Genomic DNA, 113,360 nt, shown 5'->3' with positions numbered 1-113,360 from the left:
TTGTAATAGTTTGTGGTGGTTGTTCTTCTCGTCTTTTCCTCAAGACACCAGTATTGATATCAGCACCTCGAATGAGAGGGAAATCATTTTCCAATAGGCTGTTAAAACAGTGTAAAAGTTATTTGACATTGATTGAAATAAAACACAAAATGAGTCACGTGTTTTCAACGGAAAAGCTGGATGTTTTGTATGAAAATATATATATATATATATATATATATATATATATATATATATATATATATATATTCATTTCTTAACTAACACAATGCGAACGTTTGTACATTCAAGTTTTCACTTCAGAGCGGATCCTTTCCACTCTCAGACCATGAAGTGTATGAATCGTGTACATGTGACGCCGTGACCGTGTCCCATTGTGCTGCGCTCCCCAGCTTTGATGCCGATAACACAAGTAATAGGGAACAAGCCTCATAGAATTAAAGACAGCATGCTTTCTGTTAGTCAATTACTTCTGAATGTTAAATTAAAATGTCATACTTTGTATTTCTTTATGTGCTTATCTATTTAAACTTACAGCTAACAGCAATCACTCTAAAGAAATCATCACAGGAATGCCTGCTTAAAGAATGGTTCTCATTGACATAGGCACCATCAAGAAGTCCGATGCATAGGGTTTCCTGACTGTTACTGAGCCATGCATCTGGTAGGGTTTCCTGACTGTTACTGAGCAGTGCATCTCTGTAGGGTTTCCTGACTCTTACTGAGCAATGAATCTGGTCTGAGAGCTCTATAACTGACTGATTCATGAAATTGACTTTTCAAATGTGTAGCTGGGTTTGATTATTAAAAAATTAATTGCGAGAGACTTGAGGCGTATTTTACGACCCCATAAAAAAACAGTTGATATCCAATAAAAGAACGCTTAATCATTAAAACTCAATGCACAAAGTAGAGTAAAGCATTGTGATTGTGTTATACAAACCAGAGGAGACCACTGGATACACAACTGCGCTCTCTCTGTCTCTGAGCCTGGAGGAGTGCCACAGGACTGGCATCAACACCTCAGTGGGAAATCTGCCCACCTTGTCCCGAGACTCTTTATCTTTTTAGACATTGCAGGCTCCAGAAATATTATTACACAATCACATAAAATATCGAAATCCTTTTGTTGATGTCAGCTCGGAGCCACAGACCAGCATGCAGACAGAGTTCTGTCTATTAAAGGTGGTTGTAGCTGCGTTGCTTTTCAGTGACTGTATCTGAAATTGCCTGCTACTTTTTAGAACTTGGTGGTTGATGAAGTCTGTAGAGATTGTGCAGTGCAATACAGCACTGGAATAAAATCCTGCTGGGCTATAAATTGATTACATCAACCCCTGAGTCAAGCAGACAAACGTTTCAGCTAGTGCCTTCATCAGTGTTCTTATCGAGGTGAAACTAGAAGAGACAGAGTCAAGCAGACAAGCGTTTCAGCAAGTGCCTTCATCAGTGTTCTTATCGAGGTGAAACTAGAAGAGACCGAGTCAAGCAGACAAGCATTTCAGCTAGTGCCTTCATCAGCGTTCTTATCGAGGTGAAACTAGAAGAGACCGAGTCAAGCAGACAAGCATTTCAGCTAGTGCCTTCATCAGTGTTCTTATCGAGGTGAAACTAGAAGAGACAGAGTCAAGCAGACAAGCGTTTCAGCTAGTGCCTTCATCAGTGTTCTTATCGAGGTGAAACTAGAAGAGACAGAGTCAAGCAGACAAGCGTTTCAGCTACTTCCTTCATCAGTGTTCTTATCGAGGTGAAACTAGAAGAGACAGAGTCAAGCAGACAAGCGTTTCAGCAAGTGCCTTCATCAGTGTTCTTATCGAGGTGAAACTAGAAGAGACCGAGTCAAGCACAAGCTTTGTTTTATTCATGACACCGCATCACGGTAACACCCTGTTGTTTCAGCAAAGGAGGATTGTTTGTTTTCTCGACTGCCCAACTCCCAGGAGACTTGATGCTCAGACTGGGCAGCTCCTTCAAAGTTGGAGACTGATGGAAGTGCTTCTTGGGAAATAAACAGCCTTGGAAAATGTAGATTATTAACTTATAATCACTTCACGGTTATGTCAGCATGCCTAGAGCGCTCCACTGCAGTCCATTAGCTTCAATAAAATAAGGTGTCAGACAAAAGTGTCAGCTTCACATTTGCTATTTTCTGAAAACAGAGCTTTGCTTGTATATATTTTTTTGCAGGACAGTTAATCCAATAACAGATGCACGACATATACAAGTGCACAATTGTATCAGGAAAGGATTAGGGTTCATTCATGTAAAAAGACTTACACATTAAGTACATTGTAACTGTGCATAACAACATTGCAATTGTGTGTAAGTACACATGTATTTACTAAGTAACCCCTATGCAAAGACCCAGTAATTAGAGGCACAGTGTAAAGTGTTAGCAGAATGGGGGAGCACTAATGGATTTTGAAAGTGGAGTTAGCACACAGAGAGCTAGCCGTCTGTATGGTTGTTGGTGCTGCTGTATTGTATCAAAGCATTGAATAGGAAACACTTGAGCTGTTTCGTATAACGTTGCAGAATCAGACAGATGTCAAAGTAATTGTTTTCATTTCAATTAAAAGGAAGAGATGCTGTTTTTAGAATCCCAATTCAGAGCCACTCACTGCTCAGCATTATCAAAGAGGAAGAGTGATAGTTCACTGCTCTGTTCCTTCAAGTATATTGAACCACACTCGCTTGAGAGCCCTTGAACACACACAAGAGCCTTGCCACTTCAAAACAAATCTGCTATTTGAGAGTCGCTGGTATTGAAGACTTATTGAATAGGCAGAGCTGTGTTACCCGCTTCATCAATTTGATTGAATAAACAAGGCAATAGCACTTCTCTTACAGGGGCGCTGCATTGCTGTTTTGATTGACCCCCCCCCCCCCCCCCTCTCATTTTGACTTTGTCTTCTTCGATGAAAGGAGTTCAGAGTAGAGTTCATTTTCCTCCCTTTAACGTTGTATGAAGTTTGCAATGATCCTAAGTGGTTCTTATTGCAATGTCTTTATAGAGGTGAGAGAGCTAGTTTCCTTTTGCTTTGCTGGCAATACAGAGACATGCTCTAGATGATCTCCTCACGTAAAAGGTGGACCCCCCAGCACTTCACTGGGAATGAAATCCGTTAATAATTTTCTGTGATAAGGTACTTTGATTCTCTGCCCATCTTGACATAGAACTACAGAGATAATATTTTCATCTCAGCATCTTGATCTCACGCTCTCACATGTAAGCGGGTAAGAGAATATGAAGGCAATGAAACACTTATCTGTGATTCTTCAATTGAAGTCACAATCCCAGATTACAATCTAAGAAGCACTGGCCACGCTGACCCTGCTGCTGCTGTGATCCGAGCAGATCACAATCCTAGAAGTCCTGCCCAGGCCTGGGTGCATGGTGCGATCGTCCCGCTGTATCGATTTTGAACATGCGTTGACAGCAACACTCACCTTTCTGGATGGCCCTTGAAAGACAGGCAGCAAATGAAATAATCAAATTGAAATTAATTAGGTTTAATACACGCCAGAAAGAATGGTCTGTTTTTGGAAACCTCATTAGGGGACATTCCCTATATTCTTTTTTACTGTAGCAGGAAACACAAGGAATTCGGCTATCATTGTGGTCATGGGAGAGGGTCAGTCTTGATTTCCCGCTGGTCAGCCTGCCTCGTCCACTCAAGCTCTAAATTGAGACTGCGTGATCGGGCTGTCAGCATCCGGCACTGGAACTCTTACAGAGCCCTGTTATTGAAGAGGACCACTCAATAACAGGAGGGCTTGAGGGCCTTTCTTATTTCTCCTCTCTTGCTGGCCGTGCCAGGATCCAGATGTGATGTAAACTAACTAACTCTGAGCCAAGAGAATGTGAACCAAGGCTTTCAAATCTATTGTATTGAGCACTAGCAGCCTTGTCACCCATTGTCCTTTAAAGACGTGCTAACCAAGCTTTCAGATCTGTTCTCTAACCGCCTGTCAGCACTGGCAACATTATCCTGCGTTTAAAATGACTAAGATTCTTCAGCCTTGGTTAATTCTGCTTTGAATGTTCCCACTGCCCGGCTTTATACCGTTGGTGTTCTCTGTTTTGTCAGCGTTTTGCTCACTTGGCGTTTGTGTTTAAAGAGACTGGGTGAGTTGCTCAAACCTCACAGCCCCGTGTATTCACTGTGTAGTCTGGGTTGGAGGATGCTGTCATGCACAGCTGGGAAGGAGCCTTGCTCGCAATACTGGAACAGAGGGAGAATGCAAATCTTTCTCAAGACCTTTTTCCACTGATCCCAAAAGATTTGCTACAATTTGCAGATGTGCTCCAACTTCTTGTTCTGTTTTTGGCTCTCAGGCCAGTGGAGACAAATTAAATGTGAGAGTTTCATCAAAATAAACAATGGCAAACTTATTTTGCATAATTGTAGCATGTGTTTTAGTTTTATGTTTGGTATTAAAAATCCTCCTGACTGTTATAAGACTGGCAAGATAAAAGTCAGTGCAATACAATGAAACTGTACTTACCCTCAATGTGGCAGCCAGTCACACAAACCCACTGCTTTGGGGAGAAATTAATCGTGTTTCTAATATTCATACCTGCATGCTATTGACATTGTAGTGGGGACCTTTTCCTCTGAGCACGCTTCAGAACTGTCCTATTCATTACAATGACAAGCAGGTGTGGAGAAGAAAACTTCTCGATTGACATGGAAGTTTACTGGAATCAAGTATTTACTTTCAGAGAAATGCCATGCTGTCGATTCAGCATCCACAACATGGCTGAGTAACCTGTCCTGTACCCTCACCACATGCTGGTCAGGAAGAAATGGCTGTTGCTTCCTGGTTCCTGTGTGTAGAAAATATTCACCGGAGAGCAAACTTCATCCCCTCTCTCTTTCTCTGTTTATCCTTCCCTCTCTCCCTTCACTGCTTTCCCTGCCTGCCCCTACCCTGTCAACACGACTTAGTTTCCTACAGTTTTACCCATTGCTCAGTTAGAAGTAGCTGATTGGATATTCTCTGAAAAAGAGAAACACAGGTCCAGTGGGCTCTGCTCCTAAATTAAACACTTGATCAATATGAAACACACAGTGACATGATCAATATGAAACACACAGTGACATGATCAATATGAAACACAGTGGCACAGCTGCATTGCTGGAGGGAGGGTAGGGTAGGGGAGGGGAGGATGGGCGGGGGGTGCAAACATCAGGATTCATTTAACTGAAGATATTCAAACATGCTATGCCCGCAGCATCCCAATCCCAAGAATATAACCACTGCTTACATGCTTCAAAGTTATTTGTCATTTCTGCATTCAAGCTGAATGAATAAATGATTCTTTTGACATTCAAAATGCAAACCAGGGAAGCACAGTATTGAGTTTCGCTCTACTTTATTTCCACTGATGTATTTCACTGACACTGCAAGGGTTTTACTTTTAAGATTTGACTGAATTTATCAAAAAAATATGCAAAAAATCCAATTACAGTCAAAACTGATTCCAAGATAAGTATTGATTTGGAAATGACAACTGGCTTACAATAAGACTGAGCAGGGAACGCTTTGAGATGGCAACAACTGAACTGGTGTGTGGTGCGGGGTTATTGGTGTGTGGGGTTACTGGTGTGTGGGTTTACTGGTGTGTGGTGTGGGGTTACTGGTGTGAGGTGTGGGGTTACTGGTGTGTGGTGCAGGGTTACTGGTGTGTGGGGTTACTGGTGTATGGTGCAGGGTTACTAGTTTGTGGGGTTACTGGTGTGTGGGGTTACTGGTGTGTGGTTCGGGGTTACTGGTGTGTGGTGCTGGGTTACTGGTGTGTGGAGTTACTGGTGTGTGGTGCTGGGTTACTGGTGTGTGGGGTTAGTGGTGTGTGGTTCGGGGTTACTGGTGTGTGGTGCTGGGTTACTGGTGTGTGGGGTTAGTGGTGTGTGGTTCGGGGTTACTGGTGTGTGGTGCTGGGTTACTGGTGTGTGGGGTTAGTGGTGTGTGGGTTTACTGGTGTGTGGTGTGGGGTTACTGGTGTGGGGTGTGGGGTTACTGGTGTGTGGTGCAGGGTTACTGGTGTGTGGGGTTACTGGTGTATGGTGCAGGGTTACTAGTTTGTGGGGTTACTGGTGTGTGGGGTTAGTGGTGTGTGGTTCGGGGTTACTGGTGTGTGGTGCTGGGTTACTGGTGTGTGGGGTTAGTGGTGTGTGGTTCGGGGTTACTGGTGTGTGGTGCTGGGTTACTGGTGTGTGGGGTTAGTGGTGTGTGGTTCGGGGTTACTGGTGTGTGGTGCTGGGTTACTGGTGTGTGGGGTTAGTGGTGTGTGGTTCGGGGTTACTGGTGTGTGGTGCTGGGTTACTGGTGTGTGGGGTTAGTGGTGTGTGGTGCGGGGTTACTGGTGATTGAAGGGTTGTTAAATGGAATTAGCCCCGGTAAAGGGGGGTTTAGACAGACTGACACAGTGTCTTTCACGCTTCCCTCTCTCTCGTTCTCCTGCTCCCTCTTTTCTCCTATTTCACAGCCGCAGCTTGATGAGTTGTGTGTGTTTTATTGGGAGCATGTTGTTTAAATAGCATTTCATTTTCATGTCAGGAAGTTTCCCAATTCAGAGAGACACAAGAAATCAGCTAAGCCCCCTGTAAGTCCCTTTGACATGTTGTAGACTCTGTGAGCTGACTGCTGGAGGACTGTATGGACAAACAGTGTAAGAATCACTGTGTAAAACAAATCGTCCTTTCAGTAGCACAGTGCATCATTACATACAATTTAGTATATACGAAAAAACAGGCTCAAATATCTGCTCAGTATGGTAAAAAAAATCAATCCCCTTTGTCAGTCACGCCAATCGCAGTTATAGAAAGAAATGCTTGAAATGAGAAGCCCTGATAGACATGTTAAACCATGGCAAAGTGAGATGACTGTGAGATAAAATCAGCTCCACCTGCTCCTAGCATTTCACAATGTTCAGCACAGTGCAGTAATGAGCTAAGAACAGGACGAGCAGTGGAGCTGCTGCCTAGAAAGGCAGACACTTCCTCTCGCCAGGCTGTCATATCTTTAGCCAGAACTTCCCCGTGGGCTTTCTCGCATTTTTGGAGCCTGTTCAGTTATTATTTTTCTGGTGTTTCATTTCTTTCCTGTTGTGTGCTGTTTCTGTTTAGATCGTTGTTTGCCAGGATTGCTGACAATTCCAGTAAAAGCTGTTTCCAAAAGACTCCCAGAGGAATACATTGGGAAAGTAGCGCTGCACAGATAATCCTGTGCAACACTGATATGCTTCCCTTCCTCGCTCTGCTGTAATGATAAAACATGACTTATTTATTAAAGTAAAAAATGGCTATCGTTACATCTGTTTTGTATTTTGCTTTTACTCTTAAATTACTTGGCCTGTAAACTGGAACATGCAACAGAAATGAAAGCTGTCTTCAACATAACTTAATAACTTGGAAAATTCTGCCCATTGTCTCATATTTCTCCTTAAAATTATTCAAGGAGAACTACACAAGGAAAAAAATAAAGCTCCAGATATTTTGAAAGTGTTTTACTCCAAAGTTTAATATGCGCCATTTGTTCCTAAATAAACAACACCTGTGAAACTGCTGTAGATAAAAAGCAAAGTTGAGCTCCATGCCTCCAGCCTGCCCTGGACTGGAGGGAGCACCCTTACTCTTAGCTGGTTCAGTCTGAAATATATATTTCTATTTTTAAATGATCGCGAAGATGTTTTGTGTATATTTTATCACATACTAAAGTTGTATCTGGTATACAGTAGGTAATCAAAGTCTACTAGCATCTACACATAACTCTCGTCCTGATCTTAAATCTCAATTTCAACCCAAACTTGCCACCCGAGTCCCAACCTTGAAGTCACTGTCAGACTGCAGAAAACTGTTTTTCAGTCCTCGAGTGGGACAATTTACTATTTCTCTTCAAAGTGGTCTCCCAGAGCTTTTAGACAGGGACCAAACCACAGTCTGCATATTTCAAACCCCGAATTTCCCACAGTTAACTTCTCTAAGAGCCCGTCAGCGCTGAGTTTGGCCATGTTTGAGCTTGCAGTGAAAGGCAATCAGACTTCTTCAGGAAGCAGCTCTTAGTGCCACAGCAATGAGCCTGCCACCGCTCTGCTTGTCAGCATTATTAACATTGCCCTGTCAGTGACACTGCTGAGAGGACTCTTCCTTTCTCTCCCCCAGGACTCCCCAGCACTCCCCCAGCACTCTCCTGGATGACAGGCACGGGCTCCGGCCTGCAAGCTGAGACTGAGCAGCTCTCGAGTGAGCTCAAGGTTAATGTGACCCGCAAGGCTGATCGCTGAGTGTCACTCTTACCTCTTACTTAGACACTTCAACTGCTGCTGCAATACCAGCTTGACAAAATGAAATGAAATTTTAAACAGAAGCAGGGGTTTTCAATTTTCTTACTCTTTATATTACTAGCTGGGACCGACAGGGAAGTGATGACGTGGGAAAGAGGGGAGGGGGGGGGGGGGGGGGGGGGGGGGGGGGGCATTTACTCAGTACAGAGTTTTATTGACCTCGATTGGGATTAATGCATGAAGGATTGCAAACCAGAGCTTTCAAAGCCATTGCATTACCACTGTCAACGCTATCCCAGACACATCTTGTTCTTGTGTTCAGGATCTTGAGGTTCTATGCTTCAAAAGAGGGTACCACAGATATGGACCCATACAACCCAACCTTTCTGATAGTAGTCACTGTAGTATAGGGCAGATTTTTACACTGTAGTATTGTGTTCTGTAATGTCAGCAGAGTAATGCGAAGGTGCCCTGGCTGTGCGATTTTGGAATGAGATGAGCCCAGAGGCTGCTTGAGATGTCACTGCACTGCCAGGACATTGCAGCTCAACTGGGGGTCGAAATGGAACGCGCTCCGTTCACAGAACCAGGGAGGGAACACGTTAACTGCACAAGCTAGTCATAAAAAAACACTTAAACTGGCGCTCTCCCTGCTGGCTCGTTTACTCGGAGTGTTCTCTAGCTTTCAGAAGAGCCCAGGGAGGGTCCAGGTCATGCAGTGGTCTGCCAGTGATCAGCTCATATCAAAGGGACCACTTGTGTAATTGTGATGAAACTTGTGTATCATAACCTGGGCTATGTGGAGGCTGTCTGTCTGTCCCACTGTCTGCAGGGCATACATTTGAACAAATGCATAAAATGGATGGGCGTCTTCACGTTACTGATGGCTCTAAGTTTGAATTGACAGCTGCAGCAAGGGATGAACGTCAGTAAAGTTGCTGTTCATCAGGAGCAAACACCCCAGCTCGGTTTTCTTTACCTTCTCTCCACTTCCTGTAGCTGCCTCCTGTGTACCGTGCAGAGGTGGGATTTGTCTGTTTTTCATTAAAAAGCTGAAGGCGGGTAAATTTTTGAATTGTCATTTTCTGAATCTCCGACCTGTCAAGAGAACACTTTCATTTTCATCTATGGAAACGTCAATGCTGCCGCTTGCTTGGTTCAGTTAAAAACAAACAGCTGTGGTCACAGTCACACTGCAGCCTCCTGTCTTTACTCTGCTCCCCAACATGGAAGCTCCCCTTAGTTGAAAACAAGCAGTGGGCTTATACATGACACCCTCCACAGTGCCCCCTAGCAGTCATGCAGGAATAGCCCTGGCTGTCATTTCATAGAGCTATTCCTCTTCAAGTTTAACAGAATGAAATCATTCAGGTTTTCATTTCATAGAGCTATTCCTCTCCAAGTTTAACAGAATGAAATCATTCAGGTTTTCATTTCATAGAGCTATTCCTATCCAAGTTTAACAGAATGAAATCATTCAGGTTTTCATTTCATAGAGCTATTCCTATCCAAGTTTAACAGAATGAAATCATTCAGGTTTTCATTTCATAGAGCTATTCCTCTTCAAGTTTAACAGAATGAAATCATTCAGGTTTTCATTTCATAGAGCTATTCCTCTCCAAGTTTAACAGAATGAAATCATTCAGGTTTTCATTTCATCGGCTATTCCTCTCCAAGTTTAACAGAATGAAATCATTCAGGTTTTCATTTCATAGAGCTATTCCTCTCCAAGTTTAACAGAATGAAATCATTCAGGTTTCAGAACATGCATAGGTATTGTGTTGGGTGAACTAATTCATTTCAAACATCTTTGGAACAAAGATCACCCTTATTTAAAGTAATGAGGCGCAAAGTAATTCCTTGCAATTGAACTGTTTTGTTTTTCTCAGAGAATGTGATTTTTTTTTTCTAGAAAGACGCACAAACTGCTTGACAGAGTGCTGACCAAAGTTTTCAAACCAAAGGGGGAAAATGGTTTCTTCCTGGTATCTAATCACTTCCTGTGTGGTAGAAAACGGATCCCATAGTCTTGATTGCAGCCAGATCACCTTCGATGAGAAAGGGAGCTGAAGCACATGATGTGGCCTGCGTATTCCAATGAAGTATAATGCACAAGCAGAGAGCCACACACTCTTCCACACAACACATGACAGCACTGACATACAGGGGATTCTTTTTTAGCCTGGAGAGTGGAAAAAGGGAGAAAAATGTGGCTATAGTTACAGTTGCTCAAAAGAAAGAAAGAAAGAGAGAGAGAGAGAGAGAGAGAGAGAGAGAGAGAGAGAGAGAGAGAGAGAGAGAGAGAGAGAGCTGGCTCTACCTCGCATGTTTGAGTTAGTTATTATACAGCAAGCTAAAAAAAACACACAACAGCGTCACACAGAGGTAAATGCAACCTTTAACCTGGCAGATGCTATTTAAAACATGGTGTGGAAAGTGACTAATCAATCTGCAGAAGCGCTTATCCAGTTGTCATGAAATTTCGTATTAACTTTAGCACACAATATCGAGAAGATCACTTTCTTGGGACATATGAGGGCATGTGTCTGTCTGTCCATCTGTATGTGTTTGTATAGATCTTATTCAATTGTCACGAAACTTGGTATTTACATAACTTCACATCAGTTATTTCAAATATCCAATTGTCTGTGGATCTGCACATCCGTCCATCTGTGTGTCACAACAGAAGCTTTTAAGATTATTCGAGATCAACAGTTTAGATTAAAACAAAAGCCCACATCTGTTTTTAATTCACTGTAGCCAGCCAGTATCTAAAATCCTCTTTGACTATTGGAGTGAAACAGAAAGTAACAGCAGCCTCTTAAGTTCTGCAGCTGAAGCTGAATATTACAGATACAGGTAACCTGAGTGCAAGACTGTCTAGGAAAGGTCCGGGCAGAGTGAGACTCTTTCACTGTTGTGTTGAATATGGCTGGAGTTTAAAGAGTTAAAACGGCAAGGAAAAAAGCAAACAAAAGATAAATGACAAAAATCACATGAAATCATTTCCACGCCAAAAAAAAAAAAATCATATTTAACTTAGTTTAGCGTTTAAAGCTTCTCTGGACGTCCGCAATTGAATGAGTGAATGAGCTTGAGATTTGTAGGTCATGGTTTTTTCATGCTCTGTGTTTGCTCAGTGTCTCCTGGACGTCACAACAGTGACGAAGTACAAAGGAACTCACAATCTACTGATTAGTGTCGGACAGGCTCTCTCTCATCAGATGCTCCAAGAATCGAAAACTCAATTAGGATTCAACCCTCCGTTTTGACAGAGAGGTGCAGATGGGACCAAGGAACAGCCATCAGCAGCATCTATTGCAGGCCCAAGGAGCACAAACCCAGTCCTCAGGGCTTTCTAGCTAGCATTGCATCATGCAACCGCTGCTTGGTACATCTCTTTTGTAAATATACAGCAGGATGTTATAGAAAGCAATCAGATGTCTGGCAAACAGATGATTAGCCACCAGAATCTGTAGCTTCAATCTCGCCCCTTCGCGTCCCAGGGGAGTATTTGTTTCGGGAGATTGATTCCTGGTTTCGCTGTGTTTCTGTGAAATGGGATTCCAGGGTGAGGTAGACGGGGCTGCCCTGTAAGCACTGCAAAAACATTATCATTGGAAATAAGCTGCAATTACCACTGAAGCACCATTGCATTGCCATTATAGGGACACTTTCTCTATCTGCATTGCAGATCATAGTGAAAGGCAAGCTAGCACACTGTGGTCCTGTTGCCTCTCAGTGCCACTGTCTGTCTGCATTGCCATTGCAGATCATAGGGAAGGGCATGCTCGAATACTGTGGTCCCATTCTACCAATGGCAGCCTCATCCCATTGCAGCTGCCACTCTTCTGCCATTGCTTCTGTCTACACTATACTGTGCTCAGTCTCTTCCAGTGGGTCACAGTGTGAGTGAGGGTTAATCCATCAGTGGTTGAGGGTTGAGTTCTGCTTGCAGTTTCCTGGGCATTCAGCCATGACTACAATAAGAAAGCTGACTGAATAAATATTCTGCTGGCATCACTGAAATCAATATCCCGCTCGCACCCAGGCTTCCTGCCGCTTGCGCACAATGACATCATTTTGAGAAATTGTAAAGCAACTGGTTCCTGCAGTAAATCACTTCAAAAATAATATCAATCACAATCATCTAAGGGAGCTTGTCCTGCGCCAGCCATGCGCTAGGCTGCTGTTCCTGGAAAAGCTCAAGGGCACAGACCCCATTCTGGCTTTAGCAGATACATTCACTTTAAATGAACATCATCACACAGGTTGCTTTACGAGAGCTTGCATCTCGTTGTTAAAGTCGTTTCCAATATCCCAGTTACAGAGCATCTTGGTTTCAAGGGACATCCACACTATTTTGATGACTAAATGAATCTCATTAGTGCTGTTTTATTAGCATAACTATAGATCTCCGTCACCACCTTGCCCAATCACTGCAAACTATGTTTGATGCATTAGTTTAGATTGGAACGTGCACATTTGCTGTAAATCACTGTCAGATTGCAAATCTCTAATCACACTCCCAGCAGGACGACTGCAATAGTGTTCTCTAATCAACAGCTCTGCTATTCAAAGTCTGGACAATCACAAAGTCTGGATAGTCACAGTAGCACAGAAAATACTGATGGCTGTGCAACAGAGGTAACCTTGAGAAGTTAACCCCCCCATACACTCACAAACAGTCAGTGCTGTTGACAGGTGAGTTCAGTCCTCTTGACAGGAGGCACAGTTGACAGGAGTTGTTGGGGGTGGGGGGTGATCTCTTGATGTAAAATGATTTGCCAGCTCGGGACATCCCATCAATAATGAACCGACTCATCAGAGAGAACATTGGGAATGAAAGTTTTGGAGTGCGATGGGGTCTGCAAAGTTCTCGTTCTTTCGCTTCTCATGAACTTCCCGACACTGTGTGAACATGAAGGCACTTCACTCATTTAAACTTCCATCCACAGGTGCTGACACGGGCACCGTGCTCGTAGCAATGCCATCATAAGCAGGAGGCTTACAAGGAAGGCTTGGGTAGTTAGAGCTACTTAGTAAGGAGGGTGAAATACTGTTTCCTCAATAGAGCTCTCAGAAACATGTGTAAGTGCAGCTGGAACACCACTGTGTAACAATGAAACTGTCCCCCCTGTGGATGTAACAGCCAGGGACTTATTAATGGTTCCCCTCTAGTGTACCAGAAGCAGGTTATACGTGAGTCTGAGAGCTCCATTGAGGTCACAGGGGGCTTTAAACTTGTAAAAAGCCACCAGGATGCGGTGACCCTTATAAAAGTTTCTCATGGTATTTTTGTGTTAATTTAGCAGTCCGTCCCCCCTCATGTTTTTCTCCTGGCTGTGCTATGCATTTACCACAGTCTACCCTGGTTTGCCATGTTTTTTAATATGCAATACCATACCTCTTTGGTCTTTACAGTGCTTACCTGTGTTGAATCCTGCTTTCACTGTGCTTTATTACACTTTGCTATGCTTTTATTACGGGAAACCTTTATAAGCGGACAGACACAGAAAATGAAAAACAAAGTGAAGGGCTGAAGGCAGAATCCATTACTGGACAATTATGAAAGGCTGCAGCCCTTCCACTGTTCCACAAGCTGTCATTAGCTGCCATTAGTCTTAATAACACAGGCCAGGCTGAAGCGCTCTGACCTGTGCAGACAGCCTTAATTAATGAGCCATCTCCATCACTGATCAATAAGAACATGGCAGCACGACCATGCCTCATTAGGCATCCTGTTCCAATTAGCACAGCAGAGGAGCGAGATGGAAATGTTCGAATCGAGCACCGAGAGGAGAGAGGGACCTGTTTACCACGGATTCAAGCTTGCGTCATTTTGAGGGAGCTTGTCTTGCAAGTCAGTGGCCTAAATGACAAAACTGCAGGTTTCAACCCCTTCCAATCTAGCTAGAAATATTCATTCAAACTCAATAAGTCTGTTGACAGGAGCCCGGCCAGGAGCCCATTTCTGAAAGCTTTTATTTAGTTGTGCTGTTTTAATGATTGGTTTCAGTGTTTCTGTCCTGTTTGAATGCTGCGTCTCTTTTTATTATTGATTTTATAATGCTGCTATTTCTTGCATCTTCTCTTGCCAGGAGCCCCTTGTGTTCTCAAGGGCAAATAACAACTTTTCAATTTGAATTTCAATTTGACTTTATCAGTTCATGACCATCCCCCACAAGTTTTTTTTTTTGTTTAAATGTTTGTTTTTTATTTTTAAAGAAACCTGTTTTAATAAAAGACAGCCTGCTTTAGCCACAAGTCTTCTAGCCTGTGGCTCTCTTCTTTATTAAAAGTCTAGAACTTTTTTATTAAATCCAGGATGCTATTTAATAAAAAGCAGCCTGGATTTTACTCTTAGAAAACAAACACACTGTAAAGTAAGTGTCCCGCCCTAACCAGCGTGTAGAAGGAAACATTCAGCCGTGCATATTAGGGAACCCAGTTCTGTTCCTCAGAGAGATGATCTCCCCTCTGAGCCGGTCTGTCAGGCTGCTCTGTGCAGCTCTGATGTTCAGGCAGTGAAAAGCCTCCTCGTCTCACGCCAATGCACTGAGTCTCTAACACACAACAGGACGACCTTCTCAGAAACAAACACAAATAAATTGTGCACGCACCCTCCTCACGCTGGCACTGGCACTTCAAAAATGAAAAGGTTTTTATCGACTACAGCAAAGGTCTGCCACATTAATTCAGCTAATGTAGAAAGCATGATCTTCACACATGAATCCTGGTTGGTATTAAGCAACAGGAGGGAGGAGTCAGTGCCCCTAGCCCTGAGTGATGTATTGAGTCATTCTCCGGGGCAGCGGGGAGAGGGGGGGGGGAGGAATGATTACACAATTAAGAGGCTCTTATCCTGATGAGCACTGCATTGGCACTAACATAATGGGCTTGTAAATATTGATTCATTCCCACTGGCGATTATTGCATGTTCGGCGTTCATTAGAGGGCTAGCGTGTGGCATTCTGTGAAAATGTTTCTCGTTTCCTGTATAACTCTTTAAACAGAGTTGATTTGCTGACCGCATTTCCCAGTACCGTCCTCAAGCTATCTTCAGTGGCAATGCAGACAGACAGACAGACAGCGGCAATGCTGTGGTTCTGTACTGAGGGGAAATGGTAGCACAATCTGGTTACTCTTGCTAGATTGGTATTGCAGTCAGAGGTCGTGTTTTCTTATTTTGACACACCACTGGTCTCACAGTTCTATTAACACTCACTGTGGGACCCTGTTATTACCAAACAGAGGGAGAGAAGGAGGACGAGAAAGGCAGAGAGAGGGTGATGAGAGAGATAGAGAGGAGGAGGGAGTGGTACAGATTGAGAGAGGTAGAGAGAGATAGAGATTGAGAGTGGTAGAGATTGAGAGGGAGGGAGAGGTAGAGATTGAGAGATGGAGGGAGAGGGGGGAGTTCCAGGATGTGAATCTATAAAAGGCTCAGAGCTGATATTGTCAGTCTTTGTGCTTCATGAGCCCTGACAGAACACTTATGAAAAGATAATCACTGTGCTGAATTCGATTTTCTGGTTAATAACCCTGCTGGTAAAGCATAAATTGAGATACAGCCCTGGGGCTCCGATGAAAGAGAACTCTCAGAGCAGACAGCAGCTTTCTAAAGTGGTGACGGAGATTTGGAAGGGCTCTATTAAAAGCTCCATTAATATTAATGCCATTAGTGAGCTACCACATGATAATCTGCTAGATAATTGAATTCCCCAGTATATGAAATAAACATCAGTTGGGAGATAATGATAATGCTCCCCCTGCACTGCCGCTGGAACAATGGCTCCTATGATTGCAGCTGTCCGCTTGTGTTTCATTCATTCACAGTAACAGCAGGGGGGGGGCTGCTGTCTGCTGTGCAGTAACTGTGCATTCATTCACACACACACGCACACACACACACGCACACATGCACACACACACACACACACACACACACAACTTTCACCCTCTCCCATGCCTCAACCCCACCCTCGCTCTCCTCTCCAGCGCCCCTGGGTTCTCCTGGGCCCAGACCCAGTCCAACGAGCCTGGAAGCATTAACCTGATAGCAGACACTCTGCGAGTGAAGCACCTGCCACTCCTCCCTTCCCCCCGCCTGCAGGACAGCCTGAACCCCAGGCTGGGGCTGATGTGTACAGCACAGAGAACCCCCCTCGAACAGGAGCTGTACTCCGGTAACACTGCGCGTGAGTGTGAGTGTTTGTGTGTGTGTCATGTCATTTATGATGTCTTCATGTTCAGAAAACTTTCAAAGACTTTATGTCAGTAGCTACAGGAGCAGTACTGGATCTCAGTGTGCGCTTGTGCTGAATGCTTTGTGTTTGTGACGCGTGCCTCTGCTCCGTCTCTCTGAATCTCTGCAGGGATCTCCAGGCAGGTGCACCAACGGGATGAGAGGCGCAGGGACTGAATCATCATGGAAAACACCTTGGAATACAGCAAGAACCACCAGGAGCAATTCCCACATGCCCCGAAGCAGTGGAACAAAGCAGGGGCGCACGGCAGACAACCCCAAAACATACAGATCAGGGGTTAGGGAGGAAAACCGGCTGGGGAGTTCAGACAGCGACCTCTACTGGTCAACAGGAGACTTCCCAGACATACACCTACACAGATTCCAGAACCCTTTTCTAAAAAAACATGATCCATTCTTCATACTACAATAGCTATTGAAAAAAACACACGGGGATCCCAGCTGAAACAAACAGATTAACAGTTAGAGGCGCAGAGATAAGAACTGGAGTAGCCCCTCGCTGCATAAGGAGATGCAGAAATTAAGAGTCAAGGTACCCAAATCTAAAAGAGTTTTATTAAATAAAAATACATTGCAGCTCGTTCTGCAAACATTCACATTCAGCAGAAACCAATTCTTCCTACTACCATATCAAGCCCACTCCCTAGAATACAAAAATAGAGACTTGCAAGAACTTTACGCTAAGACTAGGCATGAAAAAGAAATGCTTTTATAAAGTCTTGTTAATATCCACTTAAATGCAATGTAACACCAGGTAACTGCTGAAGCATCTAGTCGGTGACAAGTGGCTCAGATCAAGGAAGTTTAGATTGTGTTCCTTGAGCTTTGCAAACCGAGGAGAGTGCTGGAAAACCTCCAATACAAATAGTTTCAACAAAGAAAAGTTGCCTGAAAATAGTGTCCCGTTTCCTGAAGCTGAAGCCCATTAAACACCAGGCAACTTACGATGCAATTTAAGCTACTTTGTTACACATGCTTAAGACTGTTTTAAAGTTGTATGAAGTTGTATGAACGATTCAGCTGTGCTTTTTCACGACCCTTCCTGGCGTCAGTAGCGCTGGGGGGCTGGCCTGGACCCCCCTCCACTGCAGAACTTGTTCAGAGAGCTCCTCCATCTCACTAACCATGGAGAGCAGCCGGGCCAGACAATTTTCCTGCAAGAGAGGGGTGGGGGAGAGAGAGCGATGAGAACTCCAGTGCTCTACAATAACAGCACTAACCCACCACTGGAGGGCTAGTGCACCATTCGGAAGTATTGTGACAATTTGGATTGTTTTTGGTCCTTGCTATATATAAATCAGTAAACTACAGTGGAGGACACTCACCAGGGTGGTTACTGACTGTCCCACAGAAGGGGCAAAGCGCTTGGCCCGCACGCTGCTCTCCAGCCTCTCGATGAAGTCGATGGCCAGGCCTAGCATCTCCACGATGTACCTGCAGAGAGGGAGGGGGCGTTACCACTCCTTCCGGGTACACTGCCACGCTTAAACAGAACCGACTTGAGTTAGACCTCACCCTGCAATGCGTTGCTGTCTTAATTAGTTTTTATTGAAATAAATGTGGTGGCTTGCTTGAGGAGAGAGAGAGAGAGAAAGAGAGAGAGAGAGAGGGTATTACAGATGGAGGGGGAAAGAAAGAAAAGAAATCAGAGAGGTGGAGGCAGAAAGAAGGAAGAGGGAGACCAATCATTTATAAAGTCCTGCTCACTAGAACTGACCCCTCTGTTCCAGTGCACCCAGGGTTGAGGAGCGGTGCCGGGGGCGTACCTGTGCAGGCTGGCTTCCACGGGCAGGTTCTGCTGGCACAGCGGCTTCATGAGTCTCTGCCGCAGGCTCCTCTGCTCACGCAGCACCCCCTGCAGGTGGGAGGTGAACTGCTGTAGCGCCTCAAACTTCTGGGCTGGAGTCCAGGGAGACAAAACCTGGGGATTAGAAACCATGGCACCAAGTCCCACCACCCACAGTACAATCTCTACTGAGGCTACAGATCTTACATGTCTCTTCAGAAAAAATAAATACTACTGGAAAACAGGTTTGAGCGTCTATTCCACTCACACACAGGAGTACAACCACGTCCTATTTTATCATAATCCTAACATACAATTCTCACATGAAATCCTCCTTTCAACCAGAGTTCTAAAAATTCCACTCTGTGGTGTCAACCCCTATAATGAGAACGCTGTGTGCTCTTACCCAGGTGGAATGGATGCGTGACATCAGCTCCTTCCCTCTCCAGCCTCAGCAGCTCCACCTCCAGGCTTTTCTAAGAACAACAACTCAGCCATCAGACAGGCAGAACAGCAGCTTTAACACGCTCCATGGTGGAATACGTAGCGACACAAACAGCTATTTTAGCCATGGGTACATTTAAATTTCTCAAAGGGCACAAAGACACAGAGAAAACCACAGGGTACTTGACTGTTAGGACTTCAGTTATTGTACATTCACACTGCGGTATCCCTGATAGCTGCTGTGGACAACACTTGACACAGTTACTGTTTTTTTTTTTTTTAAACCCTTCCCTATTTTGTTTTTATGGACCAAACATCAATTTTCTGTACCTGTTGTACATAACTCATGAATGGAAATAAGAGTCCTATTGCATAGCAGTGCCCCTCATTCCATGTTTTAGCAGCAGTATATAGGCAGCAAGCTCAGCTGTGCCTTATTAAACTCATAGTTAAAACCAAGAATGGATCAAACTGCTCTGCAATGGGAGTCTCATTTCCATCCCTGTACATCTCCCAGTGTCAGGTACCTGGTCGATCTCTCTCCTCAGAGCTGCAATCTGCTCAGCCTGCTGCAGCTGAGGAGAGAAGAGGTCGGGATCCTTTGGGATCGAGTCCAAGGTCTCCTGAAGAGAGAGAGAGATGAGAGGGGCAGGGGGACACACACACACACACACACACACACACACACACACACTAATTTAGTAACTTTTCTATCCAATACAGTGCCGTTTGCAATGCTTGCCACGTCAGCTTGCTCTGTGTTGAAACAGTTCCATTACTGAAGTTGACATTAAAGAATGTCCCTTTGCTGGATAAAGGATATTACAGGAGACAATCACAGAGAGAGGAGTGCTGCATTCAAAGCAACAGTTACTGAGGGTTAGCAATGCCCTTCACTTAAAATAGACAAGGTCAGAAATTTCCCATAGCCCTGCAGCCAGTCCTGGGGTTCAGAACTCCTCTTGTTTTATTGAACATAGTTGCCAGTTTGAGTTTGAACAATCAGGCCCTGGTAAATCTGCTCCAAGCTGACACTGGCCGGTACCTGCACACGATTAGGCACTGTTCATGCAGGCACATGGAAAGAGCAATACGTTCAGCAGGGGTTGCGCAAACTCCTAGCCACTGAATCCTTTAAATATACTGAGTTGATGTTACAGTAGTTTGGAAACCCAGGACTGGGAGTAGTAGCTCCAATCCTGATAGGTCTGGTTCTGAACTCACCTGAGACAGTACACCTGCAGCGACACACCTCGCCATGACCTGCGCGACCCCGGTCTGCGGCGCCTGAGTGTCCCACGGGTTCATCCTTATGCCAGGGAATTGCGAGCAGGTTCGCTGTGCGAGGAGAGGCAGGGCACAGAGAAAGAGAGAGAGAGAGAGAGAGAGAGAGAGAGAGAGAGAGAGAGAGAGAGAGAGAGAGAGAGAGAGACGTTACTGCACAGAGGCTGACTCACACAAAAACTGGAAGTGGCAACTACAAGACATGCCTGGGTTCCATTAATCACTCTCGATCCGGTCCGTGTTTCATACCCAGCCAATAAAACCTAAATGCACTGCTGGTAGCACTTCAAGTTCCAATAGAATATTAATAATTCATTTTTTATATAGCACCTTTCATAGTGGGATAGCATCGCAAAGCGCTTTACAAGATACGAGACTGGGATGCATAGCCTCACCCGAAAGACGGAGCCCCAGAAGGTTCACTCGGGGGCACACCGCGAGTCAGTGGCCGGGCTGGGATTTGAAGCTCCTGGTTGCAAGCCCGTTTCTTTAAACGCTGGACCACACGCGTTGGGCGGCGTATTGAAACAATTCAGCGGTAACGAGTTTTTAAGTATCCCAGTTTTCCGAACTGAAAATACACCTTTGAAAACTGAAAATATAATAGCCTCCTTTTTTTACGCAGACTATACCCGCCGCACGGCGCTCGCTGATGAGGCACAGACCCGCCGACAGGTCCTCTCTGAAAGGGCGCGTCGCAGCCTCGGCACTGTCGTCAGATCCGATCATGCGCAGATCTGTTCCGTCGCGAGCGAGAGCGCGCCTGCGCACAGCACCCCCTCTCCGGAAGAGAAGCGCTCGGCGCTGCAAGTTCGCGACAGAGACCTCATTTAAACACGGGAAGATTTCGGCAGGAAACACATTTACATGGAAACAGCAGGTTAGTCTTGTTTTACGTGCTTTTGAAAGCGCAAAGCGGGCTGTTCTTATGTTTTCTGATAAATTAAAATAAATAAATATGTACACAGGCTGCGGTGTTTGGACTGGGCCTCTGTTTCTACGCTGCCTCGGTGTTTGCTTCTCGAAAACAAACAAAAGCCGCTGACAGTGCATTCCTACCAGTTTACGTTTTGGGGTCGACGCTTGTGTTTAGGCTTTCTGTTGGAAATATGTTAAAATAAAAAAATAATTTTATGTGATGAACTTTCTCGAGTTCGCCAGGTGCCTGGCTGGGTCTCGCGGCGCTGGCTGGGTCTCGCGGCGCTGGCTGGGTCGCACAGCCTCCGTTGGGTCTCGCGGCGCTGGCTGGGTCTCGCGGCGCTGGCTGGGTCGCACAGCCTCCGTTGGGTCTCGCGGCGCTGGCTGGGTCTCGCGGCGCTGGCTGGGTCGCACAGCCTCCGTTGGGTCTCGCGGCGCTGGCTGGGTCTCGCGGCGCTGGCTGGGTCGCACAGCCTCCGTTGGGTCTCGCGGCGCTGGCTGGGTCTCGCGGCGCTGGCTGGGTCGCACAGCCTCCGTTGGGTCTCGCGGCGCTGGCTGGGTCTCGCGGCGCTGGCTGGGTCGCACAGCCTCGTTGGGTCTCGCGGCGCTGGCTGGGTCGCACAGCCTCCGTTGGGTCTCGCGGCGCTGGCTGGGTCTCGCGGCGCTGGCTGGGTCGCGCGGCGCTGGCTGGGTCTCGCGGCGCTGGCTGGGTCTCGCGGCGCTGGCTGGGTCGCACAGCCTCCGTTGGGTCTCGCGGCGCTGGCTGGGTCGCACAGCCTCGGTTGGGTCTCGCGGCGCTGGCTGGGTCGCACAGCCTCAGCTGGCCGTCTTTCAAAGGTGTTGCATGTTGGGGTATTCAGACATTGTCCTAAACCACAAAACAAGAGAGACTGTTAGTTGTTTTACCTTCAGGCTCAAGAGTTTGATTGCTATAAAAATGCCTACTTTTAATCCATAGTGAGTTCAATCTTAACATCAATAATATGATTAAGACCCTTTTTTGTAGAGCTGAGACGGGGACAAACTAAACTGACTGAAGTAACTCACATTCATTTTTATTAAAAAAAAAAAAAAAAAAATCTATTGCTATGCATTTATACAAGCTTGCCGGTCTGCTGTCCAGCAGTTTGTGATCAATTCAATTCCCGTTATCTTTTAATCAACACCTCATCAATTAACATGAGCAGTATCCTGTTAATGAGATTCTCACAGAGGCAACAAATTACTGAAACTGAAGTCACTGTTAATCAGTTAAACTGGATTCAATGAAAGCAGGTGAACGATAACCAATGATGTTTCTGAAATAACAAATCCATCGAGGATTCTGGGAATTGATTTTAAAGGTATTCAAATTGACACGGACCCGGCCTGTAGTTCTTTAACGTTCCCCTGTAGTCTGGTTTGTGCTTCATTTATTTGGTCCTAATCTGGTGGTAGAGCTGAACTGCCCTATTAATACCAGGGGCATTTCACACCGCTGACGTTTGCAGCTGTTTCTGCAGAGTTGAATGATTGGAGTCATTGAGTGAGGAAGGACACGTGGCAAGTGTAATAGATTTAGTCTAAATCAATGTGTGTTTGTTTACTTTTTTATATTAACTGTTTAATTTCATTAATGTTATAAACTTGCCACTGCAGGTTCCATAAAAATAAGGCTTGGTCTCGAATATCTATCTGTTCTACTGGAAAATTTCTGGTTTTGAAAGTTGTCAGGTCCATTGCAAACGTTATTATGGACATATCTCATTGGGAAAGAGTATTTAAAGTTCATTACTCGCAACGTTTTTCCTCCGTTTATTTTGAGTACATGTGTTTTTCACGCCAAGCTGTGAACTCGGTAGGCACTACGTTTGCTTGTTTCAAAACCAGATTGTCTCCTGTTTCAGGGCAGGCACTTGGAGGCGAAATAGCTGCACCGATGACAGCCATACCAGATTCGGATAACTCTGACGATTGTGAGCCCTTGGAGGCGGTAACCATGGTACACCCAGACAACCCAGAGAACTGTGAAATCACAGCCCTTCAAGAAGAGGTGGAAGAGTCTGCTCCTGAGAAATCACCAGACAGTCCTGCAAACATGGCGCTGGAAGGCTCCCCTATAGAAGTTTCAGAGGAAGCAGATGCCAGTCCTGACGCCAGTAGAGATGCCACCGCAGTTATCTCAGAAGCAGAAGACTTTGACGTTCCTTTTCCTGCAGAGTATGAGAAATTTTGGAAAGTGGTGGAAGAGAACCCCCAGGATTTCACCGGATGGACCTACCTACTGCAGTATGTAGAACAAGAGGTGGGTCTTTGCTGTCAATAAAATTAATAAGAACAAGAAACTGCTAAGTTTTTATTATTTTGGGGATCCAGTTTTGAAATCGCTGGAACTTCATGCTTTTTTATTTCTTTTGGATTTTAGTTTTAAGTTCACCTGTCCATGGTGTAGTGGTGCTAAGATGAATCATTTCATTTTGGCTTTAGTTTTTTCAAAGACTTTATATGTTAAGCCACCTGGGACAAGCAGATACTTAAGTGAAAATTTAAATTATTTAAAGTGAACATAGATTGTGTTCTGAGCCTCAGTCCTGCTGATATCTAAAAATATATTGTTTTGCATTACTCAAATAGAAAATATACTCAAACTGCCTTCAAATACGTGTGCCATTAAAATGTTATCGTCATATGTTCATATACAGTATAAATGCAGGTTCTAAAATTTTTTTTTGATGCTGTTTGCAGAATCACCTTGTGGCGTCCAGGAAAGCGTTCGATGCCTTCTTTTCACGATATCCGTACTGCTACGGCTATTGGAAGAAATACGCTGACCTCGAGAAGCGACACGGCAACATAAAAAGAGCTGAGGAGGTAAGAACAGGTTCAAGTGAAAGTAACTTTCAAACACACCTACTGGAAAACGAGACGCAAAGCAAAAGGAGAAATAAGCCTTACATTTGGTGTGAGCCTCCTGTATTAAAAGCAGGCTCAGTAGGTATACCTGTACTTTTAAAAGCTTACTTCAGCACTTGTATAATGAACCAAAGTTCAAGCGTGCTCCTTGCTTTGCTCGTCAGCGTTTCCAGTAGTTGTCTTTTAAAGGCTGCAACTTTCTTTATCCTATTTGTGGCCTTTTTTATTTTTTATATAAGCTAACCTTTTCTCTCCTTTGTTGACAGGTGCATTAACCTGTACAGTTTGTCGAACTTTACTGCGTTACCGTACATGCAGCTTAAACAAGTACGACAGGGCAATTTCTATTTCAAAGTACAATTTTTTTTTTTTTTTTACATAATAAAATGTGGATGCCAGTTGTGTATATTTGCTACGTTTTATTGCATTTTTGGTCAGACGCTGTCAGGGATGTTCTAATGGGTCTGTGCCGTATGGTCTGTACCCCAAAGCCTTACCCTCAACCTGGTCAGAAAGCAGGAACCTCCAATCTGTGAAGATTCAAGACCTCTACTCCCCGTGGAGAACAGAACATTGCCATGTTCTTTTCAACCTCCACCTAATGGTAATGGCAGATTATTTAAACACAATTCCAAAGTTATTTAGCATTTTTTTTCTAAAGGTTGACCGGAAAAAATACATTTCCAGTGTTGGCTCTCCACTGGAGGCTTGGTGCTTGCTTGAAGTTCAGCGCCCTGTGGCGTGTGTTGTTCTCTCTAGGCTTACCGGCAAGGACTCCAGGCGATCCCTCTCAGCGTTGACCTCTGGATTCATTACATCAACTTCTTGAAGGAATCGTTGGACCCCAGTGAACCAGAAACAGAAAGCCAGTTACGATCGTAAGAATGCATTTGGTTTGCTTTTTCTTTTACAAGTAATGTTTCCAGAAGAAGACCTGTTGAGATTAACATCCAATCTGCCCTGGTTTATTCAGTAGCAGGGTCCCAAGAAAATGTGTAAAGCCTCTGTGTCTTCCTCTCTAGAGGCCTATGTGGTATTGACTGTACTTCGGCCCCCAGTTGCACATTGCAATTTGAAAAAAAATAGTCTCAACATTTCCATTTATTGAAATTCATGGAAACCTAGCAGTATTACACTCTTAACAGTGAAGTTCTTTATTCATTTCCAATTTCCAATCTTAGATGTGGCTGTACCTGTATAAATGTAGCCTGTGCTTAGCCTGGCAGCGAGTCCAAGTCATTTCAGGTTACGAATGAAACCGCAGCAGCTGAAACGGTTTGATAAATTTGCATTGTTTGCATTCCCCAGTGCTTACGAACACGCAGTGCTTGCAGCAGGAACGGACTTCCGCTCGGACAGACTCTGGGAGGCATACATCAACTGGGAGACGGAGCTGGGAAACTTGAGGGAGGTTACTGCCATCTACGATCGCCTTCTTGGGATCCCTACACAGCTGTACAGTCACCACTTCCAGAGGTGTGCACAAATTTGACCTGTTCGGGTTGTTTTTTTCACTTTTATTCTTGAGGGCATCTGCAAAGTCAATTCACCAGCTTTTAATTGGATGCTTTTGTAACCATCGCGTGCAGTTTAATATCTGGGTTTCGAACTCAAATTACAGTTTTCTACACAGATGCAATTTGAAAGCACATTATATAACTTTTTTTTTTTTTTTTTTTTTAGATTCAGAGAACATATACAGAACAACTTGCCAAAACAGTTCCTGTCGGTAGATGAATTTATCAAACTGCGCAGAGAGCTGGCCAGTGTGAATGGGCATGGGGGAGAGGATGCTCCACCGGGAGACGACGTCCCCCCTGGTATAGAGGACCTCGCCGATCCTGCAAAGGTAACGGAGATGTGGTTGATAAGCATGCTTTGTAAGCACATCTAATGTTATGTTCTGTTTTAAACCTAATTTTGAGAGACCATTTAAAAAAGATGGATGGTGTCTCGCAACCCTTCAGAGGAACATGTTCAATTAACATTTGTAGACTCTTCAAGCATAATAATTTTGCTGTGTTAGTCAGTTGTGTCTCGCAACCCTTCAGAGGAACATGTTCAATTAACATTTGTAGACTTTCAAAAAAAAAAAAAAAAAAAAAAAAAAAAAAAAGTTCCCAGCCATACAAAGTGCATTTTACCTACTTGCATTACTTGCATGTGGTTTTGAAGTAGAACATGTCTGACCTTGGAATTTCTAATAGCATGTGTCTTTGATAATGTAACAATGGATTATAAGTTTTGCCTCTGTATACCAGATAATTCAATATAATAACCATTTATTTCAAACCCTGACACTTTTTTGTTCCTATCCTTGCAGCTTATCACCGAGATAGAAAACATGCGTCACAGAGTTATTGAGTCCCGGCAGGAGGTTTTCAACCACAATGAGCATGAAGTCAGCAAGCGGTGGACGTTTGAGGAAGGGGTAAGCTATTGCTAATGTTTGGGGTATTCTTTCCTACTATAGGACAGTATTGTGGATGTGAATATTCGTAAACCACAAGCACATTGATAGAAAGATAGTATTTCTTAAACACACCATGTAACTGTTCTCAGGCCGTTCAGATATGAGGCTCTGTGATGGGCTCATTTACCAGTCCTAGTAAAGAGCTGATTGCTGCTTTTCTTACACTGTGGAGAACAGCAATCTACACAAATCCAAGCAGCTGCTTCTTCACTTGTTGCACTCGAATGGTAAATTAGCCCGATCGACACCAGTGACCCTCGCCTGTGGAGAGCTTGGTTTCGAGCAGTTGGTTTCATTGGAATAATCGGTTTGTGCCACTCTACTAGTTAAACATTTGTCTCTTTGTTTTTGGCTCAGATTAAGCGCCCTTACTTCCACGTAAAGCCCCTGGAAAAAGCCCAGCTGAACAACTGGAAGGAGTACCTGGATTTTGAGATTGAGAATGGGACCCCTGAACGTGTGGCTGTTCTGTTTGAGAGGTGCCTAGTTGCCTGTGCCCTGTATGAGGAATTCTGGGTCAAGGTAATTACACGACTGGATCGGGTTTCTAAATATTTTGATCTCCTGAGTAACTTTTTTTATTTATGAGCCATATAATTGTAATGTTGATATGTGACTATCTGTTGCATTAGGGGATGGTCTGCTTGCCACCAGATTTGACTGCTGCATTTGCCAACTACGTTGCATCTCTTCGTCCTCCCTTACAGAAACTAATCTTAATGGGTCGATGAAGGTGCTGATGGGTTTAAAACAATTTAAAATGTTCTGTAAATGTATTTTGCTGGCTGGATTTGAAAACAGAGCTGTACTTAATTTAGTTTCTCTTTTTGTCTCATTTTTTCATTATTTTTAAAGTATGCGAAGTACTTGGAGAACCACAGTATTGACGGAGTAAGACATGTCTACATGAAAGCATGCACTATACATCTGCCTAAGAAACCTATGGTTCATTTACTCTGGTCTGCCTTTGAAGAGCAGCAAGGTAGGCTAAATTGTCTTCCTTTCATTGGATGTAGCCTGGGGTTATTTCTTGATGCTGGACAAACCTGCTCAATCCGGATTGTTGGCCCGTTTCACCTTCCTGTTCGGGACAGTGTTCCTCTTGTTTGGCCTGGTCTGATAAATGAGCTGATCCACAAACCTGTTCCTGTTCCAAGAATGATACTCCCATTGCAGTGTGATCCATTCCTGGTTTTACACCTGAGCCTTTTACCTATGCACTGTGGGTAGTCAAGCTTGTAGTAAAACCTGAAATGGGTGAAACTGTGTAATAGGAGTCTTATTTCCATCCTTGCTCTACTCCTTGAACAAGCTGAACTTTTCTGGGTCTAAGTCTCATGAAATTACACCATTTAGACTTACTAACTCTTGGCCTGTTTTTAGTGTTATTTGTTACAAAAGCAGCACATGGTTTTTTTTTTTTTTTTTTTTTTTTTGGGGGGGTGGAATTTTCAGTGCAAGCTGGTATTCCTGGAGGAAGAGTCGAGTCCTCATAACTGTGGGGCATCTTGAGTCCATGAAGGCACACTTTTGACTGATCTACTCCCATTAAATGTATACGTCTGTGTGCTTCTCAGGAAACATAGAAGAAGCGAGAGGGATCTTGAAGACCTTTGAAGAGACTGTGCCTGGGCTGGCCATGGTCCGTTTACGAAGAGTGAGCCTGGAGCGGCGCCATGGAAACCTGGAGGAGGCAGAGTCCTTGCTGCGGGAAGCCATCAAGAACGGCAAAACGGCCAGCGTGTCTTCCTTCTACTCCATCAAGCTGGCCCGCCTGCTCTTCAAAGTGCAGAAGAGCTTGCAGAGAGCCAGGGAGGTGCTGCTGGAGGCCATCGAGAGAGACGAGGTAAAAAGCATCCTTGCACATCTCGCTGCTGGAAACCAGTCCGTGAGTGGCTTGTATTTTGGGTTAATGGTTTGCACGTACAAAATAAATAAATAAATAAATAATGGAACCACCTCAACTGGTTTTCCAATATGATCACTCATTGTTGCTGTTGTCTCTTACTAATTCAGAGCCCCAAGCTGTACCTTAACCTGCTGGAAATAGAGTTCAGCGGTGACCTGAAACTAAACGAAGAGCACATCCTCTCCTGCTTCGATAAAGCAGTGAACAGTTCCCTGCCAGTGGAGACCAGAATATCCTTTTCTCAGAGGAAGGTGGAATTTCTTGAAGACTTTGGCTTTGATGTCACCAGGTGTGTATCTGCTTTTTTTGTAATTTAGAATTAACAGCTGTAAAGGAATGACTTGCTTTAATAAATCCATCTGTGAGCATCCAGTACATTGTATCTTATCTCAGACTGGAGATTATATATATAATCTGAACATAATCCTGAGGTGTCATTTAAAGTTATTCTCCCTTCAGTAAAACCTTAAGCCAATTTGTTATGAATTGGAAATGCAGCGGTTTGGCACAATTTGAAATGACACTTGCTGTTCTCTGCCTTCCTGTGTTGTGGAGCTGTTGTCTTGATGTGATCATGAAGCCTTTTCTAACTTAATATTGCAATAGAATTAAGCTTTTGTATTATTTTTTAGGCTTATGACTGCATATGATGAACATCAAAGTCTGCTCAAGAAGCAGGATTCTTTGAAAAGAAAAGCTGAAAATGGGTAAGTAACGAGTAAGTCTTGTTAAATACCCAGGGTGGATTGTGCACATAGAGATCAAAATTCGATCACATCCAGGATTGACTAATCCAAGATTGAATCCTAGGGTTATTTCTGTTGCTTCTGTGAATCTTAGATCTAGTCTCCGACTCATAGTCTAGATCTAAGAGTCATTAAACATTGGCACTGAAGGAACTGTCTACCTGGGGACAGATTACAACAGAATTCAATCCCCACAGTGGACTAAAATCAATAAAAATAATTGCATAAACATTTGAAGGCTAATGCCAAAAAAGAAATACCCATTTTATTTGTTTCCACTCATGGTTCCCTTCCCTTATTTTATGCTTTTGTTTTTGTAATCATTATTGTTATAAAGAAGTAAACAGCGTAAGCCTTTCAATTCAACCCTGCGTCTGTCTAATCTCTGTCCCAAAGAACCCAAAACGCTAAAGTATTGTGACTTCTGTATGTCAGCTGTTTCCCCTCAAAATAATGTACTATATACTGGTGAAATGGTAGTCTGTTATTTGACCCTGTTTTAATTAATGAAAAACTGCCATTAAATGTCTTTTAAAGTGTCATTTAAATACTGCCTACAGGGGTAGTCATTGTCACCTAACAGTATACCTTTTAATCTCACTGTTTTCAAACTTGGCGCAGACAGAACTGTTTTAGAGTATTTGAGAATCCTGTGTAGATGGACCATTCGCAGTCTTGAACGTTGCTGATGGTAATGTCCTCCGCAGTGCCCAAGAGCCGGAGGAGAAGAAGCAGCGTGCAGAAGATACCACGGTGGAAACTGGACAGATGATGGGAGGGGACATGCAAGCCAATCAGAGTGCATACAACTACAGCAGCTGGTACCAGGTGGGCGTCTGCGTGTTTGCTGTTATCTCTCTGTCTATCGGAAGAAACTACTGTGTGTGTGAGTGTGTGTGTATATGATCTTTCCATTCAGCCAGTGGATGCTCTGAAGCACAAGTATATACAAGTCATTTCTGTTGTTGTATCGTCTAGCTTGTCAAATTTTCAAGAATTAAAGGTATTGTGATTTGATCAACATATACCAAGAATTTCATTTATAATAGTAACTCCTTTTTGTTTTTTTTCATTTCTCCTGACAGTACAACTACCAGAATCCATGGGGTTACGGACAGTACTACCCACCCCCTCCAACATGATCTAAACTCAAGAGGACAGATGCATTCAGTTTGTCTTCACTTCGAGCTGTAATGAGACACTGATATGACATTAGGGATATAAACTACAGGAAAGGCGTTGAGAGTATACCAAGGTTTCTTAACTTATAAATGTACGAAGTTATTTTTCTATTCTGCACACCAGCTTCTATAGTTCAGAAACTTTGAAATCCCTTGTCTATTTTCTTTCCAAGCTTACCTGTAGATTTCATCATTTTGTTTTCCATGAAGTTTAAGCACGTTTTCTCCAGCAAAATAAATGTTAATGAGGGTTTTTGTTTTTTTACTTTGACTTGATGGTTCTTTAATTTCATAATAAAAATGAAATGATGGTTATCTTCAAGATTTAATCTCATTTTTCATTTAAAAAACAAACTGATCTACAAATTCTATGCCTTTTCTCTTGTGAACATAACATCTGTAGCATTTTTCCAAACCAAGTGTTGTGCATTTTAGTTTATTTTAAACAATTCGACACTAACCAGCATACTGGTGTAGGTGGTGTCCAGGCACCTGGCACATCCATATCCTCAGTGTGGCAGCTGATCTGTTGATGGTGCCGGACCCTCTAAAGCATGGTTTCCACTGGCCAGATCTGTTCTGGAAATGGTTCTTGACAAGCATGCTGTTTCATTAGGGTAGTCCTCCCGTTTCCCCTGCCAGTTCATTCATATTTCATGAAATAAACTGAGGGAACTTGAAGCTACTTCGTGGCTTGGACCTTGGTTTCAGGAGACGAGGTTTCAGGTAACTGCACGGCACACCAAGGGGGACTTTGTTTGATACAGCAAAGTTGCCTCAAACTAGGCCTCCTGGAACCAGGTTTCAAGCAACTGTTCCAGGCTTAGTGTTCCCTTGGCTCGAGAGCAAACGACCAGCCTCCCTACAATACAACCAAAAAAAAAAATCTTGTGTGCCTGTGCTTCGAGAATGAAGTCACTCTTTATACTAAATTATTGCTGCTTGAACACTGAAGTGCCATTGACCCGGTCTCATCTTGGGCTTGGTCTCTTTGTTTCATTAAGTGTGTACAGTGTTTGTGTTTGCTTTCAAAGATCAAGTGCAATACCAATATGATCCAGGCGGGCAGTAAATGTGACAGTGACGATCCTCACAAACAGCAGCACAGGCTTGGCAGCCAATTCTGTGTAATCTAGTGGGGAGGTGGCACAGATGCAGTTTATACAGCCCTACCAGAATTGAGGGGCTTGACAGCATTTCACATGCTGTAGAAAGTGACACTTTGATTCAAATAGGTTCTGTACTGTACATTACCACAGTAACAAGTTTAATTTGGATTGAGATTGGCACTCGAAGGGGGGTTATTTATATTTTATTTTGCACAAAATACCCTTTTGACCTAACACATGAATATTGCGATAGATATATAGCTTAATGCTGCTCAAATGTTTATTAATTTTTCATCGGTTATTAGGGTGCAAGACCGAGAATTCATTTTCCTGGGAGAAGAAATCAACTAGATTATGTTATCAGTAACATAAAAACCTTGATCTGCCACTCGCTAGGAGATCTGGCTAAAGTGCAAGCAGCTTAAATAACTCAGTGCAATCTCAATCAAAAAATAAAATATTTAATAATCATTTCTGACACATTTTTCTAACGCAAAGTCTTTATAAATGTCATTTTTTGCAATAATTTTATATATTAGAAAATGAACTACCTTATCCTAACTCTCAAAATGCAATGTAAACGAACTGGACTACCATCACTGTCTGTTTTTAATGGCAAACCTCTGGCAGAAATGACATCATGAAATATATTTGAATGCAAAATAAATACACCTAAAACTTGGAATGATTATAAGTGTTTTTGTTTCGTTTTACCTAAAATGAAAAATAAAGGGAATTTACCAACTTGCAGTCGAATTACAAAACCCGAAGTCGACACAGCTGGATCGTGTGTGCAGCAATAAGCCAGTTCTGCTCAAAGCGCACAGCCCGGAGCCCTGAAACTGGCACATGCGCACACCAGAGGGGAGTCAAGCCCTTTCTCTGCTGGAGTCGCAGGCTACACACGGTGGGTGAGTTCCTCTGCGCAACCGTGCCCTTCTTTTCAGAAAAATGTGTTTAATCTGAGCGGCTAACCTTGGTAAAAATGTGCGCTCTGTTGTTGTAAACGTGTTATGTTTGTGGGGAAGTAGTTAAATGTTTACGAAACCTTTGGGTTTATTAATTCAGTGCTAAGTGGCACACGGCACCGATACGACAGTACGTACTATTTAAATAGAAGAAAACGCCGCCAGCCTCGAGTACATATTTGTAAAAGTGTTTATCTTCGCATGGTGTGGCTCCGAGTGTTGTTTTATGCATTGATTATTTTAGAAATTGCGAGAGATGCGGCGGTTTGTCCGAGTGGTGTAAGAGGCTCTGCTCCTGGTCGTGCTGCTCCGCCAGGCCGAGCACATGCGTTCATTCTCGGCGGACAGGGATTCCCCACCCTTGCATTTGTTCTGGACAGTCTAGTAAATTAGTTGTTATGGGCACCAAGTTAAAGAAAATAAAACAGTATCTTTATACCTATATAAAACAATTCGGAGCCGTCGATATAATGACCGTTTAAAGCGATGGGTACATCTCGGGTAAAACGATGTGGTTGTGTAAGCAAGCTTGTGAACCGCTGGCAGTGCGGAAGTGCGCTACGGCGGGTTACGCGGAGTGTGTTGAAGTTGCGAAAGGGAGTACATCTTTAGTAAAGTTTTGCCCCGTGGCGATAGCGGCCCCAGTGTTTGTGCATTGCCCTGGTTATGTGTTTTATACATACCGACATGCAGGCAACGCAGTTCATTCACAGCCCGTTGCTGTTCTACTGCCAGTACATTATTGGACAGATTAGCCGTTTGTTTGAGTGCTTCAGACAAGTCTTTCAGTTAAGTTGGGATGTAACTAAATTAACCAATTCATCAGTTAACAGAACTGTTTATGGAATGACGTGCGATTTTATTGAATTATAATTCTTGTGCGCATATTTGTATGCATGCTGGCTGTCTTTGAGAAGAAAATAATGTTCTTTAAGCAATGTCGGATTGTGGGAGGAGGGAGCAAAAGCTACTGCTCATTCACCTGTTCTTAATGTATTTGGTCACGGGTTCAAATCCCATCTCTACCACTGATTAGTGACCCTGAGCAAGTCACTTAACCTCCTTGTGCTCAGTCCTGTGGATGAGATGTTAAATCATTGTGCTATTGTAAGTGACTCTGCATATAATGCACAGTTCACAGCCTGCCTCTGTAAACTGCTTTGTGATGGTGGGCCACCATGAAAGGTGTTATATAAAGATATATATATATTTGAGGTTCACAGCAGAGCTGGGTGCAATTCGTTATTACAGCAACATTGTTTTGTGACATGACAACTGTGCTGCAGTAAATAAAACTACAATTTATAACTATATAATAAATAACTACACTAACATGCTTCGATTTATTATAAGTAATGAAACAATAACCACAGTACAAATACAGAAACATACTAGAGAGCTTGTAGTTTTTCAAACCAGTAGGGTCACTGAAAGTGGTTAAAAATACAAGAATAGTGATCGCTCAGCTGATTTGTGGTGCTCTTTTTCTCCTGCAGACTGACAATGCAGCTGTTTGTGCGAACACAGAGCACCCACACCTTGGAGGTGACCGGGCAGGAGACTGTCCGGGACATCAAGGTAGGCATGTGGAGCCCTCTACGGGCAGGCAACCCCACCAGGAGGAACACGCTGAACTGCTGGTCAAATCTCTCGCTCCGTGCCGGGCGCCGGGAGACGGGCCTCTCGCTCCGTGCCGGGCGCCGGGAGACGGGCCTCTCGCTCCGTGCCGGGCGCCGGGAGACGGGCCTCTCGCTCCGTGCCGGGCGCCGGGAGACGGGCCATTGCAAAACTGCACTACATTCTTTCGCTTTGGGTTAGGCCGATTTTAAATCTTAAGTTCAGTATTCAGATTCTCTCAACTGGCCCGTCACTGAAAAGCCCGGCCTGTGTTTCTACACCTGTGCTGTGACTCTGAAACGCAGTCATGTTATAGAAAGTGCATTCTAGGACTAACATGGAAGTGCTTCAGTACACGACGCAGCACTTTATCAGAGCTCGGATTCATGCATGCGTCCGGTGAGATGAAGCAGGGGCAGGAAGCTGCAGTCCCTGCTGTAGTTTTAATTGCTGTGTGTATGAGCTGCCCCACACCTTTTAGAAACGGTAGTATAAAGTGAGAGCTCCTTGAAATTGAATGGATTTTTGTGAAGGTGACTGTCAATAAGGCCCTTTGGCGGTCTGGCTAACAAAAGTGAAACTTCTGAATATTTGTCGTTTTGATGTTTGACTACAGCTCCTTTTTGGAGCAGAGTGCTTCAAGCCTGACTTTGGAGTGATCTGCTTTTAACAATGGATCTGAGAGGGGTTTATTTTATATACAAAACTGCTTCAACGTTTCACCATTCACTAGTTTACTAATGAGGCTGATTTACTGTTGGGACATGTGAGCAAGCATTGGTGACTCGGTATACAGAAACAGTATTGTATTTCCACAGTGTTGTACTTCCAGCAAGTCTCTGATATGAAGGTTGTCGTTGGTGAAACTCATTTCTTCCCTGCTCTGTGTGTGTGTGTGCTGCAGGCCCACATTGAGTCTCTGGAAGGGTTTGCTGCTGATGACCAGGTCATCCTGCTGTCCGGCACCCCTCTGGATGATGAGGCTGTCCTGGGAAACTGTGGAGTCACTGAGCAGTGCACTCTGGAAGTGACCGCCAGGCTGCTGGGAGGTGGGTGTCTCTCTGTCTCGCTCTCTCCTCGCTGGCAGAAGTAGCAGTGACCCACATAGGGTCATGTATCGCAGCTTACTGTAAAATCTATATAGCTGTGATCCACAAAGGGTCTTGTATTGCTGTTTTAATTCTCGCTTCACTTTCTCTCCCCAGGCAAGGTCCACGGTTCCTTGGCTCGTGCTGGCAAAGTCAGAGGACAGACACCAAAGGTAAGTGAAGATTTAACCAGGTGAACGTCTGGTGTTAATGTGAAAATAAGCATATGAGCTTATCTGTAACTACGGAGACGCTCGCTAACCCTGTGAGGTTTGCTTAAATGAGTCAGGTTAGGGCTGTTCTTTTTTGTTCACATTGTGATCTAAAAATATACAGATGATTTTAAACATAATATTAAAGCGGACAAATGTGCCGATTGTGAAGTCCGTGCTTGCTGTGAAGGAAGTGCAGCCTGTAAAGACGACCTCCTTATTTGTGCTTGTTTTGATTTAATGAACTTGTTTCATTTCCCACAAGGTGGACAAGCAAGAGAAGAAGAAGAAGAAGACGGGGCGTGCCAAGCGTCGTATCCAGTACAACCGTCGCTTCGTGAACGTGGTCCCCACCTTCGGCAAGAAGAAGGGACCCAACTCCAACTCCTAAACATGCCCAGGCCGACGGAACGGCTCTCCTCTGGGGAGATGCAGAACAGACCCAGCCCACTGCAATGGGCCCTTCCTTCCTTTCTGTTTTAGTCTATCTGATCCTCTCTCTGCAGTAATTTACCTGCTCAGTTCAAATTTAACAGGAGTGTAGAGCACTAAATTTAGACACTTTTACATTTTCTCCAGTAGATTCAGTATCTTTGCTGTTGCCGTTTCGTGTTAAATTAACATGGGGAAGGATCTGAAGCAAAGAGCCACATGCCAGGCTTGCCTGCAATTGTACTTTGAGAAGAATTTAATAAAACACACAACTTATCACCTGGAAATGTGTTTCTTTATTTCTTTTAAGGGCAAGGTGATTTGAAACTATAAATTGCAAAGAAGTAGTGTCAGTCCTGCTGCCTGTTGATTTGCTGTTTGTGTGATTGGGGCAGGACTGTAACAGGAAGAAATTACATCAAGAGAAACTTAACCACAAGATTAAATAAGAAAGCGTGCGGGGGTGAATGGAAAGTTCCCTCACGACGACATTGGACTGGGGTTGGCGTGTGTTTTGTTTTAAAATTTAGTTGCCATTTCTGATCATTTTCTCCCTATTTAGAGTAGTTAATTATTTTAGGCACTGCTACCCATCGCCCTGCTGACTCGGGAGCGATGAAAACAAACACAAGCTGTTCTCCGAAGCACATGCTGTCAGCTGACTGCTGCTTTTCACACTGCAGGCCCACCATGCACCCCCCTCTAAGCTACAGCGTCTGAGAACCAGGCAGCTTACAGGCACGCCTGCAGGCGCCCGGCCAGACTACAGGGGTCACTGGGTGTGCTGTGAGCGGAGGACACCCTGGCTGACCTAAGCCCTCCCCAAGCTCGTTGTTCTTCTACAGTACAAATGTTACAGTTTTAATTATGAAAGCCCCCCTGCCCCCTGGTGCTGGCGATGCAACTGGCATTTTCCAGACAGCAGATTTGTGCAGCATGTCATTCCCCTTGAGATTCAAATAAATCCACTCTTCTATGTTCAGACACTGGTAATAATTAAAAACAATACCACTTCTCTAGAATACAGGATGTAGAATCGATCAATGCTGAGGGAATGTATTCTTGATACCCCCCCCCCCCCCCCCCTCTCCCCCACATACAAGGCATTGCATTCCTTCCAGGGCAGTTCCAGCAATTCAATACAAAAGTGACTCCTTTTCATCTGATCACATTATAGCTGGACACCAGTTCTGATGTTCAGTAGATCTTCGTAACAATTGCTTAGTCTTGCTCAGTGATGGTAGTGTTAGCATTTGGATGAAAATGACAGTGGAGGATCCTATACGTCATGGTGTGAGAAGGGGCGTCATGAACTCCATGACCCGCACTTACAAAACCGCAGGTCCCAAGTCTTCACACTGGATTGTTCTTGTTTTAGTAGAGCATTGAAGGGTTTGAATATCACTGAGGACGTTTCAGCTTTTGTTCTGAGGCCAATCACATAAACTTGTAATTTGCACCTTGAGACTTCTTGTGAAGGTGCTATATATGAAATGTACTGTTAATCTCAAGAATGACAACACAAGGAAGATACGCTGATTTCATCAAAGCAGTTTATTTATTGCAGTGCAAATAATCAGTAACAAAAACAAACAGAAATACAGGTTTAATGCCTGCACTTCCAAACTCGACAATGCTGTAACCCAGCGCTTTCATTACAGGCTCCCTTATGAAATGCAGTAACAGGATCTTCACGAAACACAGCTGCGCTCCAGGCTTCGTATAGCCACAAGGATTCCTTTGTTAATCGATGGAAACCAACTCCACTTCAAAAATGAGATTGGCATTCGGCGGGATTCTGTTATTGAAAAGGTTAAGGAAAAACAACATACAAACTAGCAATGCAGGTGAAACTGCCAGCACTGGCACCATGCTGACTGTCACACTCTTACTGCAAGGCAGTTTCACCCACTGCAGGCTTTACTATGAGCTTGGTCAGCCACAGTGTAGAAGTAATACGTCATTAAAATCGGAGTAAAAGCAGGACTGGATCAAACTGCTTTGCAACGGGATTCTCCTTGCCCTTCCTGGAAATCAGTGAAAAGGATACTTGGCATCGGGCAGCCCCTTCCTCCCGTAGGCCCATTCGGACTGGATCTCCAGGCGGGCTTTCTCTCCTTTACTCATGGTCAGCACGGCCTCGTCCCACTGCAGAGGGGCAAACAGAAGCCAGCGGGTGAGTTCAGGAGACTGCACAGAGGTGCACTAGTTCACATCCCGCAGACACACTGGGGCGCATCTCAAGGAAACAGCCAACGGTGCGATTAATGGAGGCAGCACAGTACATGCTGTCAGCACCACAGCGGAACCGTGAAACTGGTCAACCTACAGCTTAGAAAAGAAAAGCACCAAGTTCTGACGACTACAGAGTTTGAGATACACAAAACCATCTTCGTGAATACCCTTACAAAAGTTTCAACACTTTGGGAACCCGACAAATGAAAACAATTTCTCAAGAGCTTTAACAACCGAAGAACAAACATGTCAGCTACAAGCGAACTGAAGGACTGGGATTACTGAAGGACTTTCATCCTTTCTTCACTTACCCCTCTTATAACTCTTCCAAGTCCAACCTTAAAAGAGAAAGGCCTGGACTGCTTTTTCTTCTTGGCTGCTGCAAGGACAAAAATCAAACCATCCTGTAAGAGTCATGAACACAGACTCACTCCACGCAGGATCAGACTGAGCAGCTCTAAATGAGATGCATTCAGTAATATTACACAGAAAATCATCACAAAAATGCTGGACAGGCTCTCAAAGCACCTCCTCCCCCAATCAATACTGACCCATTAAGGGGTCAGTACACTAGGTAAATATTCCTGTACCGCTCTACAGCACGTTCCTGCGTGCGTTGGACAGTACTGTGTTAGGGTTACCACACTTCACTAGGGAAATACTCCTGTGTTGTAGAGCGGTACATTCCCCTGTGTGCGCTGGAGGGTACAGTGTAGGGTTAACACAAGACTCCATGTACACTAGGACAGTTTGAGACATTCTGGTAAGCGTAGGCCTGCTGTGAAAGGTACCAGAGACAGATGAAACATACCAGAATGCATTGCCATGCGAGCTGAAAAGCCTGCACTGTCCTAGTGTACATGGGAGTCATATGAGAACCATATACTGTGTCTACAGAAACAAACACACCTGCATTCTACCTTGAGAAACAGATCTCCGGTCACTTTTTACCCGTGGCCAATCGGGAGAGATTCTCTGAGAAGGTCATGGCTGGGTCAGCTGCTGACGTTGGATAGGGAGTGATTAAGTGGCACCGAGGCGCTGGCACGTCCCTAGTCGTCCCCGGGCACCCGCTCATGTTAAACTGGGATTCTGTAGTACAGGGCAGTAGCCCCAGGGAGGGGTCCGGTCACCCTATGTTCAGCTTACATGTGGTCACATTAGAGTCAAAGACAGTCCCGTCCTCCAGGGTGCCCACGTACCAGCAGCCCACAGCCTCGCCCTTCTTTGGGAAGTTCTTCTTGTCTCCTTTCTTCAGCACATATTTAGTGTATTTAGGAGGACCCTTTTTAAAAAAAAAAAAAAAAAGAATTAGTAATCAATAGGCAAGGATGGTCTCCCATTGCATAGCAGTTTGATCCATTCCTGGTTTTACTAGGAGTTTAAGAAGACACACACAGGCCTGTTACCTCTAAACAGTGGCTAGTCAAACTGGTTGTAAAACCTGGAATGGGTGAAGCTGCTATGCAACAGGAGTCTTATTTACATCCCTGATGGGGGCAGTGCAGACGGACTGTTCATACCTGAGATGCGATACAGCTCAGTTAACGAGGAATCTCACCTCGTTCACAACCTCCTCTGGTTTAGTTTCCTTCTCTTCAATCTTGACAGCCTTGACCTGCTCCGTGACCTTCTCAAGCGGGTCTGTGCCTTTAAATCTCTGGATACAGAACGATACACAGCGGGAAATGAACACACACACCCCCACACACAGAGGGCATGGCCCGTGCCTTTAAATCTCTGGATACAGAACCACACAGCAGGAAATTAACACACACACACAGAGGGCATGGCCCGTGTGGAGCTTTCTGCAAAATCCTCGCTTCTAACAGTTACCAGTGTAGCCCTTTATAGATGCTACTCTCTATATAAAACAACATGTTCAACACTAACAAGTAACTAATTAACACAGCTTGTGTCTAAACAAAGGGACATGCATTCAGGTATGATTGTATTAGAGGAGGGCTTTTCTGTTTTCAGAGTGCTCTTCACTGGAAGGTTACTTGGCAGCAGTCTGCAGTTCTGTGCGATATGCAAACACGTCATCGGTAAACCCGTTCCTTTTCAGAACCCCCTTACCTTGCTCTCGAAGAGGTTGCTGTAGGCTGCAATCAGCTGCTCCTTCTTGGCGGTCTTGGAAACGTTTTTGATGTTTCCCATAAGCTTATGCTCTGCCAGAAACTGAACAAGGAGACAGGACAGACAGATCAAGGAGGGGTATCGTCTAAGCTGTAGTTTACTGAAACTAATAATCAATCACAGTGGTGACTGGAATCGTCACGAATATTAACAGCACGAAATGCAGTAACTAGAGGAAGCCAACACTCCCCCCCACAATAATCACAAGAACCCGCACAGATTCTCCTGGCTGCAGCGTGTTCGGTGTTTCGTATTACCAGAGACACAGTCTACCTCCGGGAAGAAGAGCCACAGAGGCTGCTGCCAGAGAAAAGGGTCAGATTCACTTTGGCCTCAAGTACTAAAAGTGTTTATACGCTATGTATAAAATAGGAAGAATAAAAACGCTTTTATATTAATTCTGTAATAAACTGCGTAGAACCGCGAAACTACTACTTTTATACTCAATGTGTGTGTGTGTGTGTATCGTATGCAAAATTTCAATTACAAAGTGTATCAAATAAACGACTATTAACTTCGTCACATCGTGTGACTTGCACAACGCACGATGCTGGGTGGAACACGCATTTTGCAGGGACAGCAAAGAAGGCGCCCTGCGTGAGACAAAGAACCGCAGACCGCGACAAAATGATTACTAAGACCGTGCAAAATGTTCTGTACACCTACCGAGTCGGCGCCATGGTCCTGCAAGAATTTTATAATGTCTTTCTTGGCGAGATCGTCACTTTTGAGTTGCTCATCGCTCCATTCCCGTGCTAGCTCAGCGGCCATCTTCACACTGTAACTGCGCTCTGAGCTTGAGCCGGGCTGCTGCAGGAAAACAGCGGGGCGGGAGGCGGGGCGAGGGCGCCACTGGAGCCTTCTGGGTCGGTTCGGATTATTGATTAATTAGTTTGATTTTTTAGCACAAACTAAAGTTGTTTCATTTTTGCAAGCAGACAGAAGTCGCTAACATGTTTCTATGTAACCTACAGTAGCTAATGTATTTTTAATTACTTGATAATTATACTTAATTAATTGACTAAACATAATAATTCACCCGGATAATCAGGTCTTGTAATGGAATGATGCATTTTGTTTTCGCGCTTGTTTTAATTGCAAAGCGCACCCTCCAGCTGCTTGGTGTTTCTGCAGCTTTGCGCGGCGGGGCAGCTTATCCGTGAAATAATTCTCACCTCAGCCAATCAGATCGAGCAGAGCGGTCCCGACCTTTAACCCGACAGCGCCGCTTTAAAATTGAAAACACGGCGGTGCGGAACCGGGCAGCACTGCACCAACCAGGCGCGGCTTCATTTGCGTGCTTTACTGTTAAAGAAAAAAAATGTCCATCTCTTTCACAAGCTGACTGATACATTTCCACTCACAGGCGGGCATTTCACTGTGTAAATATGAGCGCTGGGAAGCAGAGGACCTTATTCCAGACTTGGGGTACCCGTGTGCCCCAAAACCAGGGTCATTCCGCGCCGCCAACGACAGGCAACGACGTGCACGCAAAAAGAAAAGCAAGCAGCAGCGACAGTGGTGCTAAAAACAAGAATAACAGCAACAACAACGCCTTGAAAACTAAGCCTGCGCCAGCGCTGCTGTGCCGGAATCCGCTCTGGGGGGAGATCGGTTCTCGCACAGCGGGGGACACTGTCACTGCCGCCGGCACCGACGGTGGGTTTGAAGATGACAGTGACGACGATCTGATGCTGGTTGCGGTTTACGAAGCCGAAAAGAGCTTGGATGCGTCCGGAACCGGCGATCTGCGCACGGGAAAGCCACCGCCAGAAGCGGCAGCCCTGCCACAAAAAACGGGCAATGCGCCGATCGCCATTGAAAACTTGCCTGGGTTTGACATCTCCTCCGCCGATGTCTGGATCTATCCCACCAACTACCCCGTCAGGGATTACCAGTTCAGTATTTCCCAGGCCGCTCTGTTTCAGAACACGCTGGTGTGTCTGCCCACAGGGCTGGGGAAGACGTTCATTGCCGCCGTGGTGATGTATAACTTCTACCGGTGGTACCCGTCTGGCAAGATCGTATTTTTGGCTCCTACTAAACCCCTGGTGGCCCAGCAGATCGAAGCCTGCTACAAGGTGATGGGGATCCCACAGGAGCACATGGCTGAAATGACCGGTAACCTGGCTTGATATTTTGCTAATTTTCACACAGTGCCATTGAGCAGCCCCTGTACTTCAGGGATGGGAGTAACAGTCCTACTGCACAGCAGTTGCGTCCGTTTCAGGTTTTAATGCAAGCTTGATTAGCCGCAGTGTATAGGTATTAAGCTCGGGTGCATCTGATTAAACGTCTAGTAAAACAAGGAATGGATCACACTGCTATTCAGTGGGAGTCTGATTTCCACCCTGAGCTTGATTTGCTGGTTAGACCGAGCCACTGATCCATCTAGAACACCTGACACGTGCGCTGCCACCCTGCTGTCTGACTTTAAACGACACACAGATTATTATCTTTTACTGGAAGTGACTTTAACTCTGTCCAGCTCCACAATGCTGTGCTTCCAGAGATGTTTCAAAGTTAAGGAAACTTGTCAGGGGATGAAGTTAAACCAAGCACCCTCTAACCCTTTGCTACTCTTAGTGACCATGCAGAATGCTGCTTCTCTCCAGCAGGTGTCAGTGGTACTCCAGGCATCCGTAGACCTGACCGTTTACACATCAAACCGAGTACATAGCAGATTACGCTGTTTTAGGTTTTTCTCAAGTTTAATTAGATATGCATAGATAAACTCTGGTTTGTGTAATGTGCATAATAAAAAGCAAAACGTGCTTCTGTAAATCAGAGTGAGGGATACAGGGATGGAAACAAGACTCCCATTGCATACTGTAACAGTTTGAGCTCTCTCTGTTTGTTTGAGTTTAATGAGACACTCCTGAGCTTGTTCGCTGTACACTGGGGCTAATCAAGCTTGTATTAAAACCTGGAATGGGTGATACTGCTGTGCAATAGGACTCCTATTTCCATCCCTGGGTCTGTCCCAGTGTGGTCCAGTGGTTAAAGTCCAGCGCTTGTAATCGGAAGCACACCTGTTCACATCCCACCTCTGCCATTGACTGACTCACCATGTGTGACCCTGAGCAAGTCACTTACCCTCCCTGTGCTCCCTCCTGTGGATGAGATGTTAAATCAGTGTCCTATTGTAAGTGACTCTTCATATAATGCACAGTTCAAGCCTACCTCTGTAAAGCGCTTTGTGATGGTGGGTCACCATGAAAGGCAATGTATTAAAAAAAAAATCATATTATATATTTACACTTATGTACTTTTGAAATGGACAGGGCTCATTTGTACAATGTTACTGTGTCAGGTATTCTAGCTGAACCAGCACCCTATGAATAACTCTTAATGAGCTGTAAAACTTCCACCTGTCTGAAGCTCAGTGTAGATACAATACTGTCCTCACCTCTCCAGTACTGCTTCATGCAAAACTTCAACCTGTCTGAAGCTCAGTGTAGATACAATACTGTCCTCACCTCTCCAGTACTGCTTCATGCAAAACTTCAACCTGTCTGCAGCTCATTGTAGATACAATACTGTCCTCACCTCTCCAGTACTGCTTCATGCAAAACTTCAACCTGTCTGAAGCTCATTGTAGATACAATACTGTCCTCACCTCTCCAGTACTGCTTCATGCAAAACTTCAACCTGTCTGAAGCTCATTGTAGATACAATACTGTCCTCACCTCTCCAGTACTGCTTCATGCAAAACTTCCACCTGTCTGAAGCTCATTGTAGATACAATACTGTCCTCACCTGAGTACTGCTTCATGCAAAACTTCCACCTGTCTGAAGCTCAGTGTAGATACAATACTGTCCTCACCTCTCCAGTACTGCTTCATGCAAAACTTCCACCTGTCTGAAGCTCATTGTAGATACAATACTGTCCTCACCTCTCCAGTACTGCTTCATGCAAAACTTCCACCTGTCTGAAGCTCAGTGTAGATACAATACTGTCCTCACCTGTCCAGTACTGCTTCATGCAAAGCTTCAACCTGTCTGAAGCTCATTGTAGATACAATACTGTCCTCACCTGTCCAGTACTGCTTCATGCAAAACTTCCACCTGTCTGAAGCTCAGTGTAGATACAATACTGTCCTCACCTCTCCAGTACTGCTTCATGCAAAACTTCCACCTGTCTGAAGCTCAGTGTAGATACAATACTGTCCTCACCTGTCCAGTACTGCTTCATGCAAAGCTTCTACCTGTCTCGTTGGCCTTTATCCTGGTAACAGCAGCACCTTCAAGGCCCCTCTTTTGAAGGGCGTGCGTTTGCCTGGGGGTTTGTTCAGGAGGCACGAATGCATGTTCTGTTTATTGGTGTGCTGGAATGGGTTGGAAACCTTCACAGATACCCCATTCATAGGCAACCCAGGCCATTCTCAAGTAGAGACACCAGGGAGTTCTACAAAATGAGTTCTGCCAAGGTTCTGCCAATGTTAACGAACACAGAACACATTGGAAATTCAGAGCCCTTTTAAATGTTTAACTGGTCTAGCGTGGGCTGTGCTTGTTGAGATAGGACAGAGATCACTGCACAAGCAGCACATGAATTGTATAACCAGGTTCACTTTGTCTACCCATTTCTTCATTGTGCCGCTGTGTTCCCTGTCTGACAATCCCGCTATCTCCTCAGGAAGCACGCAGGCGCTGAGCCGCAGGGAGCTCTGGAGCCAGAGGAGAGTCTTCTTCCTGACCCCGCAGGTCATGGTGAATGACCTGTCCCGAGAGGCCTGCCCTGCCGTCCAGATCAAGTGTGTGGTGTTTGACGAGGCTCACAAGGCTCTGGGTAACCACGCGTACTGCCAGGTACTGCCACTGAGAAGAGCAACCGCAATCCATGCTGAAGGAACATTAGAAATGTGAATCATAGGGGTGCAACGATTCGTTGTGAGTCGATGAGTCCTTCTGCTTTCTTTACGTGATACATAGTGTCATAATAGAGCTGTGTGTGTATCGTTATACAAGACCAAAGGCACAGCGAGTGGGTCTGGAGTGGAGAGGTGTGCTTTATAGTTGGGATGAATGCATACTCTCTCATTTGCTTTTGCTCCTTTTTAACAAAGGGATCATTTGCTCTTCTTATGCATCATACAAGCAGCACCAGAACTGTCGCATGTATTGTTATGCTTTTCACATGGTGATCTGCGTATCGCAATACGTGTCGTGACATCAAATAAAAATGAACCAAAGTGTTATTATCAGGAGCTGGACCCAATCATACATTTGACATACTTTTCATCAAACATGGCCATCTGGACCCACGTGTGCTCCATTGGATTCAGAACAGGGCCAGAATATTGAGTGGAAATAATCAAGATTTCTAGGGCAGTGCTATTGAAATAAATGGATGGGGTCAATAGTTACAGCCAGGTTTGATATCAATTCATGTTTCTCAATTCTATTTCTAATTCCTTTTTAAAATTCATTTCCAATTCCCTTTTAATCAATCCTAACACCTCATTATTGATCAAAATTGCAACAAGCAGTATTCTGTTAAAATGAGCTTCTCACTGTGGCAAAAAATGACTGAAGTTGAATTCGCTGTTAGTCCATTAAACTGGCTTACAATGAAAGCAGGAACAATTATGGCTCTAAAACATCAATTCCAATTTGGAATTGGAATCGGACCTCCGCTCAGCCCTGGTTACTTGTCTGTGTTGCTTGCAGGTCGTCAGGGAGCTGGGTAACCACACCAGGCAGTTCAGAGTCCTGGCTTTAAGTGCCACACCGGGCAGCGACGCACGGGTGAGTGAAGGGTACGCACACGCAGCATACTGGAAATGCATTTCATTCTGCCCTTTTCAACACACAGAAAGAGTGTGTGTGTTCTGCAGTGCATTAGCAAGCGTGCTGCCGACGACACTGCTAAGGGGCCCCCATTGAAGTCCTCTCTCAGTGCTGTCTGTTTTCCTCACACTCAAGGAGACACGGGCTGAAACGCTTGCTCTCTGCAGGACCAAGCTTCTTACATTGTTGAACACTGCTGAGCTGTAGCATACCTGTTGCAGTAGCTCTTCGCATGAAGAATGCTGTTCAGTGCACCAGCCCTGCCATTAATTAGAACAGCGAGACCTGGGGTGCAGGCACCGTGGGTACAGGGCTGTGGGTCGACACTGCCTTACGTTGCACAGGCCTGCTGCTCCGGTTCATTCTATAAACATGCAGTACCACACAATCCACTTGAGTTTCTTTCATTAAAATAGAAATCCCTTTGAGGCTCTTTTCTGAATTTCTTTGTAGTTTTATGTTAGCAGTGTAAACTTTCATATTCAGCTATCATATCGTATCTAATAAGTATATATACATGTGTGTGTATCACTCTCTTTCTGTGTGTGTGTGTGTGTGTTTATATATATATATATATATATATATATATATATTATATATATATATATATATATATATGTGTGTGTGTGTGTGTCTTGTCTATTATATTGTGCCTTTGAACACCTTGTATTGGTACAGTACACTTCTTGTGTGTTGTGGCTTGCATGTATGTATGTATTTTGCAAGCCGATGGATTTTGAGTACAGCTCCTAATAGAAATTGTTGTTTTTTCCGGGCAGGCAGTACAGCAGGTGATCTCTAACCTGCTGGTCTCCCACATCGAGCTGCGTTCAGAGGAGTGCCCCGATATCCAGGCCTACTCACACCAGCGCAGCGTGGAGAAGTTTGTGGTGCCTCTAGGGGAGGGGCTGAAGGCACATCAGAACAAGTATCTACAGGTAGGGCTCAGTATGATGGGACTGGTTGGGTCCGCTGCTGTATTTTCAAGCTTGGGTTGTCTGTTTGTTTTCTGTTTTTTTTATCTAGTTCTAGATCGATTTCAATGAAAATGAGCAAATAGAAACAGTAAGTGTGAGATATTGTGCATAACGTTGTTTAGTTTTAAATACTGGCAATGCAATCCCCAGCTGTGGGTTAATGGGTTCTTGTGCAGGTAACAGTTTCCTAGGAGCTTGTGTTTTTTAGTAGCCTTTAGTGAGGCCCGCTGAGCAAAGCGCTGTGTGTAATCTGTCCTGGTGTTTTATCCATGGAGCAAAGCGCCGTGTGCAATCTGTCCTGGTGTTTTATCCATGGAGCAAAGCGCCGTGTGCAATCTGTCCTGGTGTTTTATCCATGGAGCAAAGCGCCGTGTGCAATCTGTCCTGGTGTTTTATCAATGGAGCAAAGCGCCGTGTGCAATCTGTCCTGGTGTTTTATTAATGGAGCAAAGCGCCGTGTGCAGTCTGTCCTGGTGTCTTGGAACATTTGTTTGAATGGTTCTGGGATGTGCAGTTTGCTTGGAGAGTTTGAACACTGTACTGGCAGGGATTCCATTTCTCTGCTTAAAGCTTTTGTTTCTGCAAGTATGGACAGATACAGTAGGACTCTAGCATAATGGACCAGTCAAGATACAGAAAGGGAAGCCTGCCAGGATTTCAAGATCTTTGGGATGGAGGTGTAATAGAGATTAACAGTTTCAGCTCCTTTTCCAACATGGGAATATAGACTAAATTAGAATAAATAAAATCCTTTTTGTTTTCAAGAATGTCCTGTTGGCAGCCTTCCTCCCTTGTACAATTGTAAAGCTCTACAGCTTTGGGCATTTTGGTGAGTTTCCTCCCCAGTTGCACACTGCCTCTGTTGCTCTTGCCCACCCCAGCTTACTGTCTGTATGGAAATGCACAGCGAGAAGCATCCAAGTCAAGCTCCTTGGTGTGTCTTGTGGTCGCTCTTTCAGGACTTGCTTTACATATGTATCTATTTGTTGATTGGTTTTGATTGTACTGGTTTCACTGTTTTCTTGCCTGTTGCATGAACTGTTGGCTTTAGGGTTTTCCCTGCAAGGATGGTACTGTAACACGACTCCCATTGCATAGCACATTGAGGCAGGTTCCTAACGTTGCTACACAGTCTGGCTTAGTTATTGACTCTTTCTGCAGCTTCACAGAAAGGCTACCTTTACCTAATGAACCTATTTCAGTGTGTAATACTGAACAGTCCTGCATTAGTGTAATACATGATTGTATCTGTCTTCTACCACTGAGGTGTAGTTTATGGTCTTCATATCAGCTGAAGAGGCTTGGGGACACTGCTCTCGTTTGTGCTGCTATGAATTCTTTCAGCAGAGTCTTGTTAAAAATCCGCTCGGTCTGACCCTGGCATGGCATCAGTGTTATTAAAGGTACAAGAAGGCTCCACAATTCAAAGCAGTCCAGTTTATTGCCACGTTTTATAACACAAAAGCATTGCGAACACCTTTAACACAAGAGCTTAAAATCATGAGACCTGCGCCGCTTTCTGTTTAATTAAAATGCATTAGAAAAAAAATCGCATAGCAGATAAAAATACTGCAAAATGTTTTAATTGCTCGTCTAACAAGTCTTTTTTTGTTAATTGGTGACGCTTTAAGTCATTGTGGGCTTGTATATAATACTGCACAGTACTGTAGGTTGTGAGGATAAGCAGATCCTGAGAACTAGCTATGTTTGGAACACTGTTTGTTTTAATAATGCGATTTCAGCAGCACAGTAATTAGGCTTATGCACATGTACAAGGTGTCCCTGCTAATATAATTTCAGCATGCTGTCCTGCAACGACACTGCAGCGAGCAGCAGATTCAAACTGCAGGGGCCATTGGGTTGATACTCATTTTAAACCAATCTGCAGCTGTCGCCTCTTTGGATTTGCTGAAAATTGTTTTTCTGTTTGCAAAACAATGTTTGATGGTCCAGTGTTGTGCAGTAGCCTGGAGCAGCCCGCGACACGTCCAAGGGTGTGCGTGGCTCTTTCTCAATGTAAAGATCCATTCTCAAATTTGCAATATTAATACTGTTTGTTATCTGTAATTGTCTCTCATTGAGCTGCCCTCTTAGCTAAAACAAGCACTCACAGAAACAAACAAACATGCAAACAAGAAAAAATATAAAAAAAAATAAAATTGTGAGCTGCAGAACGATGGAAAATGATGAAGAAGAGTGCCTTTACTACTGGACAATCCTCCAATGTGTAAGCACATTCACTCTGTGTAGCAGGTATTTGGGTCCCGCCTGTCGCAGCCTCACCCATTCCCAGCCCCAGCTCCAGTGTCCGAAGTGACAGTACCGCTGCAGTTATCACGGCTCTGTGCGATGGCTGTAACGTTGAGAAAGGTTGTCTAGAATCAGACTTTGAGCTTTGATTTAACTGCTTGATACTGAAACACGCCGGGGACTTGCACCAGGGTTTAGTGGGACTTGGGAGATTTGCTGCCTTCTCTGGTGAATGTGTTTGCAGAGAGAGAGAAAGCAGTGCCGTTGGGACCTTCTCTAAATTTGGATCCTGCGTGTCTGTGCCTCCCTCTCACAGGTGCTGGAGGTGTTTGCAGGACGGCTGGTCCGGTTGAACGTCCTGCCTCGAAGGGACATCCACAACCTCACCAAGTACCAGCTGGTCCTTGCTCGAGAGCAGTTCAGGAACAACCCTCACCCCCACATCGCTGTAAGAGTCTTCCACTCATTGTCATTGTTAACCAGCTGCAGGCTTTACTGTACTCTGTGCAGCAAGCATCTTCTTTCTGGAGCACAGGAATCTGAGAACTGACATGTGATCCCAACCTTTGTCATGCTGTTTTAATTTAAATGGTCTTGGCAAGAATAATGGAAACATTATCGAGTGTGTCTCTCCCCTGACCCTGTGTGTGTGTCTCTCCCCTGACCCTGTGTGTGTGTGTGTCTCTCCCCTGACCCTGTGTGTGTGTGTCTCTCCCCTGACCCTGTGTGTGTGTGTCTCTCCCCTGACCCTGTGTGTGTGTGTCTCTCCCCTGACCCTGTGTGTGTGTGTGTGTCTCTCCCCTGACCCTGTGTGTGTGTCTCTCCCCTGACCCTGTGTGTGTGTCTCTCCCCTGACCCTGTGTGTGTGTGTGTCTCTCCCCTGACCCTGTGTGTGTGTGTCTCTCCCCTGACCCTGTGTGTGTGTGTCTCTCCCCTGACCCTGTGTGTGTGTGTGTGTCTCTCCCCTGACCCTGTGTGTGTGTGTGTCTCCCCTGACCCTGTGTGTGTGTGTCTCCCCTGACCCTGTGTGTGTGTGTGTGTCTCTCCCCTGACCCTGTGTGTGTGTGTCTCCCCTGACCCTGTGTGTGTGTGTGTGTGTGTCTCTCCCCTGACCCTGTGTGTGTGTGTGTGTCTCTCCCCTGACCCTGTGTGTGTGTGTGTGTGTGTCTCCCCTGACCCTGTGTGTGTGTGTGTGTCTCTCCCCTGACCCTGTGTGTGTGTGTGTGTGTCTCTGACCCTGTGTGTGTGTGTGTGTGTGTCTCCCCTGTGTGTGTGTGTGTGTGTGTGTCTCTCCCCTGACCCTGTGTGTGTGTGTGTGTGTCTCTCCCCTGACCCTGTGTGTGTGTGTGTGTGTCCCCTGTGTGTCTGTAGTGAGAGGTGGACTGGGGACACACACCACACACAGAGAGGGACTGGGACACACACCACACACAGAGAGAGGGGACTGGGACACACACACACACACACAGAGAGTGGGACTGGGACTGGGACACACACCACACACCCACAGAGAGTGGGACTGGGACACCACCACACACACACAGACCTCTGGGAGGGGACACACCACACAACAGTGGTGTGTGTGTGTGTGTCTCTCCCCTGACCCTGTGTGTGTGTGTGTGTGTCTCTCCCCTGACCCTGTGTGTGTGTGTGTCTCCTGACCCTGACCCTGTGTGTGTGTGTGTGACCCTGTGTGTGTGTGTCTCTCCCCTGTGTGTGTGTGTGTGTGTGTGTGTCTCTCCCCTGACCCTGTGTGTGTGTGTCTCTCCCCTGACCCTGTGTGTGTGTGTCTCTCCCCTGTGTGTGTGTGTGTGTGTCTCCCCTGACCCTGTGTGTGTGTGTGTGTGTCTCTCCCCTGACCCTGTGTGTGTGTGTGTGTCTCCCCTGACCCTGTGTGTGTGTGTGTGTCTCTCCCCTGACCCTGTGTGTGTGTGTCTCTCCCCTGACCCTGTGTGTGTGTGTGTGTGTCTCTCCCCTGACCCTGTGTGTGTGTGTGTGTCTCTCCCCTGACCCTGTGTGTGTGTGTCTCCCCTGACCCTGTGTGTGTGTGTTTCTCTCCCCTGTGTGTCTCTCCCCTGACCCTGTGTGTGTGTGTCTCTCCCCTGACCCTGTGTGTGTGTTTCTCTCCCCTGACCCTGAGAGTGCGTCTCTCCCCTGACTGTGTTTGTGTGTGTGTGTGTGTGTGTGTCTCTCCCTCTGACCCTGTGTGTGTGTGTTTCTCCCCTGACCCTCTCTGTTTTGGTGTGTGTGTCTCTCCCCTGACCCTCTCTGTTTTGGTGTGTGTGTCTCTGCCCTGACCCTCTCTGTTCTGGTTTGGTACAGGTAGCGCAGAAGGGAACTGTAGAGGGAGACTTTGCCCTCTGCATCAGCCTGTACCACGGCTATGAACTGCTGCTCCAAATGGGGATCCGCTCCCTCTTTCTCTTCATGCAAGGCATTATGGATGGCACTAAGGGTAGGTTCCATGCTTGTTTACAACGATCCCCAGCTGAGTCAGCCAGAATAGGCAGATTGTACATCAGAACACAAAAACATTGAAAGGAAGCTGTTCGGCCTGTCCAGTTCAAAGTAGCTGATTGATCTCAACTTTGTCAAGTTAGGTCTTCCAGGATCTGTGATTCTGTCTCAACTGTAGTTTAACCAGGCCAGTGTAGGACTGACCTTTTACTGGGAGATGTAAGGGTGCCATGGGATCTTTATTGTCCACAGGAGTCATCAGAGTCTTGTTCCACATGAAGGCTGGGGCATTACTTGAGATCTGTCTCAAAGGAAAGAGTGATAGAGTCCCCTAATTTTAAAAACAGTAACTCATTTTATTTATTTATTTATTTTGACAGATTTTACCCAAAGAAATTCAACATTGACACCATACAAACAGTAAAGCACTACAAAACACAATGCAGCAATCAGCAAAATTAAAGAGAAATCAATAGAGGGTATTTTACATTTAGAAAGTGTTTCTATCGAGGTGAACCTCGTCTCTGTGTCCCGCAGGCATGACGAGGGCGAGGAATGAGCTGAGCCGTAACCCTGACTTCATGGGACTCTACCAGCAGATGGAGGCAATGTTTGTGGATTCCAGCGGAGCTTCAGCCACACGTACGTCACAGAGAGAGTTCTTCTCTTTCATTGTGTGTGCAGTGTCTGTGCTTTGGGGATCCTCGTCACAGAGAGAGTTCTTCTCTTTCATTGTGTGTGCAGTGTCTGTGCTTTGGGGATCCTCGTCACAGAGAGAGTTCTTCTCTTTCATTGTGTGTGCAGTGTCTGTGCTTTGGGGATCCTCGTCACAGAGAGAGTTCTTCTCTTTCATTGTGTGTGCGGTGTCTGTGCTTTGGGGATCCTCGTCACAGAGAGAGTTCTTCTCTTTCATTGTGTGTGCAGTGTCTGTGCTTTGGGGATCCTCATCAAAGAGAGAGTTCTTCTCTTTCATTGTGTGTGCAGTGTGTGTGCTTTGGGGATCCTGCCCCCTACCCCTCTTGTCATATTGATGTTGTTTTGCTTCGATCTGTAGGAGCCGACAGACCATTTGTTTACAGCCATCCGAAGCTGAGGAAACTGGAAGAGGTGGTGGTGGAACACTTCCAGTGTTGGTCTCTGCGAGAAGGTAAAGACAATAACATGGATTGTATAGATGCCTCAGAGATGGGGAAGCTGTGTTTGGAGTTTGTTACAGGAAGTTATTTTGTATGTTATCAATGGAGCCGACCTGCTTGCGCAGTTCTGTCAGCCGAAAACAGTAACTTTGAGCTGAGGGTGAAGATGCCATTGATAACACATGGCACCTTGTCCTGCTCCTGCCAACAATAAGTGCATCAAAGATTCATCTGTGTTATTCATGGCAGGCAAGCCTTCTATTACCACTCATCCTTTGATCAAACCAGACGGGTGGGTATTCAGGGATGGAAATAAGACTCCTATTGCATAGCAGTTTCACCCATTCCAGACTGTACTGGGAGACACCGTGTATAGGTAGCAAGCTCTGGTGTGTCTTATTAAACTTATCGCAGAACCAGGAAACGATCAAACTGCTGTGCAGTGGGAGCCGCATTGTTATGAGATGCGATTCATGTGCAAGGTGCTTTCTCGCTGCGTGTCTCGTTTCCCCTGTGTGTTTCTCGCTGCACTGACGCTGCGTGTCTCGTTTCCCCTGTGTGTTTCTCGCTGCACTGACGCTGCGTGTCTCTCGTTTCCCCTGTGTGTTTCTCGCTGCACTGACGCTGCGTGTCTCGTTTCCCCTGTGTGTTTCTCGCTGCACTGACGCTGCGTGTCTCTCGTTTCCCCTGTGTGTTTCTCGCTGCACTGACGCTGCGTGTCTCTCGTTTCCCCTGTGTGTTTCTCGCTGCACTGACGCTGCGTGTCTCGTTTCCCCTGTGTGTTTCTCGCTGCACTGACTGCGCTGCGTGTCTGTTTCCCCTGTGTGTTTCTCGCTGCACTGACGCTGCGTGTCTCGTTTCCCCTGTGTGTTTCTCGCTGCACTGACGCTGCGTGTCTCGTTTCCCCTGTGTGTTTCTCGCTGCACTGACGCTGCGTGTCTCGTTTCCCCTGTGTGTTTCTCACTGCACTGACGCTGCGTGTGTCTCGTTTCCCCCGTGCTGATCCAGGTCAGCCCTGTCCTGGAGGGGTGACGCGGGTGATGATCTTCTCCTCGTTCAGGGAAAGCGTGCAGGAGATCGCTGAGATGCTGAGCCGCCACCAGCCGCTCATCCAAGTCATGACCTTCATGGGACAGTCCTCTGCGGGCAAGGGGGTCAGGGGCTTCACACAGAAGGAGCAGCTGGAGGTAACCCAACACAGACCCCCCCAAGCAGGGCAGCTGCACTGCAGCTGCGTGTCTCTTTTCCCCTGTGTGTTTCTCACTGGTTTGTCACTGACCTGCTGCTGTCTCGTTTCCCCTGTGTGTTTCTCACTGCACTGACGCTGCGTGTCTCTCGTTTCCCCTGTGTGTTTCTCACTGCACTGACGCTGCGTGTCTCTCGTTTCCCCTGTGTGTTTCTCACTGCACTGACGCTGCGTGTCTCTCGTTTCAATGTGTGTTTCTCGCTGCACTGACGCTGCCATGTCTCTCGTTTCCCCTGTGTGTTTCTCAATGCACTGACGCTGCGTGCTTTATCCCCTGTGTGTTTCTCACTGCACTGCTTTGCAATGCTTTTCCCCTGTGCTTTACCTGACATGCCTGTCTCTGCTTTCCACTGTGTGCTTTACAATGCTTACCTGTGCTTTATCATGTTTTCACTGTGCTTTACAATGCTTACCTGTGCTTTATCATGTTTTCACTATGCTTTTATAAGGGTTAAAACCTGAAGGGAAATAAAAACAGGCTTTGCTCTATTCACTTACTGTTTTCAATCTACAGCAACAGGACAGTGAGGTCTGTTTGTAATGGTGTGAGCAACAGCAGCAGATGTTAACACTGACAGCCTTGAACTCTGTATATTCACCCTGCTGGTGCAAACCCCTACAGGGCATGTGTGTCCCCTAACAAGCGCTTTATTTAGACAAAAAGGGTGATACGAAAATAATTCCCAATTTCGTGGACTTCCACTTATTCTTGACGAAACGAGATAAGTGAATGATAACGATTACTAGGATAGATGTGTCGTTGGCCTGTCTACGCCAGACAAACATTCATAATCAACCCACTGCTCGTTGGGTCGTCAGTCTACAATTGTGACTGTAGAACTTGAGCTTATATAAGTGCGTGACGCTACCATCACGTTTGGGGATGTCACTTAAAAACCCGGGGGTTGTTCGCGACGTTACGATGGGTGAGCTCCAGGATCGGATCAAGATTAGGGATCAGTGGAGCCTCGTCCAGATCCGCTTAGTGCAACACCTTCTCATGATCCGGCTTGTGATGTAGCTCCGATACAGTGAGCCCAGATCGGGAGTTCAGTGTGCAAGAAGGAGCAGCAAGGTGCTGTTATATATAATATTTTGAAAAACAAAGGCAGTGCAAACGAGTGTCAGCATTTTAGACAAAAAGGAAGGGAATTAGATGTCCATTTTAAGTTCATAGTTTTAATAATTTAATATTAATAGCATGCAGTTTTTAATAGCATTATAGGGTGATGTGATTAGAAGCCGGCACGGATACAAGGGCTTCTCTTCATGCTGCTGGGTTTCTCTGGGGGTTTCATGCTGTCTCATGTAAACCTCTTTTGAAGAGCTGAGAACCCGGAAAATGTGTTTACCCTACTTCTTCATCTCATAACAGTCTTAGGGGCAGACGAGGAGCATCAGTCCCACTCGTGTTTCACAAATACGCATGTCATGACTTGCTGTGTGCTTGAGAGTACATGTCAATCACCGGAGACACCCAGCCCGGGCAGGACAGATCCTCAGGGAAAGGGCTGCTGTGAAAGCTGTGCATGAGTCTGCTTCCTTTTTTGCACAGAGCTAACCACATTGCTTTGATGATAGGCTGTCAAAATCGTCCGATGCAGTGGAACCGCTTTGAATATTTATCTGCTTATTTCAATATTTTAAACCCCTTTAGCAGAAGAGGCTCATTTAGAGGATCTCATTTTCAGACATGTCTTCTGAGACTTGGAGAATGGAGCTGACAAGATATTCATCAATTTAGTTATTTTTACTTGAAATTGCCAGAGTGCAAAATTTTGAAATACTAAGAAAAAAAAAAAAAAAAGGAAACGTAATTAGTAATGACAGCATTGCTTAATCAGATGGATTCACAGAGCTCCATTAGCACTAATCTTGAACGACCTTACCTAAAATAACAGCCCAGGATTAGGTGTGTGAAACTAGTCGGATCCGTTTGTGTTAGTTCTTTGTAGATGGCCCTAGCTTACCAGGACCTTTGCCCTTTTCTGCTCTGCTCTGCCCAGGTGGTGAAGAGATTCCGGGAAGGTGGTTACAACACTCTGGTCTCTACCTGCGTGGGGGAGGAGGGCCTGGATATCGGGGAGCTGGACCTCATCGTCTGCTTCGATGCCCAGAAGAGCCCCATCCGACTGGTGCAGCGCATGGGCCGCACGGGGCGCAAGCGGCAGGGCAGGATCGTGGTCATCCTGGCAGAAGGCAGGGAGGAGAGGGTACGGGTTAGGGGGCAGGGAGGAGAGGGTTAGGGTTAGAGGGCAGGGAGGAGAGGGTATGTGTTAGGGTTAGGGGGCAGGGAGGAGAGGGTATGTGTTAGGGTTAGGGTTACAGCAAGGAGGAGAGGGTAGGGGTTAGGGGGCAGGAGGGTGAGGAGAGGGTTAGGAGTCTCCAAAACACGTTCCAGGGAGGAGAGGGTTAGGGTTAGAGGGCAGGGAGGAGAGGGTATGTGTTAGGGTTAGGGGGCAGGGAGGAGAGGGTTAGGGTTAGGGGGCAAGGAGGAGAGGGTTAGGGTTAGAGGGCAGGGAGGAGAGGGTATGGGTTAGGGTTAGGGGGGCAGGGAGGAGAGGGTTAGGGTTAGGGTGCAGGGAGGAGAGGGTTAGGGTTAGGAGTGCAGGGAGGAGAGGGTTAGGGTTAGAGGGCAGGGAGGAGAGGGTATGTGTTAGGGTTAGGGGGCATGGAGGAGAGGGTTAGGGTGAGAAATACAGGGAGGAGAGGGTTAGGGTTAGAGGGCAGGGAGGAGAGGGTATGGGTTAGGGTTAGGGGGGCAGGGAGGAGAGGGTTAGGGTTAGAGGGCAGGGAGGAGAGGGTATGTGTTAGGGTTAGGGGGCATGGAGGAGAGGGTTAGGGTTAGGGGGCAGGGAGGAGAGGGTTAGGGTTAGAGGGCAGGGAGGAGAGGGTTTGGGTTAGGGTTAGGGGGGCAGGGAGGAGAGGGTTAGGGTTAGAGGGCAGTTAGGAGAGGGTTAGGGTTAGGGTGCAGGGAGGAGGGGTTAGGGTTAGAGGGCAGGGAGGAGAGGGTATGGGTTAGGGTTAGGGGCCCATGGAGGAGAGGGTTAGGGTTAGAGGGCAGGGAGGAGAGGGTACGGGGCGCAAGGGTTAGGGCAGGGAGGAGAGGGTACGGGTTAGGGGGCAGGGAGGAGAGGGTAGGGTTAGGGGGCAGGGAGGAGAGGGTTAGGGTTAGAGGGCAGGGAGGAGAGGGTATGTGTTAGGGTTAGGGGGCAGGGAGGAGAGGGTTAGGGTTAGGGTGCAGGGAGGAGAGGGTAGGGTTAGGGTTAGGGGGCAGGGAGGAGAGGGTTAGGGTTAGAGGGCAGGGAGGAGAGGGTTAGGGTTAGAGGGCAGGGAGGAGAGGGTATGGGTTAGGGTTAGGGGGCAAGGAGGAGAGGGTTAGGGTTAGAGGGCAGGGAGGAGAGGGTTAGGGTTAGGGGGCAGGGAGGAGAGGGTACGGGTTAGGGTTAGGGGGCAGGGAGGAGAGGGTTAGGGTTAGAGGGCAGGGAGGAGAGGGTATGGAGGGTTAGGGGGCATGTTAGGGTTAGAGGGCAGGGAGGAGAGGGTATGTGTTAGGGTTAGGGTGGCAGGGAGGAGAGGGTAGGGTTAGGGTTAGGGTGCAGGGAGGAGAGGGTTAGGGTTAGAGGGCAGGGAGGAGAGGGTATGGGTTAGGGTTAGGGGGGCAGGGAGGAGAGGGTTAGGGTTAGAGGGCAGGGAGGAGAGGGTTAGGGTTAGGGGGCAGGGAGGAGAGGGTATGGGTTAGGGTTAGGGGGGCAGGGAGGAGAGGGTTAGGGTTAGGGTGCAGGGAGGAGAGGGTTAGGGTTAGAGGGCAGGGAGGAGAGGGTATGTGTTAGGGTTAGGGGGCATGGAGGAGAGGGTATAGGGTTAGGGGGCAAGGAGGAGAGGGTTAGGGTTAGAGGGCAGGGAGGAGAGGGTATGTGTTAGGGTTAGGGGGGCAGGGAGGAGAGGGTATGTGTTAGGGTTAGGGGGCAGGGAGGAGAGGGTTAGGGTTAGAGGGCAGGGAGGAGAGGGTATGGGTTAGGGTTAGGGGGGCAGGGAGGAGAGGGTTAGGGTTAGGGTGCAGGGAGGAGAGGGTTAGGGTTAGAGGGCAGGGAGGAGAGGGTATGTGTTAGGGTTAGGGGGGCAGGGAGGAGAGGGTTAGGGTTAGAGGACAGGGAGGAGAGGGTATGGGTTAGGGTTAGGGGGCATGGAGGAGAGGGTTAGGGTGCAGGGAGGAGAGGGTATGTGTTAGGGTTAGGGTGCAGGGAGGAGAGGGTACGTGTTAGGGTTAGGGGGCAGGGAGGAGAGGGTATAGGGTTAGGGTGCAGGGAGGAGAGGGTTAGGGTTAGAGGGCAGGGAGGAGAGGGTATGTGTTAGGGTTAGGGGGCAAGGAGGAGAGGGTACGGGTTAGGGGGCAGGGAGGAGAGGGTTAGGGTTAGAGGGCAGGGAGGAGAGGGTATGGGTTAGGGTTAGGGGGGCAGGGAGGAGAGGGTTAGGGTTAGGGGGCAGGGAGGAGAGGGTTAGGGTTAGAGGGCAGGGAGGAGAGGGTATGGGTTAGGGTTAGGGGGGCAGGGAGGAGAGGGTTAGGGTTAGAGGGCAGGGAGGAGAGGGTTAGGGTTAGAGGGCAGGGAGGAGAGGGTATGTGTTAGGGTTAGGGGGCAGGGAGGAGAGGGTTAGGGTTAGGGGGGCAGGGAGGAGAGGGTTAGGGTTAGAGGGCAGGGAGGAGAGGGTTAGGGTTAGAGGGCAGGGAGGAGAGGGTATGGGTTAGGGTTAGGGGGGCAGGGAGGAGAGGGTTAGGGTTAGAGGGCAGGGAGGAGAGGGTTAGGGTTAGAGGGCAGGGAGGAGAGGGTATGTGTTAGGGTTAGGGGGGCAGGGAGGAGCAGGGAGGAGAGGGTTAGGGTTAGGTATGGGTTAGGGTTAGGGGGGAGAGGGAGAGGGTTAGGGTTAGAGGGCAGGGAGGAGAGGGTATGGGTTAGGGTTAGGGGGCAAGGAGGAGAGGGTTAGGGTTAGAGGGCAGGGAGGAGAGGGTTAGGGTTAGGGGGCAGGGAGGAGAGGGTATGTGTTAGGGTTAGGGGGGCAGGGAGGAGAGGGTTAGGGTTAGGGGGCAGGGAGGAGAGGGTTGGGTTAGGGTTAGAGGGCAGGGAGGAGAGGGTTACGGTTAGGAGGAAAGGGTATGTTTTAGGGTTAGGGTTACGTTGCAGGGTGGAGCAGGTATATGTGCTGGACGGGGCTTTTATACAACTTCAGAGCGTTTTATAGCATTTTGATCCAGTTTTTGAGCACTGTCATTGAACACAGAGTGTGGGAGGAAGAAAAGTCAAATAGAAATAACGGAAGGTTTAAACCCTTCATCTATGAAGCCTAGATTCCCACCCTTCATGAGAGAGGCTGTGAAGGGAGTAATTCTGGCTCCCGCTGTTCATTTGATTCTGTGCTTTTCTGTAGACCTACAATCAGAGTCAGAGTAACAAGAGAAGCATCTACAAGACAATCCTGGGGAAGAGCAACTCCTTCCACATGTACCAGAGCAGCCCACGCATGCTCCCCGAGGGGGTGAACCCTGCCGCACACAAGATGTACATCGCCACCGGAGAGTTTGAGCACAAGAGCAAATCCAAGCGCTACAGCACAGTGAGGAGATCGGGCTCCGGTCTCCGGGAGTCCTTCCTACAGCCCAGGACTCCAGGTAAGAGGGCCAGCTGGGAGTGTAGAGGGCATTGAGGGCATTCAGCTAATACAAGGATTCTGTAAATCCCCTAGAGAAATGTACCACAGTATTCATTACACTTCTGCACTTGCTTTTCGCACGATCATTATATGCATACTATGCATTTCCCATAGTTTACCCTGGTTCACCGTGTATTTAGTCTCTTCTGAAGAGATGCCCTGCAGGCACCCTGTCTGTCCCTCATTGTTGTTGTTTTGCAGCTGCTCACCAGGGGAATTCGAAGGGGGACGGGCTGCTGAGCCCGGAGGAGTTTCAGGTGTGGAGCGCAGTGTACCGCCTGCGGGACGAGCCACAGCCCAGACTGCCACGGGAGCCGTTCGCTTCCGTTCAGGAGCCCGACCTGAGAGACACTGTGAGTCCTGTAGTACAGTACAGCACCTCCCTGACCCGAGAGACACTGAGTCCTGTAGTACAGTACAGCACCTCCCTGAACCGAGAGACACTGAGTCCTGTAGTACAGCACCTCCCTGACCCGAGAGACACTGAGTCCTGTAGTACAGCACCTCCCTGACCCGAGAGACACTGAGTCCTGTAGTACAGTACAGCACCTCCCTGACCCGAGAGACACTGAGTCCTGTAGTACAGTACAGCACCTCCCTGACCCGAGAGACACTGAGTCCTGTAGTACAGCACCTCCCTGACCCGAGAGACACTGAGTCCTGTAGTACAGTACAGCACCTCCCTGACCCGAGAGACACTGAGTCCTGTAGTACAGTACAGCACCTCCCTGACCCGAGAGACACTGAGTCCTGTAGTACAGTACAGCACCTCCCTGACCCGAGAGACACTGAGTCCTGTAGTACAGTACAGCACCTCCCTGACCCGAGAGACACTGAGTCCTGTAGTACAGTACAGCACCTCCCTGAACCGAGAGACACTGAGTCCTGGGAAACCTCTTAACTAATTTCAGTGTGTTTTTTACTGAAATACAAATTGAACATGCACGTAAAGTTTATAGTCCTACACAAGATTATTCTTGAGTGGAGTTCCCTTTCCTGTGAAAGCGCTGTTCAGTTTTGAGTGGAGTTGTCTTACCATTACTTCACAGTCTGCAGTTTTGAGTGGTGTCTTGTTTCCTCCAGCTGTGTGCAGGTCTGCATTATTGAAAGAGTTCTGTGTCCCGCAGGAATCCCAAGCCGGGCCCGGTGTTCGGGAGCTGTCTCTCTCCGAGTGGAGGCTCTGGCAGAACCGCCTCTTCCCCACTGAGCTGGTAGATCACTCAGAGCGCTGCAAGCACTTCAGCGGCATCATGGAGACTGTGGAGCGCATGAGGCAGGAGGAGGAGGAGGTGAGGAGGAGGAGGAGGAGGAGCTCGTCTTCTGGCTCTGTCCCATTGCAGTGATCTAAACAGAAAGCACAGTTTACATCCTTGGGATACCCCTTACTAGCATTAGAATCATAGGGAGGGTGGCTCACTGCAGATTTCATGTGGGGCTTAAAATGGCTTGAAATTCACACAAACCCTGCATCCAGACCTGGGTTTCACAACTAACTTATTGAAATGATTAGACAAGGGGACTTCTTAAACCCAGGGCTGGCTGCAGGACTATCTCGAGTTTCAGACCATGACCACTAAAAGCAGAAGCTAATAGGAGCTGGGTGCACTGAGGCATGCCACACGCTGGGTAAGCGTGCCAGCTTTGAACAAATAAAATAGCAGGAGCCAAAGGACCCAGCGACCTAAAGAACTTCAGCTCTTCTTTGGGGCTTGTTCTAGCCTCGTTCTCCAGCCCTTCGCTCTTTCTTTGTAGAATGTTGTTGTTTGTAGTGGAGCACACACACACACACACACACACACACACACTCTCTCTCACACACTTTATCTCACACACACACATCTGCTCTTGGTCATGAAGAGTTTAAGAGCTAAAGCATGAGAGTACTTTGGTAACTGTCCTTTCCTAATTCCATTTCGGTTTTTGTAAGATATATTTAGTAAGGTATGTCTATCATTTGATCCTGGCTGTGCTTGTTTTGAAAAGGCTAGCTCTGATTTTTAATGCCCTTTTCCATCTCTGTCTCAGCAAAATATATAAACAGCCTGTTCAAATGTGCTTTAATGACGCAGTACTCAAGTAACCATGGCGATCGTCAAATAACATTCGCCGCACAGGTTAAAGGATTACAGACTGGGAGTAAGAACAGACTGCGCTGTCAATCTCAGGCTCGCGTCACATTGCTGGGTTACATTATAAAACATGTTTACTGATTTCTCATGACGGCTCATTTTAAGATAGATGACTCTGTTTTGAAGACATAAGAATTGTATTGTATTAGTAAAAATCAGCAGGAAACCACCTGTTTTTAAACCTGGGCAAATCAAATCACTGCTTAACCATGCACTGGGATAGCAAATCACTGCTTAACCATGCACTGGGATAGCAAATCACTGCTTAACCATGCACTGGGATAGCAAATCACTGCTTAACCATGCACTGGGATAGCAAATCACTGCTTAACCATGCACTGGGATAGCAAATCACTGCTTGAGTGCAGTGTTTGGTGGCTGGGGTTGTGAAAGCTCAGATTTTTAGCCTCAGAAAATGGCCCTGGTGCAAATAAAGGCAGTGACTACCAAACATTGTGGTGCTGATGCTTTTGTTAATTGGTGCACTCCAGGTTATTGGCCACCTATTGCGCTTTTAGCAGCTCTGAGGAGATCTTTTGAGTTCGATGCAGCCTTGCTTTGGCTTTTATCCAATCAGTCGGCCCCCTCTGTTGCTGCATTTACAACAAGGTGGTGTCTGTGAAAGTCTCTTAACATGTAATGCGTGTCTTGATTACTCACTGCATTTAACAGAACGACCATTTAATAGGGTGACTTGTTTTTAAATTTTGTATTTGTTTTTTTCTGGGTAGGGAGACTGCAGTTACGCTTCGGCGCTGATGCCGTACCTTCACATGGAAGACGTTGTTGGGAGTACAGTCGGTGCAAAGGATGGTTCTGTTCGTGCAGAAGATCTCCAAGATCAAACAGACCCCAAGGGCCCAAAGAGCATTGGGGCTCATCGGAAAGCTGTCAGCTCAAAGCAGAAACTCCCTCTGGGCCCATCAGCCAGACCTAAAGAGGCAGATAAAAACCTTCTGGAGTTTCAAGGGAGTTCATCAAAGAGGGGGATTTCAAGGGTTAACTCAGGGTCATCAGACACCAGGGGGGTCAATGCGGAGACGCCATTCCCAGGAGAGGACCATGCAATCAAGGACAGGTCCAAAGAAAGCACGAACCAATCGAAGCTCGCCAAGCTTTTCAAAACAAAGACTGCTCCTATTTTGGTAATGAATGTGGATTGTGATTTTGATACAGAATGCGCTGTTATCAATAAGAATCTGGATCAGGTGGTTAAAACTGCAGCAGCAGACGAGACAAACAGTGCACCGGCACACATCGGTCTTGTACGAGATTCTTTGGAAACCGAAGAAGCTACTGAACGAAGTGTTAAATTTAACCAGAAAGCCAGTTCAGATACTGGGTATAGTAGTTTAGTGGATGCAACCCAGTTAGATTTAGACAGTGTGTTTTATTTGCCTGAACTGAATGGCCCTTTAGAATCTTGTGGAGTGAAAGATGTCCCGGACAATGTGAAAGATGTTTTGGAAAGTGTAAGAAACTTTCTGACAAAGTCTCCTCCTCGTACGCTTGACATTGATTTTCCTCCAGAAGAGTCTCACGCTGATCCCGAGATCCAGTCCGAGTTAAATCCTTTTCATTTAAACTTCTCCTTGGTGGATGTTTTGGAAAACGATTGTGAAGAGGAAGACTCCATTGTGGTTAATGATGTAGAAAATGAACTGCTAGATGCAGATAAAGCGGAGGACTGGAAAGCACCAATGCTTGATGGCAGCCTGGCCCAAGACTCCATCAGTAAAGCAGGGAGCCCAAGCTGGGATGATGTCTTTGATGAATGCAATGTCCATGAGGAAGCTTTGGACAATGGTGGACAAGATCCCAAAACATTTGAGAATTGTGAAACCTTGCACCAACCTCAAACTATAGAACTGGAGTGTGGAACTAGCTTAATTCTAGATGAGGAAGACCAGCCGAGTCACGCACGCAGTAGGGTCCCCGCTGGACATGATGACAGCATAAACTTATTTGAAGATGATGACCTCTTTCTTGAGGTTAGTATTCCGTGTCCGGCTCTTGACACCAGCAAGCAGTTTACTGCAGGACCAGAGCTGCAGCCAGATGCCATGAAGAAGAATCTTCTGCTTCACCAGGATGACGCTAGCCATGGTGAGGCACAGTGTGGCCCTGAAGTGCCAGGCACACACAGAGAGGCTCCCCATGTCGACCAGCACAAGTCCCCAGAGGATGAAGGGATGTTTGATTGCTCGGGCGAGCTCTTCTCTGTTAACTTTGATATGGGGTTCTCACTTGAAGACTCTGGTGGTGATGTCTCAGACAATGGAAACGGAACTGTGAAACCAGAGGACACCAGCGAGACCCCTGCTGTTGACAGAGCTTCAGAGGTGGTTCTGTCGGATGTCACCAGCTTCCTAGCTGCTGCGTCGTCCAGGTCTCTTATTGATCCTTTTGGCAGGAACTCGTCAACGCCGTTGGTACATCAAACCAAGAGGGTTGTGGCTGGAGATTTGATCACACAGACGGCTTCTCCGTTTTCCCCTCTCTCCATGAAAAAACATCCAACACCTGCAGTGTTTTCCACACCACCTACCTCCTTTTCAAGTCCTGGGGTTCAGGGCCAGTGGGCTGGAGGAAGCCGCAAGCTCCAGACCGAGGAGTCGCTGCTTGGCAGTAGAATATGGACGCCCAAAAGCTTCAGCGCAAAGAAAAATCCAGCATCTATCAAAAGAGTTTTACTACGGCCGGAAGATTCAGACGAAAGACCATCTTGTGACCTGAAGAAAAGCAAGCGAGGTGAAAAGAGGTTTCTGGACTCCCCTATTAAAGGCAAGAGCTCTGTGTTACTGGGGACTTTGTCGTCTCCTCGGATGTCCTAATTAACGGTGCTGTTTAAATATAACCTGCAGGAAATTGATTTCATTTTTAGCTGGCAGAGCAGGAAATCCTGAAAAAAAGCTTATTGACATGTGACCTGTGTGCCCTGTTCAGAGCTTACAGACTGTTTAAAAAGAAGCCAAAAACAACAAAGAACACTTTCAAGAATATCAAACTGTTTTGTTGTTTTTTTTCCCCATAAAAATAGACCTTAACAAGAAATCTATAAATGATGTTGCTAATCGCTTTGACGAATGGTAGCATTGTATAGAAATGTCTTTACTTGTTCGGCCATCACCTCTTTGACATCACTGTGTACAAACAGAACATCCTCTGAGCTACTGTGTGTCTTTCCTTTTTCCTTCCCAGTGGACAACAGCAGTGAGAGTGAGGAAGAGGTTGTTTTCAGAAGACGGGGTAAACGAACAAAGCCAAGTGTTCTGCGATCTCCTGAGGTGAGGGTTGACTTTTACTGAGGAAGCCAAACGGTTTCAAACAGGCCTGGTTCTGGTCACATTCTGTGATCATTTGTAGTGAGACACCAGACCCTAATTCTCAAACCCAGTTGTTAAACACGCATTCTTTTCCATGCATTGCTCCTGTTATAGAAACAGACTGCTCCTGGAGCGCATTGCTTATTTCACCCATGAGGACGGCTATGAAAACCCACTCTCCCTATTCCAGGAATAACTACAGCACTGCATGGCACATCAAGGACACTCCTCTAGTTGCACTTGAAATGGCTAATGGATGTTTTTCTTGCTTTTAAGAACAAAAATACCAGTGATCTGGACTCCCCCTTTCAAGTAACCAGAACATGTCAGGACCAGCTCAGCACAGTGAGTGAAGTCCTGGCTGGTTCATTTACCTGTGCAGCCAGACCAGGATCACCTGGATACAGTTACACAGACCTTTTTGGTGACTGGAAAAGAGATCCCACCAGCATATATATATATATATATATATATATATATATATATATATATATATATATATATATATATATATTATATAAGAATGTCTCGACAGTCACGCTTGGGAAAGTCTACACTATCATCTCCAGAGAGGTCACTGCATCTTCAGATGTTCTCGTATCTAGATAGACCACAGAGCAGTGCAGAACCCTTTCAGATTGGGTAGAGGTCTCACCAGTGTGTATATAGACCACAGAGCAGTGCAGAACCCTTTCAGATTGGGTAGAGGTCTCTCCAGTGTATATATAGACCACAGAGCAGTGCAGAACCCTTTCAGATTGGGTAGAGGTCTCACCAGTGTGTATATATAGACCACAGAGCAGTGCAGAACCCTTTCAGATTGGGTAGAGGTCTCACCAGTGTGTATATATAGACCACAGAGCAGTGCAGAACCCTTTCAGATTGGGTAGAGGTCTCACCAGTGTATATATAGACCACAGAGCAGTGCAGAACCCTTTCAGATTGGGTAGAGGTCTCACCAGTGTATATATAGACCACAGAGCAGTGCAGAACCCTTTCAGATTGGGTAGAGGTCTCACCAGTGTGTATATAGACCACAGAGCAGTGCAGAACCCTTTCAGATTGGGTAGAGGTCTCACCAGTGTATATATAGACCACAGAGCAGTGCAGAACCCTTTCAGATTGGGTAGAGGTCTCACCATTGTGTGTATATATAGACCACAGAGCAGTGCAGAACCCTTTCAGATTGGGTAGAGGTCTCACCAGTGTATATATAGACCACAGAGCAGTGCAGAACCCTTTCAGATTGGGTAGAGGTCTCTCCAGTGTATATATATATAGACCACAGAGCAGTGCAGAACCCTTTCAGATTGGGTAGAGGTCTCTCCAGTGTGTATATATAGACCACAGAGCAGTGCAGAACCCTTTCAGATTGGGTAGAGGTCTCTCCAGTGTGTATATATAGACCACAGAGCAGTGCAGAACCCTTTCAGATTGGGTAGAGGTCTCTCCAGTGTATATATAGACCACAGAGCAGTGCAGAACCCTTTCAGATTGGGTAGAGGTCTCACCATTGTGTGTATATAGACCACAGAGCAGTGCAGAACCCTTTCAGATTAGGTAGAGGTCTCTCCAGTGTGTATATAGACCACAGAGCAGTGCAGAACCCTTTCAGATTGGATCGGGTTGTCTTCAGTTGTTTTTTTTGCTCATGATGTTGAATGACCTCCTCGCTGGTGTGTTTGCAGTTCGAGGAGTCGGAGAATGAGGGCCAGCCTGGGCTCCAGCTGTCTGATGAGGACTTTCAGGACACTTCGGTGAGGAGCTCCAAACAAGCTAGGCTTCTGAAAAACAGAAACGTCGGGAAAGGCTGGAGGAAGGTAGGCGCAGCAATGAGGTTGAATCCATATGACTTCATCCTAATATACATGATATAATAATGTCTGATAAAGGCTTTCTCAGATATCTTTATGACTTCATCCTAATATACATGATAAAGGCTTTCTCAGATGTCTTTATAACTTCATCCTAATATACATGATATAATAATGTCTGATAAAGGCTTTCTTATATGTCTTTGTGGTTCTCAAGTCCTCTTTGTTTTAATGCTATGGGTCCTTTTGCTTCGTAAGTCCTATATTAGAGAAAAGGAAACTGCATGTTTGAGAGAGATTGTGTGTATCTGTTACTTGAATCAAGTGGACATTGAAGAAAAAGTATTCTTTTCTATACTTCCGGATGTACAGGGATGTTTATATTGCATAGCGTTTGGGCCGTTCCAGGTTTTACTATGAGCTTGATTAGCGTCACTGTTTAGGTTACAAGCTCACAGACCTGGAATGGATAAACCACTATTCAATGTCTTCCACAGTGCTGCCGCTGTGCCTCGTATTCCCCGCTCTCTAACCTTTCTTGCTCCTGCAGCCAGCCGGGCGCCTCTTCCTGGACGAGGAGGCGGAGCTGTCCGAGGGGGCGGAGGGCGTGTCGTCCGACGAGGACTCGGAGGAGGAACATGACAACTCTCTGGAGGGCTTCGTCGTGGGTCACAGCCAACTCTCCCAGGGCTTGAACGGTACGTTTCTCTGAAAGCTGCTGCAGTTTTGTGAGCCTCTTGGCCAGGTGAGAATCTGTTCTCAGCTGACTCACCTGGTCAAATAAAGAGGAGACAGTTTTGTATACAGGGATACCAAGATATTTAGTGAGCAAGCAGTCTGAGTGAAGTTATCCAGCAGCAAACTCCCGAACCTCAGCTGTGCTGCTTTCCTAGAAAATGGAGAACATTTTGGGGGACCATTCTATTTGAGAAGGCTTGTTCATTAAAATAATTAGCATATTTGTGAAGAGGAGAGGATTATCTATTCAGAGATATGCACAGGGTTTATCTGAAGAAGGTTCATCATGTATTTTATATATTGTGTGTCTCCTCTAGATTCTGATATGCACAGGGTTTATCTGAAGAAGGTTCATCATGTATTTTATATATTGTGTGTCTCCTCTAGATTCTGATATGCACAGGGTTTATCTGAAGAAGGTTCATCATGTATTTTATATATTGTGTGTCTCCTCTAGATTCTGATATGCATGGGGTTTACCTGAAGTCTGTGCGGAGCCCCATTGTCTACAACAAGTACAAGATGGTTTACAAGCAAAATCTTGATGACATGGCCGTCTTCTCCCAGGTAAACCTTAAAACAGGCTTTGCAAATAGTATACAAACACTGTACAGGAAGAGTTTCCTAGACACTCGCCAATCTCACTAGTAATCTGGTTGTTTTATAGGCTTGTGGGTTTCTTCCTGTATTTCAAAGTGGTCTCTAACCTCACCTCTGAAACAGGGGGCTTGCACAGTGCAGAATGAGAAGTGCATGCAGGGCAGTGATTCGCTTCTCTCCCCGCTCAGATTCCGGAGCAGGACGAGACATACATGGACGACAGCTTCGTTGTGCATGAGGGAGAGGACGAGGAGGAGGGGGGGGGTTCTGGTCTGAGCGATGAAGATGAGGTGGGGGGAGTGGAGCTGCTCCAGGAGGACTCCTACGTTGGTGGGAGGAAGCAGTACCGCACGAGGAGACACGAGCGGCTGAAACAGGCCAGGGTCCTGGAGCCAGCAGACCAGCCAGCGCCGCACCCTCCCAAAGGGAAGAAGAAAGCCTCCCGAATCATTGTCCAGGAGGACTCCAGCGAGGAGGAAGAGAAGAGAAAAATGAACCCGCTGCCTGAACCGCCCCCCCGTACTGACCGGCTGGACACCAACTTCAAGACGCCTCGGCCTGTCTCTTCATCCTCTCTCCGGACAGTCAGGAAATCCGGCCAGGGAAAGACCCTGGAGGAGAGGTGCCAGCTGAGGCTGCGCCTTGAAGCTTCCTTATCAGAGGCTCTGGACTTTCAGCCTCCGAGCGGGGAGGGACGTTCGGCTTCCACGGGGAAGGAACCGCAGAGCAAAGCACCGCTTCAAAAGGTAAGCAGAGACCAGGGCATTCTCAACATTACTTTGTCTGTCTATCTAGAATTAGCTTGAATGCATTATATATACGTCTAGATAAATATTGATTTATGGAAAAAACAGAAACTTCGCTTTTGTCAATCTGGACCTCCTACATTTAATTCAATGCCTGTTACAGTGGACACAGCGCAACACATGCACCAAATTATTAAACCATGTGGAAAGGTTGATCATGCACGCTCATTTAACTCTTCCTGAGACAGAACCCGTTGCACTACTGATGTGGGGAGGTGCAGATATTCAAAGATAGAAAATAAGTACATGCCTCGTGTAGCCCTTTTTATATCCCTTGAAATCCAGTGAACTTCCCCTCCCTTTCATTCCAGACGGAGAGCTCCTTCCTGAACCCTGATCCCAGCAGCACTGTGAGGAGCAGCGGGTCCCCAGCTCCGTGCGTCCTGGTGGACAGTCGTGAGATTGCATCTGGCCCCGAGGTGATCTCCTGCCTGCGGGTGAAGCACGGGCTCCGGGCCGAGGTCTGCTCGTTGGGCGGGTGCGACTTCATCGTCAGCAACAGGATGGCAGTGGAGCGGAGGGCCCAGTCTGAGATCTCCCACAGCCAGAACCGCGGCAAGCTGGTCGAGAGAGTCCAGAGCCTGCGGGCAGCCTTCGAGAGGGTCTGTCTCATCGTGGAGAAGGACAGGACTAAAGGTGAGCAAGGGGAGCGGGCTCATGCATAGACCTGCCGAGCAGTGCTGCAAAATGCAGGTTTACAGGAGGGTTATCTCATGGGTGTTCAATGTTTTGTTTTGTTTTGTAATATTTAATGTGCTATTTGTTTATTTCCTGTTGATTTGTTTTGAAATGTATTTGCTTTTAGAACCCCTCCACGTACTCATTTAGCAGTCAGATTCTGGTTACAAAATCACTGCTGTTCCAGCGACCCGTCCAATCAGGTTACAAAATCACTGCTGTTCCAGCGACCCGTCCAATCAGGTTACAAAATCACTGCTGTTCCAGCGACCCGTCCAATCAGGTTACAAAATCACTGCTGTTCCAGCGACACGTCCAATCAGGTTACAAAATCACTGCTGTTCCAGCGACACGTCCAATCAGGTTACAAAATCACTGCTGTTCCAGCGACCCGTCCAATCAGGTTACAAAATCACTGCTGTTCCAGCGACCCGTCCAATCAGGTTACAAAATCACTGCTGTTCCAGCGACCCGTCCAATCAGGTTACGATTACCCAGATGGAGAGGATGCTAGCAGAGCAAATATGATTGATCTGCACAATGGCAGATTCAGGCAATGCTGCAGGCCTGTCTTTATTAGAATTGTGTTGAAAAAAAAAAACAAAAAAAAAAAACCGCTTGATTGTAACGGACCGGATTTGTCACCGCAGGAGAAACGTCAAGAATCATCCAGAGGACCCGGTACTACGACAGCACGCTGTCGGCTCTGCTCGGCGCCGGGACCCGGATTCTCTTCAGCTCGGGTCAGGAGGAGACGGCCGGGCTGCTGGCCGAGCTAGCCCACGTGGAGCAGAGGAAGAACGCGGCCATCACCGCCCCCCTGCAGGTGAAGGGTCACCAGCAGCAGGCCCTGCAGTTCTACCTCACCATCCCCGGCGTCAGCTACGTCAGCGCTCTGAACATGTGCCATCGCTTCCGCTCCGTCTGGCACATGGTCAACAGGTATGCACATTAGCAGAGCGGCGCACTAGCAATGCTGCCTGACATCCTCCCCATTGAGCTCCACACACATCCTGTATGATCAGCGCACTAGCAATGCTGCCTGACATCCTCCCCATTGAGCTCCACACACATCCTGTATGATCAGCGCACTAGCAATGCTGCCTGACATCCTCCCCATTGAGCTCCACACACATCCTGTATGATCAGCGCACTAGCGATGCTGCCTGACATCCTCCCCATTGAGCTCCACACACATCCTGTATGATCAGCGCACTAGCAATGCTGCCTGACATCCTCCCCATTGAGCTCCACACACATCCTGTATGATCAGCGCACTAGCAATGCTGCCTGACATCCTCCCCATTGAGCTCCACACACATCCTGTATGATCAGCGCACTAGCAATGCTGCCTGACATCTTCCCCATTCCTCCTGCAGCTCTGTGGACGGCTTGGCTTTGGGTGCCTGCGTTGACCCCCAGAGAGCCGAGGAGATCTTCCGCTACCTCCACTACTCCTTCGATGCACAGCTGTTGCCAGACAGACCCGCCCCCGGGAGCAGCAAACGCAGCCTTTAAGCCTTTTCTTTAAAAGCCATTAGCGGCAGTGCTGCAGCGGGCTCAGGGGCCACTTCTCCAGTGACTGGATGGCATGTGGAATTGTGTCTGCTGTGCCCAGGATTGTGGAGAGGAGCCCGGCATGTCATCCAGGCAGATTGCGGTGTCTCTGGACTGCTGCGAGGCGGGGATGGGGTTGTGCCTGCTGATGTAGGAGTAGACCTGGCAAGGCAAATGAAGTGGTCCACTAGCGGTTCTTCAGAGGTCATGCTGTGGCTGGATCAAGAGGTATCAGAGGCCTCACAGTGGGCTGTCCGCTAGATACTGCCTCTTTCATCTTCAGACTATTGAGAATCCGATCAGGTAACTCCAGGCACATTAACCCCTTATTGGTATTCTCTGGTACTGCTCTTTATAGTTCAAGTTGACAATTATGAAAACTTACAACAGGATGGTGTGTTTCTTATTCTTCGTACTGCCAGATAGGGTAATGTATGCATTTTTATTTGATATGAAGTGTAAATGTTAAATGGCTTGAAACTGTGCAGGGATCGTTTTAAAGATTTTCATTTCCCCCCCTGTAAAGTTTTATAATTTTTTTGGTAATATTCAAGAATGCCTTGCAGGTTGCAGGTTGAAAGAAATGACTGGACAAAGAGCTAACACTCTTTTTCTTTTTTTTTTAAATGCACTTTATTTGTTTTTTTGTCTCTGTGTATAAATTAAACTTTTCACAAAATATTCAGTTGTACAGAAGTCTTAGAAAATAATTTTGACAAAATTGCAAAATGAAGCTTGCAGTCTGGGTTTCTACCTTTGCAGTAACTTGCATTCCATCTACGACCAAGGAAACGAGGCACCAAGAGAAAGAGACCACAATAACATTTCACCGTTTCATTTATATATAAAATATACATTTTTTAGTTCTGTTTTTTTTTTTTTTTTTGAGAGATTGAGATTTGGTTCTGAGTAAGTTTCATGATTATTAAATACTCTTGTCTTTTAAACTTTGAATGTTGTTTGCAATGCAAATGTAACTAACGCTGTCTTCTCAGCCAGGGATTCAATTCTCTAGTTCTTAAACAGTTTCATGATGAGAGGGCAAAAAAAAGTGATTTTATTCTACAAGCCACAGAATATCATTCTGAAAAAAAATTCCTTGTTCATCAAAACATAAGAGCTTAAAAATTTTTTTAAATAAATACTGAGTTCCGATCAGTTGGTGCAGTTATGTTTGAACACACGCTCCTTTTCTAATTTGAACCTGTACCCACGCAGGAGCAAGATAACAATTCTCAGGGGGGGGTCATAGCCTTCAGCAAGAAAAGATTCTCTCTTCAAAGAAGCACCAATTTGATTGTGCAGCATTAACTGTGAGTTGCTATTTTTTTATTTTCAGTTGGGCAGGGTAATCTTCCCTACATAAAAGGTTCTTTTTGACATTTCTGATCCCTTTAAAGGTAATGGGGCCTGATTCTATTGCTGAACAGAACGATGACAGTAGCAGACTTAGCTGGAAATCAAATATCTCGCTCTAAGAGCCCTCAATCGAAGCAGTCTCCTCTGATTAACTTCAAAATTATATCCTTGGGCACAAAGTCATCAGATTTCTCACATCCTTAATTAAGCTTGGCTAACAGAAAACAAGGAAAGCTAAAAAAAAAAAAAAAAAAAAAAAAAACACACCACACACAGAAAATCCTGTCCACGTCTTCCTCTTTCTGCATCTCTTACTCCTCATTGGAGAACCTGCTCCGTTGCCTTGTACTGCCGCTTCTGCACATCTCATCATTCCTCCCCCCCTCCCCCTCTAATACCATCACCATTTCTGTTTATTCCGTGTTTGAACTCGGGTATGATTTTAACTGAAGAGATTTCCAAACAAATACACACATCCCACGCCACATGAAGTCTGGCCAACATATAAAAAAAAAAAATCAATTGTGTGATGATTTATTATTATTATTATTATTATTATTAAGAAAAAAACAAGCCAGCTCCCTCTTTCCAAGCAGGGTTTGCAGCAGTTTCCAGTCCCCTGAAACACTCTGCAGTTGACTCCTGGTTTGTAGGGCAGTTTGTTCTCAGTCTCCAAGAGCAGTCAAGAGGTGGGGGTAGTTTGGGGTCCCCCAGCCTGTGACAGGGTCCCAGGACGGAGCGGCGCAGAACCCCTGTCCTTGGACCTGCTCGTCCAGGCAGCTCAGGTGGCATCCTTCTGTCACCTGCAGGGAAAATGCAGAACAATTGGGGTTGTGCTCCTGCTCCAGTTAAAATCCCTGATGCAGTTACAGAAAGGGTCCTTCCTCAAGAAAGAATGTTCTACCAGTGTCACTTCAGTGCAAGCCGGGTTCTGTCAGGGTTACCCTCAAACGTCTGTCTGTCTGACTTGCATTGCCAGTAAAACCATATGCAATTCTTAATAAATATATTAATCTAATTTTCTGCAAAACCAACAGGAACAAAATGTTCTATGGCCAGGATTCCACTCTTTCCCCCTCTGCTCCTAACATGTGGGATATTCCATCTCCCAGAATGCAGGGCTGTCTCCTTCAACCCCCTCGGTGAGAACGCAGCACAGTGCCAGCACTATGTTTTATTTCCTACTCTTCACTGCCACCTGGTGGCATGTTTTATTTGACAATTTTAGTGATCAGGCATTTTGTTTACATGCAACTATAGTGAAAGTGTTCTAAACAAACGTCTCATCTAAGACCTCTATCAGTATTCAAGATTGCGTTACAAACTACTGTTAAATACATAATCTGCTGGACTTCTCTGACTAAAAACCTCAGCCTTGCTGTTCTTTTATATATCTGGAAAACAGAATTCCAGGTTTGGTATGAAGCAGCATGGTTGGGTGTGGTTTTATTTGTTACTAAATACACTGCAGCAGCTCCTCCAGGTGCATCTAAACCCAGCCGCGGCAGCACGGCAGGCACAGGGATTTTGTATTCATATCTCTTAGCCCCAGATTTCTCTCCACTGAATTTAAAAGTAGTCCCCCGGCTCCACTTACATCGAAGAGGGCACTGCTGGCGCTTCCCTGCAGCTTGTAGAGGCGCGGGTTCAGAAACCCCAGAGCCGGAAGAGATTTGAGGAAACGGTGATCGTTAATCAAGGACAGGATCCCTCCGAACACCGGAGTCGAGGCCTGGAACCAACAAACAAAACAAGTCGTTGCACTGGTGTCCCAACGAACCAGGCCATGGCTTGGAAGCTTTAGCCCACAAACTCTACACGGCTACATACTGGATTTTCAAGCAAACCAGTACATCCAAAACTATAAAAAACACGGTAGTGGTACATTTATAAAACACCAAGAGAAACTTTGTGAATTGAATGTCAAATGTTTCGAACAGAAAGTTGAAATGTAGATCATTTGCTTTTAGAAATAAACTTAGTAAATTCAAACTAGTTCCAGGGGACATTCTCCTCGCTCCCTGAGAACAGTTCAAGCAACACCATCACATCAATTTTGACTTGAAGCTTGGTGAAACGTCTGCAGTGCACGTTGCATTCAACAGTTGCCAGAAGAGAGGTTCTTTGAGATCTTCAAGGACGCTCACCGAAGTGCCAGACACAAACGGGATGGGGATTCTGTTGGTGACCACCCAGTAGTTATCAGACAAAGCTGCCACGTCTGGATAAGCTCGCCCGCTGCTGTTGAAGTAGGTCTTGGGAGGAAGAGCCTTCATTCCTTTGAGGTACGAGTTCACAGCATTTACCTGCAAAAACCGAGCACAGCACCAGTGAGGTTAGGACAACTCCTGCACTGGCAACAACAGAAGGGACGGCAGCATCAACGTACGTATGAAGTGAACAAAACAATAGGAAAAAAACGAACGTTGAATGATCAGGAGCCTGTTACATTCATGTGGTTGTTTTACCCCAGCTGTGATGTGAGCAATCACTTCACAGCAGATTCAGCAGGGGGCTGGTCATTGAAACCCATAGGTGTGTGCAGTGTGAGGCTGAAACCCTGCTATGCCACTCTCCCCAGTGCGAGTCTGGAACCCTGCTATCCCACTCTCCCTAGTGAGTCTGGAACCCTACTGTCCTACTCTCTCCCTGGTGAGTCTGGAACCCTGCTGTCCTACTCTCTCCCTGGTGAGAGTCTGGAACCCTGCTATCCCACTCTCCCTGGTGAGTCTGGAACACTGCTGTCCTACTCTGGCCCCCCCACCTGGTAATCGGGCATCTCAAACACGTTGCTGAACCCGCCGCCACTGATGTAGTCCGTCACCTCGTAAGTGACCTGGAAGGGGTTCTTGAAGGATGTCCCGCCCACTGTGGTCACGTAGGGACTGGAAAGGGAATAAGGAGCGATTGTTAAACCACATATACAGAGCTACTCAAAAAGACAGGAAGAACACTGCCCACAGGAACCTCTCAAGGAGATCAGACTAAACAATGATGCCTAATTTATACATTTCTTTTTAGTAATGGTGCATACAAAAAGGGTTACCAGTACCAGCAGCACTACCACATGCTCTAGGTTACAGTACAGCACAGACAGTAAAATGATTGGAAACGATGGCATGGGTTCCCTTGTGAGAAGAACTGTCATACTACAGGAGCAGGGGAGCTCTGATCTCTTCCGCAAAGAAAACAATATGTAAACGATGCCGGGTCTTGGCCATCAATGGTAAACATGCAGCTTTAATAGAGAATGGCATATAAATACAGAGGGATGCACGGAGCTGATCCATTACAGCAACAATGCATCCTATTTCACAGGCGTGGCAGGAGCCCTGGATTGGTGTTTTTATACATATATTTATTTACTAATCACTTAATTAGTACACAATGCTCAAAATCCAAAACAGAAAAAAGCATGCATTTAAGACTTCCCCTGTGAACCCATGTTCCAGATCAATCAGACTATTGCTTTACCTGGAGGCTGGAAAACTGGGTCTGAAAGTGTTACCCCCTTTGCCATCTTTCATGCAGCCGGCACCACTGTCACCTGACAGGGGAGAGACATGGGATTACTACACAGCACCACTGTCACCTGACAGGGGAGAGACATGGGATTACTACACAGCACCACTGTCACCTGACAGGGGAGAGACATGGGATTACTACACAAAACCACTGTCCCCTGACACGGGAGAGACATGGGATTACTACACAGCACCACTGTCACCTGACAGGGGAGAGACATGGGATTACTACACAGCACCACTGTCCCCTGACACGGGAGAGACATGGGATTACTACACAGCACCACTGTCCCCTGACACGGGAGAGACATGGGATTACTACACAGCACCACTGTCCCCTGACACGGGAGAGACATGGGATTACTACACAGCACCACTGTCCCCTGACACGGGAGAGACATGGGATTACTACACAAAACCACTGTCCCCTGACACGGGAGAGACATGGGATTACTACACAGCACACCGAGTGTACGAGCAGGATTAAAGAAAGAGAGAAGGGGAAAACAGAAAGAAGGGAGAGAAAGAGAATAGTAAAAAAGCAAGAAAGAGGTGAGCCAGAGAGCGCCAGTGGTGGTGTGCGTGTCGGGCTGTACCTGAAGCGAAGAGCAGGGTGACCCCGCGCACGCCGGCCTTCATGAACTCCACGTTGATCCTCTGCATGTAGGCCTGGGACAGGCTGTCCTCGTCATCCCCGTAGCTGATGGTGTGCACCCAGGGCACCGCAGACATGTTGCTAAGCAGCAGCAGCCACTGCAGGAACGGCTCCTGGGACTCATGCCTGCCTGGGAACACAGGAGGACAACACAAACACTGGAGGTACAGCGGGGTGGGGGAACAAGAAGAAATCAAAAATGCACTGTTCTACACATACTGCACTATATCCACCCGGTCAAAGGCCTTGTCTGAGACAACTGGTTCTTTCAAAGACAAGGACCCGCGTACAAGAGGCTGCAATCAGAGTCTGGGAGAAGGACAGGGTACTGGCTCCAACAACCCAGGCTTGCAGTAGTGGAAGACACAATGCCCGACTGGTAATTAAGAGGCTTCTTTATACTGGAAGTGGCACAAGTGTGATGCTGCACAGCGAAGCCCTCCTACCTGGATTGGTGAAGACCCAGGTGGGGATGTTGGCGCCAGTGCTCATGATGTACTCCACGTCCAGGCTCGCCTCGAGCCCTGCCTTCCCACACCCTTGCTTGCCCACGACCCTCTCCACTTTGGGCAGGTTCTTGAATCCTCTCCCAAACAACTTCATGAACTCTGCCAGGTCTGCAGGGTGGAAGTACTGCTCCAGGAACTGCAGAGAGGAGAGGAGAAGGGGCTCAGATACGAGTCCCAGATGCAGGCTGTTAGATGATTGGTCTGATGACAAGGGTGCAGAATGCCAGTCCTTGAAGTCTGCAGCAGTCCTGGCGTTCGCTCCATTATTACTGAACCGGTTTAAGGTTCTTGCGGCCGGGTCGACCCACCTGAGCGACGGCCTGGCTGTTGTTCTGGGAGGAGCCCACGTCGCTGACTGTCAGGTTGTAGCGCTGCCTGAGGATGGAGGGTGACACCCCCAGGTGAAACTCTGCCTTCCGCTTCTTCCCATTGGCCCAAGTACGCCTCAGGGCCATCTTCGAGTCTGGGAATCGGTGGACTCCTCCCACTGTGAGCAGACAGAGGAAGCTCATACAGTACACAGACACCCAGGAGAAATGCACTGCCAGGCTTGTTTAAAAAGATCAGGCAATGCAAGGATTTACACGCAATTACACAACAATCCATTTATCTACAGAAAAAGGACTTGTTCTTCAGGATGCTGTTCATGTAGAATCATAATGAATGGTGTGGTGTTACATTAAAAATAATTCAGTCTAGCTGCAAGTCAAATAATAAATAATACACTTTTGGCCAGACACTTAACTAAAAGGTTCTGTGTGTTTGCCTCCTTCCCTTGGGAGTCCCTATCTGGTGTGATTAGTTACCGAAGTCCAGGTGTTCAGACAGCTCGTCAGGCAGCCCGTATGGGACTGGCGACCTCACCAGTGACTGATGCCCGTTCGCATAGCGGCTGAACTCACAGCCGGGCAGCAGCTTCTCCGCCACGCTGGAGACAAAGCAAACAAAAACAGGATTCACTGCGGGAGCTGGATCATATTGCGTGAGCCGCTCCCTAGATTGTATTTCTGTGTGGAGAAAAGCTACTTTATCAAGGTTACTAGACCACGCTTGGAACACAGTCCTTGGCTGACAGCACATAACTTATTGCATCTGAAAAGGCTGGACTCCATCGTAAACCCAACATGCTGCAAACGGCTGCCGTAGCGTCTCAACAAAACATTCACAATGTTATCTACCAGTGACAATTACAAAAAGTACTCAACAAAAGACATTTCCCTTCTGCTAAACTACTAATATAGCTCTCAGTAAGTTACCTTTGTTAGTCTGAAACGTGAAAGCTTACAATATAGCAAAAACTTACAATTACACGTAAGCAAATATTTTCAAACTGTCACATTACATGCAAGTAAATCTATACGCTAAACACTAGCTAGCACTACGAAACATTTGCAGTAAATAGCATTATGTTAATACTTTGTATTACTTGGAATTGTCTTTCAATACAATTTCATATCAGAGCAGGTGTGATTAATGGATCAATAGACAATGTCAAGATTAACTCCCTCCTGTCTACCAGGCTGGCTGCAGGGCTTGTGCAGGAGCCCCTGTCCTTACCGGGCTGGCATGGCACACTGCAAGAAGTCCTGGGTCTCCACGCTGTGGCAGTCCTGCACTCCATGGCTCTCCAGCCACCTCCACACCACCTTCTGGGTCAGTTCCGAGGGCTGGACCAGGGAGGAGAGCTGCTCCAGGGACAGGTACTTACCTGGGGATAGGAGCGAGAGAACACATGCAGTCATTCCAAACGAGCACTGGGGGAGTGAATCACTGAGCTGGAACAGACACACACACACACACACACACACACACACACAGTGTTAATCTGCTGTTCCAGGACAGCTCCCTTTTGAATTATCTGGTCAGCATCTGCTCTTCAACACCTTCAAAAGGGTGAATGTGATTCCTATACTTGGAACACTGTTTGAAGCACTTCACATTTTAATGCTTTAACTAAACAGCATTTAAAACAAAGGAGTAATCAATTAAATTAAGTGAATTAAAACACTGTTAAGAGCTACTTAGCGCAGCTTAAGAAGATTTCTTGTAGAACAGTATTTGTCCGATGCAGGACGTTTTGCACAGCAGTTTCAGACACAGCTGCCTTGTTGCTGAAGGAGGAGGATATTCAATGCACTGGATGCAATCTCATCTGCGCACAATGAAAACAATGCACTCAGACAGCTTGTACTCAACAGGGTGTGACCTCCAATCAACACAAGTGAAATACTTAGAGGACCTGAAACTAAAACATAAGCAACAAACAACTTCCCTGCAAAGCACTTCTAGCAGACTTTGTGCCTTGATCAGCATTACTGATCTATGTGAAGAGACGCACTGCATGCTTAGTGTGAAACCCCCGAGGAAAAGGTCAAACCTGCAGCTAGCGCACTGCTGCATGAGAAAGAGGAAGAGTCTGTACTTGGATCATTAATTCAGTAATATAAATAAAAACAAGAGGTATAGCACAAGCCTATCCCCTGCCCAGGGTATAGCTAGTCAGCAGTTGTTTTTAATCATGTGCAAAAGCAAGGGCAAGCTTTCAGAGATGGACGTAATCATTTGGACAGAATAAGAATTGCATTTACTTGGTAGTGTGATATGGTTACATTTGTATTTATTTTTTTATAGATTTCCTTTACCTTTGCACTTGAAAACATGGCCTATGGTCCTCAGTACACAAACAAATGTAAGAATCATGAAAACGTATATGAAACGGTTTATAAAACTGTTATTCCCCTCTGTCTCACTCCACCGGGGATAATAAACATGCACACCCCTCAAGCGTGTGCAAGGAAACATCACATGCTTAATAAGTACTGTGAAACCACCGCTTCCAGTAAGTGTCAAGCCTGCTGACATCTGCTCTGCAGGAAGAGAAGCTTCACTGCACACTGTCACTGCACAGCTCCACTGCTAAAGACTCATTCAGTTAGCAGAAGGGCTTATTAGAACTCCTCTAGCCAGTTGTGTTTATGTGCAGGAAGACACTAGGACTTGGGGAAGTATTTAAAGCTACCGAACCCTGGTTAGACGGCATTGTTGTCTGGTACTGAAACGGGCGGGCGGGCGGGCGGGCGGGGGCGGGGGGGGGGGGGGGGGGGGGGTATCTGACCGGATCACACGGCAGACTCACCGTACTGAGGGGAATCCGGGTCCGATACCCGGCCCAGCAGCTCTCTCAGTTCTCTCACATTCCGCTGTTTAAGTGCGAAGGTCAGCTGAACCTGATCAGAAGCTGCCACACGCCCAGCATTGCTCCAGCCCTCAGGGATGCTAACACAGGGAGAGATTACGAGAGGCAGGTTCAATGCAGACTGCACACGCATAGATGGGATGAGACGTGCTGCTGTCTGCAGGTCAGTCTACACAATGGTAAAAGGGTGTCTGTGCAGACAAGCAAATGAGCAACATGTTATCACTTTTAAAATCAGTCTAAGCAGCGGGTGGAAATGTGGCACAATAACAATCCTGGGAATACCGGGACAATCCCATTCCGTTTCAGGTTTTTTTTGGGTTTTTTCTGTGATCCTCAAATAAGTTACATTCAGTACAACAGGTGTGTGGTGGGTGTAACTGAGTTAAAGTGAATGTAATCACGCTGGAAGAATGGGAAGCTGAGCAATGGAAGAGCCTGATAATACCCAGAATAATCTACTCACGAGGTGTTCTGGTCAGACTCCAGGTATATGCATCTGACAGGGCAGCTCAAGAGAAACAGCAGGGTTGGAAGCCTTTACAGGAAAACATGAAACAGAAACCACAGTGAGACCTGGCATAGAAGCAAGCTCCAATCTGAACACAACAGGGAAGGGTGTGGGTGTGAGGGGAGCTCTTGAACATGCTGTATCAGGGAAGGGTGTGGGTGTGAGGGGAGCTCTGTTTTGAGCTGTATCAGGGAAGGGTGTGGGTGTGAGGGGAGCTCTTGAACATGCTGTATCAGGGAAGGGTGTGGGTGTGAGGGGAGCTCTTGAACATGCTGTATCAGGGAAGGGTGTGGGTGTGAGGGGAGCTCTTGAACATGCTGTATCAGGGAAGGGTGTGGGTGTCAGGGGAGCTCTGTTTTGAACACGCTGTATCAGGGAAGGGTGTGGGTGTGAGGGGAGCTCTTGAACATGCTGTATCAGGGAAGGGTGTGGGTGTCAGGGGAGCTCTGTTTTTGCATGCTGTATCAGGGAAGGGTGTGGGTGTCTCTTGAACATGGTATCAGGGAAGGGTGTGGGTGTGAGGGGAGCTCTGAACATGCTGTATCAGGGAAGGGTGTGGGTGTGAGGGGAGCTCTGTTTTGAACACGTTGTATCAGGGAAGGGTGTGGGTGTGAGGGGAGCTCTGTTTTTGAACATGCTGTATCAGGGAAGGGTGTGGGTGTGAGGGGAGCTCTTGAACATGCTGTATCAGGGAAGGGTGTGGGTGTGAGGGGAGCAGGGAAGGGTGTGGGTGTGAGGGGAGCTCTTGAACATGCTGTATCAGGGAAGGGTGTGGGTGTGAGGGGAGCTCTGTTTTGAACACGTTGTATCAGGGAAGGGTGTGGGTGTGAGGGGAGCTCTTGAACATGCTGTATCAGGGAAGGGTGTGGGTGTCAGGGGAGCTCTGTTTTTGGACATGCTGTATCAGGGAAGGGTGTGGGTGTGAGGGGAGCTCTTGAACATGCTGTATCAGGGAAGGGTGTGGGTGTGAGGGGAGCTCTGTTTTGAACACGTTGTATCAGGGAAGGGTGTGGGTGTGAGGGGAGCTCTTGAACATGCTGTATCAGGGAAGGGTGTGGGTGTGAGGGGAGCTCTTGAACATGCTGTATCAGGGAAGGGTGTGGGTGTGAGGGGAGCTCTGTTTTGAACACGTTGTATCAGGGAAGGGTGTGGGTGTGAGGGGAGCTCTGTTTTGAACATGACGCATTATCAGGGAAGGGTGTATCAGGGAAGGGTGTGAGGGGAGCTCTGTTTTGAACATGTTGTATCAGGGAAGGGTGTGGGTGTGAGGGGAGCTCTGTTTTGAACACGTTGTATCAGGGAAGGGTGTGGGTGTGAGGGGAGCTCTGTTTTGAACACGCTGTATCAGGGAAGGGTGTGGGTGTGAGGGGAGCTCTTGAACATGCTGTATCAGGGAAGGGTGTGGGTGTGAGGGGAGCTCTGTTTTTGGACATGCTGTATCAGGGAAGGGTGTGGGTGTGGGTGTGAGGGGAGCTCTGTTTTGGACATGCTGTATCAGGGAAGGGTGTGGGTGTGAGGGGAGCTCTTGAACATGCTGTATCAGGGAAGGGTGTGGGTGTGAGGGGAGCTCTTGAACATGCTGTATCAGGGAAGGGTGTGGGTGTGAGGGGAGCTCTGTTTTTGAACATGCTGTATCAGGGAAGGGTGTGGGTGTGAGGGGAGCTCTTGAACATGCTGTATCAGGGAAGGGTGTGGGTGTCAGGGGAGCTCTGTTTTGAACACGCTGTATCAGGGAAGGGTGTGGATGAGGAGTGCTCTATTTCTAGACACACTGTAATATTACTGGAGCCTATGAGCTGTGCAACTCTTAACCTTTTCAGAAAAGCTGTTGTCTCAATAGGACAGGTCTGTTTTGTTTTTAAATGCCTCCACCACAAAACAATAGGCGATTGTGTAAAAACAAAGATATCTGTCATTGGGAATTTAGGCAATGAACGCAATGGCCTATGACCAAGTTTCTTTATAACTACATTAGTTATGCTTCGGTGCGTAATATAAAGCAATGAAAACAAAACAGTTATCCAGAGAAAATTCAGAACTAACCGGGGCGACCTAGTCCAACGCTAACCATTCAACACAGAACGAAGCGAGTGCAAACACTACATTGTGTCTGACACTACACAATACACTGTAGAGTCGCTTAACAACAAGCAACAACACTACCGGGGATTATACAGGTAGAACGCATACTGGGCTAATTTCATTTAAAACACTACAAATGACTCGCGAGAAAGGTTAATAAAATGCCTCGATTTAATTCATGCCTCTTGCGTTTATATGGTGATGCGGATACTGACTTAAATGCGCGTATATTAATTGTGCACTTATTAAAATGCGCTCTACAGTACAAATGGGAAAGACATCATGCTAAATATTCTTCTAGGTAAATAATAAAAGCCGGATACTCACAGACTCCTCATTGTGAACATGCCACCGCTCTACAATGCCCTTCTTTAAACCTGTTTTGCCTTTTGTCTATTTCTGTCTTGTAAACACTCTGCCTTGTCATGTGACTGTTATCAGCTGATAGTGTGCTCGCGGGATGAAAAAGGTTGGTTTGGAATTGGTAGATTAAATAAGTCTGTTATTTTTATTATTTTTTTAATGACACGTCCTATTTCAAGCCTTGTCGTTTGATGCAATGTGAAATAATGTTGGTAGCTGGAGACTGGCTGCGTTCACGATGCTGTTTCCCCGCCTGACGTCACCGGTCTGCGCAGGCGGCACTGGGGCAGCTTTGGGAGGTTTCCCAGCACAGTGGACTGAGCAAACATGCAGACCGGCTTGACTGATTTTCTGATTGCAGAAGACTAGAGTGTTTTTTTCAATGTTCCCAGACAGCTCCATCATAACTAGACTGGTAAATAAATTATGCAAAGACTTATTTCAGTCACCCCAAGAGCATCTTTTATTATGAATCTGTTTAAGCAATGAAGTTATGAACGCCCCTCCTGCACAAGGTGGCGCTCCTCCACTGTTTTGAAGACGAGTCTGCTCCAGCGCAGCCCCTTTTAGAATCTGCAGGGGGGCGCAGACTCTGAGCCCAGACCTCTGTTGTCAGATCCAGATGCGGTCACGCAGGTTGCCGGACTTGGTTAGGGTATGCGCGCAGACCAGTGTAATTTTACGTAGGACCTCCGCAGCCTCTCAAAAGTCTGCGCGACATGAACGCACCTTTTGTTAGTTATGATTGCGTACAAGTCTGGCGGCCATGTTGAGAAGGTCAATCGTCTTTCACAAGTCAATGGCAAATAGTTGCTTAGTATATTAAAGTTACTCGTGCTGTTTCCAAATCCTGATCGTATTCATTTGTTTTGCCATTAAATCAATGTGCACACACACACACACATATATATATATATTTATGTGTGTGTGTGTGTGTGTGTGTGTGTGTGATGTTTGGGATATACTTGATATTCGTCCTTTACTACTGTACGTGCCGGGGTTCCGGTCCACTCTGTAACATTTCTTCATACGCAGTGTAAGGTAAATCTGTGGCTGTTTGTATAAAACAACTTACATCATATGTGTAACAGTTCTCCCTTATCTAGGGGTATTGGCTTGTGTGTTACATTTGCTTTCTGCAACACCATTAGAAAACCAGGGTGCAAAAGCAGGCTCCCATGGAAGGGAGTGGGGTATAATGGGAAGTGTAGTCCTGCCGTGAAAGGTACCCAGGACAGGTAATGCTTTAACGTTCAGTATATAGCACCCTGGCATCTCCTCTTGAGCCGTTCCTTGAAGACCCCTAATGCCCATATGAACCACACCCAGAATGAGAGTTCTTACAGGGGCTAGCTGTAGCCTGTGCCAGAATCTCTTCCCATTTGAAAAGGAAACACCATCCCCAACAGGTCTGGCTTTTTAAAAATACAAAGTGTCCTTGAAGAACGAAATTTACAAACACCATGAGGCAAACAAAGTCGTCGAACTCACAAAATATTCACAAAAGAAAAACTCATATTTAGAAGAAAAATGGCGGCAACTAATAATTATACCAACAAAAAACGAACAATTAAAAATGCAGTTTAGTTTTATTTACAGAAAGGAACCATTGTTTTAACACATTAAAACAGATGAATTAAAAAAAAAAAATCTATAAACAATAGATCTGCAAGTTCTTATCCTGAAAAGGAAGCCGATCCCCCCCTCCCCCTGCACTTCACTTGTAAAGGTTTACTGGAATACACCATGGAAAAGACTGGAAGAGTTTAAACGGCAAACAGAAATAAAAAATACTAAACCTATATTATTTTACCAAGTAACAGGACACATTGAGGAGGACCCACATTGTTCTTCTCATTCTTTACATCATGTGTACTATAACTGATACATTGCGCACCACATGCAGACATTTATTTGCAATATGTACATAAGTAAAATATATACTCAACTTAATTTGTTTTTTTGTATGGAAAATGTGTGTGTTTCATTCCATTCCAATCCAGCGGCTTCTTCTAACCAGGTCCCCAATTCTTTAATTGATTATCCAGGGTTAGAAACTCACACCAGCCCTCCCCAGTCCTGGGTTTCCGAACTCCCCTCAGTTAGGTCTGTTATTTGAGCAAGCAGCCCACTGTTAATAATAGGTCCCCACCCTTGCAACTGCATGGACACTTTCAGATAGGAAACCCCCCAGACTCAGATTAAGGGTTATCAGATTTTGTAGCGTGTCTGATTGATCAAATTCCTGCCAGCTGGTCATTTCACTGCCCAAAGAAGGATTCTGGAACTCAGGAGTAGGTGCAGGACTCACGTGAGGAGTTCCTAACTGCAATTAAAGCGCTGGTCCTGAATTATTGACAAGGATGAGGCTGGAACAAAGTCCTGAATTGACATGCTATCTAGGGAATCTGCTGAAAAACATTGTTTCCTTAAACATTTTACTTGGTAACGTCACAACTCAATCTTCCAGTACAAAATAATAATCATCCTCACTTTCATCTGATAGTTTTGGGTCTTCTTTACTCAAGAGTTTTCCCACAATGGACCTCTCATTTTCATCTGGAACAGAAACATTCTGGTTAATACATTTACACACACCTCTCTGTGGCTGCTGGTCTGGAGGGCATCGTTGATCTCATAATGTCAATGAAGACTCAGCATGTGCTTCTACATTGAGATTTTATAATTCCAGTGTTAAAATAATCTGTGTGTCTACAGTATATAGCTTCCAGTTTAAAAAAAACAAAGAAAACAAAAGAACAGATGGTCTGTTTTTGTGCTGCTTAAAACAATCATCTTTAAAAAAACACTGCATTTACACAATAAGCACATTTCATGCAAAGGCAGCTTCAGCATCTTAATGCGTTAGCATTACATGCAGCATCTTAATGTTAGCACTGTAGGTGAACAGATACAAAGGGACCTTTCGTGTGCCCCGTACCTACTTACACCTACCTGCAGAACTCAGCACTGTTCCCCTTCTTCTAGATGGAGTTGCAAAGCTGTTAGAACCCTACAATAAATGAAATACCAAGTCAACAATCAATCCACAACACTATGTAACAAACCTAACAGAAATAAACTGGAGCATGCGCTGCTTTCTCCCACCTTCGTTATACCACTTGTGTTACCCGATGCACAACACTGACCTTGGAAAACAAACTCGCTTGATAAAGAATAATACAAAATACCTCATCATATCTTTATGCATCTGTGCAAACATGCATTTTATTTTTGCAAGTATCATTTCTGAATGCTCAGAGCGGAGCTTTCTGTTTAAGTGTCTCTGCTAAACTAAAACAAGTCTTTCCAAATCACTGTCACCAAGGCAGCAGTCACAGAAACCGCACCACGGCAGGTCAAACACACACACACACACACACACACACACACACACAAGCACACGAGTGCTTATAACAGGGAGACTGAATGCAGGCTGGGATGTCTGATTTCATTGCAACTCTTTCCATTATAGCTGCATGTCGTAGAATGGACTGATAATTAAATAGCTGCACCTCGGCTTCACGATTGATCACGCAAAACTAAATAGTGTGAAGTCATCATGCGACCAGCAGTAAACTCACTTGATTAACTCCCCTGCTGAGTTCCTGTAACAGTTGCTTCTGTACTTATATGCCCGGTTATTGATTATTACCTTTGTTCTATATATTTCATTGGGAAGGCGAGGTCCAGTAATTTATATACTGGCTCAACAGCACTAACCGCAAATACATCAAAATGAAAACTACAAAATACAGCACCACAAAACTTACCGCTTGCATTCTAACATTGGCCCAGGTCTTCAATTTGCCCCTCTTCTCTTTCTTTTGCAGGTTGAAAACATACCTGTCATTATCGTTCCTATAAATAAGAGAGTGCAAAATAAAAAAAATAATAAAATGAATGTTTTCGGATCAGTAAATCTGTGTTAAGGGTGTGCGGCTGTGCCAGCTTACTGACAGCTGTGCATCGTTGTCTTCAATATCTCGTGGTGCTCAACAGGACAGCCGTACCTGTTGACAGAGCCCAGCATACCGGGGCTGATGTGCAGGCACTGCGGGGTTTTCACCAAGGGAAAGCGGGCGGAGGAAGGGGTTTGAGGGTTGATCTCCGTCAGCTGAAAGACGTCATCTTCCTGACCCCCACAGAGGGAGGGTAACTGCAATTCAAAAGGGATTTTCAAGGGAACAGGTTTGTAAGACACCCTAAATACTGTGCAGGGTTTATTTCCAACAAGGTTCTACAAATGTAGCTTTCTGAGCAGCGCACATGAAAGACAGACAGACAGACAGACAGCTCTTTCAATCCCCAGCACCACCATTCACTTCTAACCAAGTTCACACTTGGATATGCAATTCTCTAGATACATGAACAAATAAAAATGTGGCACAGGAACAGACAAGCCAGTCCTTCAGAACAGTGGGGGCTGAGGAAAGAAGAAAAAAAAAGAGTAGCAAGCGAGCTTTTGTGGATTACAGAACTACAAACAGAAGCTCACTTGATCGACCGCTCCAGCTTAAATACGACTATCATTTCCACGCTGCGGACCCCAGCTCCACAGTCACCCACCTTTACTCTCTTGCTCTGTAAAGGAGAGGCGCTGAAAACGTCATCGTGGTCGTCTTTCGGCAGCTGGTCGAGGAAGAGCCGCAGCTGTTTCTTGCGTTTCAATGTTCCAACACGTGCAGTTATCTTGACAGGATCCTTCTCTGGATGACAATTGAGAGAAACAGGAAGGTGAACGCTAAGTGCAACGCACAGCCAGAGTTAACCTGAAAATGCATTTACAGGCAACTGTACTTCATGCGTACAAATCTCTTTCACACCCAGGAGAGCCCTAAAAACCAAGGTTCTGCTCCTGTTCCCATCTAGTTTCAACTAATGCATAATAAATTCATGCTGTTAAGTAACAAAGCTGATGTGTTGCAGTTGAAGTAAATGATGTGAACATGCTGAAAACCCTTGAGTCATAACAGAAATAAAAAATAACCGCTTAAAAAGATTAATTTGATCTTCTTAAGCATCTCACGTGTTGTGAAGCATACCATATCGCGACCTGCATATCACCACACCCATCATATCGTCACACTCGGCACACTGATACCCAGCAGGTGTGAACCGCAGCAGTTCTAGAAACAGAAGCAACTCCTGGGTTTACCTGGCTCTTCCTTCTTGCTGCCGGTGTCCTTCTTTTTGCTGTTAGCTTTCTTCTTGTTCGAGTGATGTCCCTCTGTGTATTTCCTTTGGCATTCCTCGGCCGATCGCGTCCCGACGGCCATGGAAACACCCAGCCAGAGTCCGCTCCGATGCTTCGGAAGAGCTGCAACAGAGCTGCAGGTACAGGAGGGGAGCGGGGCTTATACTTCACAGTGAAACTTGATTGACTTCCAAGATAACCGATTCCTTACAAATTCAACTAACTGTAGAGGAAAGGGGATATTTTTAAATGTTACAAAAAAAAAAACAAATTAAAAAAAGGAAAACATTTATTAGAATTAGAAGAAAAATTATTATTTTTTTTTTTTAAATAAAATAAATCTGTTTTTCACTATTATTATTTTGTGGATTGAGGAGTCCAAACTGGGCTTAAAGAGGTATTTAGCTGGATTCACAGACCCTGGGCAACTCCCTTTCAATTACATGTCTGTCTCAGAGCTTGGTTTCAACAAGCAAACAAACACATACAATCCAAACCAATCAATACAACACAATCTACCAGAACTCACTTGTACAGCTTTTCAAGTTCTTTCTTGGTCCAGGCATCCTCGCTGAATTGGTCTTCATCATCTCCCCCCCCTCTCTTATCTCTAGCCTCAACAGGCTGGGAGCTCTTCTCTTCTGTGGCTCCATGCTGTCCCTTTCTCAGCCCTGCAGGGGGCGCTGCTTTACTGTCCCTGTTTTTGTTGCTTTTTTCAGAGCTCTGTTCACAGGACTTGGGTTTCCCGTCACTCTGTTTCTTACTCTTCAGCTCTGCATCTTTTACGCTTTTACTGCTATGTGGAGCAGACTTGGAGCCTGCAGCATCGATATCTCCTTTGCTAGATTCACTAACCTCGGATCCCTGCGGGACATTCAGAGTCCTTTTGGTACTCTGTGGATCCCTGCTCTTAAGTGATGCTGACGTGGAATGAACAGCATGGTCTGGGCTAGAGTTCACCGATTCATACTCTGGCAGGACCTTTGAATTATTTTTTGTCCTAACAAGCCGAACAGGACGATCACTGTCCTTTGGGCCCCTACGGTTGCGAGAGGAAGACTTGGTCTGCGAGGAAGGTTCTGTGTCCGAGTCACTCATTTCGGTCTCCAGTTCTTGTGAACTCTTTGCGTTTCTCTTTGATTTCTTCCTATTAAGTGGAGCAACACGGCGTCGGACAAAACCATTCATTTCAGACTCCGACTCAGTTTCCTGCACAACTTTAGAAATCTGCTTTGCTTTCTTTAGCTGCATTAAAGAATTAACATTATTGGAAGCTCTGCTGTTTCGCGATGCAGACCTAAGCTGCAAGGCACGCTCTGTGCCAGAGTCACTCATTTCACTCTGCGAGTCCTGAAGAACCTTTGACCTCTGTTTTTTTCTAATTAGCTGTGTCGGATTGTTCTTTAAAGCTCTGCTGTTTCGTTCCGTCCCAGATGCACTCATTTCCGTCTCTGATTCCTGCAAGGTCTTCCTCGAGTTTTTCTTGAGGTGCAGCGGACACTCAGTATCCTTTGATTTCTTCCTGCTATGTGGAGCCGACGTGGAGCTCACAAAGCAGTCTGTGGGTATTTCAGCCTCACAATCCTGCACGACATTCTGAGACTTTTTGGGAATATTTATTCGTATTTGAGAAACAAGGTCCTTTGAACCCCTGCTGCTCTGTTGAGCTGGCTTGGTGCTCACTGAACAGTGTGGCTCAGAGTTGTGCTTTTCAGTCTTGAATTCCTTAGCGATCATTTCCTGCCTGTTCTTTGATGTTGAGCGCAAGGTACGCTCTGTGCCACAGTCGCTCATTTCGCTCTGCGATCTCAGCGGCACTTCACAACTCACTCTGGCCTTTTTTATTTGTTTCTTAGAATCTGTATCCTTCAACTTGCCGGTGGTAGGTGTAGGAGACTTAAAAAGAGAGGCAGAGCCCGTAGCTGTGCGGTTGTGACTGGCAGCGGTGTCTTTTTGAGGCGGCTTGTCCCTCTCCGCTGCCCCTCTCCCACCTGCCCTGAGTCGGTGCTTGGTCTTCCTCTGAATGACCTGCTCATCATCGTCACTGGACGGTCCTGGCTCCACAGCTGTAAAAGACACATCGCTTTGGCTGTCTGACTGCTTATCGACCTGACGCCCGGACAAGGTTTTAACTGCGGCTGCACTGTCAGGCTCGCTGGTGTTCGCGTATCTAAGGTTGTGGTTTAAGCATCTGTCTTTTAACTGGGAGACTGTTCTGATGGGTGTCAATATCACAGAGTAAGGCTTGAAAGAAGTGGCATAGCCAAGCTTGCCTTCATTCTCTTCATCATTCTCACAGCTCTCGTCCGTCTTGGGCACAGCTGTGCGTTTACTTTTAGGCCGGTCCTTTTCCTCATTACTGGCCACCTCTTTGGACATCGCAAAAACCCCAAAAAAAGAAAGTAACTTACATTAAAGTTTGGACTTATCTGCTTTTATATTTAACCATTTCAAAATAAAGCTATAAAGTCAAATGAAATGTTTTCTAAGAATCACCTTGTTTCAGTTGACTTTCTGTTTTAACAACATGTTTCTACTTTTTTCACCCCCATTATCCCTGATGAAGTCTTTCCTTTATGGGTGTGGAGTTCATAACTTACCAGCGTCTGTCTTTGTCTTGTGTCTAGTGCTGCATTTCCTTTTATCACCTCTTTTGGCCTAGGGAAAGCAAAACAAAATCACTTCTCTTGTAGGGTACTATTTCATTTAGGGGTGTTCAAATTTCAAACATTTGCCAAAATGTTCAAACATCTAATTCTCTTGGACCTTTAACCACTGCCAAAAATATGCACTTAAACTATTCCTGTTATCCTTGGTGTTTATACAGTGGTATTTGTAGTTTAAATGTTTGTCTTTTGTGGATACACATAACTGTCGTACACTTGCAGCTGTACACACTTCTATGTTGCATTAACTCATACAAATGTGACAGCACTGTAGGGTCCTTAAGTGGCTCATCTGAAAAGAAACAAGCACAAAGGCTTCACAGGGTCCAATATCCACCCTGAGCTGGTTCGTTTTTAAAATGAGGCGGCTTGCACTTGCCAACAGAATTAATACAAACATTTAAAAACAAACTTACACTAGAACGCATTCTCTCATCCAAGTAATTGGTGCGGCCCTCATCTACTGTCACATTCAGGTCCGGATCGATTATGTATCTTTGTCCTCTCCAGTATTCCATTGGTGGCAAGACGTGCCTCCCGCTGCGGGTAACTTGAAAGCTATTCGGTAGCTCTGTCCTTTTTGGGGTCTGTTGCACTGCTAGAATAAGTGAATCCAAGTTTAGAAACAGCTATCCAAGGCTAACCCATTACACTAACCAGGTGAGTGTAGCGGTCTCTCCAGGGTTGAAAGAGGCCAGGGAAGGAAAACAAAAAGAATAACACAACTTACATTTGTGTGAAGACCTTGCTGGATATGTGACTTTAGTTTGCTTTTTGTTCTTCACTGGTTCAACCTCAGATGCAGGCACAATGCGTGTTGGTTTATGATCCTGTTCAGTCGTTTTTTCTGGCTGTGCTCTACGTCTGTGAAACGGAGGTCGTAATTAAAACATGAAAGGGTTCAGGTTCCTTAAAAGCACAGGCAAGGGCATTACCTCACATTGAGGAATTATAGCGTGCAGAAGGATCAGCTGTGTGAAAAATTTAGACTTAAATCCATATTTATTTTACATTTACATCACTGTCCTAATCACATAGACAACCAAGACCTACAAGCTGAATACACCCCCTACAAATAATACCAATAATAACATGATAATAGTGTTATATTATTATTATATCTTATTATGATGATGATAAACCATACAATAACCGATATGAATATTATCTGCACTATAACATACTACTACTACTACTAATAATAATAATAATAATAATAATAATAATAATAATATGATAACTAACTAATAATAATAATAATAATAATAATAATGCTTATATTATTATAATATTATATTAACAATAATGATGACGATGATGATGATGTACTCGATGAATCCGCATAATAACAATAATAATAATAATAGAGAGATTTGGGACCACATTCTGCAAATGTAACTGTTTGGTCAAGGAAAAATCTGGTAAACTACGTTCCCTTTTATCCTGTAAGATTTTGTCATGTTTCATTCTCCGTTCGTCACCAGACGGCGATGTAAAAGCAGGCACAGCACACCATCGTCACCCTCGTAGGTAAATCTAGACTTTAATCCGGATGAGCTACATTGACGTTTGGGAACATACCCTTTAAGCTCTTCCAAGTAGTTCTGAAGATAATCCTTCCACTTTTCTGGAAAGCCAAACTGAAACTTTTTCAAGAACGATCTCGAAAACACTGCAAAATAAAAAAAATAAAAAAACATTTTTTTTATTTTTTTTATTGTGGACATACTTTTTGAAATGGTACCGTTTTTTCAAGAACAGAAAATCTATCAAATTGAGGTCCTTAACTGCGCTTTCTCACCTTTACTAGTGGCGTTCATATTCATCTTCCCATGCAAGACGTAGATGCTGCCGGTAATGGTCTTCAGTGTGTTGCATTTTAACCGTTCTGCAATCACATTGCTGTGCCAGTACTGTCCATTTAAATCCCTGTTAAATGCAGAAAGAACACAAGCTTCAATTACAATGCCAAGCAATGCAACGGGCAAGTACAACAGTTAACCCTTTCTATGCCTAGTTAAATGATAATACATTTACAACATGAGTATTGCTGCTGTTGGGTCTACAGGTCAACACACTGTTCTCTTATTCCTTGAGATCTCCCTGTCTTGACTCTTTAGACTGTATTACATGCGTCACAAATATCAACAATAAACCGTACCACATTAAAAGAGGCAACATTCATTTCTGAGACCCTGGAAAGCTGGGAGCTATGTTTGGGTTCCACTTTCTAGTGAGAAACATTTGCACTGTTTTCAAAGCGTTTGTGTACTGAAGCCTGTGCAACTGCAGTTATTACAGAGCAAGAGAACGGAGGCGCCTGGAATTGAGCAAGATACTTACTGTCTCCTTCCCTCAACACACACGTCTGTTTTGTTAAGTTTCTTGATAAACCACTCATGGAGGTGTATCTGCCCTGCCTGCAAATATAGACAGGAAAAATGTACTAAAATTTGCACAAAACAAACAAATTGAAACTGAAAGTTACACAGACTTGGTACTGCAACTACCACCTCAACCAGGGTTGGGGTCAATTCCTGTTCTTCAATTCAATTAACCCTATATGATTTTGATGTGTGCTCATTAAGTGAATAAAGCAGACAAATATTTGGTCAAGTTCCTTCATCAGTGTAATGGCACTAGCACAAACACCTGTCTGCTTGCTGCAGTGCTGCGATGCACATTTAAACTAGCGCCAGGAGACAGTGCTTCACTGACCGATGTATCTGAGTCCTTTGGCTGGCTGCCAGTCTTCTCTCTCTCCGGCTCGTTCCTTGGCTGTGATATGGTAATCTGCTTTCTCGGAATGGAAATTCTTGGGGACTTCAGTAAGATATCACGCCATTCCTGATTTGGGGGAAGATTAGGGTAGGGCAATCTGTTAAGATCCAAAGCGGCTGAATCTGGTTTACTTTTACCAAGCCCCAAACCAACAGGGGGAGTAAGACTGGTGTCTGTTGCATCGCTCTCAGTGGTTTCTGCCAGGCTCTGAACTGTATCCTGGGAGATTTCATCATCCCCCTCGTCTCCACTCATTGGCACTGGTGCAGTCCCTGGGCCCTGAAGCACATATCCTGGTCAACAGTGAAACAAAACTTTTATTCAAACAGAAGGGAACAGGTTTTGATATTCTTAGTAACTTGTATACAAAGTAAGCATAACACAAGCTTGGTAAATTCTGGACAGAGAAGATGATGCATCTCAGATGAGTTTCTACCACGACCACGGCCCAACTTAATTGGTACCATCTGGCAAAATAAAACTGGTAATGTTTCAAAACTAAACAGCGACTTTTTTATAAGTCTGAAATATAGTCTTACATTTCAACTATGATGAGGTGTTTTCCCCCAGGAGTATATAGCTTAAGTAAGGTTAGAAGTTTTTTATGTAATAAATGGGAAACAGACCTTCTGGCCTAATATCCACTGTGCTGCTAACTGGATCGCTGGCTTGCTGTAGCTGCAGCTGCTGCTGTTGCTGTTTTTGCTGCTGCTGTTGTTTTATTTCAGCTTCTTGTTTCAAGCGTGCAAAAATCTTAGCCGGCGATTCCCTCGGCTGGCCCACTGTGACGGTGCTAGGATATGCTGGTTTCTTAGCTGGCACTGCTGGTACTGTAAGAATGAAAAGAAACCAATTAAGGGTAGGAACTCTAAAACCTTCAGTAGTGACAATAAAAGAAAGACAACGAGCACCTGAAGTATTAAAAACTGATACAAATGCTCACATAGTAGCAAGAGAGAAAGTCACTTGGAGAAGAGCCACAGTGGTGAAGCATCCCCACCAAGTTTGACTCGTACAGTCTGCTGCCCCTGGGGACCCCCTTGAAATGAGATGGCCCGTCTCAAGGGGGTTCTATCCTAGTGTGAAAGCCTGACCCCACAAAACTTACCTGCAAAAATGCTGTTGTCCTCATTGTCTCTACATGCCCCTGTGCCGTTCCTGTTGGAGTGTGGGGGTAAGGAGCGCAAGACAGAAGTCTGCAGCATGTCCTTCGGGTAACTCCTGATGTCCATGGTCGTGGCAGGTGGCTGACCTGGTCGGCCCACCTTCCCTGGTGTGTGATAGACACCTGGTTTCCAAGGAGACTCCTGGGGGCCTCCCTGCTTCTGTGGGGTCCACCGGGGGCCCTGCTGTTCGGCTTTGCCTGGCATTGAATGGACACCTTTAGCCCGCTCTTCCATTTGCCTCTTTAGCCTCTCAAACACTTTGGCAGGAGAGTCGTGAGGTCTGGAGGAGCCCACCACACTTAACATTTTGTTTTTTTGTCCTATAATGTTCGGGTGGTTGGTGCCGTAGTTATTCCCATGCAACAGTGTCAAGTTATCCTCGGCTCCAATGCTGCTCAGCTCGGGAGATGATATGCCACAGTTCTTGGAGCTGAGAGAGCCATCCAGCACAGTGGAATGCAACTTGTGTTTTACTCCGCCATTCGGTAGTGCTTTCCGAAAAGCCCAATTTGGCTTCCAAAATTTCGCAGGGCTTGCTTTTTCTTCTTCTTCTCTTACTACCATCCTCAACAGTTCTTTGACAGGGGTCCCAGCACCTGGAGGGATTTTACTTAATGGGATGGATTTAGAGGGCAGTGCTCCTGCCCTTTGATTGATCTTTGAAGGCGTGATCAGCATGTTGGAATTTATAAATGAGTTGCTGATTGACATATGATTACATTTGTATTTTTGATCAAGCATCCGGCGTTAGAAACAAAACCATTTCTTCATACTCTGTGGCTGAAAAATAAGTAAAGAAGTTTTTTTTTTTCTTCCACAATTTACACAGTTAATTGGGCTTAAAGATACACGTGCACTGCATCCAGGCCTGGGTTTGAGAACTTCCCTTGTTCAGATGTATTATTGAAATGACCATGTGCCAAGAGTTTGAACAATCAGGCCCTTGGTAAACTTGCTCTGAACTGATGACACTTCCCATCGCTGCATGAATGTTTCACACCAGAGCCTATGGTTTGCTAGTTGTTCATACAGCTGTAAGACAGGAACAATTTATATAACATCAAACTCCGGGGCCCTGATCATTTATATATATATATATATATATATATATATATATATATATATATATATATATATATATTTAATTTAATTGAAGGGTTCTGATGAAAGACACGTGACTGTTGTGAGTTTCAGCCTTCAATGTAGTTGGACCATTATAATTTTCTGTTCATTTAAAAAAATAAGCAATGATCAATTTAAAATCTAAAATAGTGTGCCAAATTGAGATGCTGAAAGTATGGACGCAAATCAAATGAAAGCATTTCTTCCTTTGAACAGTTTATTACAGTCAGCCACATAGATTACAGGTTATCAGCACACTTGACAGGTATCATTCAAGTACACACGGACAGAACTGTCAGCAAAGATTAGCAAATAATATTTGTATTTAGTAATATTATCCGATCTACAGTATTTTTAATAAACATTCCCAAAACGAAGTGGCTCGCTGAGAGCGAGAATTTCACAGTAGAACAGAGGACTCTGAACCGCTAGACACACACACACACATATATATATATATATATAGAGAGAGAGAGAGAGAGAGAGAGAGAGAGATAGATATATATATAGAAGATAGAGAGAGAGAGAGAGAGAGAGACAGGATTATTTATTTATTTGTTTTATTTTTTGTGGGGAGAGCTGCGTACTACTACGACTAGCACAGAGAAGTTCAACTATCGTACCCATGAACGATCTCGGCTCTCAGCAATGAAAGAACCCACCTACAGTGTGCTACCAGGAAACCATGAACGCTCAGCTTTGGGCGCTTATGTAATTATATATATATATACACACACACACACACACACACACACACACACACACACACACACACACACACACACACACACACACACACACACACACACACACACACACACACACACTGTTTGAGTTAACTAGCTCTCGATAGATATTTACAGCAGGAGAGTCGGATAGTTGTGTTGGTATGTAGAGTAATTATAATGTTACGCAGCACACGTTCATTTTTGTTCCATATGTGGTATTATATTCTCTTATTAATAACTGCAGGGTTAAATACGAGTAATACTGTACAGTCTCACCAGTACTCACCATCACAACGGCGCCGCAAACAGCATTGGTTTGAATTTCGCAGGCTAGCGAACTGATTGGTCAGGGAGGGAGTGCGTCACTTCCGATTGGCTGGGCGAGTGTTGATGGCGTCACCCATAGCGACAGATAAAGGCGCATGTGTAAACCCAGGCGTGTGCTGAGCCGTGGCGGGTGGGGTGCGCTTGGATAGTAGATCGGGACAGCAAGCAGGCGGAGAGCAGCAGAGAGCTCAAGGGAGTTCATTAGTAAACCCAGGCGTGTGCTGAGCCGTGGCGGGTGGGGTGCGCTTGGATAGTAGATCGGGACAGCAAGCAGGCGGAGAGCAGCAGAGAGCTCAAGGGAGTTCATTAGTAAACCCAGGCGTGTGCTGAGCCGTGGCGGGTGGGGTGCGCTTGGATAGTAGATCGGGACAGCAAGCAGGCGGAGAGCCGCAGAGAGCTCAAGGGAGTTCATTAGTAAACCCAGGCGTGTGCTGAGCCGTGGCGGGTGGGGTGCGCTTGGATAGTAGATCGGGACAGCAAGCAGGTGGAGAGCCGCAGAGAGCTCAAGGGAGTTCATTAGTAAACCCAGGCGTGTGCTGAGCCGTGGCGGGTGGGGTGCGCTTGGATAGTAGATCGGGACAGCAAGCAGGCGGAGAGCCGCAGAGAGCTCAAGGGAGTTCATTAGTAAACCCAGGCGTGTGCTGAGCCGTGGCGGGTGGGGTGCGCTTGGATAGTAGATCGGGACAGCAAGCAGGCGGAGAGCAGCAGAGAGCTCAAGGGAGTTCATTAGTAAACCCAGGCGTGTGCTGAGCCGTGGCGGGTGGGGTGCGCTTGGATAGTAGATCGGGACAGCAAGCAGGTGGAGAGCAGCAGAGAGCTCAAGGGAGTTCATTAGTAAACCCAGGCGTGTGCTGAGCCGTGGCGGGTGGGGTGCGCTTGGATAGTAGATCGGGACAGCAAGCAGGCGGAGAGCCGCAGAGAGCTCAAGGGAGTTCATTAGTAAACCCAGGCGTGTGCTGAGCCGTGGCGGGTGGGGTGCGCTTGGATAGTAGATCGGGACAGCAAGCAGGCGGAGAGCAGCAGAGAGCTCAAGGGAGTTCATTAGTAAACCCAGGCGTGTGCTGAGAGTTGGGTGCGCTTGGATAGTAGATCGGGACAGCAAGCAGGTGGAGAGCCGCAGAGAGCTCAAGGGAGTTCATTAGTAAACCCAGGCGTGTGCTGAGCCGTGGCGGGTGGGGTGCGCTTGGATAGTAGATCGGGACAGCAAGCAGGCGGAGAGCCGCAGAGAGCTCAAGGGAGTTCATTAGTAAACCCAGGCGTGTGCTGAGCCGTGGCGGGTGGGGTGCGCTTGGATAGTAGATCGGGACAGCAAGCAGGCGGAGAGCCGCAGAGAGCTCAAGGGAGTTCATTAGTAAACCCAGGCGTGTGCTGAGAGTTGGGTGCGCTTGGATAGTAGATCGGGACAGCAAGCAGGCGGAGAGCCGCAGAGAGCTCAAGGGAGTTCATTAGTAAACCCAGGCGTGTGCTGAGCCGTGGCGGGTGGGGTGCGCTTGGATAGTAGATCGGGACAGCAAGCAGGCGGAGAGCAGCAGAGAGCTCAAGGGAGTTCATTAGTAAACCCAGGCGTGTGCTGAGCCGTGGCGGGTGGGGTGCGCTTGGATAGTAGATCGGGACAGCAAGCAGGCGGAGAGCCGCAGAGAGCTCAAGGGAGTTCATTAGTAAACCCAGGCGTGTGCTGAGCCGTGGCGGGTGGGGTGCGCTTGGATAGTAGATCGGGACAGCAAGCAGGCGGAGAGCCGCAGAGAGCTCAAGGGAGTTCATTAGTAAACCCAGGCGTGTGCTGAGCCGTGGCGGGTGGGGTGCGCTTGGATAGTAGATCGGGACAGCAAGCAGGCGGAGAGCCGCAGAGAGCTCAAGGGAGTTCATTAGTAAACCCAGGCGTGTGCTGAGCCGTGGCGGGTGGGGTGCGCTTGGATAGTAGATCGGGACAGCAAGCAGGCGGAGAGCAGCAGAGAGCTCAAGGGAGTTCATTAGTAAACCCAGGCGTGTGCTGAGCCGTGGCGGGTGGGGTGCGCTTGGATAGTAGATCGGGACAGCAAGCAGGCGGAGAGCCGCAGAGAGCTCAAGGGAGTTCATTAGTAAACCCAGGCGTGTGCTGAGCCGTGGCGGGTGGGGTGCGCTTGGATAGTAGATCGGGACAGCAAGCAGGCGGAGAGCAGCAGAGAGCTCAAGGGAGTTCATTAGTAAACCCAGGCGTGTGCTGAGCCGTGGCGGGTGGGGTGCGCTTGGATAGTAGATCGGGACAGCAAGCAGGCGGAGAGCAGCAGAGAGCTCAAGGGAGTTCATTAGTAAACCCAGGCGTGTGCTGAGCCGTGGCGGGTGGGGTGCGCTTGGATAGTAGATCGGGACAGCAAGCAGGCGGAGAGCAGCAGAGAGCTCAAGGGAGTTCATTAGTAAACCCAGGCGTGTGCTGAGCCGTGGCGGGTGGGGTGCGCTTGGATAGTAGATCGGGACAGCAAGCAGGCGGAGAGCAGCAGAGAGCTCAAGGGAGTTCATTAGTAAACCCAGGCGTGTGCTGAGCCGTGGCGGGTGGGGTGCGCTTGGATAGTAGATCGGGACAGCAAGCAGGCGGAGAGCAGCAGAGAGCTCAAGGGAGTTCATTAGTAAACCCAGGCGTGTGCTGAGCCGTGGCGGGTGGGGTGCGCTTGGATAGTAGATCGGGACAGCAAGCAGGCGGAGAGCAGCAGAGAGCTCAAGGGAGTTCATTAGTAAACCCAGGCGTGTGCTGAGCCGTGGCGGGTGGGGTGCGCTTGGATAGTAGATCGGGACAGCAAGCAGGCGGAGAGCAGCAGAGAGCTCAAGGGAGTTCATTAGGCTCATTGTAGTGCAAAATGAATGCATTTGTTAATAATAGGGACCCGTGTGAGAGAGCTTTGGAACTGCGGATTTGAAATTGAATGGGGGACGAAAAAAACAAAAACAAATTAAAAAAAAAAAAAAACCCACTGAAAACATACTTGGCTGACTAATTTGGGAATGGATATATTATCTATCATTTGCAACTATATCTTTATTATACAGCAGGGTAGTAGTCGTTTAAAGGAATACTCGCATTAAACTCGCCCAATTAAAAGGGTTAAAATGGTGCCTCCACTCGTTTTCTGCAGTTATATATATATAATTTCTTTATTGTTTTTTACATGTTAAGATGTTCTTGAGATGATTACAAAAAAAAAAAAAGTGAAGTAAAATATCCTCCAAATGCTAATTAGCACCATGAATGCATCACAAATACTATTGTAGCGATCTCGGTTCCCGCAGGCAGGTGCATCACACAGGGCGAGGCAATCCACACACAGGCAGAGGGCGGGCGCGAACCTGGTCCTCTCACACTGAAGCATAGTGCTGATACATCTGTACAAAAGAGCCGGCTCCTTTGCAAGGAGCGTGTATCAGGGTTATGTCTTCATGTGTGTGATTACATCACCAACCAGCCCTGCTGCTGCCTTCCTCAGTGCTCGCTACAGTATCATATATCTTTAGAGTATAATGGTTCTTAAACTTTATCCCATAAAGTTACAGGGCTCTGGCTGCACTCGAATAAAGTATATAGACAACCAACAAAGAGCCCTCGATTGGTGTGAGATTGTATTGAGCTTGTTCTGAAATATGGGACCTCAACGCTGCAACTTGCTTAAAGATCAACGAACGACCTCCGTTCCCGCTGTCATGCCAAATGCTTCATTGTAACCAAGCTGCTGAACTGTGAAGAACAGGCTGGCACAACCTGGCACTGGGAGGGGCACCTGACCAGCAGGATGCAGTGGGGCTCAATGATGAGGTGGCAAATGCAGGGAGGAGGGGGCTGCAGTATTGCTGTGTAAACGCAGGGAAGGGGCTGCAGTATTGCTGTGTAAACGCAGGGAAGGGGCTGCAGTATTGCTGTGTAAACGCAGGGAGGGGGCTGCAGTATTGCTGTGTAAACGCAGGGAGGGGGCTGCAGTATTGCTGTGTAAACGCAGGGAGGGGGCTGCAGTATTGCTGTGTAAACGCAGGGAAGGGGCTGCAGTATTGCTGTGTAAACGCAGGGAGGGGGCTGCAGTATTGCTGTGTAAACGCAGGGAGGGGGCTGCAGTATTGCTGTGTAAACGCAGGGAGGGGGCTGCAGTATTGCTGTGTAAACGCAGGGAGGGGGCTGCAGTATTGCTGTGTAAACGCAGGGAGGGGGCTGCAGTATTGCTGTGTAAACGCAGGGAGGGGGCTGCAGTATTGCTGTGTAAACGCAGGGAGGTGGCTGCAGTATTAGTGTGTAAACGCAGGGAGGGGGCTGCAGTATTGCTGTGTAAACACAGGGAGGGGGCTGCTGTATTGCTGTAGGGAGTAGAGTCAGGACACCAGGAACGTTTCAGCTCAGACCCACAAGGTGTATTTACTGTAAGAAGCAGGGAAGCAACAGGCAGGTTTTATTATAAATCAAATTTTTGTATTTAAATATATTGTAGCATGAAGAACGTGTATGAAACTAACATTGGACAAATTCGTGAAGTATAAAACTAAATGAAAAAGGTGAAGTTTAACTGAAGGCTCTCATTAATATAAACACGATACTGGACTAGATTAAACACTCATGATTACCCCTTCACTCCTCCGCAGCGATGCAATAGATACTCTTTACTGTGATTGATTGATTTCCTGGTAGTTGGAGTCATGGGCAATTCCATAGACTAAACATTTTGCTTGCAAAGACTGGTGGGAGATGTAGTTCCAATTAACTACATTTCCCAGCAGCCTTTGGATTTGCTTCAGGCAGATATTTTGAATACAACAGTTGAATAAAGGTTACTTTTGCTTTTTTGGTAGCTAATCACTTCCTGTGCTCTAGGTCATTTTTACTGCAGTGTGAGACCATGTGATCTGCAGAACAGGAAGAAATGAGGTACCAGGATGCAGCTGTTTCACTTTTTGATATGCAGGGCTATCGTTTGCTCCAGTCTTTAAATAACTCCTGTTAATTTACTAAAGTAGAACCAAACAACCAACTTATAGATTTCAAGTCCTTTTGAGCACTCTCAGTGTGGTTTGTTTTTCATGTTGTAATGTTAACATGATTTTTTCCCCTTTAAAAAAAATAGGAGTTAATTAAAAGAATAGAGGGAAAGCTTTGAAAATGCAGCCCATAGTGTGTGAACACATAACTGAACACACTTTAAAAAAGTCTGATCTCAGAGTTCAAAGCACATGGACGAACACGTTCCCCATGTATGGAAACAGCACAGCAAATCTCTGCCAGTAAATTTACCACTTTCCCATCGCAGACAATATAGGTTTAAAAAGAAGAAATCCTTCCTATGCGGAACATCATTACTTTTACAATTTTCAGAAATCTTCCTTTAAAGATTTTGCAATTTAGAATCCAGCTATAGAAAGCGTTGTGGTTTTAGCAGAGCTGTAAACAACAGCAGGGGCTGCAAACAGTCCCCCGCGGAACTCGGTGAGAACTCATTTTGAAATATAAAAAAAAAAAAAAAAAACAATGCTCAGGCGTCTGGTGATTGCTTAGAGGAACAGCACAAGGTGAAACACTCACAAAGCAGTCCGTGTCGGTACTGTGTGTGCAGCTGGATGGGGGTTGTTCAGAGAGCAACGTCTTCTCCATTTCATTCCTGACAAATGTAACTTCTGTGATGTTTCCCAGTTCACAGTGGATGGGCTGTCACGCCTCGGGCCTTCAGAGCGCAGATAGCGCATGTGTAGTTAAAGGAAATGAATGGCTGGCATTCACCTTGTCTTCAACGGCAGTGCAGTTTCCCTAAGGGCAATGATAGCACAAGGGCAGACACCAGCAGGAAGTTCAGAAAGCTCAGAAGCTGCCTTGTTGTATCACAACAGCATAAACCAGTGCACATCAGGAATGCATTGCAGTGCTGCAGCACCGTATCAGTATTAGGGGTTTTGCTGTGTGATTGTGCATACGAAGCAGTATCTGCTGTCTGGTCACAGCTATGTGTGTATATATATATATATATGTATGTGTATGTGTGTATATATATATATATATATATATACATCAAATACGAAGCGCTGTCTGCTCTTGTCAGTGTCCCAGGAGCCTTTAGGAATGACATTGAGAAGAATGACAGGTAAAGAAGGCTCTCTACCAATGTGACAAATACATCTAAAAAGACTTTGGGTCAACAACAGGACTTGCTGCATTTCCAGTTTCTGCCTCATACTAATCACCCATTACGGACAGGTGCTGGCGAGGAAAGGAGACAGGACCACTTTACCTCCTTGCCAGAGAAACGTTTTTCCAATGTCATCCCATCTAAGCCACTCTAACGGAAAGGGCAGGTCGACTCTCCTTTTCATTGGCACGGCCGAGCCCTGGGCTGAGAGATCAATTTGCCAGAGCATCTCAGTTGAGGCTAAGATTAGCTGAAGTGCAAGAGTTGCGATGGGGTGCACTTCTGGATGGGATTTTACGTAATCCTTAAGGTTCCCCGCAGTCTGTTTAGTGCAGAGTCACTCCTGGGCGCTCGCAGGTGCTGTGTCTGCATAACTTATAAGGTTTTAGTTGCCTTAACATTATAATAACACCCTTAACATTATAATAACTGTGATCCCTTTGGAACTAGTAAGCCTTGCCCCGCAGTACTGGAGCCCTCTTGATACCTGTGTGCTGATGATACGTCGTTGGCGTATGACGGCATTCGTTGTGTTCCCTGAAAACTAGCAGCAATAGCCAGAAATACAGGGGCTGGACAAAGAAGTGTAAACCTCCCCTAATATGCATGGACTATAATAACAGGATTAATGCCAACGGGAGCCCTGAAAGGTATAGAGAATGTGCATGTCTCTGCTGCAGAGGTGGACAGTCTCAAAGACAGAGGGCTGCTGCTTTCAGAGATCAGGACTCTGTACTGTGGAAACCTCTGGAACAGATGCTGTTTTTTTCCTCCCCCATTTCCCTGCATGGGTGTGAGGTGGTAATCATTGAGGATTGGTTACACGTCCCTCCAGAGAAACTCAACTCCTTAAAGATTTGTCATGATCAGTCAGTGCCATCGCTGTCAACCCATTGCCCTTGTAACAGGCGTTCCTCTATTGTTATGGCCAGACACCTGTAAAGTACACAGCACACACACACACACTCTGGAGAACTTAGAGTGTATGTATACACTGCGGTACGGGCAGCCCATAAAGGTACACTGGGACGTGTAGGCATAGGTGCAGAAAGACGAGAGAATTCAAAAACTGAGCTCAACATTTAAACTAGCCTAACCCTAATCAACAAAAATGTTGTACAGTTTTACATTGGCCCATCTTTCTGCACCCATTACAACATATCTGATTATTATTATTATTATTATTATTCAACATGTACATGCTTACTCTTTTATTTGTGACCATGTAGAGTAAGGGGATTGTGTGCAGTGGTAACTCATCCACTCCTAGCCTCCACCTTGTCTCGGGAGGTATATCTCTTGCTTTCTGGTGCTTCCCCAGGTAGGAGGTGTTTTTCAATTCCAGGGCTTTGAATGAAGTGTAATGTTTATTTCTTATTCTTTTGCTAATGCCAGTTTGGAGTAATTAGCTTTGAGAATCCAACCCCTAGAATGCATTATTAGAGATGCTGTGGGTTCTTATCCTGACTTCCTAATAGATTGAGACAGCTAATCTGGATTCCAGCTATACAGTTCTGCAAGCCCCTAAAGGCTCTTCTTTCCTTGAGTAACTCCAAGTTTACACTTGGCTACATCCGCGAGCGAGCTCTTTGTCAGTGGAAGCAGCTCAAGGTCAGCCATTCTGTGCCGGTCAGGTTGCACTGGTGTGATATACCAGCCTGATATTCCCCCACTGGTGGGACTGAAACAGATGACATTGTTGTCAAAAAATAAAAAAGACTGGAAATGACATTAACAACCACCTTGCATTGCCCGGAAGATTTTCTGAGATTCCAAAATACAGTCAGAGACGATAATATTATTGCATGGGTGAGGGTAAAGAGCAAATGTATTCAGAGGACCCAGTTATCAAATTCCAGATCTTCAACAAAAAAAAGAAAACAAAAACTGTGGATGCTTATCTGCATTTAAAAAAAAAATGCATTCTGAGCATCTGGATAGGAATAAGAAACACACCTATTCTATTAATGGAACTGGGATTGTGCACTGACTAACTTAAATAAAACTGACACTATACAATTGGCTTATAGGATAGGAATTAGTGGTATAAACCCCTAAACAGTCACAAATACAGGAGAGAGGGCTGCATTCTAAGGTATTTCCTCACAGTCGCCATGAGAGGTGTTTGTTTGTTTCAGGTAGCAAAAAATGCACCCAATAAAGTTATCAGACCAAATTATTGACCAAAAATGCACGAATGACAATTTGGAGAAAATAGTTTTGACAATCCAGCATGTCTTACTGGATGTACATGACCGTTTTGACATAACCCCAAACCCAACTCCAACCCCAACCCTAACCCTAACCCTAACCCCTTTCTGATACAATTGTGCAAAGAGATTTACACATGAAGTGCATTGTAACTATGCACACTAGCATTGTAATGATGTGTAAGTACACATGTATTTACTTATTAACTTGTTACTAAGCTATGTAAATACACAGCAGTTAGAGACGCATGATGTGAAGTGTGACCCAGGCTTGTTGTATGGTTCACTCTGCAGCCCCAGTGCTGAAACCGGATCTGGAGTTCTGAGCCACACTGCCGCCTCAAAGCCTCTCATTGTGTTTCCTGAAAGCCTGGGGATCAGGGCATTCTAACACAGCACACATGAAACGGCACTGAGGCTGGCTTTCAAAGTGGCCTTTCAGACCTGAAATGCTTTTCAGCCTCCTGCAATCCCCTGTGGTCTCTTGTTAGACAGAAAGCTTTGTGTAGGTTTTATTCTGTCTAAAGTGTTCCTCAGCACTGTGAGCTTTTCATCTTTAAAACGTAACAAATATAAAAATAAAAAAATCATTCAACAACTGGGTGCTCTGATAAGAATACTCTTTTTTTTCTGCTGACAGAAAATAAATTCCTGGTATTAGAGGTATGAAATATGATAATATATCTTTAGGAAACAAAATAATAACAATGCAATGATAATCACTGCCTGCTTCTTGTCAAGAGGGTTACGAAATCCTCTGTCACATATCTAGAGCCGATTATACCCAGCGGAGCAGAACAGTAAATGAAATGCCGTTTGCTCGTGAAAGGAGAATATTTTAATCTCGTGGAGTGACATTGGCAATTACTGATTTATGTCCTCAACTTCAGCAGCGGACATCCAGCAGAAACAATGTCATATTCCTGCTCTCCGCACTGACCTGTTAGTCCTCACCCATTAGCATCAAATGCTTGGCAGGTTTTTATATCGCATCTAAACCACAGAAGCCCGTCTTCTTCAGACAAAAGTTGTTTGTTAGGATTATCGCTAAGAAGTGAGGGAGCAAGCAACAACAAAAAAGGGAGGAAAACTGTCAAAGCATTGGTGCATCACTTCCACTTTTTTACCATTTCAGTTTTTGCAGGATCAGTCCCAAGTGTCAAACCATGCTAATACAATCTCTTTAGGATATTTATTACAGGCAATCTGTTTGTAAATTGGCCATTATGCACAAATTGTGACACTCATGGAAAAGCTTCAAATGGAAAGGAAACGATAAGCAGATTCAAACGGAAAGGAAACGATAAGCAGATTCAAACGGAAAGGAAACGATAAGCAGATTCAAACGGAAAGGAAAGGAAACGATAAGCAGATTCAAACGGAAAGGAAACGATAAGCAGATTCAAACGGAAAGGAAACGATAAGCAGATTCAAACGGAAAGGAAACGATAAGCAGATTCAAACGGAAAGGAAACGATAAGCAGATTCAAACGGAAAGGAAACGATAAGCAGATTCAAATGTAGTTGCTTAGAGGCTGATTTGATCCACCCGCCTGGATAAGCCACAGCTGAATTTTATTTAGAAGATTTTACAGATCCAAACGGAAAGGAAACGATAAGCAGATTCAAATGTAGTCACCACCCGAATTCACATCAACCACTTATAACCATCGTGCTGGAAAATGTTCTAAAACATCATCACAGGTGGGTCTTTTTTATTGATCTGAACTTGTCCTAAATATTAAATACAGGCATCATTAAGTTCCTGCACATGGACCTCCAGTGCATTTTGTTTTGTATTTAGAATAAATGTATTTATGAATATATTACAAATATAATTAATAACCTCTGGGGGAAAACACCAGCAGAATTCAGCATTGCACCAGGTAATCGCCTTGTACTGTATTAATTACAATCACTCCAGCATTCCCCGTTCAGAACAGGGGCTCGATGATGCAATCCAGGGTGATTCCGGCATTCCCCGTTCAGAACAGGGGCTCGATGATGCAATCCGGGGTCACTCCAGCATTCCCCGTTCAGAACAGGGGCTCGATGATGCAATCCAGGGTGAATCCCTAGTGCTGTCCAATGTTCCAGTAAATTCAAGATGTGGATTATCCCTCTGGGGTACAGGTTGATCAAAGTCTGGGATATTTCTTTATTTGTATCGATTAAACTTAAATGAAGATGATAGTGTGCCAGCTGTGAGGTGCAACACATGACGGGGATCATCCCTGCTGAAGCTGACTGGCCCTGGGCCCTTTAGGAGCAGTTGCTGCAGATCTAGTGCATTCAAATCAGAGAACAGAGCCTGGTGTTACAGTCTCATAGACAAGAACACTCTCAGTACAAGTGAAAGTATGTATTTTAGTTCATACAATCTGTAAAAAAATGATGGTTTAATTGGTGCACACACACACGCACACACACACGCATGCACACACTCAAAGACGCATACACACACACACCCCTCCAGGTCTTAGCAGATTAATTTCCCCAGGACTACTACTATTGTTCTCATTTGTCAGCTGTGCACATATGTTCATTATAAGCTATTCAGTCTGTGAAATTGGGTGCTCAACAGATGGCTTTGTGGAAGGATGCTGATTGTATAGCCTGTGCCTCTACATCTCTTTAACAGCTCGCCATGAGATGCTGTCACAGGGCATTAAGACAGCCGTGCCGATTACCTGTCATTAAGAGTCAATGCTGTCCTAACGCCTGTGCCGGCAATTCCACCCAGGCTTTATAAGCGTTCAGCTTTGTTGGAGTGGAATATAGTGGAAAAGAATATAAATTACTTTTTGGAACAAGGAGATTACAGATAGAAATTCAGATCCCAGGCTTATAACCCTGAAACCCCCTCAAACATATGGTGAGGCTGCACAGGAGAAACTAAATACATACAAGTGAAAAAGACAAACATACCACACAGGGGCTCTCAAACTGGGCAGAATGCAACAGCCATACTACAAGCAGTGCAACTCAATTGTTTCTTTTGTATACCTGCTTAGGAGGATCCTTCTATAAGACACAATAAGCAATGCACACTATGATATAAACTGTGATGCTCAGCTCCCAAACCATGCAATCTGTGTTAGTGTGCCTGACCCGTGATTGACTAGTGGAGGGTTCCTGTTCCCCAGCAGGAACATTTGATAGTACCTTTATAGGCAAAGCATTCATTTCATCCCTGTAAGTAAAGGCTTTGCAAACCAGTGGGTAGCAAATCCTTAGTAGAAAGGCTTTTAATGCCATTGCAGCTCATCTCCAGTCAAAGAAACACAGCCTTGGAGAAACTTAGCATCCTTGAAATCCCATGACTTTCCTTTCCTGTGTGTGTGCAGGGCAGATATTCCTTTGCCGTGCGTTTGAACATAACAAAAGACTGGAGCAAGATCACAATGTGTGCGGTGTACTGAAACGCTCCTGCAAAGCTCAGGAGCAAGATCATGATGTGAGCGGTGTACTGAAACGCTCCTGCAAAGCTCAGGAGCAAGATCATGATGTGTGCGTTATACTGAAACGCTCCTGCAAAGCTCACGAGCAAGATCATGATGTGAGCGGTGCACTGAAACACTCCTGCAAAGCTCAGGAGCAAGATCATGATGTGAGCGGTGCACTGAAACACTCCTGCAAAGCTCCGCTCAGGAGCAAGATCATGATGTGAGCGGTGTACTGAAACGCTCCTGCAAAGCTCAGGAGCAAGATCATGATGTGTGCGGTGTACTGAAACGCTCCTGCAAAGCACAGGAGCAAGATCATGATGTGAGCGTTATACTGAAACGCTCCTGCAAAGCACAGGAGCAAGATCATGATGTGAGCGGTGCACTGAAACGCTCCTGCAAAGCTCAGGAGCAAGATCATGATGTGTGCGGTGTACTGAAACGCTCCTGCAAAGCTCAGGAGCAAGATCATGATGTGAGCGGTGTACTGAAACGTTCCTGCAAAGCTCAGGAGCAAGATCATGATGTGTGCGGTGTACTGAAACGCTCCTGCAAAGCTCAGGAGCAAGATCATGATGTGAGCGGTGTACTGAAACGCTCCTGCAAAGCTCAGGAGCAAGATCATGATGTGAGCGGTGTACTGAAACGCTCCTGCAAAGCTCAGGAGCAAGATCATGATGTGAGCGGTGTACTGAAACGTTCCTGCAAAGCTCAGGAGCAAGATCACAATGTGTGCGATGTACTGAAACTGCTCCTGCAAAGCACAGGAGCAAGATCATGATGTGAGCGGTGTACTGAAACGCTCCTGCAAAGCTCAGGAGCAAGATCATGATGTGAGCGGTGTACTGAAACGCTCCTGCAAAGCTCAGGAGCAAGATCATGATGTGAGCGGTGTACTGAAACGCTCCTGCAAAGCTCAGGAGCAAGATCATGATGTGAGCGGTGCACTGAAACACAGGAGCTCCTGCAAAGCTCCGCTCAGGAGCAAGATCATGATGTGAGCGGTGTACTGAAACGCTCCTGCAAAGCTCAGGAGCAAGATCATGATGTGAGCGGTGTACTGAAACGCTCCTGCAAAGCTCAGGAGCAAGATCATGATGTGAGCGGTGTACTGAAACGCTTCTGCAAAGCTCAGGAGCAAGATCATGATGTGTGCGGTGTACTGAAACGCTCCTGCAAAGCTCAGGAGCAAGATCATGATGTGAGCGGTGTACTGAAACGCTCCTGCAAAGCTCAGGAGCAAGATCATGATGTGTGCGGTGTACTGAAACGCTCCTGCAAAGCTCAGGAGCAAGATCATGATGTGAGCGGTGTACTGAAACGCTCCTGCAAAGCTCAGGAGCAAGATCATGATGTGTGCGGTGTACTGAAACGCTCCTGCAAAGCTCAGGAGCAAGATCATGATGTGAGCGGTGTACTGAAACGCTCCTGCAAAGCTCAGGAGCAAGATCATGATGTGTGCGGTGTACTGAAACGCTCCTGCAAAGCTCAGGAGCAAGATCATGATGTGAGCGGTGTACTGAAACGCTCCTGCAAAGCTCAGGAGCAAGATCATGATGTGTGCGGTGTACTGAAACGCTCCTGCAAAGCTCAGGAGCAAGATCATGATGTGAGCGGTGTACTGAAACGCTCCTGCAAAGCACAGGAGCAAGATCATGATGTGTGCGGTGTACTGAAACGCTCCTGCAAAGCTCAGGAGCAAGATCATGATGTGTGCGGTGTACTGAAACGCTCCTGCAAAGCTCAGGAGCAAGATCATGATGTGTGCGGTGTACTGAAACGCTCCTGCAAAGCTCAGGAGCAAGATCATGATGTGTGCGGTGTACTGAAACGCTCCTGCAAAGCTCAGGAGCAAGATCATGATGTGTGCGTTATACTGAAACGCTCCTGCAAAGCACAGGAGCAAGATCATGATGTGTGCGGTGTACTGAAATGCTCCTGCAAAGCTCCGCTCAGGAGCAAGATCATGACAAGCACACTGTGCCTCACAACACAGAATTATAGTCTGATGTTTATGATTGATTTTGAGTATCAGGAGCCTTCTATCCACTAGGAAACACAAAATCCCTTCCTTCATTATTTTTGTTATTATTATTATTATTTTTTTTTTTTTGGTTTTAATAAAATGCATTATTGGATTTTACAAGCAAAAAAAAAAAAAAAAAAACACACATTTTTAATTACACTATATTAAAGTATGCTCCGAAAGTAGCAACCTACAGCACTTTTTAACTCAAAGAATAAATAAATAAAATGTTATGACACATCAAAGATGTTATTTTAATATGCATCAAAAGGGAGCTTCAAGTAGGCTGCTATTTCTATCTTGAGTCCACAGCTACTGCATATTGAGATTTTTTTTGTAGTATTTAATAACAAGTGTTAATGATATTCCTCATCCTTATTTAAAGGCAAACGCAGAATCTAACATCTATATGCACAAGTATTTGGTGGCGTTTATCTGTGTGCGCTTACCTGCTAATTGTTTTGTGATGGACAAGCTGAGTTCATTCCTGCTGCTAACTAGATGCAATTAGCCTGATGTTTTTGTTTTCCACAGGTGTGAAAGGTGAGAATAATAATCAAGTTAGTCTCACTCTCCTACCTTTGATCTCACATTGATGGTTCAAAAGATCTCTACACATGATATAAAGCATGCTGAAATCAATAATGGATCGTTATTGAGGGTACTTTCAATAACAATGATAAGAACCCCCTTCAATGTATTAATGGAACCAAGGTCTCCATGTTCCATGTATATGTGTGCAGTGTCTGCAGGTGCTCAGGTTCCAGCTGCAGTCCCCCAGTAAGAAATCCAGAAAAGTGCTTTTCATCAGCTCTCTGACGTTTCCTGGGATTTACAAGCATGTTTTCCTCCTGCCTATGAATCTTATACTGCGTAGAGAGAGACGTATCGAGTAAAGTGGAATTGCTCTGTAAATCACTGCAAGTGAGATTATATTAAGTGTGTTTGAAATGATAATTGTAAAAATATCAGCTCGCTAGTCAGAGGTTTTGATGTGTTTTTTAGAAGTTTCCAGCCTCCAGGTTTTAGCCTGGCGGTCAGCGTGGCAGCTTGTGTGAACGGTGTTGCATTTAAGAGTTGCCATGGATGAGATTACATTCCAAACATTCCTGGGGCCTCTGCTTAATCCAGCTGCTGCAGGTTTTTCACACCGACTTTCCCTCCCGCCTCCCCCTTTCTTCCCCCTTTGCGTGTGTGTGCTGGATCATGACGATCACATATTCAGTACACTCTCTCTATTAGGAATGCCTTTCCCAACACTACATACAGTATATAAGATAAAACCTGCAACTAGGATCAGAGGGTGGGGGGGAGCAGCGGTGGTTAACAAGATTTCAGTGAAGCATAACAGGGTAGAAAATGCAGCCAACCTTGTCCTGAACCATCTAGTTAACACTACTTTCTGAACCAATGATCTACAGGTGTGTTTAGCACATGATTTTATTTAATAATGGAGAACCTTGCTAACGCCACGCACAGTGTATTACTAGAACCAGCTAACTCCATGCACAGTGTATTACTAGAACCAGCTAACTCCATGCACAGTGTATTACTAGAACCAGCTAACTCCATGCACAGTGTGTTACTAGAACCAGCTAACTCCATGCACAGTGTATTACTAGAACCAGCTAACTCCATGCACAGTGTGTTACTAGAACCAGCTAACTCCATGCACAGTGTGTTACTAGAACCAGCTAACTCCATGCACAGTGTATTACTAGAACCAGCTAACTCCATGCACAGTGTGTTACTAGAACCAGCTAACTCCATGCACAGTGTGTTACTAGAACCAGCTAACTCCATGCACAGTGTGTTACTAGAACCAGCTAACTCCATGCACAGTGTATTACTATAACCAGCTAACTCCATGCACAGTGTGTTACTAGAACCAGCTAACTCCATGCACAGTGTGTTACTAGAACCAGCTAACTCCATGCACAGTGTGTTACTAGAACCAGCTAACTCCATGCACAGTGTATTACTATAACCAGCTAACTCCATGCACAGTGTGTTACTAGAACCAGCTAACTCCATGCACAGTGTGTTACTAGAACCAGCTAACTCCATGCACAGTGTGTTACTAGAACCAGCTAACTCCATGCACAGTGTGTTACTATAACCAGCTAACTCCATGCACAGTGTGTTACTAGAACCAGCTAACT

The 113,360-nt window shown here is 45.8% G+C and overlaps 7 protein-coding genes across 11 annotated transcripts; 3 read left to right on the top strand and 4 right to left on the bottom strand.

The window, feature by feature from the left end:
* Positions 1-17,095: 17,095 nt before the first annotated feature.
* haus2 (HAUS augmin like complex subunit 2) lies at positions 17,096-20,729 on the bottom strand. The gene is made up of 7 exons (XM_041265709.1): positions 20,469-20,729; positions 20,014-20,127; positions 19,317-19,412; positions 18,752-18,821; positions 18,326-18,458; positions 17,885-17,993; positions 17,096-17,713 (listed from the first exon to the last, which is right to left on the bottom strand). The coding sequence occupies exons 2-7, from the start codon at positions 20,095-20,097 to the stop codon at positions 17,576-17,578; spliced, it is 630 nt and encodes a 209-aa protein (XP_041121643.1). The 5' UTR covers positions 20,098-20,127; positions 20,469-20,729; the 3' UTR covers positions 17,096-17,575.
* A 109-nt stretch (positions 20,730-20,838) lies between these two features.
* LOC121324165 (pre-mRNA-processing factor 39-like) lies at positions 20,839-30,493 on the top strand. 2 transcript variants are annotated; one of them, XM_041265708.1, is made up of 14 exons: positions 20,839-20,953; positions 22,878-23,275; positions 23,716-23,841; positions 24,643-24,761; positions 25,192-25,359; positions 25,567-25,732; positions 26,207-26,314; positions 26,714-26,878; positions 27,212-27,338; positions 27,934-28,202; positions 28,373-28,554; positions 28,898-28,972; positions 29,719-29,839; positions 30,097-30,493. In XM_041265708.1, exons 1-14 carry the CDS (start codon positions 20,941-20,943, stop codon positions 30,151-30,153), a joined length of 2,094 nt encoding a protein of 697 aa, XP_041121642.1. In that variant the 5' UTR covers positions 20,839-20,940; the 3' UTR covers positions 30,154-30,493. The 2 variants fall into 2 exon arrangements, with proteins under 2 accessions (XP_041121642.1, XP_041121640.1); XM_041265706.1 differs by having other exon boundaries at positions 27,934-28,244.
* Positions 30,494-32,127: 1,634 nt separating this feature from the next.
* On the top strand, positions 32,128-35,905 carry LOC121324835 (ubiquitin-like protein FUBI). Of its 2 annotated transcripts, none has more exons than XM_041267046.1 (5): positions 32,128-32,212; positions 33,766-33,847; positions 34,791-34,935; positions 35,092-35,147; positions 35,452-35,905. In XM_041267046.1, exons 1-5 carry the CDS (start codon positions 32,151-32,153, stop codon positions 35,575-35,577), a joined length of 471 nt encoding a protein of 156 aa, XP_041122980.1. In that variant the 5' UTR covers positions 32,128-32,150; the 3' UTR covers positions 35,578-35,905. The 2 variants fall into 2 exon arrangements, with proteins under 2 accessions (XP_041122980.1, XP_041122981.1); XM_041267047.1 differs by having other exon boundaries at positions 32,137-32,208.
* Positions 35,906-37,154: 1,249 nt separating this feature from the next.
* Positions 37,155-40,989, bottom strand: fkbp3 (FKBP prolyl isomerase 3). The gene is made up of 7 exons (XM_041265597.1): positions 40,659-40,989; positions 39,933-40,034; positions 39,415-39,513; positions 39,003-39,138; positions 38,165-38,232; positions 37,669-37,766; positions 37,155-37,416 (listed from the first exon to the last, which is right to left on the bottom strand). Exons 1-7 carry the CDS (start codon positions 40,761-40,763, stop codon positions 37,362-37,364), a joined length of 663 nt encoding a protein of 220 aa, XP_041121531.1. The 5' UTR covers positions 40,764-40,989; the 3' UTR covers positions 37,155-37,361.
* Positions 40,990-41,237: 248 nt separating this feature from the next.
* Positions 41,238-73,122, top strand: fancm (FA complementation group M). 2 transcript variants are annotated; one of them, XM_041265595.1, is made up of 23 exons: positions 41,238-42,113; positions 44,632-44,804; positions 45,666-45,743; positions 46,565-46,723; positions 49,329-49,460; positions 51,335-51,467; positions 52,007-52,111; positions 52,524-52,616; positions 53,614-53,792; positions 55,858-56,064; positions 59,276-59,516; positions 59,759-59,910; positions 60,685-60,846; positions 62,418-64,437; positions 64,888-64,973; positions 65,289-65,357; positions 66,701-66,832; positions 67,377-67,524; positions 68,022-68,131; positions 68,353-68,910; positions 69,282-69,606; positions 70,299-70,590; positions 71,028-73,122. In XM_041265595.1, the coding sequence occupies exons 1-23, from the start codon at positions 41,381-41,383 to the stop codon at positions 71,164-71,166; spliced, it is 6,426 nt and encodes a 2,141-aa protein (XP_041121529.1). In that variant the 5' UTR covers positions 41,238-41,380; the 3' UTR covers positions 71,167-73,122. The 2 variants fall into 2 exon arrangements, with proteins under 2 accessions (XP_041121529.1, XP_041121528.1); XM_041265594.1 differs by having other exon boundaries at positions 62,418-64,470.
* On the bottom strand, positions 72,482-83,680 carry LOC121324114 (tripeptidyl-peptidase 1-like). Its single transcript, XM_041265596.1, has 13 exons — positions 83,369-83,680; positions 80,915-80,986; positions 80,389-80,528; positions 78,810-78,960; positions 78,059-78,180; positions 77,561-77,739; positions 77,190-77,388; positions 76,685-76,873; positions 76,039-76,111; positions 75,329-75,449; positions 74,712-74,870; positions 74,162-74,296; positions 72,482-73,367 (listed from the first exon to the last, which is right to left on the bottom strand). Exons 1-13 carry the CDS (start codon positions 83,386-83,388, stop codon positions 73,230-73,232), a joined length of 1,698 nt encoding a protein of 565 aa, XP_041121530.1. The 5' UTR covers positions 83,389-83,680; the 3' UTR covers positions 72,482-73,229.
* Positions 83,681-85,033: 1,353 nt separating this feature from the next.
* Positions 85,034-96,241, bottom strand: LOC121323918 (mis18-binding protein 1-like). 2 transcript variants are annotated; one of them, XM_041265248.1, is made up of 16 exons: positions 95,157-96,241; positions 94,675-94,878; positions 93,986-94,341; positions 93,611-93,687; positions 93,069-93,196; positions 92,849-92,939; positions 91,998-92,131; positions 91,684-91,865; positions 91,202-91,259; positions 89,131-90,970; positions 88,563-88,735; positions 87,974-88,113; positions 87,418-87,563; positions 87,178-87,265; positions 86,360-86,417; positions 85,034-85,963 (listed from the first exon to the last, which is right to left on the bottom strand). In XM_041265248.1, the coding sequence occupies exons 1-16, from the start codon at positions 95,953-95,955 to the stop codon at positions 85,863-85,865; spliced, it is 4,575 nt and encodes a 1,524-aa protein (XP_041121182.1). In that variant the 5' UTR covers positions 95,956-96,241; the 3' UTR covers positions 85,034-85,862. The 2 variants fall into 2 exon arrangements, with proteins under 2 accessions (XP_041121182.1, XP_041121183.1); XM_041265249.1 differs by having other exon boundaries at positions 91,684-91,862.
* Between the last annotated feature and the right edge of the window lie 17,119 nt (positions 96,242-113,360).

Source organism: Polyodon spathula, chromosome 12 (assembly GCF_017654505.1).
Source record: "Polyodon spathula isolate WHYD16114869_AA chromosome 12, ASM1765450v1, whole genome shotgun sequence".
Classification (NCBI taxonomy): domain Eukaryota; kingdom Metazoa; phylum Chordata; class Actinopteri; order Acipenseriformes; family Polyodontidae; genus Polyodon; species Polyodon spathula.
Note: the sequence above shows the minus strand (reverse complement) of the source record. Positions and strands in the feature narration are given on the sequence as shown.

Bases quoted from the DNA above. Each gene is read 5' to 3' on its own strand.
- LOC121324114 (XM_041265596.1), bottom strand. From the start codon at position 83,388: ATGTTCACAATGAGGAGTCT. The intron at 78,181-78,809 runs GTAAGGACAGGG...CTTTGTCTCCAG, and splicing joins CAGTGTGCCATGCCAGCCCG to CGTGGCGGAGAAGCTGCTGC. The intron at 73,368-74,161 runs GTAAGTGGAGCC...TTTTCCCTGCAG, and splicing joins CCAGCAGTGCCCTCTTCGAT to GTGACAGAAGGATGCCACCT.
- haus2 (XM_041265709.1), bottom strand. From the start codon at position 20,097: ATGAACCCGTGGGACACTCAGGCGCCGCAGACCGGGGTCGCGCAGGTC. The intron at 19,413-20,013 runs GTGAGTTCAGAA...CTCTCTCTTCAG, and splicing joins CTGCAGGTGTACTGTCTCAG to GAGACCTTGGACTCGATCCC. The intron at 18,822-19,316 runs GTACCTGACACT...TGTTGTTCTTAG, and splicing joins TGAGGAGAGAGATCGACCAG to AAAAGCCTGGAGGTGGAGCT.
- LOC121324165 (XM_041265706.1), top strand. The intron at 25,733-26,206 runs GTAACGGAGATG...CTATCCTTGCAG, and splicing joins ACCTCGCCGATCCTGCAAAG to CTTATCACCGAGATAGAAAA. The intron at 26,315-26,713 runs GTAAGCTATTGC...TTTTTGGCTCAG, and splicing joins GGTGGACGTTTGAGGAAGGG to ATTAAGCGCCCTTACTTCCA.
- LOC121324835 (XM_041267046.1), top strand. From the start codon at position 32,151: ATGCGCACACCAGAGGGGAGTCAAGCCCTTTCTCTGCTGGAGTCGCAG. The intron at 33,848-34,790 runs GTAGGCATGTGG...TGTGTGCTGCAG, and splicing joins AGACTGTCCGGGACATCAAG to GCCCACATTGAGTCTCTGGA. The intron at 35,148-35,451 runs GTAAGTGAAGAT...ATTTCCCACAAG, and splicing joins TCAGAGGACAGACACCAAAG to GTGGACAAGCAAGAGAAGAA.
- fkbp3 (XM_041265597.1), bottom strand. From the start codon at position 40,763: ATGGCCGCTGAGCTAGCACGGGAATGGAGCGATGAGCAACTCAAAAGT. The intron at 38,233-39,002 runs GTAAGCTGAACA...TTGTCCTTGCAG, and splicing joins TGACTCTAATGTGACCACAT to CAGCCAAGAAGAAAAAGCAG. The intron at 37,767-38,164 runs GTAAGTGAAGAA...GCCCCTCTGCAG, and splicing joins TTGGAAGAGTTATAAGAGGG to TGGGACGAGGCCGTGCTGAC.
- fancm (XM_041265594.1), top strand. From the start codon at position 41,381: ATGAGCGCTGGGAAGCAGAGGACCTTATTCCAGACTTGGGGTACCCGT. The intron at 42,114-44,631 runs GTAACCTGGCTT...CTATCTCCTCAG, and splicing joins GCACATGGCTGAAATGACCG to GAAGCACGCAGGCGCTGAGC. The intron at 69,607-70,298 runs GTGAGCAAGGGG...TTGTCACCGCAG, and splicing joins GGAGAAGGACAGGACTAAAG to GAGAAACGTCAAGAATCATC.
- LOC121323918 (XM_041265248.1), bottom strand. From the start codon at position 95,955: ATGCTTGATCAAAAATACAAATGTAATCATATGTCAATCAGCAACTCA. The intron at 93,688-93,985 runs GTCAGTGAAGCA...CTATATTTGCAG, and splicing joins CAAAGGACTCAGATACATCG to GCAGGGCAGATACACCTCCA. The intron at 92,940-93,068 runs GTGAGAAAGCGC...TTTATTTTGCAG, and splicing joins TATGAACGCCACTAGTAAAG to TGTTTTCGAGATCGTTCTTG.